At 41.3% G+C, this 139,385-nt stretch overlaps 2 protein-coding genes across 9 annotated transcripts; one reads left to right on the forward strand and one right to left on the reverse strand.

Moving 5' to 3' along the window:
* Positions 1 to 1,148: 1,148 nt before the first annotated feature.
* Positions 1,149 to 87,649, reverse strand: sbf1 (SET binding factor 1). Of its 8 annotated transcripts, none has more exons than XM_033614744.2 (43): positions 87,418 to 87,649; positions 58,379 to 58,464; positions 55,719 to 55,856; positions 54,411 to 54,533; positions 54,043 to 54,153; positions 52,039 to 52,116; positions 46,804 to 46,833; positions 43,591 to 43,696; positions 43,095 to 43,227; positions 42,826 to 42,934; positions 40,493 to 40,606; positions 29,503 to 29,580; positions 29,060 to 29,173; positions 28,283 to 28,411; positions 28,052 to 28,150; positions 27,499 to 27,706; positions 27,053 to 27,165; positions 26,671 to 26,820; positions 26,405 to 26,473; positions 25,395 to 25,556; positions 24,919 to 25,184; positions 23,724 to 23,896; positions 23,541 to 23,614; positions 20,330 to 20,522; positions 20,084 to 20,211; positions 19,820 to 19,995; positions 17,660 to 17,796; positions 17,194 to 17,401; positions 16,892 to 17,088; positions 16,330 to 16,467; positions 16,152 to 16,247; positions 15,808 to 15,882; positions 15,120 to 15,292; positions 14,513 to 14,689; positions 14,284 to 14,385; positions 14,014 to 14,199; positions 12,399 to 12,525; positions 12,134 to 12,264; positions 11,548 to 11,892; positions 7,621 to 7,826; positions 7,372 to 7,459; positions 7,152 to 7,283; positions 1,149 to 6,057 (listed from the first exon to the last, which is right to left on the reverse strand). In XM_033614744.2, exons 1-43 carry the CDS (start codon positions 87,470 to 87,472, stop codon positions 5,959 to 5,961), a joined length of 5,832 nt encoding a protein of 1,943 aa, XP_033470635.1. In that variant the 5' UTR covers positions 87,473 to 87,649; the 3' UTR covers positions 1,149 to 5,958. The 8 variants fall into 8 exon arrangements, with proteins under 8 accessions (XP_033470635.1, XP_033470632.1, XP_078021119.1 ...); XM_033614741.2 differs by having other exon boundaries at positions 54,411 to 54,539; XM_078164993.1 differs by lacking the exon at positions 52,039 to 52,116 and having other exon boundaries at positions 54,411 to 54,539.
* Positions 87,650 to 104,617: 16,968 nt separating this feature from the next.
* On the forward strand, positions 104,618 to 120,681 carry adm2a (adrenomedullin 2a). The gene is made up of 3 exons (XM_033615168.2): positions 104,618 to 104,716; positions 105,081 to 105,395; positions 116,176 to 120,681. Exons 2-3 carry the CDS (start codon positions 105,298 to 105,300, stop codon positions 116,591 to 116,593), a joined length of 516 nt encoding a protein of 171 aa, XP_033471059.1. The 5' UTR covers positions 104,618 to 104,716; positions 105,081 to 105,297; the 3' UTR covers positions 116,594 to 120,681.
* Positions 120,682 to 139,385: the final 18,704 nt, after the last annotated feature.

The following is a 139,385-nucleotide window of genomic DNA, read 5'->3' on the forward strand; positions in this document are numbered from 1 at the left end:
TGACTCCAAGTAAATGCTAATGTGTAAACAAAAAACTGTTTGCTAACACTTTCATGATAATAGGTGAGCGTTTGCGGCTTCTTCTGGTCAAAAATAAATTACAAAAGAAATGGACACAAATGGCTGAAAGGTAGAATTCAAGTAACCTAAAAAGTTACTCTAACAATGCTAAGCTGTAACGTGGAGTATACTCAGTGTAAGTTATGCTATGGTCCTTACACCAGCTGATCGGAGCTACAAGCTGCTGAACTAGGTGTGAGAATTCAACCCAGACACAAATGGTATGTTAAACTAGAATTACAGCCTCGTGGTTGCATGCCTCTGCAAACCAGTCAGGTTGCACTTACAGTTAACATCCATGTCCGTCCAGACTCATGTAGCCATGACGTTTCAAATGTAAATGTTGCTGCAACGAAGCTACACATTCTAAAACCCAACAGCACAGATCTATACAGTCAGTGCAGTTTAAACAGTGTCACCATTTCATTGATGTAAACTCTTCTGTTCCTGAGTTATCATGTTGAATAATGTCCAGAAAGATATTTTTGCAGAATATTATGATGTCACGGTGAAGCTGACCTTTGACCTTTTGGATATAAAAATGACTTAATTTTATCCTATTAGATATTTGTGTAAAATTTTGTCATGATTAGCGGATGAATTCTTGAGTTATGGACAAAAAAACACCAAATTGTAATCAGTTAACTGTTGAGTCTAAGCGGATGTTTGTGCCCAATTTGAAGATATTCACTCAAGGTGTTCTTGAGATAGCACATTCATGAGAAAGGGAGGGATGAGATCACAGTGACCTTTGACCACCAAATTCTCATCAGTTCACTGTTGAGTCTAAGTGGATGTTTGTGCCCAATTTGAAGAAATTCCCTCAAGGTGTTCTTGTAGCACATTCACGAGAATGAGGTCACAATGACCTTGATCTTTGACCTGTAACCACTAAAATCTAGTCAATTCATCCTTGAGTCCAATCAGATGTTTTTGCCAAATTTAAAGAACCTCTCTCAAGGCCTTCTTGAGATATTGCGTTCACAAGAATGGGACAGACAGACAACTCATAAACATATTAAAAATGTTGTGTGGTGTTACTCGTGTTGAAACCTGCTGTAATTAGTCAACAAACACAAACACAGATAAACATTTAAACCCACAGTTTTTATTTGGATTCTAAAAACTATATTGACATGATTGACAACATAACCCGGCTCAGAAAGTCATTTCTAATAAAAAAAAAAGAAGAAAAATAAATAAAAAAGGATTATGTCATGTTGCTGTGGTTAATGTAGCTGTTGTAGAGATGAGTAAACTCGAGTGAAAAGATGAGCTGAGTCGAAACTGGATGCAGACTGCAGTCAAAACACAAGGTCACACTGAGCCTCCCCACAGGCACAGGGTTCTGGCTGCTGCTGTCACTTTGGTCCATCTGTTCCTCAGGGGAAGATTATTTTAAGATGCACAAGGTCACCTAAAACTTAACTATGTATGATGATGATGTTGGCTGTGTACTTTAGTTTTCTCAGTCACCAGACCTCCAGCAAACTGTGAATGGATGCTGAAGTGTCTAAAAAGCAACACAGCAGTGATTCAGTCTGTCTGCCTGGTGGTATGACGACAGTTAAAACACCACCGGATACTGAAGCTCTGGACCTTGTTGCTAACATTAGCATCATGCTTATCAATACAGTGGATCAGGCAGCTATTGTAAGGCAATCACAACAGAGTAATAACTACACAACACATTTAGTGACAAGATGGCAGTCACAACAAACCAATGATAGTTATAGTCGACTGCAACTTTAACACCATGCTGAGACTTTCTTTGCTGACCTGTTGCTGATTGATTAGAATTCTTTAAAGGAGCACTGTGCGACATTCAGAGCATATCTTTACACTGTAGGTAAAAAAAAATGCGACTGGCTGCCTAAAAATCCCTGTTGCTATGCCAAACTAGTCTTGCATAGACAGACCTGTCTCCACACTTCATGTTAGTGCTGTGCATCAAACAACTTATGAAATAGCAACATACACACGTCTTTTAAGGTTTTATGTGGTGTTTTCTTTTGCAGGGATTTAGCCGCCTCTCCATCAAAAAAGTTTTCTCCCAACACTATTATGCAAAGGCGCTGTCGCTGCATCTTGGGCTTAGTCCCGCCCAAGATGATTGTGATTGGTTTAAAGAAATAAAAACAACCCAGAGCATTTTTTCCCCTCAGTTTGGGATCATGATGGGTTCAGCCAGACTTTCTCCAGCGCTCCACTGCATGTGTTAAGTCTAGCTACGTGAGACTGATCTATGAGTCTGAGCCAGGATTGTCTGCACACAGCTCTCATCATGCAGGGTGATGAGCCAGCAGCCTGCAGCTAACGGTGCTAACAGCATGAACAGTGCTACTAACGGTAACAGTGCTGACAGAGCTAACAGCGTTGATCTAGGTGGGAAACTGGAGGGTGTGCGCTATGCTTTCGCAATGACGCCATCATTATCAGCAGTAGCCGCCTGTAACTGCCCATTTGAGCACAGTGCAGCAACGGTGATTAGCTAGCCAGTGGGATACACACGTGCTGATTACAAAACTCCTACACGGAGCAGGACTTCATTCTCTTCTCAAGATGCCATTACTTCACTATGTCTTTACATAGGACATGGTTGTTTGCTGATATATTAATGCTCTGAATGTCGCATACACAACCTTTAACTCACCTTCAAGCAAAAATCCCCCCACAATTTGAGCGCGTTCCATCTTCTCAAATGCAAACTTGGTTACTGGTTGATTGAAACTTTCAACCAGAGGACATTGAAACCTAATGTTTGTGAACACACCACGTTCCCTAAACTAGTGTGTTTGGCATCTTTAGTAAATAATTTTATATGAACATGCCAATATTGTTCAGTTGATTCTGGGATTCTGTGGACTGATAAACGGCACATTTAGGCAGCCTGACTTGTTATAATGCCGCATCTCGTCACCGACTATTTAATGGGCACAAAATGAGTCCATTAAGCTGGCAGCAGAACCCAGCACCAGGGGAACTTCATGTGTCTGACTTTTATTGTGACTGTAAGCTACATCCAGAACATCCCATCACTGTGGCTGAGCAACACAGTCAAATCCAACCAGCCTTTAAAAAAAAACAGCCCAGAGGCTTCCACTAACACACCATTTCCACTCTTGCATTAGTGGTTGGTACTGCGTAAGGACAACCGTGTATACAAAAGAGAAAAAAAAAAGACATTGAGGGTTTACTTGTACATTTTTTAAAAAAAAAAAGCATTAGTCACATTAATACAGAAAATAAACAAATGGCACATTGAATTCCTAATTTTAAAAATAAAGTGGTGCTTGAGGAACTTTCTTACTGAGGAGACAAGTTAAATAAATTACTACCATAAACGTTACATACAAATCTGAGTAGTATATACAAAGGAGTTATTAGACACAAAAAAAAATCTACAATTTCAAATTTTAAGTTCAACAAAGACAGCAGTAGAACCGTATTTTACAGAGCAGGGTTTGTGTTAACGTGTGGGTCAGAGTGGTTGGTGTGTGTTTGGAGGACAGAGAGGTGGGGGGCGGGAGTCTGACAAAACACTGACATTTAAAAAAAAAAAAAAAAAGTGACTTGATGTTTGAAACCTTCCAGCTAAACATACTGTTTCTCTAGCACTCTACAGATGTAGACTCGTCTATGTACAAGCTTCAGCACTGAAGGTAACGGTGGTGTCCACACAGCTGGACTGGTGATGCATCTGAAACAGGAACAGTGAGTCTCAGCAGCCGAGTACACGTGAATGTGATGGAACCAGCTCTCACACCTTTGGGTGACTTTCCATGTCCCAGCATCCTTAGGAAAATTCCACTACTTTTTAACCTCAGGCTTATATTATAATTGTGGCCATTGTGACTGAGTCATAAATTTGCACTCACCACATCAGTTTTTAAAACATGTCAGAAACAGTAAAAACAAAAATTCAATGAAAATTTTGTTATTTTGAAATGTTAAAAAAAACCCTGAAAGATAGATTCCTTTATGGGTTGAGGAATTTCTCCTACATATTTAGTTAAATTAAACATTTAAAAATACATCGTATGCACTTAAAATGCATTATCGCAAAGCTGAAAACGTGTTTTTCTTAGCTCATGCATGAGCTAAATATCTAATGATTTATTTATCACGCTAAGCGGTGTGAGCCTCCTGACGTTTTCCTAATGAACTTGACTTTTACGTAAATAATTTCACACATTTAAGAGCCCAGGCAGAAGTTAACACAGAACACAGCCCCCTGGATTAGCAGTTTGGACATTTTCGTAGCATTTATTTACCTCGGTTTGTAGCAGAATCTTGCTATATGTGAAATAATAAGCAATAAATATTTGTTGATGAATAGGTAGTATGCTAGGTGGCTGACCATACAGCTAGTTGGGTAAGCCAGCAGGGTGTCCTTGCTATAAAATTAGCATGCAGTTAAGCACAGTAGCTAATCTAGGGGGCTAATAATTGTGTTCACTTTCAGTGGGAGTTGCAGAAAAGCGTTTGAAATTATTTCTGTATTCAAATTGATGTGGAAAGCTTTTGGTGGCTGACATTGCTTGGCCCAATATATTGTGGAGTCAGAAAATGCAAATTTAGCACATCCCATAATGGACACAATCATGAGAATAAGAAAGTTGAAATATACCAGAATTTTCCTTTCACAAACATCCAGTTTCTGACACTTGGAGCACTGTGGCGAGTCAGTGTCTTCCTCTAAAAACCATAATCTCTCTGAAGCATCCCATAATATCACTCTGTTCATTAGTAACCCTCCTTTTAACCTCCTACCTTCCAGATCTCCTTCTATAGACTGTTTTTTTTGTTGTTTTTAAGATAATCACTACAAAATAAGTCCCTCCTTTTTCCTTCAGCATCCCTTAAAAATCTGAATGTTAATAGTGGTTGTACTGATTAAAAACACACAGGTGAAGAGCAGAGTTTAGCTTAGTGAGGGAAGTTTTGTCTACTTTGTAAACACTCTCAGTGAAAGTTCACCGACACACTCAATACCTGACAGACTCCGACCTCTGACTGGCTCTCCTGGTTTGTTTGATCTCTGCGACTGATTAATGGCTTTCACAGTATATCGTCATCACCATCGCCTGCTGAGGACAGCTGATGAGCATTGATCTCTTTCTGGTACAGATTTGAGATTTTGGAAAAGAAAAAAAAAGGAAAAGGAAATCCTTCATGAACCGTTGAGCTGCAGCGTCACACTCCTCTCAAACTTCTTGTAAATATACTGTGAATGGGCTACATCAGGCAGTGAGAGGCAAAGAGAGCAGAGACCTTTGAGGACTGGAATAAAGAGTGTTTGCTGTCAGCATGTGTTCCTCAGGGTTGTTTTGGTCCGTCAACCCACCGGTCGATCTTTTAGATCCTTTTTTGTAGCAGTCTAACGGGTCCTGTACGTGGCTGGGCCGCTGGGCAACTGCAGCTCCTCCGTCATTCCTCCCCAGAGTGTCTTAAAGGGCAAGCAGGGTTAGTAGGAGGGAGAGCGGGGTTGTGGTTTTACAGGTGGAGGGTCTGGAAAAATCTTCATGCTGGTCCAAGCTGCAGGACGCCTCACAGAAATGCAACGACGTGCTTTAATATGCATTGTTTTTGTGCATACAGACATCCAGCGCACATAGTGGTCAGACTGTCGGGGAGGTGAGAGGCTGCAGGTGAGACGCAGCGAGTGGTTCTTCAGGGACATTTTTTTTTTTTCTTTTTCTGACTTTTATAACAAAAACACTGAAACATTGTGACGCGAGGTTATTAGTTCAACACTAGCGAACAGAACAGAGCTTAAGTGGTGAAAGGCCCCTTCCCCTCCCTGTTTCCGCTGGGATTGGCCGGCAGAGATGTCCGTCAGGTGCACTGCTCATTCGTTCCTGCTTGCATTGCTCCTTTAAGAGTCCTGCCTTCTCTCTAGGCGTCTGACAGGCAGCTCTGAACACTGTCCATCCACAGCTGTGCATTGTGGCTGTCCTGGGCACAGAAGTTATACACTCGTTTGGTCGTCTTGAGCTGAAAGACGACAAGAAAGAAATTATCCTTCTGCACACATACACACATTGGTCACACAAACATGCTAACACAAATATGGTTGACCAAAGATGATCAAATTAAATGTGAAGCAAATTATTCAACCTGTATTTGAGCACTGCATCTGTCCTTTTAACATCTGTCTCTGTACGTTCCTCAATTTGTGGCACCACGAGCACATGGTTTATGTCTTTATTATCTCCGCCAGGTGTATGCCTGGATGTTGTGTGTATGTATGTGAATGTGTATCTGTCTGTCTGCAGCTAATTTCGCAAATTACTGGACCAACCAATCATCTAATATTTTGGGTGCACACATATGACTGTGTGCTCAAGGACCTCTTGTGGTTGCAGTGATTCACAGTTGTTGAGTGCTGGCTGCTATATACCGTCACATCTGCTAAATCCTCACCTCTCTAAACCAGCCAGTAGTCAGTAGCCACAAGTTTTCTGGAAATTGATTCTCCCATCAACACCAAGCCTTACCATCTGTTCCGGGTCACATTTTGGCCGACACTGTGGCTCAAAAACTCAACAGAAAAGTTTGGTCTCATTTTGAACCAAAGCATCCGGTATGTTATGATCCACTAAACTTAGGCACGCTAAGAGATGTTAAAAAATAATTTTTTGTTATCCCCATCTTGACTGTAAGGAAGCCGAGAGTGACAGTTCCACCTGGTGCAGCTACACCACCACACAGCTGCCATGGCTGCAACCTGGTTTTGTTCCGTCCACTGCATGGTGTCATACCCAACACTATATTGCCTGCCAGATTTAATAGACTTTCACATTTTGTTGGTTTGGTCATTTTTCCTTGATATTTGTGCTTCTGTCCTAAGTAGGTAGGCAGGCTATTGTATCAACTTCGGTACAATGCGTCTGATGAATACTGACACTGATAAATAATTTAAAGGGACTAAAACTAACTGCTAAATGTACCACAATCATTTAGGTTGAAGTTAAGTTAAATAACGTGAAGTTTTTCCACTCCTCCCATTCTGCCTCCATGATGTGAATGCAGCAGCAGACCCCACCTCTGACAGAGACTTAAACAAGGTAAGGCGGAGGTGAACTTACATCAAAGAAGGCTTTCTCCTCTATGTTTTTCGGTGCTCCCATAGCAGGCGTTCCTGGAATAACGGACTCCACATCGGCCAGCTCGATCACTCCTTTACACTCCTTGTCCTGCCGGCTCTCGTAGTATCGCAGCTGAGGACAGGTACGCATTGTCAGAGACAGACGACATTATAAAATCCAAAATAGCTTAAAGTTCAGTTATTGCTCCTCTCTGTCTTACCTGATGTTTGGTCTTGTCAAGCACAAACCACCGTGGTTTCCATGGTTTCAACAGCGCCCCTTTCTTAAACAGGATGCCTTCAAAACTCCTGATGGGAGAAGATTGAAACACAAATGAAGACATAACATGGTCTATGGTCCTACTCTTCATAGAGCAGCAGAGCAGGGAGCAGCACTTGAGCAGCATGGGTTACAAACATGACACATCGTCACACAGACCAGCTCTCCTCTCAGCGTGTTGGGTACAGACCTGTTCTCGCTCTCTGTGCTCTGGAACTGGCTGTAGAGTGTGCTGGTGCTCTGCCGACCAGCAACGGGCGTGGAGGTGGCGCTGGCCTCACAGTCCAGAGCCAGGTTGATGGAAGATCCTACGCCGCTCTCCTGCAGGTAGACGCCCTGAGAGCGCCGCTGGTGGCTCAGGTTGGACGACATCAGCAAGGAGCTGGAGAACGATGGCTGCGGAGGGTGGAGACACACAGAAGGCTCAGTGAGAAGTTGAGTTAATCGAACTGTGGGAATGTTTTCAAAAACACAGGTGATGGTCTACTCCACAAGCATATCAAGGTCTAAATGTGACGCAATACTCATCTCAAGCAAGTTTCTTTGAGTTGTTTACATACCATACTGAAAACAAAACAACAGCTTGCTGGGAAGTAAGAAGTAGAAATCTAAAACCTTCAGTGTGCTTTAAAAAACAATTCATGGTGCTGAAAATGTGCTTGATTTGCATCTAAAACATGCAAACACCAAAGTCTGAGCCTTAAAGTTCTTCACTGCATTCTGTTTTTTCACCACACGATGTCAGTGAAAACATTTCCCAACACCTGTCTTCAGCTTTACTTACGATTAAAACAGCCTGTCAGCTGTTCACAGTCAAGTGTCAGGTAAATTAGTGTTTGTTTCATGGTGAAAGACGCACAGCTGATTACAGTTAACAGGTAGATCACACACCTCTTGATCAATGTAAACATTTAAAACCGTTTGCTGACCTCACTAAAGGAGTCACTCTATCAGAGACCTAATTATGTTAACATCCGCTGTTTGATACTTTTCAAAAGTCACCTCATTCCAGACATTTCATATCTAAATAGATAATCTGAGGAAGGCTTGGAATAAAAACGCAGTGGTTTAGACTTCAGAGGGTACATGAAAGGAAAGTCAGTCTCGTCTTACAGATTAATAAATAAAGCCCAGCATAGGTGATGTAATTTAATTAATGTGCTATTTTGGTCTGGCTGGGTGTGGACATGCTGTTTTGTAGGATTCATAAAATCATCATATGTCGAAGTAGTTAAGTAACAGTCTGAGACTAATACAGCACAAACACAGGCTGGGCAATGAGGGATGCAATGATGGTAAATGGACTGCACTTGCATCACGCTTTTCTAGGCTTCTGACCACTCCAAGCACTTTTACACAACATGTCACATTCACCTATTCACACATTGGTGGGTGAGGCTACCATACAAGGTGCCACCTGCTACTCAGTCAATGGACATCACACATCAATGGATGTGAGCAATTGAGAGCAATTTGGGGTTCAGTATCTTGGAAGTTCATATACACACACACACACACACACACACACACTATATACAAATATATAATACTTTCACATGCAGGCTGGAGGAGTCGGGGATCGAACCACCAACCTTCTGAATGGGGGACAGCCCGCTCTACCTCTGAGCCACAACTGCACCCAAAAGCAGGCACAAAGAGTGATCTCACTCACTATAATGAGTGTCCATAGATACTATATGACTCCACACACACTGTATAAGAAGGGTTTGACCCAGTAGAGTAAGTGTAGGAAGGAGATGGGCACAGTTTTACATACTTGATGAGTGGCTCGGGTAAAAGCTTTGAGAATCCCCACAACTGTCTCTGTCGCTTCCAGTCGTTACCAAAGCAGAATTTAGGCTGACATTAGCAGGATTTGTTAAAGCAGCTAGACTTATTTTTACTGACAATCAGAGTAAATGATCCCAGGAAGATTCAACCAGGTCTGGATTTATTTCCTGTTACATGTGAACAGTGTAGCTCCTTGAATGAAGAAGGCTGGTGTGCAGCAACAGATGTGAAGGGGATCCCCTGTCCCTTCCAATGGACATAACTTTTCTAGGATGTTTACATCTATGATGAGTGTCACCTGATTCCACCCACATGTACAGGCTTATCTGATTGGATGTCTATAAACCAATCACAGTATTCCACATCATCTAAATTGGACTGCAGTAGAGCCGCACCCACTTTTTTTAAAGAAAGCATGGTTGACCAAGAAGCATGGAGGAAGCATGAGGCACATTTCAGTTTATTATTTATATTATTAAAAGTGCAGAGTTTGTGTTTCAACTGTTTTTGAAGTGAACAGGAGATGGTAAATTACTTATACATGTCAAAAAATCGTTAAAGATTTGTGGCTTTCATTCAGGATATTTTCAAAAATATCCATACTACACGGGAACAAACAGTGGGTCTAAGCGTCACTGCAAAATGAATCAGGGAAGATACAGTTTAAATCAGTTTATAAAACATCCTATTGATTACGTCCACAGAATATTCATCTCAGGAGGTTTTCAACACACTTCTCTGGAAGAAGTTAAGGATAATTTGACTTGTGATGATGAATACAATGCAAAATACTGTGTATATTAGAGATGTACTGATACCACTTTTTCCTTTCCGATACCGATTCCAATCCCTGAACCTTAGGTATCTGCTGATACCGAGGACCGATCCGATACCAGCACATAAAATACAAAGGGATGGGATATGAATTGTTGCATGTTGCAACTCCTAAAACTCCATGTAAAATATTAAGAAATAAATACATAATAGTAGAATGAATGCCATAAAACTTTGTTTTATTATTATTATCCAGTGTTGACACAGATCAAGACACAGGTTAAAGTGCAGCCACACAATTTGGTAAAAAAGACATTTTAAAGGCTACAGTAAAATGCTTTTTAAATTCTGCTCCGTTTCCGTTTTGTTTGCCTGTAGTGTATGCGTAATGACGTGAGGCATTACGTGATGTTGGATTAGTCATAGGCTGTACTCGCCGATACCCGATACCGCATTTTAGGCAGTATCGGAGGCATTTCCGATACTGGTATCGGTCTTGGTACAACTCTAGTGTATATGCCATGTGTTTTAAAGCCACACTTTATTCATTGATATGAGTTAACTATTAATGAAAAAATGAATAACTCTTTTGTTGAAGAATGGTCTCTTAAGCCCTTAAGATTCTTCATCTGTTAGAATCGACCCAAAAAAAATTTAACACAACTAAGTATCCAAGTCTTCTTTTTTTTTTTGCTAATGATTTACAAGTGCAATGAGAGTATAAATGAACCATGACAATATTTTTTGTGTTTGTAACATAATTGGGTTCTGAATGACTTTTTAAGACATTTCCAAGATCATTTTTAGATCAGATTAGATTAGATAGATTATCATTTTTGGACAGATCATCTTTTTTTATTCAAGCATTTAAGTAGTATGTAGTACTGTGCACAGGTTACGCACATGGTTATTAAAGTTAGGTTAATCTACATTTTGCCTACAGGTAAGTGCAAGTGTAAAGTAAAAAGACAGGGTAAGGTCTAGTGGTAGATTTAAATATTTAGAACATCGAAAATGTGAACTTTCACTCAGGAGAACTTGACTCATTTTAACAAAAAGAAATTAGAAGATAATTGAATGGCAATTAAGAGCTTGTCTAATATTTATAAAACTGCAGGTCCTGCAAAACACCCTGTTAATAGGAAACTTACATAAGAAAAAAGTAGTTAAGAGTCATGCTGCAGGGTGAAATAGATATATTTTTAATTGACAGTAACTTTAAGAACACTGTGAATACTGAAACGCCCAAGAAACATTCAGCATGTTTTATATTTTACACTGACCACTGCCCAAAGCCCCAGGTTAAGGTATTAGTCGTCATCTAATCTGTGAAACAGTGTTTCCACAGACTGAGAATAATTTGTGCTGGTTAAAGCTCAGAAATCCAAGGCTTCAGCACTGTCTGCAACACAGAGCTGCATTCACAAGCTTATCTTCTGAAAACACATGAACACAACACTTCAGCAGAATGTTATCTGAACTTCTGGTCAGGTCACTACAAAAACACAAAGAGATGTTTTAGGTTAGGAAAAAATGAATCCACTGATCTCACCTTGCTCTCCAGTTTGGCCTCCGTTCTCTGTGTGGTCTTGATTTTATCCCACGTGTCCTTCCACTTCTCCGACGTCTGTCCGAGCTCTGCCTCCAGGCTCTGCAGGTCCTGTAGCAGCTTGGTGATGGCGTCGGGCACCACCTTGCTCAGGCTGTCGTAGCACGGCCACACGATGCGTCGCTGTGATTTAGGGCCGCTGCTGTCTGGTTTCTCTGGCGTCTCCTCTGCCACGCGCTCCTGCCGGCCCCTCAGCTCCCAGTCGTACGAGGGCCCCTCTGACAGAGTCTCCTCCATGTAGAAGTCCCACACCTTCAGGTTGGAGTTGAAGGTGTACGGCCGCAGCACCTGGAACACACCACATCATCTAATGAGGCTCCTGTGTTCCAGTGCTTCTATGATCAGTTCTCTAATATTTAGGAGTGACATTTGTCTGCTTCAACAACTGTAGCTGGTGACTCACTGTGAGGCCTTATCTCATCTCTAAAGCTACAGGGCTGGTAAATGTGTTTTTACATGTGACAGGAAATAAATGTCCAAAGAAAAACACATCTCATCAGCACGTGGGGTGTGAGTGCAGTGGTCTCACCTCGTCGTCTTCAGGAGAGAACATGTAATTGTAGAAGATGGGTGTTTTCTTGTTGAGTCTGTCGATGTAGTCCCACACAGACTTAGACACCTGAGGACTTCTCCTCTCTCCTTTCTCCTCATACAGCACTCCTACACACATACACAGAGCTCATCAGGAACAGACACACTGTATCCATGACACTGACTGTGTTTGTTAAGATGGAGCACTGTTACTGTTACTCAAAATATACTACAGAATTTCAGACACTCAGAAATGTTCTCACCCAGCTCGATGCGTTCATAGTCAGAGTCGAGCAGGAAGGTGCGGAAGCGGTTGGACACGTAGTGGTAGGCCAAAAACTTCAGGTAGTACTGACTGAACTCAAACTCCATGGGGAACTGGAGGTGGATCTGAAGGTAGAAGCACAGAGACAGGTCAGGGTTACTGTTTAAAGGGGCAGATGTGGTCCAGACAGGGCTGGACAATTTTGTTTTCAGTTATGATTTTAGCTTCCAACAATTATGAAAACAACTTAATCGAAATAAAACAATTGTTGTGTTGCATTCTGTTTCACAATAAGCTCTCATTTTGTCTTATAAATCCAGCACGGCCCTTTCCTTTGCAGCCTTACGCTCAGTGTTACCATCTTGAGACTTGCAGCCTGTTTAGCGCTCATTATATTACGGGCCGGAGCTGTTAGCTTGGCTGCTAACATTTCTTTGGAATGTGTCGATTTGTGGAACGAGACAAAAACAGACTGGAAGGTGACTCTTCCTCACCACAGCATTTAGGAAGCCTCACACTGCAGGTTAAGACCACACTCACATATACTGTTAGAGAATAAAGTCAAAGTGGTCAAAAACCTAACTTTATGAGCAGGTACAAGCATAAAATGACTCTTTGGCAAATGGCTGTGAACGCACTGTTGTGTGATGAGATGGCAAGTAGCAGCCGGCATGACAGTTATGGCCAAAGATCCACATACAGTTCAATTATATTTAAAGTTCAAGACAGTTCACAGTTATAAAGACAAGTTTTTTTTCAACTTAAATAAATGCATGATATTAGCAAAGCCAATGAGTGTTAAATAACTGTGATCTCAATATCGACCAAAATAATCATGATTATGATTTTTGCCATACCTGAGCAGCCTTAATGCTTTGCACTACAAAGGGTGTCTGCATACACTGATGTGTTCACACAGACAATCTTGCAGTCACACTCAATACATACTGGCCACTGGTACAAATGGCAACTTAACGTTACCGTTTGCTTTTCACATATTGTCCCCCTTCACACAGCACAAAGGCTGAACGGGGAGCGGAAACAATTACAACACGCTCATCTGATGTGTTGGACAGCAGAATATACAGGAGCGTCACAGACAGAGGGGTCAGAACTCAGGGGCCACTGACACTAAATCAAACCACACTTCCTGCATGTGATAAGAGGGCCGAGCCCACATCACTGATCAGCAAAACAGGAAATAGAGTCAGACGTACAGGTAAACACACACAGAGCATTAAACATATATAGTAAGAGGAAGGAGGGCTGCTGACCTTCACTTAACACATACACTGCTTCCAGTCTCAGCTGTTACAGTCTGATGCTGTCCTTATATTCTATAGTGTTTACTGTGCACGCACGGTACTACATACTACTTAAATGCTTGAATAAAAAAAGCACTCTAATTAAATAAAACTACTGGTATTATTAACCTGATTCTGATCTTTATTTGCCCTTAGATGTTTAAAAACAAATCTTTTGCATTGCAGCACTAAAGACCCTGTCCCTCTGCTTACCTTTGACCTTCCTTTTAGGATATCGCACATTAAAACATCAGGATCTCTGTTGGCTTTCTGCAGGCTGAAAGCTCACATGCAGTGATGCAGACCCACCTGGTGTACGCAGTCGAGGAATTGCAGGAAGACGGGGGTGAAGCCGCTGCTCTGGCTTCCCAGCGTCTGCGCTCCACGGTGGCTGAACCTGTGTCCGAACGACAGCCACTCCTTCTCCACCAGCAGCCGGAAGCCGTCGAAGGTTCGGTAGTACGGATCAGACAGCAGCTGCACCAGGGACACCACCTGCACACACAGCACGTCACACTAAGCCTCGCTCAGAGGACAGTCTTCAGGGACAAAGTTAAAGCTGCTGGGTGTCAGTCAAACCTGCGTGGTGACGTCCCAGCCGTCCTCCAGGCTGACCATGACCGATGAGCCTGTATCCAGAAGCTCCACCACTAACACAGACACCTGCAGCACCCTGTGGAGCTGGACATACACAGGCACACACGCAGGGTCAGTAAAGGTCACACAACGAGCAGTAAATGTACTGTCATGCATGCACACACACACACACACACACACACACAAATACACACACATACACAGCACTTACCAGAGACATCCACTCAGAGTCCTCAAGGCAGCGCAGGAAACTCATGTTGGGGTCAGAGGGTGGGGAGCTCGGCACGCAGGCCTTCATCAGCTTCTTGAAGCTATTCTTCACCTGTCGCACGTCACACACCTCAATGGGAACCACCTCCCACTGCTGGAACGAGTCCTGCTTCCCTCCCTGAACACAGCAACACCCTCCCAGTTAATACTGTTAACTGCCAACCACTAGCCTGTCATGATAACTACTTTTGTTGGAGGATATATTGTCACTTTGAGACCATTTTATGCCACTGATAAAATGACGATAAAACAGCAAAATAACACAAGTACAACCTAAGAGCAATAAATGTTTAATTCTTAATAATATTCAGACATTAGCACAACACAACTGTAAATACAACGTGCAATATCAAGGTCAGCAAACAACAGAGATCATGTTCATATATTGTGTGATAAGTCAAACCACAACTGCGCCATTTCAAAGCGCATTCATACAATTCCCTCTATTTTTTCTTCTGTTTTTCCCCTTCTTGTCTAACCTTTTTTATCTATCCCTTAATCACAGTAAACACTCTAAACACCACAGTAATTAGTGTGTCAGCAGTTACCTTGAGCTGGGCCTTGTCTCCAATGATATAGAGGTAGGCCTTCTGCTGGCGGAGAAACAGTGCCTCGCTCGGCCCTCCGTTGGGCTGTGGAGACTCTTTCCCTGCCAGTCGCGTCCCCACGTCTGGGTTGTAGGCACTTAGACGCCCGCTGCCTCGGATACTGCCCCATTTACCTGTGACAAACACACACACGCATACGAAAGTAGAGTCTTCAAAGGAATCCTGAAAACAGAACCATCAAACTTCATTTGGAAGTCCTTCCCATGTGAAAGCCATTAAAGGATCAATCCGGTTTATTACGAGCCAAGTTGTAATAACTTGAAATGATCCTTAAAACGTCCACAGCTACTAACAGCCATGCTGGTAGACAAGGCAGAAATGTCTGAAACTACCCAGCCCAGTTGGTTACATCTAGCTCAGTGACAGCTACATTATGATAACACAGAGTCACCTCTGATTGCTGCTGACATTCAACAGAGACAAGAATCAAACAGGAGACGACAAACAAGACGTCAGACGGCAGAGCTGCAGCAGCAGCATGCACTCACTGCAGCAACAACAACAGAACATTAGTCCGCAGACACAGCACACTATCAGGAACCACGGCAAACACAGTGACGCTACTGTTAAAGAGATCTGATTGGTTAGACAGGAGCAGAGGGAGTGGAGGGGGCGTGGCCTACTGTACCTCTAGGAGGGTTCCTGGCCTTGCCAGACACTTTGGGCTGAGAGAGGGAGATGACTTTCGCCCTTTGACCCAGAGCTGAGGTCAAACGACAGAGATGGCCAGTTAACAACGCCACACAATGGAGGATGGTTCACTCACACACACACACACTCACACACACATACACTCACACAAGGGATTCATTCACTTGTTCATCATCCTCCTGGTCAAGTCCCAGTTTCAGTAACACAATTAAGATTTGAAACACAATTCACACATTTTGTTTTGAAACCAGGACTGCAACACTCACTACAGCTAACAGAGGAACTACAGGAGCAATGTGGGGACACATAAAAATGTCTCACCTCCTCTGCTGAAGGTCCCAGGTACATCCTCCTTGGTGCCCATCACTTGCTTCATCAGAGCGCCGATCTTGGGCTGCCTCAGCTTGTCTGAGGAGTCTGTGGACAGAAGGAACCATCAGCTGTGTGAGCCCACAGTGCCAGTGATCATTAACATGTCAGTGTGTGGAAGTCCATCTACCAGAGGTGCTCATGTGTGTGGAGGTGAAGCCACTGAGTGTGTTCCTGCCGCTGTTCTCGCTGTATGAAGGCATGGAGCTGATGATGGCCTGCAGGTATTTCTCCTGCTCCAGACTCGTGGAGTCTGCCTGGGAGGGCACTGCACAGAGAGGACAACACATGAACAAACTTTTCTATTTCAGGGAACTTATATGTGTTGTTATGGGTGCATATTAACTATGAGCTGCATAACATCATTGTTTATCTTTTTTTTTTGACGAGGGCATGACAAGCAATGCATCTTTCTCTAAAACTTTTGCAGCTATTCCACGTCACCAGGGGCAGACTAACACCTTGAAATCATGACCTCTGACCCCTATACTCCTTACTACAGGTCAACATTTCACTGGAAGAGAACTGAGTCTCGAGTCTACGCAGTTAACATTTGAGGACTGGGGAGGATATGTGTGAACAGACACATAAAGCAAAACATTCCCAAATATTAACTAGCAATTTTCACTTGTAATATGAAGGTTCAGCGTTACATAAATTATCAACAAAGATGCCTCAAACAGATTTTGTACCTGAAGCAGGGGCATTGGGGGACTTGAAGAAGCCCACCACCCCCTTCGCATGGAGGCCTGCAGATCGCAGCAGGACGGCCTTGGTTCGAGAATTCCTCCAGCAAACCACAGGGAAGCGATTCTGCCGGTAGCAGCGACAGATTCTTGAGATAGTCGAGTCTGGGATGCTCTGAGGCACAATCAGCAGGCCGGGGTAGCTGTGACACACACACACATACACATACATACACCCATCAAGCACCGAAGAGATGCTGTCTATATATGACTCCAGCCTCACACCCCTCATCAATTTGCATTCTCACCTCCTGCAGACAGTGTACATGCGGTTGACGGTTGAAATCCTGAAAGGCTCGTTCTTAGAACGCGTTAGGCTGTTACTGAGCGTGCCCAGACCCAGACGCTGGTAGTCACGGCAACAGGCACGCTCCACAACGTTGCTCATGGTCTGTCTGTCAGATGAGCGGATGGTGGAGGAGAGGGTGAGGGAACTCTGGTCTACCTCCTCTGAAACTGTGGAGGCAAACAGGACAACTTAGTGCACAGTCACCATTTACAAAACAGGGAGTTTCATGTCACCATCTAATGTGGCTGTGGTTTAGTGTAATGACGTAATGAAAACACTTAAAGTTGAAATTAAAGAGGCACCTGAATGCCTCTCCTATGAGTGTGATGATGTCACCCACTTCTGGTATTAACATTTGTTAAACAACATAACACACAATAAGAAGAATCTGAGAAGGCGTGAAGAGTGCATAAAACATTGATTACCTGAGATTTCATCCTCATCGAGCTCTGACTGGAAGCTGCTCCTGTTCTCCCAGGTGGGGGGAGAATATTTCTTCCTGGTCACATACTGCCGGCCGATGGTCCTTTTGGCACTCTTCACCAGGTTTTTGGAAAGTGTCCTGAGGGAGAGAGACAGAAAAGTTGATTATTTTCAAAACACATAACTGCTCTGATTCAACACTATATCCCATTCAAAGTTACTCGGCCTCCACTTCCTGTTGGATCTTATTTAGATTTGAAGCAGTGTCCAGTGTCCAGCTGACAATGAGCTGATTGGACTCCATGTATAATCGGCAGCCATGAATTCACTGGTGTGTTGCTGGTTTAGCATGCCACATGGCCGCAGTCTGAATAAATATGTCTGAATGGGGGTTTCTGAGCACACAACAGTGCAGAGATGGAAACAACAGAGCCAATGAAACAGCTGACACATTTTCCACTGATGAATTATTCAAAAGGCTTCTCTCATACTCCTTTCATTCTCCAGAAAACAAAGTGTGTGTGTGTGTGTGTGTGTGTGTGTGTGTGGTCAGGAGGTTGGGAGGATACGGACAAGAAACTAAAAGGCATGAAATAAAAAAATGAAGTTCCATGTTGTTGTTACTCTGAGAGCTCGCACCAGCTCTCCTGCAGCAGTTTAAGCACAGTGGGACACTGGAAGATGATACTGAGAAGTATCATGTGAATGATACAGAGCCAAAGCTCAGAGGGCAATGTGACAAGATGCAGCCAGTAAGAACCCTCCTTTCTGTAAACACATTGTTTGGGTTCATTCAGCCAAATCACAGGGGAACCAGGTTTGGTTTTCAAACTGACATGTACTTAAGTGACCTCAGTTTTCTGCAGGTTTGCAGTAACATCAGCTAAGAATAGTGTTGCAGACAGACTTTGTTTGTACTCCTTTTTGGAATATATTTTCTCTCTAAATATTTCAGTCTCAATCTTATGTACTTAAATGAGGCTTGAACCTCTACTCCAGTTGTGGTTAGCAATGCTATGCAGTCCACAGTCAGCAGTCAGACTAAATTGCACATTAATGTGATCTGCCAGCAAGGTGTCAGCTGTTATCTCTCCACAGTTGTACTCCTTTACACAACTGAGTAAAAACATGGTTATGTTTCAGCAGCGGCTTAGCATGTAATAAGCCTTTAACCTGCTGGTATATGTTTTCTGTCTCTGCTTAACCAGCTACAACACACACTGAGCTACCAATCACAAGGCTACCCTCAATACACCAGTAATACTATATGCCATACTGATTTATGACATATTGCACTTTATTTTCCCAATTAATGGCACTGCAAGTTCACTTGAAAGAAAACTGAGCCTCACATTTCAACATGTTTCGATCAAATCTGGTACCATCACAGTTATACTTGATGTAAACTAGGCCTGCAGTGAACAATTATTTTCATTATCAATTAATCTGCCCATTTTTTTTCCACAATTAATTGATTGATCATCTAGTCTATACAATGTCAAAAATGTGAAAAAAGCTGATCACAATTTCCTAGAGCCCAAAGTATGTCTTCAAATTGTTGTTTTTTTTTGTTTTTGTTTTTTTTTTGGTCCAACCAACAGTCCAAAACCTGAAGACTCTTCATTTACCATCATAAATGACAAAGAAGCAGTAAATTCTCACATTTATAAAGATGGAACCAGAAAACAATCAACATTTTTACATGAAAAAATGACTGAAACAATAAATTGATTATCAAAATCTTTCTACCAACTAAAAAATGAATCGGCTAATCTTTGAAGCTCTACCAAGCTTTACCATCTTGATTACACAACACACTGTACCAGCTTATGACCTTTGGCCTACTGAAATATGGGGTTTACATTCTTGAGCTCGAGATGTAAACGAATAGAATACATATCTGGGGCAGCTGTAAATTCAGCTGATGTTACAGAAGTGAAGCATCATCTGTGTCACCTGGTGAGTTACTGTACTGTAATGGATGTTCTGAGTGATTTAATGACTTAATGACCTGTCAGTTTCTTGACAGACACAGTGCCTGTGTTGCTGATTGATGGTACCTTAAGGCAAAACTAGCAGTTTTCTTAATTCTTTAGTTTCTGTTGCATAAAAATATCTTGTGCTCTGGCAAATTAATTTGTTCTCCATAGATGGTTCCTTACTTTAGCGACTGGTTCTTATCCTTGGTCTTGTGCTCCACCACCATCTTCCCGCACTGACCCACAGTGAAGGCGAAGGTGCCCTGGACGTGCTGAGGATAGCGCAGCTTGTGCATGTGCTTCCTGAAAACCTCGGCCAGGTCTGATGCCACCTCCTCGTCGAACGCAATTTTCATCAGCTACACACAGACAGAGTCAGTGAAATTAGACAACAGCAAACAAAGAAAAGAATAAGAGGAACTGACTGAACTAAGAATGTCAGAGTACCTGGAAGGTGCAGGACCGTAGCTGTAGCCCCTCCTGGACAAACTGGTCCATGGGTAAAGTGACTGAGATCCTCTTCTCCTTTGTAAGAGAGGCGATGGGGAATGAACGAGTCACCACCTGCTCACCCACTGCAGGAGGAGGACACACAGACAAAGAGCAGGGTTTAGAGAACCCACAGACCCGACCCAAACTTGTCAATGAAACAGAGAGAAGCTTTTAAAGTTGTGTGTGTGTTTCCTCTCTCACCCAGCGGGTCAGTGGGCGTGCCCTTGAAGATGAGCCGGTAGGTGGTGAGGAAGATGGCACCCTCAGCAGGGAGCAGAGGCGGACCTCCCATTAGCCCCGTGGCCTCCTCGCGGCCATCAGGGATCAGGTGGACCCGCATGCCGTCCATCACCAGCTCCTCACCAGCCAACAGCGTTGGTCTCAGCAGCTTGGGCTGCACACAGACACAGACAGAGGAGGAAGACTGTAGTGAAATTTAAATATTCTTAAAGATTCTTTATTTAAGTTATTTCCATACTCAGTCTGATGTCCAGGACTATTCAGCCGTGAATGCAAAATAGTAACAAAATAATTTCTGTGAAGCTGCCATAGAATTCATCACAAATCAGTGACTTAAAAATCATATAACCTGCCTGATGACATAGACATTTAGGCACAACAGGATAATAAGGCTGCACTTTCTAGACTAAAACAATGCTGACAGACATAGCTCATTAACATTATTTATTTATAAAATGGCAACATGCTGCACTAATTAAATGTAGCACCCGAAACTGTAATCCTCAATAAAGCATGAGCAATTGTGCAGCTCTACAGTATACGCTGTATATTTCATGACCAAACAACCACTCCACTCATCCAAATCTCATGCGTTCACAACCATGCTGAGGTTACTGGCTGGATGACCTGCACTGTTTGGGAAGTTTAGAAAAGAAAAAAAAAAACAGCAGAGGCTGATGTTGAAATGACTGGATTATTGTTGCGTAGCACACACAATGTGATCTGGATTGGTGGGATCTTGGCAGGGATGATGTTACAAACCATAAAAGATAAATACACGGACAGAAATAATATTCGGTTTGGTGTGTTTATGCGATGGGATGCTCATTTCATATTTCTTTAAAAAAAAAAAAAAAAAAAGAGGGCTGTCGTGTATCAACAGTCTGTTAGGATCCAGAGCTTGATTACAGGACTCTCAGTTTTAGACTAAGAGGCCTCTGTGGGTTGCTGAGCTTTTCTGAATATCAGCAGCATGAAATATGAAGTTGGCTTTGTCCTCTGGCCCCTTACATCACTTCCTGTCATCCAGAGAGGCCCAGAGAGCTTCCTAAGGAACTCCACCTCTGACAGGAAATGAATTTCAACTAACTGGTAACTTGCTTCCTAATCTGTTACACAACACCTAATGCCGCACATGCCTGCACTCCAACTGCAGCCACAGTTCCCTCTGTAAGTATTGAAAGGCTGACTTTTGTATTTTTCAACCTGGACCCCGTTTTCCCATGTTGTTGTGTTCTAATGGGAACAACATTTCAGTACTGTTCCAGTACTGAGTGAGGCTTGTGCAGCCAACGGCGGCAAAACAGGCTGCGATGTTAACAGTAATAGGCAATTATGCACCATCAATTTACGTCCATTTAAAGTGCTTGTGATACTGATAAGCTCAGATTTTTATTTTAAGTGTCTGACAAAATTATGAAAAGGACCCTTCAGGGTATACCTTTATGTTAAAGATCTTTTTTGTTTAACCTGAAACAGCCTTAAAAGCGACATTGCCAAACCCCTCAGACTCCATTTAAATAAACATCATCATAAAACACTCTAATTCAAAGTTGACAGAAACAAAAATAAAACTCACAAAAACAGTCTTGGTTTGTCTTTACGCTGTTCCAACAATCACCACCTCTGGTTTGGTTGAAATAAACCTTTAATTCACCCAGTTAGATGTGAAAATATGCTGGCTCTATAGTGTTTATTAAATGGAGTGTGGCGGCATTGCTGAGAGCAATTTCTGGACATGGATGCTTCACACACATCTTCAACCCAGCAGCACAGAATATCTAAACAATCAGCACAGTTTCAAGATGAACACACTGTCGCCGATTCAGTATCTGTCCAAATGTCTCCCCTTCTGTTCCTGAGATATGATACTGAGTAATGGCCAGAAAAGTGTTTTTGCAGAACATTATGATGTCACAGTGATGCTGACCTTTGACCTTTTAAATATAAAATGTGTTCATTGTTTTATCCTACTAGTCATTTGTGTCGAATTTTGTCATAATTGGCATATTAATTCTGATCAGTTCATTGCTGAGTCCAAGCAGACGTTTGTGCCAAATTTGAAAAAAATCCCAAACAGTGAATGAGACAGACGTCACAGAGACCTTGACCTTTTACCACCACAATCTAATCGGTTCATTCTTGAGTCCAAGTAGATGTTTGTGCCAAATCTGAAAAAATTCCCTCAAGGCGTTTTTGAGATATTGTGTTTACAAGAATGGGAAAGACCGGCATCCCAAAAACATATTGCCTCCAACCACAGCTATTGCTGGAATGGAGGCATAACAAAAAGATCTTACTCTTTAACATGAACGTCTACATTTGTAAGAATTCTTTCCATGCACTGTCCGACACTTCTAATAACAATGTGAGCCTGTCAGTGACAAAAACAAGCACTTTTAGTGGATGGAAACTGACAGTGCACAAATGTTCCAAGTGATAATATTGCAGCCTGTTTCCTGACTGTTGGCTGCAGCGCTCCTGCTCAATACTGCACCAATTTTACAAACTGTTGTTCCTATTAGTCACATAGATGCAAAAACATGGGAAAATAAGATAATACCAAAGTAACTGCTGAGACTTAAATGGCTGTAAATTGCACACAAATGTTTTGTGGTTTTTGCTCAGCCCACAATCTCATATCAACTAGCTGAACTGATCCTGCCTGCTCAGGACATGAACTTACACGCTACAACATAAAGTGCTGACAGGACATGGTGAGAGCAGAGGCAAGGAGATGATGGGAGAGAAGTCTGCTCACATGGAAAGACATTAGCGGGGCACTGAGCAGCTACATGTTCCGCTCACAAGTTTTTAGTGAAATGACAAAACATGACACGTCAAGCTCAGCGTAGCCACCGTCCCTCTCCAAGACACTGCACCCTTCAGACTGAAGGCACTCAGCTCTGCAGGGGCCTTGTGGAGCTGCAGCAGCAAGACTGAGCTCCACTGAGCCTCAGAGACCAAACGGCACAACAAGGGAGAGCAACCACCCAGCATGCACTGCTCTGGCGTGCTGTCAGTCACACAGTTCTGTCTCTGGCAGACAGGCGTACCTGCTGTGACACTGTGAGCCTGAGCTGTAGGGATTGGTGGAGAGGGGAGTGGGCGGGGCTGGCTGGGGTTCTGCATGGCCTTTGTCCAGTGGAACGTAAAAATAGGAATTGGTTACCTTTTGGATGGGAGGCAGTCTCTTACTCTCCCTGTGGACTGCATCTAACGTCTCGATGTGCATCTGAACAATATCTGCAAAGAAACGGACAGAGGGATTAAGATGGAGGACAGCAGGTGACAGATGTTGCCATGTTTGGTGTGATGCTATCTATAAGTGTGGCTTGTCTTGGTGCCTCCATACCTGGTATCATGGTATGGAGAGCCTTCAGGTGCTCGTTGGTCACGCCGCTCTCATTGCACACTTTGTCTACGAAGCGATTAATGAAGCGCACCACTGAGTTAGCCACGTCGGAGCTCTCAGCGTCTTCGAAGCCACTCTCTGTGTCGTAGCTCTCCGCCATGCTGCCTGCAATACTACAAAACAAAGAAAGCTGCTTTCAACATTTATGTTCTTAAATTCTAAACCAGCTTTAGGAAGGCACTACAGTAGAAAACAAAGCAGTATCTGAGCTTAGCATCCTTGTTGAGGAAGTGTAAATGTTTGATTACATTTTGTAATGAACCATCACACACTGCAGTCACCCTTTACAAATGTAGGTGAAGTAGATTTTTAACTCGAGAACAACTTCTCCTGATGAGCTGAATGAATTGCCATAGTTGTAATGTTTGATCTAAATGACACACATGTGGGCTACATGCATATGTCTACGTGTGTGTTGTGCACAGTATAAATACACGCCACTCCAATCACATTATCAGTATCGAATGAAGTGCCCCAAAGGAATTTGTATCACTTCAAGGCTACTGGTATATGCAGCCCTGGTGATGCAAGTGTACATTGACTGGTCAAACACAGCCAGTGCAGCACCAAGCAACTGCCATTTTTAAACCTTTTAAACCCAAATTTTAAACCTGTAAGCTGTGTAAACAACAGACAACACAAACAACAGCTTTTAACAAAAAATGTAAGAAAACACAGCAAATGGACCGACAATGAAGTCCGGGATTTACTGAGCATATGTGTGAAGGTTTAAAGACAGACACAAGTTTGCCTTGTCAAAGCAAAAGTGGCGGTGGTTTACACCAACCCCCGGCCAGCTAACAATACTGATACTGATACAGATCTTGAGATTTTAAAATAAAGGGATGAAGAGGTTTTGAACTAAAACTCAGTAAAAGTGCCAGTTTTGTCTGATATAAACCTTAACAGTGAGACAAAGATCATTGCCTTGAAATCAGTTCGATTCACTTTTATGTAATTTTGCAAACGTGCTATATTGTGACACTCTTTATTCATAATGTTATAGTGACACTAACTATATTTCCTGGGCGTTGTGAGAAGGTGAGCAGCCTTGACTTGTCTTTTCCAGGGTGAACTAAATATTTTTTAATCCTGATCCCTTCAAGTCCCTGTAAAAGCTAACAACTGTCCATACCTGTTTGTGACGTAGCTGTTGCTGACGCTCTCCACATCTCCGAGACCGGAGCTCCTCAGCAGCCGGTTCTTGCTGGTGTCCAGTGGCAGCAGCAGGTAGCTCATCCTGTTGGCGTAGTGGATGGCCTGGCTGAACACCGTGCTCTCCTCCTTCTGCACGCGCTCCGTCTGCATTTCCTTGCTGAGTGTCGGCCACAGCCGGCTTTGCTCTGACGCCAGCTCCAGGGCGCTGATTTCCCTCCCACTGCCCGACCCGTCCTGCTGCTCCTGAGAGCAAACCAAAGGAGGTTTGTTAGTGATTAATCATCTCAAGACAGAAATGACACTCAGCTCAGCAGGTTGGCAGACTGAGTCATCAATCTACAAGCTGTGGTGGCAGATTTCTTCCAAAAAAATCACCAAAAAACTTTAAACAATGTGCAAGACTATCATTCATCTTTGTTCACTCTGGTACCATACTGTAAAGTAAGTGCTCACAGAGTTGTTTTGCTGCTCTACATCGTCTGTCTCCAGGTAAAGGGCTCTGATGTGGTTCTGTACGTCGCTGTAGAACATGGCTTCCCAGAACTGCATGGTGGTCCACACCATGTGCTCCTGTACGCAGCTGTAGGCAAACTGAGTGATGCCTGCGCCCATTTTCTGTCAGACAAACACATGAAGAGACTTTTATGAGGGAAGCAAGCCGCTTAAAACATCTGGACATGGAACTGGAGTATGCATGTTCAGACAAAGACATTCCCATCAACCTCAAAACAGTTCTGACCTTAAAGTCGCCTCACTCAGTCGATTAAATGATCATGTCCGCCCCCCTTAGTTACTGTTGCTAGGTCGGACCCGCTCGACAAAAAGAGACATGGTGACACTGGGTAGTGCAATGTTTATTAGATACTCTCTGGAAGTCAGGCAGTATAGCTTCAGATGGAAGGATTTGTTCACAATGTTAACTTTTATGAACAAAGGGGATCAAGGCTAGCGACGTTAGCCTGGATCTTTTCTTGCTAACAATAATTCATGTCATCTTAAAAATATGTCAGCAACCAACCTATCCGTCCTTTATTAAATCTCTTTAACGTTAGCACAGAAATAAGGAGGAAGCAAACCTGGCTTAGCTGGTGATCTGACATTAGGCTGTATGGCTAAATGTTAGCTAACTGGTTAGCTATTGTTTTGCTAACATTAGGCAACTTAAGATGTGATTACAAGACTGATAGTCCCCCAGCAACTATTAACTATCTTCAAAATGTGGTTTTCTTTTCAGCATTTTTAATTAGCACATAGTATATTGAGGTATAACAGAAAAGGGGAAATCTGACTGAGGTTCTGCCCCTTTTTGCTCTGTGAGCAAAAAGGGGCGGGACTTAGGGAGGGCTACTTGTAAAACCATGAGGGAACACTGGGTTTTAAGTGACTTAACATATTCTTAGCTGTAGATAAGGCTGAATTTGGGCCATGTGTATTGACTCTGGTGACACTGGGTATGAACTTACTCTGCAGAAGGCTGTGACAAGTGGAAGGAGGGCAGCTGCAATACCGTGTTCATCTATATGTGAGCAGTCCTAAACAGAAACAGAGGACCAATGAATGATGAGACAACTTGCAATCCGTAAAACACAACTGCATTCAAAATATATCCTCTGAGACTATGTATTGGACTATTCATTGTATCAGCTTTAGTTTAGTAGTTAACATCTAATTAGTAGTGTCTTCTGCTAAATTATTGATTCTAGTGATATTTTTGTATCTTTAGGCTCACTTGTAAGGTGCAGTTCATCATTCGGACAATGTAGTCAAACTGCTGGTCATCCAGTACAGCTCGATTCTGTAGAACATGTTGATTGAGCTCCTGGGTCAAACAAACCCGGGCGGCCCGACCCTTCAATGCTCGCAGTACAGCTGGCATTAACTGGACAGAGACGATAAAAACAACAGCAGAATCACACAAATGGTCACTTCACAAAAATCAAACAACCAATAGCACAAAATATTGGACATGTTTGAAATAAGATCTTGAGAAGCAAAAATAAACCCAAGGATGTTTTGTTTCTGATGCGGGTATGCAGTGTTTTGTGACAGAAACTGTAGGAAACTCTCCTCAAATGTTCAGTCAGTCTGGTCATGGAATACGTCACTCTCACCTTCTTGGCCTCCAGCATCTTGTTCTCAAAGATGTACGTGATGCAGTTCCTGACCACCTCCAGCCTGCGTGCGCTGTTGGCCATCACGTGGCCATTCCTGTCCACGACATCTCCTGTGGAGACATGGGAGAAATGATCAGACGCTCATTCATCACTGTGGCACAGAACTCAACCCCATTAAACACACACTGTGAGACAGACTGTCACAGTGAACCGTGCTGTGAGACAGACTGTCGCAGTGAAAAGTTCACACAGGAAGTTTGAGGTGGAAGTGGAGATGTTGAACTTGGTGTTACACTTTTACATATGCAGCTATCAAGCCCAACACCCGCCGCCTCACAACAAACCTTCGTCAAGTGTCACCACCTCTGTCTAACCAGGTGAGTGTCTTCTAATTTCAAACTATCCAGACATTACACATAAACACAGCCCCCTGCCCTGCTCACCCAGTGGGGGCCCAGATGGCACCATGCCCTTGAGCTCCGCCTTGACCACAGGAGGTGCAGTCTTGAGCTTGGCGGCAGCATGGTCGATGAAGAGCTGCACCGCTACCTCGTCCAACGAAGGGAACGGCGTCTGATTCTGTGCGGTGTTCTGGCTGTTTTCTGACGGTCGCTGGACTTTGTGCATCGCCACAGCGGGGTAAGGATTCTCCTAAAGGGAGGGGAAGACAGCAAGAATAAAGAAGGGACAAAGAGGAAAACTGGTGAGGTACGGATAACAAAGAAGTGACTGAACATAAACAGAGTTATAGTAGAAAGGACATGTTTCATACTATTAGATGTAAGAGACAGGGAGAGAAAGAAAATGGAAAGAAAAGTTAAGAATATACTGAGCCAAAAAAGTGATGGAAGCGTCTCACAAGAGTAAACAAGTAAGAGAGAAAAAGACAGCAGGACTAACAAGAAACCAGCAGAATGATGAATAAGTAACAAGCATTTCTCAAGAAACGCCTGTTACTTACCCATCATTTGTTCTTAATTTCATGAGAGAACATACATTTTTGAAAAGCTGCTCAGCCAGTTCCTTCACGTGGTTCATGACTTTGTGCGGACAGGTCTCCTCTTGTCGGATGCGCTCCACCTGATTGGCTACCAGCTGAGGAAACAGGGCAAGGATGTAAACTTACTCAAAGCTCCAACATCAGCAGCTGTCTTTCATATCTGAGCCATGTATGTTTAATTACCCCTCAGTCGAACAGTGACAGACACAATGTACAGACAGACTTACATCATCAAACAGATCAGTGGCTCTGTAAGGAGGCCCTCTCTCTGACACGAAGCCTGCAAATGCCATGCCATCCAAGACCTTCATGAGGAAGTCGTCCTCTGTCAGCGACCTCTGGCCCAGGAAGGCAGCCTGTGGAAACATGTTACAATAATCTGATGCTGTTCCATAGATTCTATAAAGAAGCGGACGTAGCAACAATGACATCAACCACTGAATTGTTGACTACTGCTTTTAAACCTCAAGTCTGGCACTTAAGCCATCGCCATCTTGGTTTTTTGGAGCCAAAGGTGAGTCTATTTAGACGGAGAGATAGTGTTGTGGAGAAGCAAGGGGTAAGCTAACGCTAGCACTAGCTCGATTAGCGAGGTGCATCCGAGATTGACATTAACTGTGACATTGATTTGGTTGTTGAAGTTGGCTAGTGAGAAATGGGCTATAACAAAATGTGCTTAAAAAAAAATAGAGCAGCCGACTCTTTAGAGGGTCTTTTCGAGCAACTGTACGCTGAACAAGACGTTTTCATGCGACCAAAATGTTACGATTAACTTTGATGAACTAAAACACTGTGAAAGGACAACATCCAAAAAAAGTTCACGGCTATTTAAATGTACACCCTGCTGGCCACTAGAAAGAATGCAGGTTTAAGGCACATCAGACCTGCTTCACTCTTCTGACCTAGAGGTTACGTCCACTTCTCTTTGAACACTCTTACAGTCACTTATTTTCTTACAAACACACAGATGATTGGTCTGAGTTATTATAATATTATTAACAGACCTTATGGAAGCGAATCACTGGTTCGGGATGAATGCGGATGATGTGTAAACACCAGCGATAGCCCTGAAAGAGCCGAGCAAACAGCCACAGGAAGACTCCCCGGATCTCCTTATCCTGAAATAAACACAACAGTCAAGTTAAAGCCAACACACACACCAACTGAAGGAATAATGGAGTAATTCATTATGCTGTCAATTGAAAAGTGTTGCCTCTTGAAGTTAATGCTGTGCCCAGAATGCATCATTGTACTGACTTTACAGGTTACAATTACAGGAGAAGTGCTGTACAATCAGGACCAGAGCTAAAAAAATCTTTTTCATTTTGTTTATTTCTCACAAGTCATGTAGTAAAAAGACTTAATGATAAAAACCTCAATATTAATATGAGTCTTCCTGCTTTTTTGAGAACAAAGCTGCAGGTTAATAGCAGAGTGTTTTTCTTACCTGGATCTTGAGTGCAGAGGGTTGTGTGGAGAGTGGGGGAAAGGCATGATCAGCCACTTCTAGCTCTGGATCCAAAACCTACAACAACAAACATGAAGCCACCATCAATCACCGTTTAGCTCCCTCTCACAGCCGTTCTACTGCAGCTTGTTCCTGCTGCATCAGAGTCAAACCCTGAGAGAAATCTGGTGATTTCTATTGACAGCAGAGATCAAATCACAATGTGATGAACTGCATAATTAGTAAAGTGGCAATCCATGACTTTTGTTTTCTTGAAACCATACAGTCATGTTTGTTTTGATTGCCACATTTTTTAGCAAACTTGACACTGCTGTATTGTTTATGCACTGCACTAATTGGAAACCACCTGTCAATTAAACACTACCTATAACTATACTTTAGGAAAATGTTGCAACAATTAATTAATTGATAAATATGAATGATGAATGTCCTAATTTCTTTAAGCATAAAAACCCAAACATTTGCTGGTTCCAACTTCTCAGATGTGATAATTTGATGCTTTTGTTTGTCATACATGGCAGTAAACTGAATATCTTTGGGTTTAAACTATTTGTTGGATCAAGAAAATCTAAAGGAAAGTGTAACATGCATTTGTAATAATTTTCTAACAATGACTATTCAAGAAAACAACTGGCAAACTGAGCTATCACATTTACAATATTAGCTTTAGCCCCTATTTTAGGCCATAGTGGCTATAGCAGTGAAGAACTACTCCCCTCCAGTATGACTGTTGGCCTATATATATATTTTTTTTTAATATACAAACATATATATACTTAAAGAGAAAAATTATGTCAAAGATTACATAATGTAATCATTATGTCATTATGACCAAATAAGAGAATCATAAAAACACTTATCTGTGATTCACTACAGTTATTATTCTTGGCTTTGGAGGCCTTCAAGTGGAGGCATTTTCTTTAAAAAGACCGTAACTGATATGTGCCTTTTTAAAAAATACTTTTTGATCAAAAGCTTGTAGTAAAGTGGAAACAATAAAAAAAATTCTCATTGAAAGATTAGAGCTTTTTATGTCTAACTTTAGAAAAGCAAAATAATTTAACTCCACCTTTCATTAAATGGCGTTAGACACAGTAGCAGCAGTCACATATCCAGAGCCCAATCTACAGACACTGTTAACACATAATACTTTGGGGAGACAGCCTTTGGTCTCAGGCTGTTTTATGAACATTCATTCAATGTAAGGAGAGCACAGCAGCTAAGCCCTGATTTAGGGTTGCTGCTCAACAATCTACAGCATCATCGTTCCCGCAGCCTTCACCCCAGCCAGCTTCTACCTTTCCCCAGGGAATATTTTAGAACAATTTAACAAACTAAAGACCTGCTACACAACCCCCGATCAGTTTTCCAGCTTTGCAGTTATCTCTCTTTTGTCTCGTTTCAATAAAGGAGGTCAGTCCCACCTATGCGAGCTGACTGGATGGGATGATACTTGGAGTTTGTTTGGGCCATTAGTCCTCCACCCAGGTGGAAACCTGCAAAATCCTCCAGTTTATAAATCTGTGCTGGTGTCCGCACACACAACCCTGCTGGCTAAGGACACAGACCCATAACCCAGTGAACTTCTCTTTGACTTGTTTTATCTCTTATTCCATTAATGCAGAGCAAGGACCACAACACACAAGAGTCTCCAAGTTATAAGCCATAAAGCACAGAGACACAACAACATGTGGGGTGTTTCACAACAATAAAATCACTTTATAATTAGATCAATTCGTCTTGGGTCTTGTCATCTTAGGCATTTAGCAGATGCCCCAGTCAGTGGGTTAAGGTTCAGTGTCTTGCTTGAGGACACTGTGACACAAAGCTGATGAAAGGAACAAAATTACCGCCTCACAGCTGTATGCCTCCACAAACCAGTCAAGTTGCATCACTAGTTCCCATCCTGTCATTTTATACTTGAGTACAAGTTGATGTTTGTGCCAAATTTTAAGAAATTCCCTCAAGGCACCCTTGAGCTATCACATTTACAAGAATGAGATGGATGCAAAGTTACACTGACTTTGCCCTTTGACCACCAAAATCCAATCAGTTCATTGTTTTGTTCAAGTAAACGTTTGTGCCAAATTTGAAAAGAATTCCCTCAATGTGTTCTTGAGCCATCATGTTCACAAGAATGAGACAGATAAAGTCACAGTGACCTTGACCTTTGACCACCAAAATCTACTCAGTCGCTGTCAATGTGGATGTTTGTGCCAAATTTGAAGAGATTCTCTTTAAGTGTTCTTGAGATATCACGTTGAAAAGTGGATGGACAGATGACCCGAAAACATAATGCCTCCATCTACGGTTATCAGCAGCGCAGAGGCATAAAAAGCTGCTGTTGGAACTTTTAATGGGATGGTAATTGAATTAATATCAGATAATCATATTGATTTACTCAGTCTCACTGAAACCTGGCTGTGTCAAGATGAATATGTTAGTCTAAATGAGTCCACTCCTCCCAGTCATAATAATACCCACATTCCTCGAGGCAGCGGCCGAGGAGGGGGAGTTGCAGCCATTTTTAACTCTAGTCTGTTAATCAGCCCTAAACCTAAACTAGATTATAATTCATTTGAAAGCCTCGTTCTTAGTGTTTTACATCCGACCTGGAAAACCTCGCAGCCACTTTTATTTGTTATAGTGTACCGTGCTCCTGGCCCGTATTCTGAATTTGTATCTGAATTCTCAGAGTTTTTATCCAGTTTAGTTCTTAAATCAGATAAAGTTATTATTGTAGGCGATTTTAACATTCATGTCGACGTTGATAATGACTCCCTGGCTACCGCGTTTATCTCATTAATAGACTCCATTGGCTTCAGTCAGGGTGTACATGAACCCACTCACTGTTTTAACCATACCCTCGATCTAGTTCTGACGTATGGAATTGAAATTGATAACCTAAAAGTCTTTCCACAGAATCCCTTGCTATCAGATCATTATCTGATTACTTTTGATTTCTTTTTACTCGATTACACGCCACTCAGCAACAGTTACTATACTAGATGTTTATCAGATAGTGCTGTCACAAAATTTAAGGAAAAGATTACTTCGTCGTTAAATTCAATACCAATACCTTCAGTAACAGAGGTTTCCCGTGCCGACTTTAACCTCTCCCAAATTGATCATTTTGTTGATAGCGCCGTAGGCTCGCTGCGAACAACGCTCGACTCTGTAGCTCCTCTTAAAAAGAAGTTAACAAAGCAAAGAAAGTTTGCTCCTTGGTATAACTCTCAAACCCGTAGGTTAAAACAAATATCGCGAAAATTTGAAAGGAATTGGCGATTAACCAAACTGGAAGAATCTCGTTTAATCTGGACAGACAGTCTCAAAACTTATAAGAGGGGCCTCCGCAATGCCAGAGCAAACTATTACTCAGCATTAATAGAAGAAAACAAGAACAACCCCAGGTTTCTTTTCAGCACTGTAGCCAGGCTGACTGAGAGTCAAAGCTCTATTGAGCCTTGTATTCCTTTAGCCCTTAGCAGTAATGATTTTATGAGCTTTTTTAATGACAAAATTCTAACTATTAGAGGCAAAATTCATGACCTCCTGCCCTCAGATGGTAGGCCTACCTATCTAACCTCAAACACAGCTGTAGAATCTAATATATATTTAGATTGCTTCTCCCCAATTTCTCTTCAAGAATTGACCGCAGTGATTTCTTCATCTAAATCATCAACGTGTCTCTTAGACCCCATCCCAACTAGGCTACTTAAGGAGGTCTTTCCTTTAGTTAACACTCATATATTAGATATGATCAATATATCCCTATTAACAGGCTATGTACCACAGTCTTTTAAGGTAGCTGTAATTAAACCTCTCCTAAAAAAGCCCACCCTGGATCCAGAGGTGTTAGCCAACTATAGACCAATATCTAATCTTCCCTTTATGTCAAAGATCCTTGAGAAAGTAGTCGCAGACCAGCTGTGTGATTTTCTCCAGGATAATAATTTATTTGAGGAATTTCAGTCAGGATTTAGAGTGCATCATAGCACTGAGACAGCTCTAGTTAAAATTACAAATGACCTTCTGATTGCTTCAGACAAAGGACTCGTCTCTGTTCTTGTTTTATTAGATCTTAGTGCGGCGTTTGACACAATTGACCATCAAATTCTACTGCAGAGACTGGATCACTTAATTGGCCTAAAAGGTTCAGCACTAAGCTGGTTTAAATCTTATTTATCTGATCGTTTTCAATTTGTTGACGTTCGTAATGAATCATCCTTACGTACCAAAGTTTGTTTTGGAGTTCCGCAAGGTTCTGTGCTCGGACCAATCCTATTTACTCTATATATGCTTCCTTTAGGTAACATCATTAGAAATCACTCTATAAATTTCCATTGTTATGCGGATGATACACAGTTGTATTTATCGATGAAGCCAGAAGAAAGTAATCAATTAACTAAACTCCATAACTGCCTTAAAGACATAAAAAATTGGATGAGCACCAATTTCCTGATGTTAAATTCAGACAAAACTGAAGTTATTGTTCTTGGCCCCAAACAACTCAGAGACTCTTTATCTGATGACATAGTTTCTCCAGATGGCATTGCTCTGGCCTCTAGCACTACCGTAAGAAACCTCGGAGTAATATTTGATCAAGATTTGTCTTTTAATTCTCATTTAAAGCAAACCTCACGGACTGCATTTTTTCATCTGCGTAATATTGCGAAAATTAGGCCTATCCTGACCCGAAAAGATGCAGAAAAATTGGTCCACGCTTTTGTTACCTCAAGGCTGGATTACTGTAACTCTCTATTATCAGGTAGCTCTAGTAAGTCCTTAAAAACTCTCCAGCTAATTCAGAATGCAGCAGCTCGTGTACTAACAGGAACTAAGAAACGAGATCATATTTCTCCTGTTTTAGCTTCTCTGCACTGGCTCCCTGTAAAATCCAGAATTGAATTTAAAATCCTACTGTTAACTTATAAAGCTCTAAATGGTCAAGCTCCGTCATATCTTAGAGAGCTCATAGTGCCATATTATCCCACCAGAACACTGCGCTCTGAGAACGCAGGGTTACTCGTGGTCCCTAAAGTCTCCAAAAGCAGATCAGGAGCCAGAGCCTTCAGCTATCAGGCTCCTCTCCTGTGGAATCATCTTCCTGTTACGGTCTGGGAGGCAGACACCGTCTCCACATTTAAGACTAGACTTAAGACTTTCCTCTTTGATAAAGCTTATAGTTAGGGCTGGCTCAGGCTTGCCCTGTACCAGCCCCTAGTTAGGCTGACTTAGGCCTAGTCTGCCGGAGGACCCCCTATAATACACCGGGCTCCCTCTCTCTCTCTCTCTCTCTCTCTCTCTCACTCTCATCCTATTACTGCATCTTGCTAACTCAGCCATTCTGGATGTCACTAACTCGGCTTCTTCTCCGGAGCCTTTGTGCTCCACTGTCTCTCAGAATAACTCATACCGCAGCGGTGCCTGGACAGCGTGACGTGTGTGGTTGTGCTGCTGCCGTGGTCCTGCCAGATGCCTCCTGCTGCTGCTGACATCATTAGTCATTAGTCATACTTCTACTGTTATTATACACATATGACTATTGTCACACAAGTATGCTGTCTGATATTAATACATACTTTCAACATATTGTACCACAGTAGCCAGAACTATAACTATAATATTATTACTTTCATTAATGTTGTTGTAAGCTACTGTCATTACCTGCATCTCTCTCTCTCTCTCTCTCTCTCTCTCTCTCTCTCTCTGTCTCATTGTGTCATATGGATTACTGTTAATTTATTATGCTGATCTGTTCTGTACGACATCTATTGCACGTCTGTCCGTCCTGGAAGAGGGATCCCTCCTCAGTTGCTCTTCCTGAGGTTTCTACCGTTTTTTTTTCCCCCGTTAAAGGGGTTTTTTTTGGGGAGTTTTTCCTTATCCGCTGTGAGGGTCTTAAGGACAGAGGGATGTCGTATGCTGTAAAGACCTGTGAGGCAAATTGTGATTTGTGATATTGGGCTTTATAAATAAAATAAAATTGAATTGAATTGAATTAAAACTGGGTATACAGATCCTCAAATGAGTAGAACAATGCCCACCATAACCATAGGTTTTACCACTCTAATCTCTCCTTGACATGACACAATAATAAAATAAAATAATAATAAATATAATTCATATAGGATTCATGGGACAAAATCAGGGTTTACTTTCTTGCAGTAAGTCACCTTGTCACACTTTTAATTAGCTTTTTTCTCAAGACACAAAGGACATCAGCATAGATAAAAACTAAAGATAATAAAACCATTAAAAGGATATAATTAAGATAAAAGAAGCACATCACAAGGTTATGCAGTGACGATCTGGCTACATATTATGTCTGTGTGAAGATAAGAGGGCAGAGGGCAGAGTCAGTGTCTGCAGGAAAACACGTAGAGAAAGTATTAATGACTAACACGACTGATGTAGAATGCTGTTGAGGCTGAGTGAAGAACATAAACTATTGATCCAATACAGGAAAAGGTGAGACAGTGGATGCAGTAAGAAGAATTACGCCAAAGACATTGTTTTGGTTTGAGGATCAGAGCCAGACATGGTGTTGGGCATGCCTGAAATCAGTCCATTCTGCTATTTTCGTGCTTTTTGTGTTATTTTCTACAATTTCACCATTCAGATGAAATACAGCTCCAAGAGACAAATGACAGGTTCTCTTTGTTTTGTTTTGTAAGGTCACAGTAAACTTGACCTTTGAACACCGAATTCTAATCAGTTAATTCTTGAGTCCAAGTGGACATTTGTGCCAAATTTGAAGAAATTTCCTCAAGGCCTTCATGACATATGGCATACATGAGAATGAGACTGATGCAAGGTCACAGTGACCCTGACCTTTGACCTATGACCACCAAAATCTAATTAGTTCATTACTGAGTCCAAGTGGACGCCTGTGAAATTCAAAATTCAAAGTCTTTCTTGAGATATCATGTTTACAAGAATGGGACAGACAACCTGAAAACATAATGCCTCCAGCAACGGCTATCCGCACAGACATAAAAAGTCTAAAAATATGCCCTTTAAAAACATAATTCGTAGGGGAAGAGATAGCAGATTCATTTATAGCCTTTCCACAATCATCCATAAGTGGGACTTTAATATCTTTATTTCTAAGTCAAAAAGAGTCAAAATAAGACCTTCCAATTATTCGTCCAGTATTATTTTCCATGTTTTGTATAGCAGTTTGTAAAACCAAGTATTTAACTGCAGGACATGCTGGAAATTTTGAGACAGTTAATTGTGACATAAATTAAGAAGTGCTGTTTATCTATGCAGATCATGCAGCATATCATCATACTGCAACTGTAGAATTTATTGAAGCTTTTTTTACATGACATCTGCAGAGAAGTAGAGACTGTATCTTCAGCCTCTATTTTGTTAAAATAACAAAAACAGGACAATGCATTTCTTCTAGCACAAATATTTCGAGACAAGAGTCCGTGGGAAGAGTGTGTTTGACTCCTCGCAGCATCTAAATACACTCTTGGCATATCTGAGTTGAGACAGAGCAGTGGATACCAGCTCCAGCCAAATAAACACATCCTATCCTCTGCCTCAGTGACATCACATTTCCAAAAACTCCAACCCTGCGCAACCAGCAGAGGGAAAACTACCCTCTGGTCTGAGCCAACCTTTTACCAGAAACTCATCAGTCATTTCATGCTGGGACAAAAATCAAATAAAGTGAATCGTCCTGTATTAAACGTGACTGCAATCACAACAAACCAGATTATCCAGGAACGGATGACTTGGTATCATAACACACGCTACGAGGATTTTCCCACAACTGAATCTGTGCAATTAAGATAACTGGAAGCAATCCATTTCATATAAAGATGGAGGGACAATGTTTGTCCTGAACTGATTTGATCTTATCTCAAGCACTTGGTTTTACCTTTAACGTTTTACTGTTTTACAATAATGAGTTTCTGCAGTCGTACAGCCCAAGCAGACGGGCGGTATCAGGTTTGCACAATGTGGACATTGCAACTTCTCTTCATTGTTCTTGCAAAATTGCACAAAAGTGCCACGAAGTTGCATAGAGACATTAAGTGAGCAACAAATTTCCAATTCACTTCAGTTTAGCTTTGGCTTTATGTTTGTGGCTGCTGTCTTGCTGGAAAACAAATGTTCTCTGTGTTGTAGTTTGTATTCTGTGTATTTTGTATTCATTTGTGGAGATTTATTTTCACCTTGATAGTGAAGAGTTGTTTTTACCATGCTAGCAGCGTGTCTCTAAGGATTGCTATGTCAGTCAGTCAGTCAGTCGACCATTGTGGTCCAGACTGAAATATCTCTATTAAATGTTAGCATGATGATGTGAGATTATAGCTGAAATACAGCCTCACAGAGCCGCCAGCATGGCTGTAGACTCTTAGTCTTTGTAATCTGTGTCATTAAATCCAGATTACAGCCACTGTTATTAATGCAGTAAAAGAATAAAACATATGACAGTTTAAGGGAGTGAATACTTTTTATGAGCGCTGTATAATTCTCTAAACAGTGTCATCACAACTTGTTTGTGCAGCAGACTGTTTACAACTCTGCAGTTGCACGTGAGCTGGCAGATTAGTCTGAGAGGTGAGTGTAGAGCACTTCCAATATTCCTATGTCAAAATTATTTGACAATAAAAACTATCTGAGACATTGAATCAAACAGACAAATTTCAGAACAAGCCTGGAATAATACACTGCATTCACCCATTGTTCCTTATTGAGTTTTGCACATGACTGCAATCTGAGGGGAATTTCCTGCAGCACCTGCATACGTGAGGCAACTAATCCCACTGTTTTACAGTATCATCTCACGTTTGTTATGTAACGTGCACACAGTAAACAGTAGCAACAAAGGGAAGCAGGAAAGAAATTAATACATTCTGCAGATATCAATAAGAGAATAAGGAAGCTGGAAAATCATTTGTTTACACACAGATAAAAAAAAAAACATTTCTCAGAATGGGCTGGCACTAAGATACTGGAAGGGGCTGACACTGCAGGATGCAGTAAAGTGCTTGATATGAGCTGGCATTATTTGAAGTGTTTGATATGAACACAATAGTGCAGGGCAGGAATTGCGCTTGATAGGACGTTCTTTACTCTGTGTGTGTGTGTGTGTGTGTGTGTGTGTGTGTGTGTGTTTGATATGGTTATAACAACAGCTGAGTTGGTTGCATCATCGCTCCAAGCTTCAACTAAAATCAAGCTAAACCACAAAATAACAACACAGAAGATTTGCCTTCAACTAAAATTTTCTATTCCATTCCAACATATGACACATAGAAACAAGAACGATTTTGTAAATGTCATGATTTGAAATTGTATAAAAAAACAACATGGAAATTAATTTAGGAAAGGGCAACATGTCATCCTCAGTGAATGATTTCCGAACACGATGGAGGATGTCACAATACACATGTTGTATGTGACAGATGAATGTAACAGACAGGTGGACAAGGGCTGATCCAAAGTTACTCACACAATTTCATTTTGAGAGACAAAGAATATTTTGGATGGGTTTTTCTTTTAAATAATTTTTTGTATCTCTTAGAAACATCTAAAAATACTGAACTTATTATTTATGTGTTTAACTTATAGCAGCTACAGTGAGTTTTTAACTGTTATAAAACAGTCTCAATTTAATATTGATGCCTGTACATGATCTACATGAGCATAAGACCATCAGCGAGAAGCAAGGGATCACAGGATCCGATTCCCTGCTAAATCAGACAAAATGATTTAAGGCACGCATCGGAAGAGTTTATGTTAACATTTCCCCAGGCAAAGTTTAGCAGTTAGTCGTACGTTAGCCCATTCAAAGGAAGCAGGAGGACATACTTCTTTAGAGAATGTTATTTTTTGATTATGGCTGATATTGGGGCAAGATCAGCAAAGAGAAAAAGAACAAACGCAGAACAAAAAGGAGCTAAAAGGGAAAGTGGGGGCATTGGTGGCTTAGTGGATAGAGCAGGCGCCCCATGTACAAGGCTACTGCCACAGCGGCCCGGGTTCGACTCCAGCCTGTGGCCCTTTGCTGCATGTCTGCATGTCATTCTCTCTCTCTCTCTCTCTCTCTCTCTCTCTCTCTCTCTCTCTCTCTCTCTCTCTCTCTCTCTCTCTCTCTCTCTCTCTCTCTCTCTCTCTCTCTCTCTCTCTCTCTCTCTCTCTCTCTCTCTCTCTCTCTCTCTCTCTCTCTCTCTCTCTCTCTCTCTCTCTCTCTCTCTCTCTCTCTCTCCCCTTCACGCTTAGCTGTCCTATCAATTAAAGGCAAAAATTTCCCCAAAAAATATCTTGGAAAAAAAAAAAAAAAAAAGGAACGTGAGCATGGGCAAACCCATGGAACAACCTTGATCTGTCGCTCAACAGATAGAGAAGTGCAGGATTTAAAATGATTCAAAACTGATCCTGAATTGGCCCTCTTCCACCTAGACAGGTATGTAATATGTTTATTTTATTTTTCATATACATTGCTAGACGTGGTTTTACACCATTGTCATATTACAGTTAATAACATATAGATACATGACCTCAAGAGACTCTGCCCTCTGCCTGGATTTTCTTATTTTCTGTGCTCGGGATGATTATGGGTATGTACCCTCACAGCACTCAGGTGAGGTCAGGGATTTAAGAAAAATGCCAGACTGTAAGCAGGAGGAATCCAAAAGAACCAGCACTGAAAAATGCAAATATGGCTAGACAAAACGCCATAAAGAGCAAATATAGGGTTGACTTTTACTTTCACAGTCAATCACACCAAACCCAAAATTCAACCTGAAAGAAAAAAAAAGAAAATGCCAAGAAAAAGGAGGAAAACAGTGCCTCAAAAGCTTCCTGGCATCTCTACCCATAAAGCACCGCTGGGGAATTTACCGCTTGGTAGAAACCACCCACTGGATGTTAATGAGATTTCCCAGCACTCACTCACAGTGTGTATCGTGGGTGTGTTCAGAGTTTCAGTTTCAGATCTTACCATGGAGAGCACAGTCTGGGTTTGCTGGAGGAGTGGTTCAGGCAGCAGGGAGATGTGGACACACTCGGGGATGGTCACTGTGCCACCGTCCAGGTCAGCGATGATCACATCCAACTGAAAACACACACATACAAACACACTTTTCATCTCTGCCTCAGAGCCTGTTGATAAAAGCACAGCAGCATGATACACAGGCTGATAACAGCAAATGAAAGACAAACGCAGAAACAAAGTCGTCCCTGTCGACAGCTGCTTATTACGGGATCCTAACCATCAAACAAGAAAACACACACAGTCGAGTTTCAGTGCAGACGGTAGGAAAGGCTGACCAAATGATAACCTCTGACCCTTGACCCTGACCACTGCTCCTACACTGATAAAGGGCATATGACTACTGTACAAAACACAGTGTTTCGTTGTGATGTGAGACAATGGCTCCATCAGGGCGGCATGCAGCAGCATACGGTCAGACATCTCTAACAGGAGGGTTCATTACACTCTCATCAGGCTTTAATAAGACAGCAGATCATTTTCTTTGATCGTTAGATCTAGACAGTAATTATTGCCATGTATACTGGTATCAGTTATCTTGGCACAGACTCTTAAGAGTACTGTATGAGAATCTACGAAGAAAGACAGTTTATTAAAAGACAGATGAACCATTGCTGAATGGGTCAGTGAGAGTTTACATTGAACATTTTCTTCATCGTAATCAAAACTCAGGTCCATGTCAGAGAGGCTGAGGGTATATGTAAGTGTATACTGTTACAGGGCTTCTTCATAGTCTGATTTTGAAAGTCATTCTGGTTTATTAAACTATGAAACAATACATTCAACTTTTAACACTAAGATTTCTTCTATCTAATCACATTTCTGGCAGCAGCTGTTCCAGCCACTCTTTCTTCCCCACAATGCCCGCTGGGTTTTTTAATCATTCTGGCTGTTTGTTTATTGTTGACAGGGTGGATTGTGTGTAGTTGGCATTTTGTCCCCCAGCTGGCTGTGTGGTGCCAACATTTTCTGCTGCTTCAGACTGCATCCCTGGTTGTTTTCTGTCGGCTCATATTCTCTTTTTAGAAGGCACCGCCAAGAATCTCCCATAAAACTATTATGATGGAGAATGAGAGACAGCGTAGCCCTTCATCAGGATATTTTTAAGATCTAACATTGCTAGAATTACTGCCTTGCAGTTGTACGCCTCTCCTAACCACTCTAGTTGCAGTTTACATCCATGTCTGTCCAGACATATAGAAATGACAGTTGTCAATGCTTCACATATAAATGTTGCTGCAAAGTAGCTATGACTTCTAATACATGGATGCTTCACACACACACACTGCCCCCCGACAGCACAGAAGATCTATACAATCAGTTTAGTTTCAAGATGAACACCAAAGATTGGTGTCACCCCTTCAGTATTGGATCGAATGTCTCCCCTTCTGTTCCTAAGATATGTCCAGAAAGGTGTTTTTGCAGAACATTATTATGTCACAGTGAAGCTGACTTCTGATCTTTTGGATATAAAATGTCATCACTTCCTCATTTTATCACATTAGACATTTGTGTGAAATATTGTCATAATTGGCATATGAATTCCTATGTCATGGCCAAAAACATTTTTTTTTTTTTTTTGTGAGGTCACAGTGACCTTTGACTACCAAATTCTAATTAGTTCATCCTTGAGTACTCTTTCATTCAAGAGAATAAAACAGATGCAAGATCACATTGATCTTTAACCACCAAAATCTAATCAGTTCATTGTTGACTTGAAGCTGACGTTTGTGCATAATAAGGAAATCTCTTCAAGGCATTTTTGAGACATCATGTTCATGAGAATGAGATGGACGCTAGGTCACAGTGACCTTGACCTTTCACCACAAAAAGTTTACCAGTTTATTGTTGTGTCTAAGTGGATATTTGTGCCAAGTTTGAGAAAATTCCCTCAACGTGTTCTTGAGATTCTGTGTTCACAAGAACAAATAAATAGACAGGCGGATGAACAACATCTTTTTTAGATGACAGGTTGTCTGCAGATGGTGTTCTCGGGCTCTCAGTCAGGTGCCTCGATCCATTATTTTTTATAGTCTATGGTAAAAATGCGTCCTAATTCCCTAAAATGTGACTTTAATTGGCACCGAGACTTGAAGAGGAAAAACAACGCCAACAAGCTTCAGGCTCAGGTGTCTATTAATCTCTGTGTGAACACGTGATTGTCTCTGTGTGATGCTTTTTAAACTCAGAAATAATAGAACTGTCTTTGTATTTTCCAAATATACACATCATGTCATGTCATTGTCACACTGGTGTGTTGTATTGTAGTGAAGAGAACCCACCAGTTCTTGTGTCTCCGAGCGAAAGAATGAATTGACACCGATGATGAAGGGGGTTGGGGTGCTCAGGACCTCTAGTAGCTTCCCAGGCAAGATGGGAACATAGGTGAAGCTTAAAGGGACACAAACAGAAAGAGATTTAGCACTATACCCATCTCGCTTTAATCTGCTCCACCCATTAGATATTTAATCAGATGTGTCCTGAAATTAAAATATAACCCGGAGAAAGATCTACAGATCCCACGTGGAGAGACTGAGGAGTGGGATCACACCTGTATTTAAGGGGGAACATGATGGCCAGCAATCCCCGGCAGGCGTCTGTTAGTCTCTGGTAGCTGCTGGACAGGAACAGGATCTTATGTTCCGTCAGGGCAGCACAGAACAGATACAACACGTTGACTATACCTGAGGGAGAAGAGAGCAGAGACAAGCCATCACAAGGAGTCCAGGACACAAAACAAAGTCATAATCATAGGGTCTACCAATAATAATGGAGTAAGTTATCCAGTTAAAATAAAAAAAAATAAAAATAATAATAATCATAATAATAATAATAATAATAATAATAATAATAATAAATACTGTGATTAAACACGGACACAACATTTTGGGTTTTGCTAGCGGTCATATGATATTTGTTTGAGAAGAAATCTCCATCTATAAAATGAGTTTAGCAAAAAAGTTAGATTCACTTAGTTTCAATCTGTAAAAACCCACATTTCAAATTGGGCAGGTGTAGAGAATAACCCATATTATAATCAACCATACCAAGCTGCCTGAAGAGCTGGGCCACGCTGCTGCCACTGACAGGAAGAGAGTCATCGATGGGGGTCTGGATAACTTGCCGGTCGCCAGCACCTAACGTTATAGTCCTCTACAGATTGACAAGGACGGGGGAGAGAAAAGAGGGATTGAACAGGGAAGTGGGAAAACCATAGAAGAATGGTGTTTCCGAGAAAATCAGGGGTTTGACAGCGTGGTTAAATCACAGTTGTACGTGTCCAGTGAGCAGCGTGAGTCAGCAGCAGAGAGACAGAGAACCCCAGAAGCTTAGCAGGTACATCACAAATAAAACACAAGCCATTCCAGCTGATCGGGACATGAATGGAGCTGAGCAGGACTCCATGCCAACAACCTTACTGTAAAACAACACCAGCACCACTGCGTCAATGAGCCTTTATGGGAGAGAGAAATCCCAGCGACATGGCGGTGTCATGCGCAGGCGATTTTTCCACTGCGGTTGAATGTGAGCAAAGGAGATTGATCAGGGCGAATCTGTATGGATGATTCATTTGGGGCCATGAAGCATGTCCTGCAAAAACATTAACCTTTAAAACTGTAGAATCTGATCTGATCTGCAGTCTGTTAAAAGGCTTAAACAAAGTGTCTTTCTTAAAAATGTTAAACAACAGAGATGCTGCTTATAACAGGGAGGAAATTTAAGATCTCTGATATGCACTACACTTTGTCTAATGACTATGTCCTTCGTTACAGATAGTGCTGACTTTGAAAACTGAACATCTACTGAGCTCCAGACAGAAGATACAGCCAATAAAAATCGACTTGCATGTAGTTTGAATAACGAGCATATAGCGGGAATGGGGGTGATATAGAGTGAAAAAATACAAATCAATACACAGCACAATAATACAGCATAACTAAGTATTGAAGCACAACATGAGGAAGTTTGAGGCAAGATCACACGACTACTGGATTTTTGATTTACATGACACATTCTCCTTACTTGTAATAACACCTGGCCAGTTTTGAGCAACAGCAGACATCCAAGGTGTATTTTAATCTTGCCAGAGGGCTTTCAGGGTTCACAAACCAGTTTGATTCGAAATTTGTTTCTGAAAGAAAGCTTCACCTTAAGTGGCTCAAATGTACCCAGTCAGTATGGATGTGTGCAGCTGGGAGGGCAAAGTGCAGCATTATTTCATGCTCTCTGCAGCTGCAGCAGAAATAGCATCAGCAACCACAGGCGAGCTGTTAGCGATGCAATACTGTGATCCAACAACTGATCATCAGACGTGTTCAATTTATCATTTGGCTTTTGAGGTTTGATAATAAGGGGCAGATATGCGAATGTTAATTTGCTACATACATGCACTGAGGGAATACTTAATTCTGACAGGCTGGAGGTGTGCATAATTTTTTCTAATATCTGCATGGCTATGGTGTATCATCTTCATCACTGTTATAAATGACTTCTCATAACTGGACGGCAACAGGCTTTGTTACTAACTTCTGATGCTCACTGGAGTAGGAAACTAACTGAGGGTGTGAAACTATTCACTAGGCAACACCTTTTTTAAAGTCCCCATTTACAAGCAGTGTATAAACATGTAAAAAAAATAGTTTATAGCACAAAAAAATCTAGTCGTAAGCCAATAAAACTTTATTTATTTTTTATTAAAGGTATACTCTGCAGGATTTTCTTAAAAAACATTGTATGGTCTCATACAAAAGGACTCCCTCACAATCACTTATGACCCCCTAGAAGTGTGTAGCAATATATTCATCTGCAGATACTCTGTCTTCTGCATCTATTGTTTTATTTTGCTGTGGTCAGGAAGTTCATGTTTGTGTGTTTCCATGAGCCGATAACAGGGCTCAGATGAGGTCGCAACTTTATAGAAAGGTAGTGACCAGGTAGCAGCAACATGTATCCAAGAGGAAGCTACGAGAATTGCAGACACAGTGCCGAAAAGGCGTGAACAGAGCGTGGCAAAACGCCAAGCGGACAAAGTAAATCTGGAGCTGACTTTTAATTTAACCTCACTGGTGAGCACTGAAGGAGAGGATGGGGATGAAGAGCGACGTAGAGTTGGCCATAGGTAATGGCGATCAACTTAGAAAGCTTGCTAAAGTATCAGCTTTTCCATTACAACAAATTCTGGCCATATGTGGCTGTTGCAGAATATTATTGCCACAATATCACAGAAGCTTGTGTGAAATGGACTGGATCGGTATATTTCTGAAGTCAGTAACTGCCGATTGCCACTGACAGAGTAAAAACCTCTGGCAAATCAACTCCAACTGGCCAAAGAGTCTGGGCTTTTCAAAGGTGCGTTCACAAGTTGTTTTATTCATTGTAGACATTTACAACAATTCCCAGAAAGAACAAAGCAGGTATGTCTCATTGCACGATCCTAATTTCCATCAAAACTTGCCATTTTCAGTGGTAGGTTGTTAGCTTAGAGGTTGCTTTTGTTTTTCCTGTAGTAAAGGGGATTTTGAAAACCCAAACACACAGATAGTGCAAGAAAGGGAGAATGCCGACCTAAATAGCCGGCCAATGGCATCTGGTGAGTCAGACTACTACAATGAGCAGCTTGCAGTGTGTGTGTGTGTGTGTGTGTGTGTGTGCAAGCAGTGAAGGGAGGAGGGGCCAGGTTTAAATTTTATATTAACAAACAGTGACAGACACTTCCTGCACAGTATACCTTTAACGCATTTGTCAATAACTGTAACTCCTCCTGTGGGCACCAGAAGTGGAGCCTGCTGTATAAGCAGATAGTGAATGCCTACGAATTTAATTACAATTGTATGTCTTCACAGGAGAACTTGTAAGTACTGACAAACATTGTACATTAATATACAGTTAAATGCCTTTATAGCTGAATACAACTGCATTATTGTGTGCTATAAACCATTTATTAAATATTTATCTACTGCTTAAAAAAATATGATCTCCAGGTTGAAGGGACAACCCTGACTTATACATTTATTTAAAACTATCTAATCTTTATATTGACTCTATGGTAAAATTTTGAGAGGCTTATATTAGATGTGTACTTAATTTGAAATGATCAGTTGTTGGTCACATATTGAGTCTGGATAAAAGCATTTTGATTTGTTCTTCTGCCACAGGAGGCGTGCATGGATTGGCTGAGGGGAATGGGTGGAGAAAAAGGAAGCGAGAGAAAGCTTGGAGCTGATTGGTGACGAGGGGAGAATAAAGTCAGGCCGGCGTACCAAACTCTCCTCTCTCTCCTCCTGGCCCGGCTACACGAGCACACAGCAGGATAAGACACAGGTTAGAAACAACAGGAGTGAGGGCACAGAGTGCCCAAACTTAACAACAATATGACAGTAATGTATCAGCATGGCAAAACAAGTAAGCGGCACAAACAATAACATCGTAAACATGAACTGCAAGATGGCGGTGTGTAAAAATATAGGATGAGTGCAACATTAGACATGAGAGACAAAACAAAACGTGCAAAACAAAACAGAGCCATCATTTAGCATCCGGCAGCGCAATAACAGCAACAGATGATTCATTATGTCGTTCTTCTCCTAACTCAAAATAAACTCACAGAGAGCAACAACAGTACAAATACTGATAAATGAATGTCATATATATATACAGCAATAAGGGCTGGGTAATACAGTGAGATTCTATGATATTAAGAAATGTCTGCTTTTGTCTTGTGAGAGACTAGAATCTATCAGATGCTATTAAATGGGAAGTACAAACTTCTCCATCCTTCCATGATATTGAATTACACTGTAACAGTAACACTGGTGTGAGCTGAGATACTCTTATTTGAAAACTGGGAACATCAGACCACAGTTTGGCTTTTCCATCACCTTATGACTGTTTTAAGCCACAACAGGTACACAAAGTGATACTGGAAACAGCGGACTTCCTCCACTGAAATCACCTTCTAACCTCAAACTCACTGTCATACCTCAGTGATCAGAGGTAAAGGGAAAAACTGAAGGTCACCAGCTACGTGAGAACCATCAAGTGTCTCGTCATGTGATCGACTTACAGAAAGTGGCATTGACCTCAAGCAGAACAACTTGTGCAACTTTCAGTTTGAAGTGGGTTTTCTCTCAGTTATGCCTTAAAGCTCTAATGTGTTCCTCGTAAATCATATTCAGTCAGTCAGAGCATTTGGCAGTGTGACAGAAATAGGGATTGGAATTCCCTCTGTCACATGAGTTCGTGTTAGACACAGATTTACACATTTTCCTGTAACAGCTCAATCACTGATGGATAAGCACTTGACTCTTTGCCATTGTAAATAGAAGTCATCCCACACCATGGGGAAATCTGACACTACCACACACACACAGACACACACACAGGGCAGACACACACACACAGGTCATGGTCATGTACTGTACAGATTGTGGGGATCCTTTATTTTGGTCAAGGGGGCTTAACCACAGGAGACAGGATGAGTATGAACTCAGTGGTTTGTCACTTCTGTGTTAAGGGTGGTTTTACAAGCCACAAGGCCACCCTGCTGCTCCACCTCTGTAATTCATCGTGTCTCACATCAGGCCAACAGCCTGAAGTTCACTTCATATTAGGGTTGTGTAAACTACTCAGATAAATGACTGGAGTGTTGTAACATCCTGCTGGTCAACCTGTTAGCAATTCACTTGTAAAAAAAAAAAGAACCTAATCTTTAGTTTATCACAAACTGCAGAGCAGTGCTGCAACTGGAAGTGTTTTTTAGATAAATGTGGACTCCATATGAGAAAAGCAGCCCAGGGTTATATGATAGAAGGAACTAAGACCCTCTTTAGTCACTCAACAGACGTCGATAAGACAGCTTGCTCTATTACTGTTTTTAAAAAGTTCAGGCCTCTGCAGTTATCCAATGTTTTGCCAAAGTGACTACTCACTAAATCTGTTCCCTCTTTCTATTCATAAACAGCAAATATGCAGTTTACAATGCTAACTTTTAATATTACAACTTTCAGGATGAGGACTAACCAATGTGTGGTGGTCAATGTAACACCGTGACGACAAGATAATGTACAATAAAAAGTTACTTGGCATTGAAAGTAATACTGCGTTAGTACTGTTGGTGGTAATCTACATAGCTGGACATGCTAACATCTGCATCTTACAAACTCATGATTTAATTCATTTCATACACTTTTTGGTATGGAAAGGGTAAAAAAGAAATAATCATTCAAACCTGTTATATCAGGAAAATCACTCTTACTAAAGCCTTGTGTTCACAGCTTGACAGACCTGCTATCCCAACTTACAGCTGCCAAACTACAGTTGGACATTTGCTGTTTGGAGGGAGGGTGTTAGCGAACATTTAGCTGAGATTAAAACAAGCCCTCAAGAACAGTGCCAGAATTTGACATAGTGGCCAAACCATGGGATAACAACTTCCAGGTCTGTCATGTCATGCCACTGGGCTCAAAAAAACTTCTCCCAATAGACTTATATTGGGAAGGAGATGTCTCTAAATCAGTGGATACATGTTTTTGAGTATCACTATCCCCGCAAAATGACATGTTTCACTACTGGGTTTTAATCTCTTATGTCTGATAACATTTGGAACGTCTACAAGAGCCGCACAATTCAATAATTCAAGTAAGCAGAGGGCTACACTGGAAGGTAGCTGTTCAGCCGGTGAAGTCTCCTGTGTGCTTTCTCTATGGGCTCAATGAGACAGAAGATCGGGTAGTTTTATACCTGGGTTAGTCTCGCCACCAGACAATCAGAGATCTCCGCCTTCTGATAGTCTGGTGACACTCCTTTCTAAAGTGTGTTTAACACACCGGAGAGAACAGCCAGCAACAAAGCAACGCCTCTTGCATTTCTGAAAAGGACACACCCTCCCGGAAATGTGTGCTCCCCTTTTCTCGTCTGCAAGGAAACAAACACACAGAGCTTGAAAATGGATGTCAAGAGATTTAACTCCGTTTTATCAAACGTGTGCTCAGTCCACAAGATTGTGGAAATGAAGGACTTACAGCGACTTTGTTTAAAACTTTTAACGCAGCTGGACTATGTTTACGAGCACAAGAGTTCAGCGAGCCACCAAAGGACCACCCTGCGGATTTACGATTGGTTCTGCAACGTAGGGAGTTTTTTTAAACTCTGAAATTGTATCCGCCCATCTAAACACAATATCAGGGAGAAAGTCATCAGTCTTTCGTTAAGCAAAGCGTCTAAACACTGACTTGTGAGTCTATACCTGGGTAGTCAAACTGTTTTTGGCAACATTTGCCAATGGGACATTTTTATAGGAATACTGCATCAAGATTTCTTTATAGATGAATTAAAATGTCTTCTAACATAAACTTAAAACTATTTCCAAGTCTGTCTAAGTATAGATTTTTTTACTGTCATGCTACATCTTGTAAGATGTTGACGTTACTGGATTCACGCTGAGCTTCTTTTACTTAGCCCAGGGCTCTATCATGTAAAAATGTTTTTAATAATGCAACTTAAAAAACACATTTAGACAAGAAAATTGACCATACAGTGCTTGCATACACAGACTCAAATACTAAAGGTACTTTAAGGGCCCTAACACACCAAGCCGACAGACAGCCGTTGGTTGATGTCGGGCTGTTGGTAAGCATCTGTCACACTTGTTTTAGCAGTGTGTCCCGCCCCATTGGCCCTCAATGGGGCGGCAGTAGCTCAGTCCATAGGGACTTGGATTGGGAACCAGAGGGTCGCCTGTTCGAGTCCCTGCCGGACCAAAATATGGAGCGTGGACTGGTGGCTGAGGGGCTGGTTCACCTCCTGGGCACTGCCGAGGTGCCCTTGAGCAAGGCACTGTACCCCCCAGCCGCTCGGGGCGCCTCACCAAGGGCAGCCCCCTCACTCTGACATCTCTCCACTTTGTGCATGTATAGGTCCTGTTTGTGCATGTGTGTGTCTTTCGGACCTGTGTGTAATTGACAAGCAAGAGTGAAAACACTGCATTTCTCCTCAGGGGGATTAATAAAGTAAATAAACTTAAACTTAAACTCATTGCCCCATGATGTCTTTTTTTTCAGCAGGCAGTATGCTGAATTGGCGTCAGATACAACAGAGCCCATCGGAGGAAAGTAAACAAGCAGTAAACAAGCAGCTAAAGTCAAGAGGGCGTGAAGGCATAACAAACTTGTTATATTAGTTAAGGGGTTTCTTTAGCAACTGAGCTCTGTTTGTATTTTTGTTTGCTGGTGCACAGTAAATATCATTAGTTCTTTCAACATATGGTTGTGTTGTTAATGCACTAACTGGCTAACTTGCGTCTTTTATCCATCCTGACGGTTTTCTTTTTTAAATGACACATGATAACAGACTATCACCGCCTGCTGGTATGCAGTTATTTCCCCTCATGCGGCTGCAGCATTTGTGCTGTGTTCATGTGCAACTTTGTTGCCAAAAATATGCAACATTAGGTATCCCAACAGTTGGACTTCATCGCCATTAGTTCTTTGATGTCGGTTGTAGTTGTTTTTTTTTTTTTTTTTACCAAAACATGTTCACTTATACATCAAATACAAATCCCATGTTGGCTCTGCAGAAGGTCTGTGACAAAAGCTGTTCGGTGTGTGACAGTGTTTCCAAGACAACATGACTAATGGCAGAGATGAGTTCAGTGTCACGTTGCTGGAGCTATTCAGTTGTGTGTGTCTGGGAGAGGCTGACGTGAACAGACAGACTCTGTGGTAATGACATACATTTAGTGAGGCTGATAGAAGCGTCCTGTGTAATTAAACAGTTATAGGAATGTGTGTAAGTGTGTGTCTGTGTTACTCTTTTCCAAGTGGCCTGTCGCTGTCTTGAGTTAGAGGAACAGAACTGTTTGTGCTTGAATAGGTGGAAGCAGTACATACATAGATGTCTGTTTGAAGGAGGTAAGCTAGGAGAGTGTGTGTGCACCGATGAGTGATTGTGTTTTCAGATGTGTGTTAGTGTGTGAGGCGAGCCGCGCATTAGCCTCTGCTGTTTGGGTCTGTATGTGTGTTAATACTGATTAGATCTGATTCTCTCATTCAGACGCTGTGCTGCCCGGTAGGAAGCCATCTGCTGTCCCATATGGTCACCCAGCAACTGAACTACGACCTGCACGGCAACCAGTTTGAATGTGTGTGTGTTTGTGTGTGTGTGTGTGTGTGTGTGTGTGTGTGTGGGGAAGACAACTTGAAAATAATCAGTGTTTTGAAATGCGTAATAGCTGCAACAAATCAAGTTTATAACAAATATGTGAGATGGAAAAAAAGAAATGAATATTTGAAATGATTAACATGATCCTGTAAAAACTGTATGATCACAAAACACACAAAAAAGCAGGTCAAGCGCCATCAATCACGCATGATTTGAAATGACTGCAAGAAAGAACATTCCTTAAAGAAAAGAAAACAAAGTCGGGTCTGTTTGATGAACAGAATCAATAACATTGAGCCGGTTGTTGATTGGTGAAGCTTGTAGGACGGGAAAGTTACCTGGAGACAGGCCAGCAGCCAGTCACAGGCCAGGGCCTGAGGAACCTTGTCTAAACTACAAACTGGGGACTCATCTATCTGTAACACAGAGGAACCAGTGTACAGTAGGGTGCACACAAATGACACACATGGGTTACAACATCTGGAAACCACAGTGGGAGGGTTCAACCGATGTGTATTTAGAGAAAATAGACACTTCCTACTGTATGTGCACCATGGGCATGAAGTGAGGTAGGAATGGTTAGTTTACTTGCACAAAAACTGATTAAAAATACAGAAAGAAGTCACTATTTTCTGAAAGTGAGATTAAAAAAACATGATTCTTACAAAATATCAAAATATATTTTAAAAATGAGAAAAGAATGGTAAAAAGAAAAGAGACAAACAAAACAATGTTGTTAAAAAAAAGTAGCCCAAACATGCTCTCAAATAACACACAATGCTGCTGGTGCATGTTCATGTTATTCATGTTTCCTGTCCTAAAACTGAAGCATAAAAGAAAAATACTGTTGCTCATTGGCCGAATTATTTCATATATCCTGCAAGTATACAAAGGTATCAAAAAAAAAAAAAAAAAGTTTCATTGCAAGTACTGAGTTGGTATCTTTTGTTTGTTTTGTTTATCGGGTTATGAATGGAAATATTGTGGTCTGCTAACACTGCTTGCAAAATGTGATGATCATTCACAAAGGAGGCTAAAATAAATGTCTCCCAGTAAACCCATGAGTAGGCCTGTCACGATAACTACTTTTGTTGGACAGTATATTGTCCCCAAAATAATTGCAAACAATATTACTGTCATTTTGAGACCATTTTATGCAACTGGAACAATGATAATCTAACAACATAATAATGCAAGTGCATCCTTTCAAAGAGCAATGACTTTTAATTCTTAAGGATATTCAGACTGGAATTTAAAAAAAGTTGGGTTTTTTTTTGTTTGTTTTTTTAAAGTAATTAGCCCAAAATTTCTCAATTTGAGACTTAATACAAAATTTAGACTAATAGACAATCCTAGCGAAGATCTGGTAACATCGCAGTTTCCTCCATAATGTAGAAAAACTACAAACAACAGAGTTTTTGGCTCAATGCCCAGAGTTGACATGCTTACAACTAATAGGACTGTGCCAACTCCACTCCAGAGTGCAGCTACAGGCTACCATAAGCTACGCTGTGTCATCACTGAAGTGTTGTTTTATTTTTCTTCAGACTCTCTGGTATCATATTCGTGACATTGTTATGTAAACGAATATGTATGTAAACAAACGGGCAATATCGAGGTCAACAAAACTATTTAAGTCATGTACATGTATCGTATAAGCTGATAACGTAATTATCGTGACAGGTCTACCCATAACAATGAAAATAACGCTGAAACATCTAAACTAAAGTGTGTTTACAGGACAGCTGACTGAACTGTATATACACCAGCCCTCAGGGACAGAGATCTGCCGTAAAACCAGCTCTACGAAGAACATTAGTGTCTTTTTACGACACATGACTCTTTGTAGATAGCAATCCATAGATTATTTCATTAAGCATGCACAAAGAAATGTGCTTGAACATTACAAGAACTTCTGCATGTGCACATCATAGTCTCTTTAAACACATACACATACACATGATGAAATACAGGATCCAGACCGCTCCATCCACAGCTAATACTTGTACCAAGCTGACACGGGTGCATAACGATGCCAGCTGTTCATGCTGAACACGGCACTATACTAGCAGGTTACACCAAGCTCTACTTCTCTACGTTGCTTACTGCCTGAAAAAGCTGCACTGCTGAGCAAGGCATGGGGTAACATAAGGAGTGTGTACCACCCAGAAAAGCCAAAGAGTTGAAACAGCATAAGAAATGAAGCTGAAGAGTGGTGTTGTCTTCGTCCTCGGTCAGCTGTTTTATATGACATCAAATCACAACTCTGCCTTTTGCCTTTGTAGTGCCCTGTAGTTTGTACAGCTGTCTGTGTAAGAAGGAGATGAACAGTGAGCAGTTACCTGGGAGCCTCCAGCAATGGGGATGACACAAGTGAGAAGATTTCCAATCACCGTTTCCAAGGGGACAGACAGGCCATCTACATGGACGGTGTAGATCAGACCTAGACAGTTCTGTTCAATCAAGGGGGGGGGGGGGGGGGGGGGGACACACAGAGGTCAAGGGTCAACAAAATCATCTCCCACGGTCAGACAGCCCATCTACTGTGATAACACAATACATACTCGTGATGGAAAATAAAGTTTATGCGATGTGATAACACTACATGTTGGTCAATGCACATAAACTCAAAGAAAGGCTGGTCACATTCTCTACAAAACATGCACAAATGCTACAGTACTACAGAGTAGGGCTGTTATGTGTGTCGTACCCTAAACACTTCGGTATAGTCCAGTCGGGACACCAGCACCAGGCTCTTGGGGGCAAAGACCTGAGCTGGTTGGACAACGGTGAGCTCCTCATCCACCTCATCCGCCTCACTGGCCTCAGTCTTCTGCAGCTGAACAGAGGAAAAAATGTAACTGCAGTCACATCAGGCTGAGATTGAGGCTCAATCCCAACACACCCCTTGCCCCTACCACTTAGCCCTTCCCCCTCAGCTATGTGCATTCACATCTAGGGGTAGGGTGACCAATCCTTGTTGAGGTAGAGGAGTAGGGTGTAGTGTTAGGGCTACATGGCCTTCCAAACCAAAGTTTTTCAGAGACACACTCCAAACCGAATGTTAAGAAAAATCATAAGCAAGACGGCTGCACAAACAAAAGAAACCCACCAATGTATTTTCTTCATTAATTATTCCTCTTAAGAGCAAAAATAACACAAATAAAATAGCTTGTAGTATGCTGATGTCTCAGTGGCTAACAAGCTCGCTACAGTACATTGTTATTACTGATTTGTGCATGGCAGCCCTTCAACTGGACATATTTCCATGTTGCATTCCCACTTTTGATGGCATATAATGCCAGAAATTTAACTGAAGTCCAACAATAAAGTTGCTGCACTTGTTACCACACCTAAATTCAGTGCAGACTGGCATGGTAGGAGCACGGGTTGCTAACATTAGCCTACAGAGGACCGCTAGTGGCCTGGTAATGAAACACTGTGCTTTTTTTATTTGATAACTTGTTGGATCGATTGACAGCATGAAACCTATGTTGTGAATGAATTGCAAGCATTTCTATCTTCAGCAGATAAATGAGATGCCATTGTAATTATATCATTACTGTCATAGTTGTCTCTATTTACATTAATGCCATCAATGATGATACTAACAACATGTTAGGGTCTTGAAGGGCTGCCCCATTTCATAAGGGAAAATTCCAGCCACTGCTCCAACCTGGTTTACAAACAGGATTTACAATTGGCACAATGTAGGTATGCGTGAATGGAGCAGCAGTAAAGACACTCAACCACAGTGGAGACCCAGCTTCAGTCCCTAGTGGGTGCCTACTGGATATGAGTTGCAACAAAGCCAACAGACAGTGTTCATAGGTGGAAAACATCAAAAAATGTATAAATGGAGGTAGTAAATGCTGAGTTTCATTTATTCCAATAAGAGGTGCTCACCTACCTAAGTCCGATCGACTAACCCCCCCCCCCCCCCCCCCCCCCCCACACACACACACACACACACACACGAGTCGTACAGATTGTACTAATTCAACTCGGCCTGTCTCACCTGTGGGTTGTCCAGGCCCTCCCAGAAAGTGAAGCAGGCACAGTAGTGACGCTCCGAGTTGATGTCAGTCAAAACAGCTACAAAGAAGGACGCAGGTTGCCGCTCGGGAACCAGCTGCCAACCGCTAGGCTGACAGAACTGGCGAACAAGAGGAGGTCACAGGGGTCAGAGGGGAATCAGATGGGGATTGGCAGAAAGAAAGGGCAAAAAAAGAGAGAAAGATTAGTGTGCATACCAACCTGGGTGACATATCTGACAGCATCAAGACACGTCCTAACTACACCTAAGGATGATTCACCCAGGGCTAGGCCATCATTAACACAACAAAACAGGTTCTCAAATTTTTTTTATCTACTAAAATAATATGATGATATCACCAAAGCTCTGACTGAACAATCTGAATAGACATTAAACTATATCCTGCTCTCATTTCTAATCACAGTGTTGTGGGTTCAAAGAAGTTATGGTATGTCTTTTTTAAATATTTACTTGTACAATAAGAATAAATAAATGAAGCAATAAATACTGTCCCTGTTGACTGAGGTGAGCAAACAATACAAAGTCAACATTAGCAGTTTTCTTTGTTAAGATATGGCATTCTTCATGTTACGCTCATTATTCATTAAGTTACCTCACCGACTTGAGGTAAAGTTGGCTTGCCCCTGGTATGTGTAAACATGTCATACATGCTTTAATCTTAAGTCAATCCACACCAAAACCATTTATGAAGCAATTTTTAGTTGCTTGTTTCACGTTTGATTTCCGGAGCAGATATGCTTTTAACCAGCCGGCTTTTTTAATGTGTGACACCATGCACATTCAACACGTCTGACTGATCTGCATTAGTATTAGGAATGCAGCAATCTCACTTTTTCTCCCTGCATACAGATTCAGAAATACTTTCTTATCGTGCCATCAGGACTAAATTGGTCCATGATGGTTCTCGAGTTCAAATGTTTTCTCACTTGTTGGTGTGCAAATGTGTTTTCTTGTATCTATAAATAACACTGGGCCTGGTGGGGATTTACCTGAGACAAACCACAAGAGGTAGTTTCATTAAAGACATAAAAAGACTTAAGGACTGCTGAGTCTTAGTCTGCCAAAAACCTTCTAACAGACTTACTTATTTATAACTGCTAACACAGAGGTGTCGAACTTATGGCCCAGAGGCCATTAGCAGCCTGCATAAGGGCCCAATCTGGCCCACTGGATGAATTTGCACACCTAATATTGCTGCATTTGTGAAGGCTAGAGGTGCGAGGTTTCAGGTGCAAGTTAACCAGTTGCTGCTTTCACATTGCCCTTTTAAGGTGGGAATTTCAAGCCGTTATGCCATCTCGCCGTTGTGTATGCAAGGTACAATCTCGGAATGGGGGGACAGAGTTGTCTCGCCTTTAAGCCGGTATCAGAGGTAGAGCCTAAATGATGTCTGTCAAAACAGGACAGCTGGCAGGACAGAATCATGGGCAGCAGTTGTGACATTTTGACGACATGTTATGCATGCAAGTAGCTGATATCAGTTAGCAGCTAACTCAAAAAAGAAGAACAGACAAAAATTTCTGCAAATTGGGAAAACAATGAGGTCCAGGAGCTCCTTACCTTTGACCAGAGGACAAGATCAACCGCTATATAACAGGGCGGTGAATGATTGTTATTGCCATGTTAATGCCATTGTTATTGTTTATAAAGCACTGCCGACATGTATATGTCACAGTAGAGGCCGACGCTGTTGTGTTACACGTTACACCCATCACACCTCTTTTGCTTCCACAATGCTGGTTTGCTGTCTGAAAATACACAGTGGAGCAGCATGATGCCACCATTCTTTGTTTCTGTGTAAAAATGCAAAGGTGGAATTAAGAAGGGTCTTGATAGCGGCTCTATAGAGTGATCTCTGTGTAGAAACGGCTAGTGCGTGGCCTTCTTCACGTAAATTACTTTCTATCCTGAGCAGAATACAGTTCTCTGAAAAAACAATGAGTACTTATTGTGGTCATAAGATACTGAAAAATGGGAAAAATATTGGTGGAACCCTATTGCTACTACCAACACTTTAGACTTGTAAATGGTTTGTAGGGCAGCAGATAACTTAATCCGCTTCACCAACAGCTTCCACTTTAGTTTGGTGTGGTGAATGCAGCATTACCACACAGCAGTGGAAATGTACGTAGAAATGCTCATGTAATGACAATGAGAAGTGACTGACTGAATGTGGAACAACTAAGACTTGTTCCTGAAATTGCTCTAATTTTTCTTAAGACATCTCAGGCTGGTCATCATCTGTTTGTAAAGAGATGACCGTTTTCAAAATGTACAACATTACAGTAAAATGTGGGGGTGTTGTTATTTATAGGCTATTATGCAATGGTTGTACTGGTCCGGCCCATTTAAGGTCAAATCGGGGTTAATGTGGCCCATGAACTAAAATGAGTTTGACCTCCCTGTTCTTACACTTAACAACACAAAAATTCATCTAACCCAGTTCAGAGTAATAAATGTATGTATCCCTGCTATACAATCAGGCCTGTAATAGTGGAATTTAGTGTTTTGCTTTACAAATTGCACTGTCCAGGGAAGTGAACCCCTTCACCCTGACAAGGATAAGTGCCTTGCTTTACTCACTGAGCTACACTGGAGCATGTCTACAAGTGTTGACTTACCAGCTCTATGCCTTGTGGGAACGGGCTGTCCTCCCAGTCTTTCTCAGGAAATCGCTGGAGAATGCGACCTTGACCTTCACCCTCCACTGCAGAGTAACACAGACAGAGACAGATACAGAGGTCAGACCATGTTATTTGCATTGTTTGCTATCTTTTTGTTTCCTAAATAAGCTCCTTTGTGGTGTAGTTTTTTTTTAAAGCCAAAACAACATGCTGATTTGTTTTCTTATTTTTGTGCTTCATCATTTGTATGTTGGCATGTAAATTATCAATTTGTGCTAAAGAGGCTCTATGCCAAAATCTGGGCATACGAGTTCTCTGGACACAGTTATCAGGTGGGTGAGCCAGCAGCTAGTGGCTAAAGATACTAACTCCATAAACAGTGCTAAAAAATGGCAACAGTGATGACAGAGCTAATGGTGTTAACCGGGGAGGAGCCAGAGGGAGGGTGCTATGCTTCTGCGATGCCGCTGCCCACATATTGTGGTAACCGCCGTATGAGTGCAGTGCAAAGTGGCTGCGATGAGTTAGCCAGTGGGATACATGCATGCATTACGCACAGCCAGACTAGCTTTCCACAACAAACCACAGAGAAGTTAAGATTAAAACACAGAAAGAGAGAGTGGGACTTCATTCTCTGCGCAGGACACCATGACTCCACTATATCTTCACATAACAAATAGTGGGGTGCTGCTGAATTAATGCTCTGAATGTTGCACACAAAACCGTAAAAAGGACGCAGCCTGCCAAAGAGATTGGTCAAAGACTGACTGCAGGGGGAAAACAACCAGCCTTCATCAAAAAGAGGAAGAATACACCTCTGACAGGTGTGTGCAGTGAAGGCAGGACTTCAGATTAGCTGCATGCAGTCACTGGACCAAGCTGTTGTTTGTCAGTAAAAAGCTTAAGTGCTTATTCTATTGCTATACATTAACTACATATTATTCAAAGAACTATGCCAGCTTTGAATCTGAATGGACCTTTTGACAAAGATAGGATTGCTGTTCTCTCTTGCTTCCTTTCTTCATGCTACACTACAGTAGGCCACTTATTTTGAGCACCAGCTACAACTATGAAAATGACTAACTTGGTGCCTCACTTCATTGTAGTATGGTGTTTGTAGTGCTGGTGTGCACTATGTTGGAGGCAACAAATAAATTAAGATTATATTCTATGACAGCTGTTTTCATTTATGTATATTGTCAGGCTGCTCTTTTAAATGAGTCCATATCAGCCTGTTTAACAGCAGCGTGATGTGTTAAAATGCTTATTTACTGCTGGTTAATGAGGCCATTTCCACTGTTGGCCAGGGCCTGGCTCATCACAGTGGCACAATGACATGACAAAGGCCAACTTATGTAACCACCACAGGCCGGTCTTTCAGCTTGGCTCCATCTGAAGCCCTGCAAGCTGCTTAATAGCAGCATTCATCCGCATGGAGAATACACTTAGCTGCCCAATACAAAGGATGTAAATCTATCAGAAAATGGCACAAAACAAAATATTATACCATGCTAAATAAAGGAGAGGTTTTCACCAGCATTTAGGGCAAACCTGGACAGTTTGAGAAAACAACAGAGGTTGTCACCCTTTACCAAGGGAACTTAAACAGAAGCATGGACACAGAGACAATACACAAACAGAAAGTAGGCCAGCTCCCAAAACACACACGGAAATGCTCAAGCCATCTCCTCTCCCTTGCGAATTAGGGTTATGTGTGGACGCTTGTGGGATTGGTGCTCTGGAATCAAATCATCAAAGACATAAGGGTTTGTTTCATTTTTGTTTTGAGATGACTGGCCCTGATCTCTGAGCCGCAACCTGCTCTTAAGTGCTTTGGCATCGACAAAAAGCACTGAACCAGGAGAGGGAATGCCATGAAAAGCACAGTCAGGTCTGTAGCTTCTTTGTTATTTTCCTGAAGTAAACACTAGTGGTCAAAATTTATTACAGATAAGAAGGTGTCTATTAATTGGACATCTCATGAACTCATGAACTCAGAGACAAACAACATCCTTGTTTGGATTCAAGATGGACCTTCAGCCTCACATCATAAAGACTGTGGCAGCGTCCAAAATTCCATACCAACATGCTATTTAGTACGCTACAACAGTATGCCAGATTTTTTAAATGTATGTCCAAAAGCTTAGTATGAAACCAATAGTGTGTGAATTGCATCCCACATGATATGGGGTAGAGGACAATGTTCTTAACTGACCAACAGCGACTAACAGCTCTGTAACATCAATAACGCTAAGTAAGTGTAAGATTTCACTTTGATAGACTAATGACATAGGTGCAGATTTTTCCAGTCACCTCTCTGTCAGCTTCGTTAAACTTGTGCTAAATTTATGCTCTTATGTCTATTTTGCAAGTGGTGCTTTTTGTGGTTGGCTTTGGACGGTGGTGGTGTGTGGCTGCGAGTCACTCATCAGGAAGAGGAAATCAACTTAACAGTCTGTAAACTCTCCTGCTGACTTCTGCTAGTTAGCCTGTTTGAGGTTTTTTAATTGTAAAATTCAGTTAACATTGAGAAAAAATGAAGAATGTGGGCACCAGCTGAACTAGCATCCCGCTAGTCATTGTACAGGCATTGGAAAATAAACCGGTTGACCTCTTTGCCACATCAGTTTCCAACGGAATATCAGTAACTGTAATATCCTTTAATTCACCTAAACTTGGCTAAATCCTGGATGGCACCATTAGACCAGTCTTTTTCTACATGCCGATCTGACAGCAGAGGAAATCGCTAAATTGTTCCACGACCAGAGACCATGGATTACCAGAACCACTAGGAAGCATGGACAAATATAAAGCAGCAGCTAACAATGGAAGGACACGAAAAAGGACTAAATCTCAGTGCACAAGTTAAAGGAGCCAATGGGATCACATTTCACCTGAGTTGTACCTTGTACAATTCCATGTGACAAATAAATGATTGATTGATTCAATATATTTTAAAATTATTTTTAGAGCTGAGGTTGGCATGGGTTACCATGGTTACACATCTCAAACAAGGAGGCTCTGAGGAAGTGATGTGGTTATTAGAGCCCAGTGTGTCCGGAGAGATACATACTACTGTTTATTTGCACAAAATTATGTTGAACAATAGTACACATATGGGGTATGTAGTGCATAGTATGTGACTTCGGATGCAGTGTGTGAAACTACACACATCACTACAACTGAGTGTGTTTTTGGTTGCACAGTGTATATTCTCAAAGATTTTCATTCATCCTTGGTGCCACATGCACTGCAAGAGCATGTTTAATTTTACTCAAAGTCGACATAAAAAAAATAAATACATTTAGACCACTTCAAACAACAGAGCTGCAACAATGCGTTTCATAGACTGCTACATAATAAGAAATGAAAGCAAATCACAGTCTGCTTGTAAAAAGGGAGTGGTGGACTTTGTTATAACACTTAAGAACATGTGACTTAGCAAACCCTCAACTACCTCCTAAGAAAATAAAAAAGCAGTGTATGTGTTGCCTGGTACGGCCTTATGTTATGTTCTGTAATCATATGTTGACCATGGATGACAAGCTGTAGGTGTGTCGGGAACACACACTATGAGTGTGACAGTGCAGAGCGAGGTTGGTGCAGATACACTATCAGCCAATAGTCAGGCAGGGTGGGGATTATTCAGCCAGTTAAAGCAGGACATCCTGCAGCTGAGGGAGGAGTGTATGAATGAGCCAGAAAATGAGTCTGCTGGGAGTGACACGCAGGCCTTACGACCACAGACACACACACACACACACACACACACACACACACACACACACACACAGTCACTCACTCTTTCATGGTTTGTTTCTTGCTCTACTGCTTCCTCCCTAAAACCCTCAACAATAACTCAATCCAGTTCCCTCGTTGCACTGCGCTGGTTTATGGAGAGGTATGACGGACACAAAAAGTGTCTCCTCATCACAAGAGGCTAATTTTCATTCTAATCCAGTGATGTCAAGAATCTGTGTATGTATACAAAAAGAATCTATGGAATGTAAACAAGACTTAAAGGCTTTCAATTGACTACAAAAACTAGCAATTACTCAGAGAATGAGAAGCTACAGAGTGAAACAGTGACTGTGCCACACTGAAAACTAATTTTAACCATTACACATTTCAATTACTGCATAACTTTCAAACTGTTTTGGTTACACAAAAGAAAATTACAGAAAAAGACAAAGCTGTTTTCATTTCTACTTTATGTCGTTCAAATCCCAACCTATCCTTTTATGACGATGCAAAGCTGCTGTTTTAGTGAATGTTAAAAGATTCACTTCAGCTGGAGTCCGAGTCTGTTTTATTCTGACCTGCCGAAGAGTGGCTCCTTTCTGCTGTGTTCTTTGTGCTACCTAAGGTCCTCTGAGTAAGTCACAGAGTTATGAGCAGCGGTTGTAGTCAGGGATAGTCCTATCAGCAAAACAAGCTTTTTTCTTTGGGCTGGAAATTATCAATACAATGACAAATAGCACTACTTGTGCAATTAATGCTTACCAACAATGGTTGCTGCTGGTTCCTCTTTAAAAGCACTGATAGTATTCAAAATACTGACTCAATACCACAATGGGTTTGCTCGCCAATTACCAGGTACCATTAATGAACTGATAACTAACTTAAATGGAGAAAGTCACCAAAGTTGTGATTTTACAGGCTAGCTTTGGCTGGACCACAGAGGTGAGCCTCTAAACACGAAAGTCAGTAAGTCACTCAGCCTGTCAGTGAGTGAGTGAGTGAGTGGGTGAGTGAGTGGGCGAGCGATGAAGTTACACCACTGATCAGAGTGAGTGATAAGCTGAGTGTTGGAGTTTCCCCATCGGCCATTGCTCTTTCAAAATAAAAAGGCGCTGACAGAGTTGCATCGTCAGAATGGGTCCCATCACTGTTATGAGGAGAAAGTGGAAATAAGACACTGCTTGAAATTACATTACATGTTACAATGAAGAGAACAGGTGCTGCCACAATAACAAAATTCTCCTCTTGGTGATCTGCACTATTAGGATGTTTCCCAAACTATTGTTATTGGTGAAACTTGGCACCGATAGTGGCCAATGGCTGTACAACCTCCACCTGTCATGCGGGGACATACACCATGGACCAGAGCTGAAGAGGGGAGGGTTGTGTTAAATGATCAGTGGTTACAGCTCCACAGAAAGCAGGTCCCTTCTGCTGTGTGACCATCTAAGGGAGCTGTTCTGTATTTTTGCATTTATTTACATGAATTTCTGAGCTTGACAACAACAACAAGGCCAGCTCTGTACTGAGGGTCATGGCTAAAGTCCCTGACTGAATATATGTCAGACCTTCCTGTTTCAAATTAAAGGTCCTCATTTCAAATTAAAAGCCATCTGACTTTTCATAAATAGTCCAGCCACATTCTAGGTTTTGACCTTGTCTTGTTCTTACTTTTTACACAATATTGCAGATTATATATGACTCTCTGTCAGGACTCTTTTTTCTTTACAATTAGCACAACAGATTCATATAGCTGATAAAAAAATTAAAAATTGTCAAATTTGGTGGCCAATGAAAGCTCAGTATCAGACAAAGTTTACAAGCAAAATCCATCAAAGTGCATTGTGTTGTTGGCTAGCAAAGGCTTTATGCTTACATTTGTAGTATCTCTGACCAAACTATATCAGATTTGTCATGTACATTCAGGCAAAGAGGCAAGTTTGCAACCAAAAGAGTTATTTCATTTGGCATAAATCTGCTCTTTGGGCAATCTGGTCAACCACACTTGATATTTCAACATTTCCCCAGCCTTGTTCACCACCACATCAATACAACTTCACCTGCAACTGCTCAATTATACGTAAAGTAGCGCTATATAACTAATTTCTTGTTTTGAGGATCTTGAGCCATGTCTGTATCTACAAGCCTCACACAGTCAGTGACCCAACATGGGTCACTATTAGCAGTGCACACTGGAAGTAGCAGTGTTTGTCTACAGTGCAGACAGCAGTCAGAGAATACTCCTAAAAGCAATTTCAAAACACACTGCCTGCCCTGAACTGGCTCATAAAACTGAAATAAATTTACAAGCCTGTAACCTCTTGGCCTTTCTGGGCTAATCAATCAGGCAACAAAAAGCAAAAGGAACCTCTACAGTTGTAACACTGCAGCATGTAGATAGAAAGGATAGACCGATACATCGGCCGGCCGATATATCGGGCCGATATTTGAGTTTTTTTACTTGTATCAGCATCGGCCAATACGCGCGTGGGTTCGCGGATTTATTTTTCCCTGGCATGATTTACAGACAGGCATCCAAGGGCAGCTCTGTGTTGCCGGAAGACCCTGCAGCGCACATGCAGTGAATCCTACTGTGTACAGTAGTTGTTGTTTTATTTATGCTTCAGCTTAAATATTTGTTTATTTTATAAAGACATTACTGGAAGATTTAAGAGCACTTAACTCTTTTTTTTATTTGAATGTATAATAATAATAATAATAATATTCTACCTGTTCTACCTCAACTTTCCATCTTGTTTTAGTATTTTTTACTGTTCAATAAATGTTTCTTATTTTAAACTTGAGACCTGTAATATTTGTTATCATTGTGTCATTTTTTTGACGTAAATTGAGGGAGCAAAAGCAGTATCGGCCCCAAATATCGGCTCAAGAAAATCGGCAGTCCATAATCGGTCATCGGCTAAGGGTGATGGAAAAAAATCGGTATCGGCATCGGCCCTAAAAAATCCATATCGGTCTATCCCTAGTAGATAGTGTAAGACCAAGAGTGTAAGGCCAAGAACAAACAGCAAGCTATGAGCCTGTCAGCCCTGGCAACAGGGAGCTGCAGTAATGCCTCCATATCACCTTCTTGCACCAGGACTGAACAACTTCACTACTGCCAGTGTGATGCAAACTTTAACGATGGACACCCAATGGAAAAAGACTATTAAACCATGATGCAAATATTTGCATTAAACAGTAACCCTTTGAAGAGGTGAGTGTTTGTACAGATCTAACAAAAGCTCAAACTGATACAACTGATTTCAATGAAGCACTAGCTTGCATAATCTCTCATATCTAAAAGTTGGCTAAAAGTTTAGATAATTGGGTTTTGTGATAGATTTGTGCAGCAGGAGATACAAATCTAATTGAATATTTAAAAACAACTACGCTATCTTAAGAACAAGCTGTACAGATATCTTATTATGAAACTCCATTACTTGTGACAAAAGCTCCAAGTTCACAGCAGTTTTGAATAGAGCAAAGAAAGGGTCACCTAATTAGTTTGTTTGAGGTATAGCCATGTCTGCATGATACAAGCTTTTAATCTATTTGAACGTTATTGGCTATTAACGTTACGTGTTGCAATGTCAGAATGGGTGCCAACACCGTTATGAGGTGAAAGTGAAAATGTATTTAAGTATTTAAAAATAAAGACGCTATCTTAAGAACAAGCTGTACCGATATCTTATTATTAAACGCTATTACTTCTGACAAAAGCTCCAAGTTCACAGCACCAATCCAGCACACTGTCATGTCAAACTAAGTAGGTTACTGCGAGCAAAGAGGTCATCTCACAGCTTAACAGCTGCTCACTTAAAATTAGTGTAAGTTATGTGTGTGGTTTTATTTCTTCATCTCTTACAGAAACAAAATGAGGTTTAACATAAAGTCTCCTATTATCTTCTCAAAATGCAAAAGCTGCATTTACACTATCACCAAGCACAAACATTTTACATCTGACTTGGAGCATTTTCAAGGAAATGTTTGGACTTGGTCATTTGTCATAAATCACTTCCACTAAGAACCAGGGCTGGATTTATGTTTATTCAGTTTTCTATTATTATCTTATTTAAGAGGGAACAATGCACATTAACTAGGGTGAGCACTTGAGTCTATTATGTCAATGTGCCAGAAGATTTAACCTTACAATATAATTTTCATCTACAATCCCTGGCAGGTTGATAGCATTTAGAAAACATTAAAAGCAAACAGAAAAAAGCAACTGTCTTCTATCCATATACAAGGCAGGTTTATACACATATGCATGTGTCTGGGGTTGCAAAGGTATGAGATTTACTGCGATAACCATTTCAGAAAATATCACTGTTGCATATATGGAATTACAAAATTATCATTATTATTGTTATTATTATTATCAGTAAAAATTACCCTTATTTATTGTTGTTGTTGTTATTGTTGAACAAACACTGTATTAAAATTGAAACTGGAAACCATTTTTTTTAAATGGAAATATGTATAAAAAGTTTGACAGGTAGTCAAGAAGGAAAGGAGAGGCCCATATGCACATGGATAGATTACTGTATGGGTCTACCTGACACAGGCACAGGGGCCCAAAGTTTTAGGGGGCCCCCTGCCCTTCACTTATAAAATGTCAAATGCTAAATTAACATGTACCAACCAAAATAGGACTCAAAATGACCACAGAGTGACACAAAATTTCCTCAAAGAGACATAAAAACCACAAAAAGATGCATAAAGACTACAGAGACGCAAAAACACCATTAAGTCTGTGTGTCTTGCTCCTATGTAGGAGAGGTAGTGGGGGCTTTTGCATATTTGTGTCCAGGGGCCCGCTATCTTATAATCCACACATGCATATGTGAGATTCTGTTTGGTTGTATTTCTTTTTTTTCCAGTACTATGGATAACCAAATGTACATGGTATAACCATCAATATTTAGACTAAAGTATACCTTGAAACTGGTATACTGCTGCAACCCTACACGTGTCCATTGGCTAGAGGCGCAAATACAAAGTGAATAAAAATCAAGATCTACCACAAGAGTTCAACCATTCAGGACTGTCACGCTCTATGGGATTCATTACTGTGGCTGGCATGTGTCTTTGGCCGTTCAGATTGCTTGGATCAAACTACCCCTTATTAAATCTAATTTTTTCCAGCTCCTGCAGAAATACTTTTGCGTTTCACTGGATTGATCCGCAGTTTGTTGGCAGAGCAGTGTGCTACCAAACACAGCGCGATCTACTGACAACTGACAACACTTTGCTGCAAGAGCTAAGTTTTGTCTTATGTTTTAGAAGGGAAAAGTGCTTAAGTATTGTACAAGCAATGACGTATTACTGTGGTAAGTATCTGTGACAACACAGAAGATTGGTGCCTGTATGATAGCCTGCAGGGGTTTGGAGCCCAGAGCAATGACCAAGGCCTCCCAGCTGATGACAGAAACTTTCATATGTAACCTTTACTTTGACAGTCTCTCTGCTTAATTTATGCAAAGTAAAAGCTCAAGTTGACTAACAAAGGTAAGTCAGTTCTTTCTTTCTGTTCAAATGCAGTGCAAAAAAGGCAGGATTCTGATGTTCTATAAAATCTAATTATTCATAAAAATAGGCTGCAGGCTTCCTAGATTATGACCTTAAATTAGAATGTTGTAAATAAAGTGACAGTTCTGTACCTGGTATAGAGTGTGAACATAAGAAGCACACCCATGTCAATACAAGATGGGCGGATAAAGGTGGCACTGAGTGAAACTACAACTAATGAATGACTAATGATGAAATGGGAAAAAAAGCTGTGATGAAAATGTTTGCTTTAAACAAATAGTACTTGTTTGTAGACAATTCTGCAACACCATATGAAAGGACAAGCTGCATTCCACTGAGGTACTGTGCAATATGTCCACCTGCACCTTCAGATTTGCATAATTTGTCAACACAATGCTTAGATATCAAGGTCACAGGGCAGCCATTCAAAGTGGAGGATGATGGGAAATCACTCAGATATCTGTTATCAGAAAATGATACTGTATCATGTAATGATAATGTGATAACACAAAATGTTACATTGGTAATTGATTTTGTTTTGTAACAAGTCGGTTATTATTGTACCTCTCACGACACTCTGATAGGTCTAACTTAACTGTTCCTGAAATGCCAGCCAACAAGTTGTAAACTCAGTTCAAGTTAGTTGTATGGAGATTTAAAAAAATGTAATCGTGCTACTCTTCTAGATGTTCAAATTGGTATTGGACCAATATCAAATCCCGATAGTTACATGAGTCCTTTTGCAGGGGTTGTGACGTCTCTTTCCCAATCTAGGGGGAAACTTTGTGGTTCTTTGTGGGCCCAATGGCATCACATGATGGACCCAGAAGATGTAGTTATACATAGAGCTGTTCTGATACTGGGACCAGTATTAGAAATGCATCCGATAGAGCCAAAAATGCTGGATCGGGTATCGGCGAGTATGCTAGTCAAAGCACTGATCCAGTGATAATTCATTAATAGACTTAAAAGAGGTTTCACACCTGGATAAAAAGGCGGTTTTCCGGAAATCAATTCTTTTTTGCCAATTTAAAAAACCTGCCCAGATAGAAAGTTGCTCTGTGCAGTCACTGCCAGCTACTGTTTTAGAGCGGCAAAAAGGAACTGAATTCTGGTAAACAGTTTGACATTAGGTGTTAGCAAAATTTCAGCAATACTGGCAGTATTTTAAACTGTAATTTCCACTGGAGAAAGGCAATATGTACAGTATGCAAGTTTCAGGGTAAGCAGTACATATCCATTTTCATCTATTTATCTGAGGCTGGGTCCCGGGGACAGCAAGCCAAGCAAAGCACCCCAGATATACCTCTCCCCAGCAACGCTTTCCAGCTCCTCCTGGGGGACCCCAAGGTGTTCTCCAGGCCAGGTGAGATATGTAATCCCTCCAGCATGTCCTGGGTCTGCCCCAGGGCCTCCTACTAGTGGGACATGCTCGAAACACCTTTGGCAGGAGGCTCCCAGGAGGCATCCTAATCAGATGCCCGAAACATGGCGACAGGTTTGGAGGTGATGACTCTCATCCAAACCTCTTAACACTCGGCAGCAAACTGCCCCAGTCCATGCTGGAGGTCATGGTGTGATGAAGTCAACAGAACCACATCATCTGCGAAAAACAGAGATGCAATTCTGAGGTCCCCAAACCGGACCCCTTCCTCCTCCCAGCTGTGCCACGAAATCCTGTCCATGAATATCACAAACAGGATCGGTGACAAGGGACAACCCTGGTGGAGGCCAACACCCACCGAGAACATGTTTGACTTTACGCCAAGTATGCAGACACAGCTCTTACTTTGGTCATACAAGGACCGGATGGCTCGTAGCAGTGAGCCCGGTACCCCGGGCCTCATGAAACCTCATGAAAAATTGCAATGCATGTTTTTATTTTTCTGCCATTTTATTCACCATCTTAATCACTCCAAAGAGGTCAGGTGTTTCAAAGCAAGGGACATTCAATTTGACAGTGAGTCAGGCCTGAAAGTAACCACACCTGAACCACAATGACAGCAGCAGAATCAGTCTAAGATCTCTCTTGATATGGGTCCTCTCCATGTCACACCCACTGTTTTCCGGTAAGATCCAGCTGAATGGCTCCAGACTTGGCAAAGCTCCAGCAGGCAGTGTACAAAGGAGTCGCCACATACAGCAGAGATGCACAGATGTATCATACTAAATGATTGTGCTTTTAGTTCCAACTAGCTGTGTGACTTTTTGACTCATGTTTTATTCAGCAAACCGAGTACCTCATATCTAATTAAGCACTTGTAGTACAAGCTAAAGAGGTCACATAAAAATCATCTTCAAACACTTCATTTCACTTAGACCTCCCTTTTCGGTAGAACATAATTATGATGTTGATATTCAAAGCCAGAACTGCAGAAATTAAATCACAATTAAAGTAATTTCCCTTTAACCACAATCACACAGCCCAGGTTGAAGGCACACACAGAACTGGCAAACGTCCATTCTGGGCGTGTTCAAGCAGCAGGTGAAAAAAGTTAGAGCTCAGCAAAGAGTGCTGCAGTTTAGGCAGTAGTGGGCAGTCTGCAGACATAACTGTGCTGCTGATGTAAGACAAAGGTTCACTATCAGTCCACAGTGTGAGAGGAATGTTAACCAGTGGAGTGGCCTTGCAGGTATGTGACATTGGACCAGCAGCTGGACCTGTTTTCTAAACAGCAACAGATAACTGACTGAAGGGCTATCAGTTTCATTTTGAAGCATGATCATTATCTCTTGAACTATGCTGTTGTATCTTATACACCACAGTCCTAGTTTTTGGACAGTATCATTGTGGCACCAGATGGTTTTTGCCTCCTCTCTTTCGGATTTAGGTAATTTCCTCCTTCAGCATATCCTCGAATCTCAGACAAAGAATATGACCATGGACTCTACATAGAGGTTTCCATCAGTCCATCACCTGTGTTTATTCTTCCTGGACAGCCTATCTATCCATGTCTTGCTGCAACCACAAAAATTAAGTCCTACTGACTGTCCTTTCTGACAGAACTGCGTAGATTGACATGCCTGTCTGTTTCCTTCTTATAAAAGCTTATACAAACACAATAGACACCACACACATAATAACATCTCATTTCCGACAAGGATAAAAGCATAACAAATATCTAAAAACAGCATTAACAAAGAACAGTGACCACAAGTCACGCTGCCTGACAGAACTACAAACTAAACAAACTACAGCCTAAAAAAGTCACCCCTGCTGTAAGGCTTCTGCACTGTACTGTTCTGTGGAAGGAGTGTGACAGCAGCTGTGTGTTCACAGCGTGAGCAACACAATCAGCAAGTCACAATCAGAGCATTCAGTTCTTACAGTGCTGAGCAACCAAAGGGACCCAATCAATGTGCGGACTGTGAACAGGCTTTTGGGCCACCACTGAACTCTCTCTAAGCAGCCAGTAACAGCCAAATCAGGCCTCCGTGCTTCCTGCTTTGCCAACCATAGTCATTTTGTTTCATACACAATAGTTCAGCCTGGCTATTTTAAAATGGTCTAGAAGTTGATTGTGGGCATTCAAAGTGGTTTGAATCTGGAAAGTCCATTTGTTAGGTCAGTGAAAAGGGATCTTTTCACTTTTTAATTTATGCTAAATACAGTACATAGAGCCTGATGTCAGTCTTTCAACAATGAGGCTGCGTTTGATAGCATACAGTTAGCCTAGGTTTAGCAACTTTACAGAGAGAAGCAGTTGATACTACTAAAACTTACTGTTTATGCAAAGACAACATGTTTGTAAAAGAAGCATTAAATAAACAATATACACAATAGTTCTCCTGATACAGGAATATAAGTGAAATGCGGAGAATATTTTTGACCAGTTACATGAGACAGTGTATAAGTAAATTTTGCAACTTTTCTGTTTGGTGCACTGCACACCAACTGGGTATGGTGGAAGCTAACTAGCAATGCCACTCATTCAACGATTACCACTAGTAACACCGTCTCGACCCAACAGTGTTGCTGTGAAAACATCATGCCCATCCTCTGGTTTCACCTCATGTTGCCCCCGTTTAACATTGCTAACTGTTAGCTTTGTTAGCACCATTAGCAGTGTCAACATGGCTAGTGGTGCTAGCACAGTCAATAAGGGCGCTCACTCACCTAGGCTACCTGGAAGGAGACCAGAGGGTGGCCAACACCTTTCTGCAGCCGTTAGCAGCAGTAATCACTACTGAGTAATGTTGCTAGCCGTCTTCCACCCCAACCAGATGGTGTAGTGCGCAGAGCGGCCAAAGGCTAACATTAGCTAACCAGTGGAGACCAGAGGGTGGGCAGTGGGTACTACTATTCTGCATGTTTATGCGGCTAGCCAGCTCTCTGTCAGTAAAGCCAGCAAAAATAAAATAAAAGGCAAGATATTACATCACAAAACCTAAAACTTTCATCACCTCTCCATGGACAGAGCTTTGAAATGTCATTTTGCACTTTTTTTCCTTTAAAAATTCACCAGTTAGTTATCGCCTAATGAGTGTCTGGCTGTCAAAAGCAAAATTAACATCTCTTGCAGTTACCAGAGAAAAAAGTGGAGTCTGTGATTAATTAGCTTTGAAAAAGGATTTTGCAAGCTAGTAAAATGGCTCTAACTGCTGACGCATCAATTTAGCAAAACAAGAAACAATATGTTAAAAGCAAAAAAGCTTCATATTCAGATGTTGGGCTGCTGTAAACTGTAATAATTATTAAAGATGAGCAAAAAAATGTGATGTTTTATTTAAATCTATCTATCTGCAGAACAATACCAGATACTATCAGAGCCTCATGCCAGCCATTATCAACCCAAACAGAGCTACAGATCAACCAGGTGGTTCAAAGTCTGAACCTGAAGCAGTCTGCTTTTTAGACATAATACACATGCTAAGATAACCTGTACAAGATAATGGTTACCAAAAAAAAAAAAAAAAAAACACTTCGAGAGAGAGATAGAGGCAGGCCTGAGGATGAAAGGAGAGAACAGGGAAGAAAATGTGGGTCACACATAGTGGTTGCGTGTCTGCGTGTGTCTGTGTGTGCATGTGTGTCAGAGCTGGCGATGACTCCTTACACAGATGACTACAAGCAGTGATACTCTGTGACACAGGATGGAAAGCGACCGCCTGGATCATGTGATCACTGAATGATGGCAGTCAGAGTTGAAATGACTGTGTAGATCAGTGTGTGTGTGTGTGTGTGTGTGTGTGTGTGTGTGTGTGTGTCATGCTCTTGATGCTGAACCAGACCACAGCTTCTCGTTTGCAGGCTTCCAAACCACAGTGACACGACATCAGGCGGTTTCCACGGCGACTGCAGCCGTCGGGACAAAAGAGCTCTGAGCCTTGTGTCTTTTAATGTGTCTGTGTGTGCAGATTTGCAACAAAGTACAAAACGAGGAAATTTGGTCTAAAGCAAGCTCCCTCCTGCACACGGTTTTGAGAGAGGAAGCTGACTTATTACTAATGACACAATGTTTTATTGATGCGCTGTGTTGTTGGCATTACACGCTTCCTACTTCAGTTTATTCAAAAGCTCTGTGACCCATTTTATTGTGAATACTTTTGTAAGTAATACTGCAACAACAATGTGCTTCATAATACTGCCATTAATATGCTAACATGAAATATAACTTAATTACCATGTATCATTGTTCAATCTCATGCACAGTTTGCTGCAACATAAATACCGTACATTGCGAGTTACGTGGTACCAGAGTGTACATGTGGTGAGCTGCCATCATTGCAATACTTTTTAGAAGAACACTATCTGCACTGTGTTAAGATAACATCTCCACATTCAGAGATGAAGTCTTGGGGTGAAAACATAAAAAACTATGACATCAGTATATCCACTCTGCATACCGCACCCTCTGACATAGCTAGTGTCCACCCAGTGTGCTATTACACACACATCGTTTACACATAAATACACAGGCACTCATTTATGCACTTTCTGATACACACAAATGCAGGACAGTCTTGTTGAGTAATATGAAGAAGTGTGAGTCACTCTCTGATTAAAAGCAGCACTACACCTCCAGAATGAGGCCCCTTATGGGGTCGGAGGCAACATGCGGATCAGCACATTAATAAGTAAGACTTGACATTTAGAGCTGTCTAAATTTGGTGTCAGATGACGGCGAAGATGATAATCCTGCATAAATAAATGAGCCAGTCCATGTTGAAAACCAACTGAGTAAAGCTGCCATTTAGGAACCAAATAGAGGGTGAAAAAAAAAACTCTGCTCTATCTGGCAAGTGCCGTCGCCCTGGAGACAATGTGGGACGTTTTCTTTGTGCAAAAGCTCTTCAGCAAACTCACATCCTTGCTGCAAATCTAATGCTCTCCACCGCCCGAACCCCCAAAACAAAAACGCAGGCTTTCCAGGAGGGGAAAAGGCCTCAGAGAGGGACACAGCAGCTAGAGTGACTACACTTCTTTCAGCTTTAGGTGGAAGGCTGCTTCAGATGGTTGTCACAGTCTGATGATTAATAACATAAGTTTTATTTCTCTCACTTCTCATTTCGCTTCAGCAGCCACAGGTGGCTGTCTGCATGTGTGCTCTGCTTCAGTTTGAGCCACCAAACTGACTCAGTAGAGTAGGGAAATCTGCCAATGCTCACAAAACACTGGCCATCTACTTTCCAGTCACTCTGGGCAGTGTTTTAGACCAAAGTGCATCCAGGATAAAACTTCAGCCATTCACATTCTGCTCCTAAAAGACAGATCAGCACACCAGTTGAAAATGTTTTTAAATTGCAGGCACAACGCACATTTCAATATTTGATTTCACTCGCCAAGTCAGATGAAGTGAGATGAAAGATGGAATAATTCTGACAAGATTGTGGCAATATAATAATAATAATAATGATGATGTGAATTTAACTACAATGCCTAAGCCAGTGTCTGCAGCAACTGTTGCTAACACAGAACTTTAAGACTCTCCCACAGTTTAAGACTTTTCAAAACAGATGTTGAAAATTCAAGAGACCCCACACATAACAACATGTAATGATAAACAGTTCTGTTCCTATAGTGTGTGAAGAGAAAAGATTTGGCCAAAACAGCACACCACACAGTAATAGATTCCATTCACTAACAAGTCCCGACTCTCAAAACTGGAAATCTCACAAATCTCTTGCAATCAAATGTGACTTTAGAGTTAACAAATGAGCAGGAAGAACTTGTTGTTTTTGTACCACTTTTTACAGAAAATTCACTAAGAAAAATATTTTAATATATAGTTGAAGTCATGGAAGCAGCATGAACATGGGCTATACATGTTACAGCACAAGCTGGAGGTGAGTAACTTCTAAGCTGAATCCCATTTGACACTGCATTAAAACTCTCAGACACCTGCAGGACTGCCCCCCCCCCCCCCCCCCCCCACAACATCCTGAATATTGAACGTGTTTAACATCTGGGTTTGAAATCGACGCAGCCAGGATGGACTGAGCAAAGCAGAGGATGTAAAAACGTACCTAATACCAAAGGAAAATTTGGCGAGATGATCTTAAGAACCATCAACAAACAAAAAATCGGGGCTCTGCTGACCTTTGTCAGCTGGGGGGAATCAGACCCAAAACTGGCTTGATTCTCATGTAGTGTGTTCCTGACATTAGACAATATTTTTAGTTCAAATATGTCATAGGACAAAGTTAAGTCGTGGTGCTAATTGATAGCAACCTGTAAGCCGGGAAGCGTTTTCACCTCTCAAGTAACATTTGACTGTATAAAATGATGTAAAACCCTGTGAAAAATATGTCAGGTGGAGGCAGACTGAACAGTAAAGAGAAAATAAAAAGAATCTCAGGGAACTACTGTGGCTGACTAGCACTAGCATGTTCCCATTTCCATAGCGTGTTAGCAGTAAGCTCTGCATACCAACTAGCCCTGTGAGTAGTCCCCATGCCAACAAGCCCCTAGCACAGCCTGTTTTGTGCAGATTAATTTTGCTGTTCCACTTGCTAGTGTGAACAGTGATTGGGCTTTGACACTATGGTTTTGTGTATAGCAGTGTGGCCACTTGTGACACTGAGAGCCACTGATGTGCATTGATTTGATCAGCAATCACCTACTGCAAAATATTCAAATGTTATCATCTCGTAAAGTTAACAACAACAACTTAGTGTGAGGGGGAATCCTAGCAGCTCACTGCTCCACTGCATTATGAGCCTCAACATTCTGAGCAGAATGGATTTAACAGTGAGATAAGGTCATCTCTTTATATTTACATACAGGCTGCATAAACTACATTTTAGAATACAGCAGTAAGATATTTTATGAATCACTGGGGTCAACTAGTGCAATGATTATATGTGTAATTTGCCAAGACGTAACAACTTCTGCCAGGCTTTGTCATATTTTGGTGGACAGCAATGAAGGTGTCACATCTCTTAGTTATTAAAATCAGTGTTGCTCAGAGAAAAATCTAAGAAGTCATGAAAAAGGTCAAGAAGAGGTCAGGGAAATGTTGCAGGTCATCTTATATAAGGCAGGCATGTCTGCCAGTACGCAAAGAGTGTCCTGTGGTCAAAAAATAACACTGAGGCTGGTGTGACAAGACAAGAGTGACATAAATCAGGGACAGAATTTAGGACTCATCAGTGGATGACAGTCACATGATAAGGAAGGCACATGGCCTGCATGCTGACATGATGCTGTCACAGATGAAGTTCAGTCTTGTGGCTCTAAGGGAGCTTAAAGTGGACAGGGGGATAAGGAGGCTGCCAGCGTGGTGAGGGACTCGAGAAAAATGTGTTTGTTAAATGGTAAATTTGGTAAACAAGATAATTAACTGTGGACAAACAGCTTCAAGATGTTGAGAAGACATTATTCAATCATGCTCTGTAATTATAACATACAGCCCGCATTTGTAAACGTTTGTAAAGGCAAGAGCAGGGGAGGATTCAGAGGAGGACAGTAACAGTTTGCGGGAGGATATCAGTTGTCTTCATAAACCCGGGAATTCACCACAGAAACAATGACATACAGGAAATATGGTCTTAATGCAAGCAGCTCCTCAAGAACAAGATGCAAACAAGACTTCCGTGAGCTACCCCAGAATACTGCAACAGGAAACACGATAGCTGTGGGCTAATGCACTCAATCACAACTTATCTTCAGCCTTTGTCTTTACTCAGCAGCCATACATTATATCCCTCTATAATCATTCCAACCAAACAATCTTCTTTCCTCCCTTATCACTTCTACTATTTTAGTGCCAGATTGTATTCAGTTGCAAATTAACCCCAAAACTCTTTCTCCTACCACAGCACCCACACACATGGCCCGGAAATTACATCTGGTTACTTGGGCAACCAATAGCCAAAAAACAGGCGGTGCATGATGTCTCATAACCAAACAGGAACCAGACCAAGAGACTATAAAACAACAGGGGCAGACAGCTAGGTTCTGTAGCTGACTGTCTTTACCTTACTTATTTGAATCCCAAAAATGAATGCTTAAATATTTCTCCTAATTTCTCCTCAACACTAAAGCAAAATGCGAAACACATAATTAACCCCTAAAAGCACAATGTGTGTGCTATCTGTGGTTGCTGAAATTATTGGCAACACTGGCTTCCTTCACTTATACCGTCCAAACAATGGGTCTGCACAATGTCTTACACAGCACCGTTAAAGGGGTTTTTGGGGGGAGTTTCCTATCTGCTGTGAGGGTCCAAGGACAGAGGGATGTGTGATATTGGGCTTTATAAATAAAGATTTTCAAGAGACAACACTTGAGTCTTATGTTCCCTTTGAGACAACACCAATGGTGCACTGCAGTTTTGTAGACATGACACTCATGCCCTTTTCAGACATGGCTTCATCTATTAATTGTCATGTTTTTGTAATTCAGACCTACAGTAGGTGTCCTATACATAAATGATTGTTAAGAGTTTTAGGCCACATCCACACAATTACATTTTCTTCTAAAAACATGAAACTATTGCTACATTTATGTCTAGCATCTACACAACTCTGGTGTTTTGGAACCCCTAAAACGGTGACCTTTGAAAATGCTGCTGAGCTTGTTTTAGTTTGAAAACTCGCGGGTTGCGTTTTAGTCTGGACGGGCAAAAAGAGCAACTTGTGAAAACAATGATGCAGACGCCAAAGTTTGCTTCCCAATTGGGTCTTATCAGTCACCACGTATCAAGCTAAGACATTACAGCTAGGTCTACATACATTTTGTGATATTAGCATTTTTGCGTGAGCACTACTTCCCCATGCTTTGTAACAACTCCCGATCTGTGATCCGCAATGTTGACCACCTTATACTCATTTGTTCCACCTCTTTATCGACTCAAGCAAAGAAATCTCCAGTCTTAATTTCCGCACTATTTTCTTTAACTAAGCAACCAACTACAGAGTAGACAACCTGCCTACTGTTTACACCAGCAGGAGCATGCCCAGAGTACTTGAATTGTCAGGTGATATGCCTTTTCAGGCCTGTTAGTAAGTAGTATTTCTGAAACTGTGCTGTTACGCGCTTGTGTACAGAGATTGTTTTTGTTCTAAAATGTTTTACTTTATTTTTTTTAAAAGGTATTTGTGTTAGTCTTAACTAATGATCATTATGTGCACTATAGATGCTTGCACCACTTTTCACACTGAATGTCCTGATACAATTTCTTATCAGTTTCATCATTTCTTATACCAGTTTTCCACAGGCCCAAAATAGCCTTCTCGCTACCCTTCATTCACTCACTAGACAGTCAGCCCATACAAAAATCCAGACTCTCAGGTAATTCCTCATTGCTCACATGCTGTATGAGATGTGTTTTGCTAGATGTACATTTATTATACTATATCTATATTGTTATATCTATTAAAACAATGCTGGTTGATAAACATTGTGATTTTACAATGTTATTTCTTTTTTACCCCATTTGCCCTGCACAGCCATGGGAATGAAATCATTTTTAAAAACAGATGTGACTGATGACAGTGGCTCATTTAGCCTCATTCAGTGTTTGGTGGTTTCATTAAACTCATCAAATCTTCTTTTCTTTATGCACATGAGACGATGATTGAGAGATAAAATGTCCTGTTCTCTTAATAAGGCAGAACAAGATGTACATTTTATCTCTCTCCCTGCGTATTTAATCTTGTGCTGCAACAGCCTTTATGTTAATAATGGCAGCATGTTCAGACATGTGTAGTGTTGAAGGATTTACAGAGATCTTACTCGTTCTGAACTAGTAAGACTGAATTTGTGACATTTACATACTGTTAAACAGAATCTGGTGCTTTTTCAGACATGAGACCAACATGTAAAAGGGCCATTAAATTTACATATACACACAGGTCTGAAGGGGCTTTAGTGTTGCATGTAGAGCTGCATTTGGCTGTTGAGATGATAAAAAATATACTGTATGTACAACAAAGTCTGCAATTTTAAGCACTTTTTATTATTTTTCAGAAAAGCTGAATATGTTTGTTAAAAAAGAAAAGCTTAATGTACAGGTTTAAAGCTGCACAGTCATGCAGAGACCTACTAACAGCGTGATGTAATAATTTGGTCATATCTCTCAGTTTAAGCAAAACTCTGAGTTTACGACAAATCTAAAGGCCTGGGCTTCAACTATAATCTGAGTAACCTTTAAACAGCACAGACCTCTTTGAGGGGGGAGGGGAGAGCAGCAAAGACGTGCCATAAATACAGTACAGTGACATAGACATCAAACCCACTCTGGAACCATAACAGTCCTTTAATCTGTATATTTAATCTAATCACAGGCAAGATTACAGCAAGCACAGTGGTTGTCTGGAAGGCAGATTTCCTTTTTTTTTTTCCCTGAAGAACAGATTTGATTTGGAGGCCGTCCTCATAAAGATAAGGCTTAATCTTCCACCACCAGTCACTCACTTGGTGTTACTGGTGCATTTATTTAGTCACTGCGGAGATAGTTACTGAAAAATGAGGGATTTGCAACTACGCCAATATGTAAAAATCCAGCTTTGGATATTTTTAGATGAGGTCAGTATTTTCTTTTGAAAAACTATCTTGTATTGTTGTAAATTCAACATTTATGTTAACCATATGCTATAGAAATGCAGTGTTTCCCCAACCATTATATTAGGGGCACAAAATGTTTGATTTGTTCACCTGGGTGTTGTATTTCCATCACTGCCAATCAAAGCTGATCAGAGCTAGAGTCGATATATACCTGTGACGACAGGAGAGTTGCTGTTCCGGGAGTGAATGCCCACTGTAACCTTCCCTGGCATTAAATACAAAAGCCAGATGTTAGTGAGTTTTTTTGTACATTGGGATAGGGGTTAACGACTGTGTATCTGTCAGTAGCTACTTTTACACTGGCTGTTCAAGGTGGGAATTGAGCACCGTTACTCCTTCTCGCCATTCTTCATAAAAGGTGCAATCACAGAGTCGGAGGACAGAGTTGTCGTGCCTTTAAGCCAGCAGCTGAGGTACTAACAGCACTGAATCAATGTCTTGTGTGAAAGGGACAGCCAGCAGGACGGGGCCATGTACACGGTGGGTGTGACATGCTGACCACGTGTTATTAGTGCAACCCACCACCGGAAGATTTAAAAAGCCACTGATAGCAGTTAGCCGCTAACTCAAAGAAGAACAGCAGCCAAAAATGTCTGCAAAATGGGAAAACAATGAGGCCCGGGAATTCCTTAGCCTCTGAGCAGGTTGACATAAGCCAGCATATAACAGAGACTGTAAACGATTGTTACTGACATGGTATGCCATTGTTATTGTTTCTAAAGTGCTGCCAACACATATGTTATATGTCACAGTAGAGGCCAACGCTGTTGTTATACATGTGACGCCCATCACGCCTCTTTTGCTTCCACAATGCCAGCATGCTGTCTAAAATCACACACAGAAGCAGTATGATACCACTGTTGTTTGGCTGTAAAAATGCAAAGGTGGCATAAAGAAGGGACTTTGTAGCAGAAGTATAGCGTGATCTCTGTGTAAAAAGGACTTGTGTTTCCCAGTGCCGATATGATGGAGGTAAAAAATTTGCCTCTAAGATTTTGAGTCACTTTGCACTTTAAAAAAAAAAAAAAAAGCACAATCACATAATTTATGAAACAAATACTTAAAATGTTTGTTGATTGATTTTATACTGTATTGACCACACATCTAACAACATTATCTCTAATTAGTAAGAGAAAAGGGTAATTACGTTACATGTGCAAGTGTTTTTCAAATGCCTATTCACAGCCTGCCGCATGACACAAACAAGGTGTTGCAGTGATGTGGTTACAACACCAACCGACCAGCCTTACACAACCGACTCTTCTAATCCTAACAACCCCCTATCTTCAAATCGAAACTGCTCCGGACAGGCTGGAATCACCCCTCGGGGATTTGAACGATTGCTCCCTCGAGCACCAACAGGCTGACTGTGAGCAGCACTGACTCAGCCTTTGCCCTGAGAGGGGACAGAGAAATTCTCTGAATTCCTGGGAAACCATCAAAGCACCAAGGAGCAGGGCATCCCTGATGCCCCCCCTACACACATACAAAACAACTATCACCACCATGTTTAGATCATATTTTTTGGTGTCTTTTCCTTATCTAATTTCAACATAAAAAGTGTTAACAGTCCTATATCAAATATGTTGAAAATGTATCTCTGCATAAAAGTGGATCTGTGTGGCTGTGGATATTAATAGGCACCTTTGTTGAGGACCTTAAGAACAGGAAATATGATTCTAATTGCAATGAATCCTAAATGCGCATACAACCTACTTAAACCATGTATCTCTTTATCTAAAGCTAGGGTAAAAGACCAAGACCTCTTTTGCCCCACAGGCGGCAGATCGCATTTACTTAGCAACAGACACTCACACTCACATGCACGCACACACACACATACACAAAAAACGCCTTGGATTACAATTTGAGTATAAAGGGTATGACAGAAGAACACGCGTCTGCCGACAGAAGTGGTCTAAAGGCCGTGTGTGAGAAAAGTAAAGTGTGTGTGTGTGTGTGTGTGTGCATCCCTACCCCCAGCCAGCCACACACACACACACACACACACACACACACACACACACACACACACACACACACTCTCTCGTCTGTATCTGTGTAGTAGGAATGAGGGAATGAGGGCAGCGTTGGGGCCCTGGGGCCACCGTCTTCTTCATGAATAACAAGCATTCAGCACAGCAGACAGACTGCTGTAATACAGGAACATACACATACACACACACACACACACACACACACACACACACACACACAAGGACGAGGGCAACATCACAACGGTGATATGTTGGAGGCTCCCCCTGACCACAGCATTATGACAGTTGTCTATAAAGGCTGCAAACATGATTCCTGTTCATTTAATTGAGTAATTATGATTTATAAAAATCATTTTAGCTTTACTGCCATAATAAAGCTGATGTGTACCTGCCTTTATGAGCTGCTAACACCAAAATTACTTCCTGAATTTGGTGTAGAGTTTTGGTGCCCCTGTGGTGGTCTAAATGCTGGCTTAAAAAACTGAAATAAACAATAAACTTTGTTTTGGTAGAGAACTGCTCAAGATTAAAGCATATCAGCACAAAAATGCCACTGCTACCTTCATACCAAAAATATTAGCATTCATGATTTGTCACAAACTGGTCAATATCCCACAGCCCACAGGGGGGTAAACATTGCCGTGGCAACGCAGCAAACACACAGACAGCCACAAACATTCAGGCAGCCATCTGAACGACAAACGGGAGAGAAGCCCGCGCCAACACACACACACACAAGCGTCAGTGCACCGCAGCCGCGACCCAGCGTCACTCTGTCCCCCTATGAAAGGCAGATTGTGAGGGCTATTTCTGGAGGGCCTGAAAGGCTGCGGCCCTGCTCTGGAGCACTGGAGGAAGTGGCTGCCCGCAGGCAGGCTCTGCTGGCAGCATCATACACTCTCCTCTCTCCTCCACACACTCCATCTTGCCTTCAATCTAAGAGGCTTCTATTTCCCCTCTGAGCTTTGTGCAGCCTCATGCAGACCACACTTGCATTTACACTCTACTGAGTGCACCTGTGAGCACAGCATGAATTAGTCACAGCTTTGACACGATAACGGAAATCTGTACTTCAGTACTACAGTGTCTGAATTAAATATTTTATGAATGTTCAATAGTTTTGCCAGATTTATCCTGACTCAGGGTTTAAAGCAACACCTAGGGCTGGGTATTGGTACTCAATACCTTTAAGGCAGGGGTGTCAAACTTATTTTGGTTCATGGGCCACATACAGCCCAATTTGATCTAAGATGGGCCGGACCAATAAAACCATCGCACAGCCTGAGATGTCTCAAGACGAATAAGTGCAATTTCAACAGTTATGTCTCAGTTTTTCTACATTCAGTCACTGACCTTACATGTGCATTTATCCACACATTTCTTGATACAGATTCTTTTGAAGTGAAGCTGCTGATATAAAATATTTTGCACAATGTTCAATATCTTTAAACATGGTCACAACAAGTATTTATTGTTATATCACAGAATTGTATCCTGGTCAGGGTGGAAAAGCCTCTGAAGCAGAATGTTACATGAAGTAGGCAACGTATTGTTTATCTTGCTCCTGAAACCTGGCACCTCTTTATCTAGTCATCTAGTGGGCCAGATTGGACCCTTTGGTGGGCCAGTTCTGGCCCACAGGCTGTATGTTTGCCAGCTCTGCTTTAAGGTATTGACCAAAATAACCCTGTACCAAGTATCAAAACTGCTCCAGTAAAACAACTCCTTCATTCAATCATTTTTGTACCTGGATTCATTACATGTCACACCCGTCAAACTCGCACATCTTTTGCTACTGCAATGCCAGCACACAATCTAAAGTCACACACAGGAGTGGCACGATGCCACCGTTGTGTAGTTCTGTGTAAAAATGAAAAAAGGGGCATACAGAAGGGACTTTACAGCAGCCCTATAGTGCTATCTGTGTGTTAAAAAGAACTTCTGTCATCTCTCTATTGTTGACAAATGAGATCAAGTATCCTTGTAAAAAGAAAAAAAATCTCCCCTAATTGCCAAGGTGAGTGTATGTATTAGAAGAGGGTGTTTCTGGTTAGGGTTCAGGTTATACATATGATGTGATGTGGGCTACTTTTTCTGGAAAAATAATTTGAAATGTTTTAATACTAGAGCCAATATAAAACCTGAGTTGCAGTACAGACACAGAGCAGACAGAGCAGCAGAACATCAGGTGCAGTAAAAGCGAATTTTAACCGTTCATTGCACTGGGTCTAAAAGTTTGCCTCTGCAGCAGCTGCTCTTCTCATCCTTTGTTCTGAACTAATCAGCTTTGATCGGAACCACTTGATCAACTATCCCCCCAGCGACTCAAAACTCCACGAACTGCTGCTGAGAAAAAACAGAATTCACAAAGAGTTCAGCCTAAGCTGCGTTCAGGGACCAGCAAAAACACTTATGTACAATAAGAACGAATGTGAATATAATATAAAAGCTAGTTTTCAGTACTTTACAGTACTGAGGTTAGATATCCAGCTCTTAAGATGAAACATCACTGTCAGTCAGTCTGGCCTCTGGCGTCACTTCATTAACTTAAATCTTAGTATCGTAGTAATCTGAACAAATCTGGTGATAAAACTGGTGCCAGAAGTAAAATATGAAACCGTTGTGCTTAAAGAGCTGACAACCAACTGACACCAATCGCTGTTACAAATCTGTCCCGGTCAGCAATAACAGCACACTGTTTGATGGCTTTTGTTTGGTATCACCCTTAAAGCGTACACATTGTTAGCAATGTGTAACAATGCTCCAATCATGACAGCACTGTTTGGCAGCAACAGAGACAACCTGAGATTTGTAAACAAACACAACAGTCCGCATGCATGCTCGGTCCGCCCTGGGTGCTCCTCTTTGTGTCCTCGCCGGCCTCTGATGTTGTGAATGGTGCTAGCTTGACTGCAAGCTGTAGGGGTGTGTGAATGTGTGTGTAGAAGAGGCAGGGCCTCAGTGGAGGATCTGTGTGCCAGGGCTGTCACTCCAGCCTGAAAACAACCATTCTGCATTCTGTTTAGAGCCACCGCTGCAATGACCAACACTCTCAAACTGCACCGCCGGAGGCACACAGATGGAGCTACAATAGAGCCTGTATGTTAGCGTCTGTGTGTGTGTTTGTGTGAATGCAAGTGAGTGTGTCTCTTCACTGTCTTGAATGAGACCGCCTCACACAGTCGCACACACAAACACAACGCCCCTTTCCTGGTTTTCAGACACACAGAGGGAGACAATCTGGATTCTCGCTCTAAACACAAGTCTCCCTCAGGTCCTCTTGCCAGTTTCCTGTTTGGGCCTCGGACTGCATATCCATTTAGTTGCTGGGGACTCTGCGCAGTGGAGGAACCGCTGTCAAAACACAGTGACATGCTGTGGAGTTTCTCAAGAGACCCTTGCTAAAGGGACCACACCCCGGCAACTATGGACTCTTCCCGACCAAAGAGCAGCCATCTTGGCTCTAAGACAGCTCCACTGATAGTATAACTTAGCATCTAGGTTGAGCACAATGTGAGCAACCTGACACTGTGGAGACAAATGTAGAGGGTGAATGGAAGATTCAAGGCTCTGCCTCCAGGTTACCCTCCTTTAGCCAAGCAAAACTTTCACTCAGTCCTTAACAAGGAACAAGAGCTTGTCTAAAAATCACAGAGAAGGAGGCAAGAAACAGTCCTGCCTGCAGCATGTTCTGTTTGTAAACACCCACAGGGTTTCTGCTGGTGACGGCGCTCTGAGAGGCAGATGAGCAGTGATGATGTCAGCCCTGAAAACCTGTCAGTGCCCACGCTTGCGAAACATTCCACTGACTGAGTGACAACCAGCAACCACTCACACACACACACGTAGACAGGATGTATGAAATATTTAAACACAAGAGGAAACTCCACCGTGCTTCAGAATTCCTGGTATTCTTATGATCGAGGACCGTTCATTCTCGAGTAATAGCCAAATGTTTTTACTGCAAGCAGCACCACAGCTGGGAAAAATTTAAATACAAGCAAGAACTATCAAACACATGCACAAAAATGGGGAAATCTGGGGCATCAGGCTCTAAAGTCAACCCCACCCCCTGACATCTACAATTGATGCTGTAGCAGACACAGATAATTGATTGGTGAACGTGCTTTCAAGGGGAACATACCCACTTATACAATATCAAAATCGCTCTCCATCTTATTTTGGAGAGTTGCAATGACATGTGATGAGCCAGACCAAACAGCCATAGCATAACACAGCATTGTAAGTAAAGACTGTGCAGATACATATTGATCTAACTGCAAAGGATGTACTTAGGAAGTTAATGATGGCTACCAGCGCATCCAATGATGATAATGATGGGAAAGCTCTCAGTAAAGCTATCAGAGATGTTTAACACAATGCCTCCACCTAGAAACTTATTGTAAACATTGAAGCTGCAGTAGTGGGGCAATGCCAACAATCATCATCACTCTTAAGTGTTTGGTTTTACAAGGCATGGGAGCTTTGATCCATTAAAGTCACTGTGGCTTTAATGTCTGGTTCCCAGATGCTTTTTACAGGCTTGTTCTGCTCTGCATCGCATCCAGGCAGGGTAGAACAGGAAGGAGAGTTTCTGCAGCGTTTGCAGTGTCCACGTTATAACATCCTGTATTCACCCCCCACCACTGAAAAAACTACAAGATGCAGTAAGTGCGTTCATGCAATCAGAACGTGATGTAGGTTGCTCCAACATCATTAAGATAAAAGCCAGTTCTCTGCCTGCTTTTAGCCGCAGAGGGCTTGTCATGTTACAATTTGCCTCTTCTGAATAAGTCATAGGCAAAAATCCACTCTATATAAAAGACTCTACCACGTTACAAGCTGCATGCTTCCATTGGATAGGCGGGTTGAATATTTCATGATTAAACGGGCCATTATACTGCGGAGATCTAGGCCAAGGCTCCGGCTGAAGGGAGGGGGGCTCAGATAACGGTCCAAACCCCGTCCCAACAACACAAGGGAACACAGCTCCGGTCTGAGGGGGCTCAGGGAGGGGCAAAGCCATCTGGGTTAATCCACACAAAACACAGACAAAGCAAACAATCTGCAACTCCGCCGAGGAGAAGCATCGATTTCCACTTTTAAAATCACGCATAAAATAAAGTCCAAGCGGAAATAAGCTGTGCTTTCGTGGTCTGGCTGTCCTAAGTAACTACTCAGGACCCTGCAGCCACAACACTGACAACTCGCTACCCGGCAGATTCTGTGTGAAGCCTTGAAATGCCACTTTTAAATGACAACGGTTGCACTGGTACAATTTGTAAATGAGACAACTGGGGAGGATGCAGCTGAAACTGTGAAACGGGTGAATAAATCCGTCTTAGGTCACAGCCGACCAAGCGGCTAGCCAGCCCCCCCCCCTCACAGCTAGCCCGGTTAGCTTTTAGCAAATAAAGTTAGCCTAAGTTTGCTGTCAACAGAGTGGTGCCATTTGTTTTGCTTAAGTTAAAACACGCCTTGAAGTTAAGCACTGCAATGGAGTCGTGCATTCAATGTGTTCCCCTGTCAGAAATGCGGGACAGCAGCTGACAGGCTAGCATTTAAGTACACTAATCCCGTGAGGCCTGCGCGTCCTCGGCCCACAGTTGAAGGCTAACTGCCAGCTGACAGCACTTAGCGTCGGCCAGTTGTGAGTGGCGGCCCGGCCCGTCCCCGCCTCCCTCCCCGCCTCCTGTTTACCGACAGCTAATAATACGCCGTTAAAGCTAGCAGGACAGGCTAACTCCAGTACCCACCTCGCTTGTCGAGGTCGTAGCCGACCACTACGTAGTAGTCGGCGAGCCTGGCCATCTTTGGAGCTCACGGCGACAAGCCTTTCTCGCTAAATCCTCTTCTCTTTTTGCCGTCAACTGTCCATTTACGTCCTACCGGCGATAGACACATCACGGGCAACAGTAGCATCCTTCCAGCTGTACCCCGCCGCCATACTGTCAAGTCTGCCTTGCCCTGACAGCGGAGAGCCGCGAGTCTGCGCACTGAGGAACTTCCAGGGAGGGGCTGCTCGGCAGGAATGTCCCATGTGAGGAGCCAAACCAGCTCAGGGGCCAAAAGTCTGACCAAAACCTATAATAAACCCAACAGAACCGTGACCGTCGCTACAGGGGTGAGAGGTGGTGGCGATTTTAGTGGCCCTAACCCAGGCATAATCGACTTGCTTTTCCCCAGGAGGCACTTTTGCAGAATGACAGCAGGCTGGGGGCTTGTTCATTAAAACATTAATAATAGGCTATTTATTAGATAAAAGTAATAAATGAGGCAAATCCAGCCGCAGCAGCCCTCTATTTTTTAGTGTTTTGTGCATTATTTTACCTTATTTACATCCAAAGTAAAAAAAAATCCCAGTTTGAATCAATTTATTTTCATTGTGAATTAGAAAATGGTCAATGAGCCACCCTGCAACCTGTTGCGGATCAGATTTGGCCCACAGAGGTTAAGTGCTCTAAACTGAAGAGGACCCACAGTAAATGATGTGGCCAGTTATCCCATAGAGATATTGCTTGTCAGAAGTCAAATATTTGGTAGTCTGCCAAGTTAAATCTGGTGCCTTTTAAATCTATTTTTACTTCTTATCCTCTACGTAAAGATGCATAACTAATGTCAGAATTCTGTTGACCCAAAAGGGCTGTCTGACCTACAACAAACTGGATGGGATGAATAATATGTTTGCCAATTGTGCTTTAGAAAGGCGACTCCCAGTCCCACAGTTTGTACTGGTTGCTTAGTGGGTAGGTGTTTGGCTGAGAGTCCTGATTTTGTCGGGGGGTGGTATGTTTGTATGAATGAATGTATGATCTTATCATCATTATATTTAGGTGCGATTAAATTTGGCAAGGCTTCTCTCAAATAAAAAAGATAAAATAAAATCAGTGATAGCAGCATAAAAGACTTCTGCATGTTTCAGAAAACAGACTTTATCTATCTCTCCTTCACTGGGTGTAAGTCTTTAAAGTTTAACTGTAATATATTCCGTTTGTGTTGCAGCCAGACCTTTGATGAAAGATCCAGCTCTAATGTGGATCATGTAGCTCAGCTTAAGTTTTGCTTGGGAATTAGAAGACTGCGTTGGAAACATGTCGTCATTTAAAGGCATAGTTCAGTCCAAAATTGAAATTCAGCCATTAATTGAGTACTCAGTCTTAAGTTTTATAGATGTCCAAACACATGGCCATGGTACCAAACCAATTTAGTTAATGGAACATCCTTTTACAGCCTTGGGAAACATAAAATGTCAATAAGATAGATTTCACAAAACTGTTTGTGCAGCATTAATGCATGTCTCTGTTGCCAAACAATTTCCCAAACTCCAATATTCATCTTTTTTATGTCACATATTTTCCCACTGACAGTCCTCATTCTGGTTGAAACCTTTAATAGCAGGCAGGATGGCATAGTGGATGACCAGAAAAATGTTGAACTTGAAACACTTGAGTTATGCTAAGTAAGGCTGAAGAAAACCTTGGCATGATGCTGTAGTGTCACTTTGAATAAACAGATAACATGTCAGTGGGATGTGAGGAAGGCCTGACGGCCCACATCCGTGTGTCCTGTCCTTGGCTGTCAGCGCTGTAACAGCCTCGAGAGGATTCCAACACTTCCTGCGCTCTGACCTTTGACCTAAAGCGCTTATCACTCTTTGGTTGAAAACAATCCTGAGCATGAGATGTCACATTTTTCTTTAAGAGCCTTGTTTTCCCAACACTCAGTAACAACTTGTCTCCCTTTTTTTTCCCACACAGTTATCTGAGACTCAGGTCTGAGTGAGCAGAGGACAACACTGCTCTGTGATAAACATGGCCTCTGACAACCAAAGTAATGTTAGCAGGAGATAGAGTTCAACTCAAGACGGTTTGTGGGTACTATTTTCAGGGAGTCACACTGAGGTCACTGCTTTGGTTTTGATTCTTACAGTTAATACTGACTGTATCTAAACCTTGAACCGCACTTAACAGGTTGCCAGAGAGACACACAGCAGGTGAAACAGATGAAGATGAAAGCAGACACTCTGCTCAGAACAAGGTCTCTAAGTGGTGAAGTTGTCTTTGCTAGACCAACTTGAACTCTGCAAACGTCCATGTCTTGAGTTACCACTATTGTTGCTTTTGAGTTAACCAGATATGTTGTGTATTCTGGTGGAAATATGTGTTCCTTTTTTATCAGCAGAAGTGATGCACAGAGATACTTTGCATCTCTGCAGCAAGTTATATTTAGTCAAATATACTGGAGGAATGAATGACTTTTACCTGTATTGAGCATTTTTGTGTTGCAGTATTGCAACTTTCACTTAGATAAAGAATTCTAACAACAGAAAAACATGTTTAAAGTAATGGATAGAAATGTTGCTTATTTACTTTCTTGCTGAGAGTTAGATAAGGAGATAGAGGTACCAGCCTGCAGCTGGTTAGCTTAGCCTAGCATAAAGACTGGAAACAGGAGGAGATGGCTAGCTTGGCTCTGACAGAAGTCAACACAGTCTGCCTATCAGCACAGCTAAAGGTGTGGATACAGTCCAAAAATTAACTTGCACAATGTTTTGTGTGTTCCACAGTGGGTGTCTGCAAACACTAACATTTTCATCTGCACTGTCATATTCTTTGGCCTATGCTCAAACAGTCTGTGCAGACATGTTGAAATGATGAAATTAATGTGCGAGCCCTTGCAGATGTGAGGATGCAGAAAGTATAGGTTACATTAAACATAAAGCTTAGCCTACCTATCTGCACAGTACTGCGTCAGCACTACATCCAGTGAGTCAGACTAAAAGCTCACTAATATCATCTATATTTCTACTGGTTGCCTTGCAACCGCACTGTGACAGGAAGACTCCTGGTAGTTAATGTGCCAGGCTAAGAAATGATCCAGCAGATCCCCTTTAAGTTTTATTTTGCACAGATTAAACAAATGATATAAAAGGCACAAAAAGATAATGTCTTTCCTTGTTTTCAGTTTTTATATTTCGCTAACGCTAAGCTAAGCATCTACATATCTAACAGACAAACATTAGAGTGGTATCAATCTTCTCATCTCACTCTCAGAAAGAAAGCAAACAGCGTTGAACTATTCCACTTGCCTCTGATAGACCAGAAAAACTATACAAAAAGCTATACAAAAGTGTCAAACCATACAAAATACGCAATTTAGAAACTTTGAGCTCACTGTGATCTGGACTCACCTCACACAGTTATGATTTTAATGGATCATTTATGTTCACGCATGTTATATTGGCCATTTTTCAACATGTGCTGAGAGCAGCACGGGTAGGAAGGAGTGTAAGATAACCTTGCAAGTACAGAGCTACACTATCTACACTGTAGACTTTAATCAGTGAATGTATGTAAGAGCTTTGCTATTTTAGTATTCTGTCATCATCTCACATTTTTTCTTTTTTGTCACCTTTTATTTCTAGGAATAAAGAAGAAGACAGCAGACGAGGTACCCGTCCCATCACTGATTCTGTGTTATTCAGACAAGCAGCCCAATCAGAGCGCAGAGTCACTCTCTGCAGGATGCAACAAACATGTGACTTCCTGCAGACTAACCAACACACAGGAAGTGGTTTGAAGGCCTCTTGCACATCACTGCTCTTCACGGGGCTATTCCAGCAGTCGAAAATGAAAAAAGCCTATGAAAAAACGCTTCATTAAGCAGGCCTTGCACCCATTAATTCCCCAGAGGTGAGACAAGCAGATGCTTACAGTCACAGAAATGTTCTAATTTTATACTGCCACTGTAAGTTACACTCATGCAGGTAATATTTTAAATGATAAACCACAAACACTCACTTCCCCTTGTCATGTGTCTCACTGCTGTAATTGGAGCTCCTCTCTTTATTATACTGTGTGTACAGTAAACTGCTGTCAATCCTGATTTGTAACTCATGTGTTTTACCCATAACAACCAAGGAAGATGGTCACAGATAGGAAAATATGACAGTGTAATTAATGTGCTATGTCTCCTGTGCAATTCAATAACGGGTATTGTACGCATTGCGAGTTTAATTGAAAGAGCATTTCATATAACCGATCTAGGTGAACATCATTTACAGGGGTACCCCAGGAATTTAGTATTTCACTTTCATATAAGTTGTGGGACTTGTGATAGACCAATTTAAAAAGAATGCTCAAAGCAGCACGGGCTGAGATATGCTCCTTCATGGTTGTTTTGATGAAACTTTGGATCCTACACATCCCATAATGCAACCTACAAAGTAAATGCCCTCGTCTTGAAAGCACCAAACCACCAGTCTGTAGCACAGGCTTCTGTTATACAGTTTGTAATCTCCAAGCCAAGATAGCCAGTAGCACCCCCAGAATTTTTTTATAGGAGTGGCCAAATGGGAGGAAGAGGAAGAGGTAAGGAATCGCTTACTGATACACTTTGGTTTCATATTTTACAAATTACCTGATGTGCATAGACTAATACAGTGCAATTATACAGTACTTGTCACAGTTTTGCATCCCTGGTCACCTGGGGTCTCATTTATAAAGCAATGCATAGGATCCATACTAAAAATGTACGTACAAACAAAAGCCAAAAATGGTGTGCGCCAAAAAATATTTGACAGTATCTACAATCAGGATTCCACCTCACCATCTCCATTGCCAATTTCCCATCTCCAAGGTAAGTTTCTCCCACTACGTCTGTTTTTATACATTACAACTTTTTGTGGGAAGTTATGTCCGCCTCGTTCAGGCTTCGTATTGTGCTTACGCAATGTCTATAAATGAGACCCCTGCTCTTTTTTGAATGAACAGTCACTCAGCCCTCAGTCAGTAATTTTCCTCTCATCCCTCCACCACTCTGACCTGCCAAGCAATCACCTGCTATTCTTTTCCTGCTCCTGCCTGTCCACCACGCCCACCTCAGATTGCCAGATTGTTCTTCACCACTCATGGAAGACTCACCAGTGCTTAATTCTGGTCTGATTTCCTGTTCCGACCCTGCCTGCTTCTGACCTGCTTATTTTGTCCGACTCACAGTAAACACCTCAGCCTTCTGTCCCTGACCACAAGACCTGCCTCTTGGTTCCTGTTTGTCTGTGGCTGCTTAGCGTTTTTATCTGACAACACCGACGCCACAGTGTGAGTGTTTCAGTCAGCTTACCTCTGGTTTCCTGTGGTCCAGAGATGTTAATGTCACCACACTCACCATTGTGTGTGCATCCTGTGAGCACTCACCTGTTAGCCTCTCAACCCTCTGCCTGGCCTTGACCTGCCATCTGCCTGCTCCCTGCTGGTTCGTCTATTTCAACTGTGGATTTTGACTGCTTCCTCGACTACATCCCCTGCCTGCTTCCCTACGGTACCACTGCCAGCTGTTTAACTGAACTGTGGTTGTTGTTGGGCTAGTGCCCCTGCTCCCTTGCCTGCCCCTCGGCCCGGTTCGGCCTGCTAAACCAGCCGGGCTGCCAAAGACTTTGTGGAGAGACTTTGCTGGAGTGTTAAACTGTTTTATGTGCTGTTAACGCGCCCTGCTCTGTACCTGCTGAGCTGTCTCAGAAAACACCTTTACAAGCTGTTCCTTGTTATCTATGTGCTAGTCTCTATATACAGACTCTACATTCAGTGAATATAGAGTCTGTAGGCAAACCCCGGAGATCTTGCCTCCGGAAGTGGAGCGGAAGAGCCCTGGTTTCTGGTTGTAGGCTGTTTGTAGTCCGCGTGATATTGATCAATCACATTTGAGCCGGCTGCAGTTGTTGCAAGGTTAAACGGTCCGTGCGGTGAACTAACGAGGTGGAACATGATTGGCATCACTGCAAACTCTGAATCCACCGCAATGGTTCAGCATATTTACTTATATATAAACAGAAGTCAGAAACGGAAATTCGCCTCCTCCGCTCATGAAAATAAAGAAAACGCATTGAATGAGAAGGTGTGTCCAAACTTTTGGCCTGTACTGTATATATTTTTTTAAAGATTTTTTTTTGGGCATTTTTGCCTTTAATGGACAGGACAGGTAAGCGTGAAGGGGGGAGAGAGAGATGGGGGATGACATGCAGCAAAGGGCCACTGGCTGGATTCAAACCCAGGCCGTTTTATAGTATAATATCAATACTTGTGGACAGGCATCCACCCTGCCAAAGTTCTTCAGCAATGCACTAAATCCCACTACATTGCCAAAAGTATGTGGACACCTGAAAACTACACTCATGTGTGATTGTGGAATATTTTATCAACTACGGGCATTTATGTGCTGCTATAACACCAGGTTTTCGAACCTAGCTGCCGGGATTTGCTCTCATTCAACCACAGGAGCATTAGTAATGTGCTGGATGGGGCTGCCATCAGGGCTCTGTGCAGGTCACTCAAGTTCTTCACCACCAAACTGGGAAACTCTTTCCTTTACTGAGCTAGCTTTGTGCACACAAGCATTGTCATGTTGTAAAGGAAAGGGTCCCCCACCCCCAAACTACTGCCACGAATGTGGAAGCTCAGTTTTTTTCACAAGGCACTGTGATTTCTGGGAGCTCAGCTGTTATCAGCCACTTCTGTCCTTGGCCATCATCTTTCCCACACTGAAATCCAATCTTTCATTTGTCCACAAAACTGGCAGAACACTGTCCTGTTAGCTCCCTCCTCCCAGGTCCACCCTCCTCTCACACACCACTGCACTGGTGAGCAGCCATGCCAAACAAACTTGACTGAGAGGGCTTGGACAGAGGCAACAAACTCGCTTGTACACCATCTCAAACAAGAAATGTAAATAAAGATTACTGTGGCAGCCAAGAGGATGCTAATAGCACGACAGTGGGAAAATGCCTCCAAATTGATTCTTCATAGGAACTTAAGGGTGACTTGCACAACAATTACTTCAAAATCCAAGGAGACGCCTTGATAAGTTTGTTTTTGTTGTCCAAATATACTGATGAATAATATTGGTTTTGTATTTTGGAAGTTAACTCAGTCTGGTCCTCATGGGAAGCATCTTAACAGAGTCACTCTAAGCTGGAGCTGCTTTTCAGTGTATTCTGTTGATGTGACATGAGGTTCACTAGGGGGCAGCAATCATTAGACTACCATCCTCCTGTTGGAATAAACCGAACCCAGTGAGTTCTCAGCTCAGTCCAAAATACCCATAACTGCAAGCACATCACAGATATTAACACAGACATTACAGTCACTTTAGAAAAGCTGCAATTTATGTCCACTTTGTCTGACTTTATCCTTTATTTATGTAAGGAGGGAGAAAGAAGTGCAGGCTTTGCTTCTGAGGGTTGGTTTATTTTGCTTGAATCACCACTAAATAAACCAATAATAATCAGGAAATCTTGCTGAGACTAAGAATTATTGTTGTAAAATGTGGTTTTCAATAATCGGCAGAGAGTAAGAAACAGTACAGGACAGACAGATCTGTTATGATGCAGGGGATATAACACCAGTGTCACTGCCCACGTGCTGCTAAAGTGGAGACCTGAGAAAACAGTCGGTTTTCAGCCAGATCAGATGCTGCGGGGAGGAAATACACACATTTTGGATAAAGTGTTTTTTAGATTCATGAGCTGGTAGTTTCCTCAAAAACAGGAGAAACCAGACGTTTTCTCAAAGCAGCCACGAGTCCTCCTCAAACCTGCAGGTGTTTTGTGTTTGTATATGGTGTCCTTCAGCTCAGCCACTTCAGGTCACATTTCCTCTGCTCAGATGATTGATTTGTTTTGTGTCTTAAACCAACTTAACTCAGGGTCAACACACTTTAGCATCAAGCTGCTGCTTATGTGCCTTTTTGACGTCAGCCTTTCCAAAACACATCACAGCACAACTTTCCACACATGCTGATGCTATTTACCATACAAATTAAAGGGTTGGTTCATTCAAATTATAAAAGTTGTGGTATCTCGTTTTGACATCAAATACTGACACTTTGTAAAGCCCCTCGGCATCTCATAGCAACGCGAAGGGCACCCTTAAGTGTATCTATATGACACACAGCTGAAACACATTGTAACATGTGGTAAATGTTGTGAAATGGTTGGCAACAGAACTACTTGGTTAGGTTTAGAAAAAAAAATATTTCAGGTTTAGGTGGGCACTGGTTGAGGCTACCAAGGTGAGACTGGCAGCCACAGTGCAGAAAATTCACACTTTAATCAACACACAAAGACAGTAGTAAGATACAAAAGACGGTGTTTAGCATTTCTTGCAAATTGTTGTGGTCATGATTTGATTTATTGGCTTCATAAATGTTATGTCAGGCGAGAAACTGAGTCAAAGCCAACAGCACATTGTCATAGACTATGTGACGTCAACCCATCGGTTTGTGGATTCCAGTGGACTTCAGCATTGAGGCTATCGTCATCTTGGTTTTTGTTGCCTGAAATGACCATATTTAGATGTACATTTACAGCTTTGGTTAATTGTAATAATGCTAATGCTAATTTTAGCTTGGGAAAAACAGGCTTAAAACCATTAAAACAAAATGTACTAACCAAAAAAACAGAACATCTGTCTCCTTAGAGGATCTTTACAGCCAAATGCTGAACAAGACTCTTTTCAGTGACTATGAACTGAAAAGAACATTGAAATAGCGACAGCTACACTTATGCCTTAATCTGTGAATCTGGGGTTATGCCATAGCTACATTACCTAACCAACGTTGTTACCATGGTAGCTAATTGTAAGAGGACAGCACCCAACTGTTATTCAAAGCGGCACTGCTTTAAATTATGCAAAACTTTAAACCTCTGTAACGCTTTTAACAGGTGAATTACATGAAAATTCACCTCTCTGTGCAGTTGTAATGAAATTAGCTAGAGATCAAATCTGCACTTGTATCAGGCTGTAAGCATGTTTATTTCTGTTGTACAGTTGGTTATTTTAACACATCTATGGGGACTGACTCAATCTTGGAGCCAGCTTCAAGTGGCCTTTAGAGGAACTGCAGTTTTTTGCAATTCAGCATTGGCTTCATTTTTCAGCTGTGGAAGTTGCCGCTTGATAATTGTGCTGGAGAAGAAACTTGACCAATGGCATGAACAGCAGCAACATACTCTCTGCCTTGAAGTGAACTGAATGCATGTGAGTTCACGTCACTGTGGTCAATGTTTGCCTTTATCCCGCCTAATGAGACAACTGCTTATTTGCACGGTTTACGCAACTTTTAAAGCAGGCTATGTCCCCATCTCACCCATTCAAAGATTCACAACAACATAACAAAGACAGAGAACACTGCACAATCAAGCAGAGGTCCTTATACTCTTTGATCAGTAAACTACGTCCCCCAACCTTTATTTTTCAGATGAGATTCAAAGTCACAGATTGAGGCTCTTTGAAAACGGTCCTGTGCCATGTTGGCTGGCTCCACAGAGTGCATGTACATGTTTGCTAATTGCCGCCTAAAACAAAAGTAAAACCAGTCCACGACTGAGCGATCAAACCTGGCGCGAAGCCTGTGTTCAGGGCCCAGTGGGTACTGATTCCCTTGCTGCTGTCACATGGCAGAGAACTCTTACATAAACAGTACAGAATCAGTGAAGAAGTGACCTGGTTCCACAGCCAAGTCTGAGTGATGAATGAGTTACTATCAGCTGGCTGTGTTGGGAAATATATCATGGAGTACTGTGTCAGCACAGCCAAATCAATAGGTGCCACTGTGGTCTGTGGATGAAGGTCAATATGAAGTATTCAATTTGTATACCCTAACCCTAGGAGGAAAGGCAACCGTCTGAACACCACTCACCTGACAACACTGCAGTGAATATCATGATGTTTCAGGTAATGAATTGGAAACATGACCAAATTAGCTTGTGAAAATGGAAACCAAGACCTGGATTAGTGTGTCACAGGCAGGTCATGCTGTGGCACTAACTCTAATGGTATCATAACTACTGAGAAACTACATGAGACGATCAAAGAAAGGCCTGAGCTGCGCTGTGAGGGGTGAGAAGTTGGCAACTATCACTGACGAATCTGTCTGAGCAAATATCACTCATGCAGTTCTTCACGTTACACGCAAGGCAGGGATCACGTAGCACATTAAGGCTAAAGTCCTGGGCTGGCAACGACACAGCATGACACAGAACTGTAAGGACTTCATGACACTTCTAACCTCTTCTCACTGGTATAAATCACGTTTAATGCTTTCAAGGAGTTAAATGATTTTTGGTTTTACCTCCTTAGCTGGAAACTGCGTTTGCATTGATTGATTTCCTCTTATTGAACGTTAGTTTCCAGAATCCTCAAAGACTTTTCTAACCATGGTAATGAAAAAAAATATCCAGGTAGACAAACAAAATATTGACCCATTATTCATTTTTCTTATTATTTTTTGTTTGTTTGTTTTTAAATATTAAATCAAAATATACTGAAAACACAAGAAAACATTTAATGTAGTTCATGTTATACAAATTGACGCCCCAAGATTATTGTATTTTCTAGTCCAAACAAAGATGGCCCCTGGAAATGACATTTGTCTTTGCAGGATTTATGGCTTACAGTGTGAAGCAAAATTAAACATATTATTATCAGATATATTCGTGAATGTTGCTGTCCTATGACATAATTTCATACAAAAGAATGTGTTAAAATTGTAAGGAAGAACAGAGGCGGAGCAGGGGGTGGTTTCGGGGGCTCCAGTCCTGAGTGTTTCTCAAGAGCCTTAAATATTTAGGTTGTTTGAAATAGCCTTAAAATTGTAAGCTAAAAATATATTTCCATGTAATTTATTCTACTATAGCCGGAATCACTGTGACATCACGCTAACAACAAAAACCACTCTCCGGTAGACAACTGGCAGCTGATAACAATTGCGGAGACAGATAAATTTGGGAAACTTGTTGATTTTTGTTGCCATTTTAAACCATTAATGTTCCCTTTAAAGATATATAGTTAAACACTGTGGTTAGACCTATTCAGTGTTGTTGCTTTGCTATCGTTTTTGGTAATTCAAAACTACTGGACACGGATGCTAAACAATGTACTGCTGAGGATGGGGCCACAGCAAAACATATTTTAGCCACCTAAAAAAATCGGTATCATTGTGAGTGTATGTTATATTTGAATATTTGCTCTGCTTTACCTTACACATTAACCGATCAACACCGTAATGGACCAGCAACTCAGTCTCGTGTTAAGTAAAATGAAAAGTAAAGAGTCTGGTGGCTTTGATATAACAGCTTCAATTCCCCATTGTAAAAGCTTGTCTGATGGCAGGGTGACATACATATAGCGTACACTTAAAGTGATTTTTTTTTTCTGGTGGGTCTTTTTTAGGGTGGCCAAAAACTAACTAATTGAGGCAAAGTTTGTTCAGCGCTGTATGATTTTATGTACTGGATGTGGGAGTTTCCTACCCCGAAGTTACTGTAAATTAACATTGTGATTTGGTCTATATTGTTCCCTCGTTTAATATGAATGAATGTTCTTCTTCTTCTGTTGACCTAATATTCCAGTCAGAGTGTTAAGGATCATATTTACTTGGCATTGTGGCAAATTCCTAACCTACCCTACCGTACTTGTGATATGTAACTTAAATATAGCATAATATCATAAAAGTTTTGCCTATTTTTAGGAGTCCGGAGCAGTGTGTAGCACTGAACTCTGGGCCTATGCATAAGCAGTGTCTGTGGAACCCCTGCTTTTCCTCTCTTGATTCAGGTCTCTGTCAAGCGCCTTCTGAATTTTTCTCTTTACAAAGTCTGTTTGCTCTCCTTCCCTTTAGCCTTCTTTCTTTCTTTGCTTTGTTGGAACCCAGATATTCTTTTTTTGGGTTAAAGCATGACCCTGTAGTTGGTGCTCGAGCAGCATAAGCAATCTCTCACTCAGCTCTAGCTGTGTCGAGAGAGGAATCCCAGTGCAGCGGCAGACTAAACCATTTTGCACCTTTAAGGGTAGAGAGGGGTCTCAGAGAGCTTCCACTATTTTGTTTTATAGAAAGTTCAGTATTCCAAACAATTTATTCAGCCAATTTCAGTTTAATTATGGAACTAATTACTTAGAAATAAAAACTGCATACAAAACCAAACTTTTCATCCCATGCTTTTTGATGCCCCCCTCCAATTGACCTGTGGCTAAGCCACGCCCCCCTCCACTCACTCGGACAAAATATCAACATTCAGTGACTGGCGCTATGGCAGGTGTCACAGTACACGACATTTTGCAGGAGGCAATTGATGATTTTTGGAGACATAACAATCAAATTTTGGTGCATCAAAGTGCCACTGAAGTTACGGTTTTTGGCTCAGAATATGAGAAAAGGATAACGGCCTTTTTACCATCTTTTCCAAGAGTGTCTCTCTGTTAGTTTGGCGCTACAGTATTTACATTGAATCATTCAGCATGACATTTGCCAACCTTTGTTATCTCTGCGATTACAGATAAGTTTATGAAGCTAAGATCCATAAGTTAATGTTAGCTTAACTAGAGCATTTTGGACAACAACTAACAATGATGTACAATCACCAAAGTACAAAAACTAGAACAAAATAGGCTAAAGAACTCCAAGCAAATAAGGTGACATGATGAACAACGCAGCTACGAGCTAACAATAGGCTAACTTTAGCTAACGTTAGCTAGAGATGTCAAAGATAACTTTATATTTCTTTCCAGCACAGTGACAATATGTTACCTCAGACACGATGTTGACTTGCCTTAAAACAGATGTAGACATCATTGTTAATCTTATTCACATTGAGTTGATGTTGTGGTCTAATGTTACTGCACAACTTTATCCAACTTACTGTCACACTTCTCTCGGTTGAGATGTGGTTCAGGAAAGGGGAAAAAAACACCCCGTTGCCCAGCCTCTCAGCATACCTTGTGTCGGAGTTGCATGTACCCTATGCACACCGTTTGACCATTTTTAAACAAATCTCAAAAAAAGCTCATAAAACCGAATGAAACTGACTTTCTGTACTGCCTTTCAATGGACGTCCAGGCAGAGAATGTCCGAGTGTATGGGAATGGCTATACGCACTGTGATTGGCTCATCGTGTTTGAGGGCGGGGCTTAGCCATAGGTCAACTGGGTAATAAGATACTTTTCCTCTCTCCATGACGGCCCTGTTCAGAAGTGAAAACTTTATTGTGTTATGCTTTCAAAATGATGAAAACAGTTGAGGAACAATTAGAATAGGAGACTCTGCAGGATATTTTTTTGGCGCCTTGGCACCTATCATGTTTTCCAAAATGATGTACAGGTTTTTAGGCATTCTATTATCTCATATAGGTTGAAAAAAGGTGCATATAGCTGCTATAAATGGGGAAAATCTCCTCAGGGAAGCATGCCTGCGAACCCCACTAGGTTTGGGCTGAACCTCCAGTGTTTACAGGTTATGCCCCTGAGCAAGAACTTATGGTATGTAATTTCACATAAACTTGACATTGCTTAAAAAAATCTTTTTTTTATGATGTAACAGACGGGATATAATTTCATCCCAGTGGTCATGGCTATATCGATCTATTCTAAATTGAAAAACATGCCTTTACGTCCAATATGTGTGTAGTTTTCTGTGGTAGGCATGCTGATGTTTATTTACATGAGCCTGAGCTGTTTTTTCAACAGCAAGAAGACAAATAACAAACATGGCATCCTTACATTCCTCATGGAGTCTCTGGCTCTGTTTTTGTTTTTCTTTCACTTGGATGCGCAGCTTCTTTGCAGTACTATTAAAGGCATCCACTCAACTGTTGACAACCTGCTCGATACGCTCTCTGGGAAATGAATGTTGCGTAACTGCATTTGAGGCAGATCAGGTGTATGTATGTACTAGTGTGTCGCTACATCAGTCAGTCGAGTTAGAAAGAAAGGAGGGAGCTTGGATGCAGTACAAAAATCCTCACTAATGAGATGAAATAAGCTGCATAGGAATCATCTGAGTCATTAAACTGAATTGTGAGGTGCATGTTCAGACCTGTGACATATATCTGCCTCCCATCTGTCATAACACACTTCAAAACACAACTGCAAGTGATAGAGTCATGGTTTGGTAAGAAAGCATGCAGGCTTCTTCAAGGGAAATTTCTGCTTGATTTACAGTTGGCTGATGAATCATATACAGTAGTGTGTTTCCTACCAGGAACTACTGAGGCAGTTCTGAGAACAGCAGCAATAAACTGTATGAAGGAACTGTTCAGCTCAGAAAATGTATCAATGATGCTTCATGATGGGACAGTGACTTGACGAAAGGTTCTGGGGATTCTGCGAGGATTAAGTCTTTCTATCTATCTCACACACTTGGCTGAGAGCAGTGATAAGAGATAGGAGGAGGGTTTGGTCAGTGAGACAAACTGCTCAAGAAATTCATGCAAATTGAGGCTATTTTCCTGAGAATGTACATGGGCGATTATGATAGCATAAAGTATTTTGTGCTGAACGGCACGTATATGCAGTATTAGCTATCAGCCATATTCCTGTAGACTTACTATCATGTTTCTGTGGTACTGCAACCTCACAGCAACCTTTTACATATTTGAGGGCATTTTAGAATACTGTGTCATTACAATATATTATAATATTCCTAATTGGACCCATTGTGTTGTGTTACTCAGTGATCTATTGCACCTAATATTTATCTACAACTTTTCTGTAATATTGTCTTTACAGTGAGTTTATGCTGCTCAGTACTAATTTTATGGTAAACTTGACATACATTATGGCAGTAATACTCAACTTTTAGACTGTGGGCCAAATTGGGCCTGTGACAGTGTGCCATGGGGCCCACTAACCATATTCTAATTCACAATGAAAACATATTTTTTTTGGTACTTTAGGGCCTGTGTCCACATAGCATTTTTTCTCAACGCCAGCTTATTTTTGTCAATTATTCCCAATGAAGATAGAGTGTATGCAGCCGCATGTGGCTGCCCAGAGATATCCCTACCACTTCTTAAGCTAGGCTGCTGTCACAACATAGAAGATGTCTGTGCAAGCAGATCAGCTAGCAAACACTAGATGTTGCTCGGAAGTTTTGTACTTTCATCACCGTACTGTTTGTTGTTAACTGTGTAGTAAACCCTCTCTTAACATAGCATTGCATTAGCAACCTAGCTAACATTAATGTCAAACATTGTCGTCATGGGGCGTTGGTAGCGTAGTGGATAGTGCCGGCGCCTGAAGTACAGAGGCATTGCCTCACTGCAGCTGTCGCGGGTTTGAGTCCGGCCTGTGACCCCTTGCTGCATGTCAGTCCACGCTCTCTCTCTCTCTCTGTCTCCCCATTTCACACACTGTCCTATCCATTAAAGGCAAAAGCCCACAAAAAATAACCCTTAAAAAAAAAGAAGACATGGTTGTCATAGAAACAGAAACCACATGCAGCGTGTCATGAAAAAAAAAAGTGCTAGGAGTACTTTTTCATGAAGCCCAGGGATGAAGTGCCACTGCCACTGCTTTTCTACTGAAGAAAAATGCTCTGTAGACACAGGTTCTTTTATGTTAAAAAAAAAAAAAAAAAAAAAGTGCCACAGTGCATACAAAACATAAAAATTGAGTTTGTTTGTTAAAAAAAAAAGTTGCCAGGAATGATCCCCTGGACCCTGTCAGAGGTCCAGGCTAAGCCCCGAATGTCCTCATAACCTAAACGCCCCTGTGTACATCTGATCGATGCAGGGCTGCTGTGACTAGATCTGATAACGATGAGTGTGGACAGCAAATGTCTAAAGGTTAAAAACGGGCCATTCATTTATTGTGTATACTGATAAATATTAATAATGTTTGTTTATTAAGTGGCCCCTGATCTCCTGTCCCTTTGCAAAAGTGGCCCCCAGACAAAGCAAGTTTAGTAACCTGTCTTTTTGGTCCACAAGGTGAAGTCAGGTAAGTGTGACAAAAATGTTTTACATCTTAGGCTCTTTACATATTACCAACCTATCACCAAACATGTTACTGCATTGTTACTACAAATGTGTACAAATGTGCTTGATTGGTCTGAGATAATTAGGATGGGCAGAGCAAAGAGTCAAAAAATTACTGGTGCCAGAACTTTTAAGAAAGCCATGTGGCATGTTGATTTTCTCTTTTTGGCAGTTAGAGTGCTCTAGCTAACACAATGAGGTTATACCAACAAAAATGGTTGCATGGTGTTGCATTTATCAAATGTTTGACTTTTAATACACTTTAGTTTTTATGGGAAAAGGTTTTGAGTGAGTTCTTTATGCATTCAGGTAAAATGGGACATTTTAGTCTGACGTGAAACCAGTATGTTGTTAGGCTACCAGGTGCCATAAACCATGACTTATGCTATTGTCTCCCATATTGTTATATTACAGACATTTTTAGTATTTCAAAAAATATTAAAGACAATGCAGTGAGTCCACGTGAGCCACAACAGTCAAGAATTAGTCATCACTGTTAAGACCCAAGTCCATTTTAAACAGTATGGCAGTAAGGAAACAGCAGACGACAAGGGAAAGCATTTTTAATGAGTAGTTAGGTTACATTAATGATTTAATGAATTAATGACTGCATTGATAAAGGGATATAACCATTTAATAAACAAACATGATGGTCTCCTTTTGTCCTATCTGTCCCATTTCACTTGAACATATCAGAGTGAGGCAGGGGTTCTTGATGTGTTTAAAGGTCTAAAGTTTCTGAAATATTTTACTTAGTAACATATTTTCACTGTAGAAATATAGCAGAGATACATAGGTAAAGGGAAAACTTCAGGTATTATTCAGAATTTTAGGTGGTTTTCATAAGGGGTGTCACATTCTGTAACTTCACCTTATAGGCAGTTTTACAATGTCATTTTTCTGTGATATAGTTTATTAACAAAATGAATCTCTCCAAAATATATCAGAGGAATACCTCAGACCTTACCCAAGGGTATGTAGAGCCCTAATTGTCATACAGTGCTTTTAATGGTTTATCTCTGCCGACCACATCAATGCAGGATATTCCTAGCAGGGCAGATAATGACAGCACCTTTGCCTCTGAAATTGCCCACCGGCATTTGAAGCACCGCCCACTCGGTATTTAAACCCACAATGTCACTTCACTTCAGCTTCACACTGGAGAACTTGATCTTGACCAACACGTTTGGATTCATAGGGGAAAAAAGCCTACAATTAAACCTATATACTGAGTTATAACTACCAAGAAGGTAAGACTTCTCTTTACTTATGATGTGAGTAGGTTTATTCAAAACCTGTAACAGTTTAAGGTATTTGCATAATGCAGGGAGGCTGCATTTATGGGCATTTTCAGAAGAATGTAAAATCTTCATCTGGTGCAAAAGTTAAATGGCTGTTATGGAAAAAGAGGTTATGAAGCAGAAGCTGTGATTAAGAATCTATTGTGGGTATTTCAGTGCAGATAATGTGTTTTAAAGTTTTTCATTTAGATTCTAAATGAATGCAATGAGGGTAAATTCATGAGGCGCATTTTCACCGGCTCTATTTTTTTGTTGCTGTAGTCTAATGAGCAGCAGGTTCACTGACCACTTATTTCTCCTGCTTTCTCCAAAGGTTTCATCCACTGCCAAACTTGGATATCTGGACCCCACATCAATCTTCTGGGAACTTTATTTATTTATTTATTTTTTTGTTTCCTCATTTTCAAAACATTTTTTTTCTCTTTATTTTTTTTCAATCCCACTCTTGGGATTAAACCCTCGCCCAGTCCGTGTGGTCGCCCCCCTCCTTCCCGCCTCAGAGAGGGTGTAAAGTTAAAGTTGGCCCGGAGATGCAGTCCCTTCTCCCGCTTGCTGTGTATTGCATCAGCCTGGTTTCCCTCCAGCAGCTGCTGGCTCTGCCGGCGGAGGAGCGTCCCGACAGGAACAGGTAGGACACCCGGTTTATTGAGTTACTACTTTATATGTATAAAGACCCGCTCCGCGCTTCTGATTGGCTCAATGCTCTTTAACATACGTGACAAACGCGCGTGGAGCCGCAGTACAGTTAATTTAAATATTCTTGCGCCAACTGTTATTAATAGCCACTTACTGTCCACTTTGAACTGCGTGGTTAGAGGTTAAAGCGGAGAACTATAGGCTATCCATTAGGCTATTTAATGTTAATTAGCTATAGCCGCGGTATTAGGTATTAAATTATGTATTGAACATGCCTTTTAAAAATGAAAGTAATGTGTAAAAAGTTACACAAGTTAGCTTCAAAGCTGATGCTAATTTAAGCTAACATCCATTTATATCAAGCAAGTTTTCAGTGGACCTTTGTTAAAATACAAGGGCTTAGGTTTAGTTTCAATGTAGGGGGGCACTTGGGGTCCTCTGGTGAATTTTTATGCACCAGTTTTTGGTGGAGATGTCTTCATTTTTGACAAAAGCAAGTCCTCTTCTGCTTAAATGTTTTTATAGGGGGGAACAAATGCACAAATATTGTGTGTCCCTCCGCCCCTCTCGAAATGTGCACCTATGTAGGCTATGTGGACATTAGGGTTAATCACAAACATTAGCATTCCTAAAACTCTCACTCTTCTCTAACTTATTGTTTAAGGTTCATTTTTGTTCACTTTATTCAGTACGCCAGCCACTAAAAGGTGGAATTTAGCCTGTAGCCTGTGTAATAAATCACATCAGGGTTACTGTGTGTAAAAGTGAAACTGTTGTGTCGGGCAGATAATGTAGACTACAAGGTCAGAAGCTTTGCCATGATACAATAAAACACTTTTTCTCTCCTTGAGATAAGCCCTGCTGGAGAGCACATCAGCTGTGGAATAAGTGATAGTGTCGGGCGTTGCCATTTTATATTCAAATAAACTATTGTAACTATCTAAACATTTATAAAGACCAAATCAAATAAAATCCATGTTATTTCTGTAATATTTTTTTAAATTCTGTAGTCTAACAGTGTAACAGTTCAAAGTTCACAGTGACCTTATTGTGTATATAGTCTTGTTTCTATTAGTGAACCACAAAGTAGGCGAAAGTTTAAACTAACTGATCATGAGGGCATTATCATGAGCTTGTTGGCATCATTGTAATCTGCATTCATTTTCCAAACTTTATATGATTATTCTCTTTTCATCCTCTTCCGCCTCTCGATCCCATCAGCTGTCACATGAGTAACTGTTTATACAGGTTTTGTTTGGTTTAATCTCTCTGTGATTGTCAATGGAAAACTGTTATTTCCGAGGTGGGAAAACCGGTTTGTCCCAAAGCCCAGCCAGAAATACCAGCATGGACTTTTGTAAAGGATCTCGTTAGGCAATGAGTGGCACCTGTACTTTTCCACCCCTTAAGTGGCAGTCCAACACTCATTCAGTACAGTCTACCTGTTTTAATATGTGAGGGAGGCCTGCCAGCGATGCAATATGCTGGTGGAGTTGCACTGTGGAGGAGCAGACAGGAATGTGGAGGATGAGTTGGTGTGTGAACGCCCCCTTCTGGTATATTTTGGAACCACAGCTGATGGCCCAGCAGGAGGGAGAGAAAGTTAGTGGTGTGATGTGTTGTGGGGGGCCCTGGATAAAGGCAAGCATGGGGCCCCTAAAGGCCTAAACTGACCTTTTTGTTGGCCCACAAAGACACTGATCAACATTTTGCTTTTATTCAACAGTGTGTAGAGAAAGACACAAGAAACAAGGGGAGAGAAAAGGCTATGACATGCAACAAGGGTCCCCTTGGTTGTTGTTAGGTGGTATGCACTGGGGCGTTCCCTTGTAGGTGCTTTTAATGGAAAAAAATGAAATAATATCAGTTAAAGAAATGAATATGATTTAAAGTGATGTGGCTGGAGGAAAGGTTTCTCAAAAAGACGGTATATTAAAAACTGATTGTTATACATAAAAATGATCCACATTCAAAGAGTCAGATCCTACAGGGCAGGAGCGATGAAAGAAAGCTCTTAACATCTAATAGTGATAATGTCAAAGTGTAAGAAGATCTGCGAGTGGAATTTTCCTCCAGGTGGCCATCTCTTGTGTGTGTGTGTGTGTATGTGTGTGTGTGTGTGTGTGTGTGTGTGTTCAAACACCTGCTGCTGAAACCTAACCGAAGTAAATGGAAGCGATGCTCATGTTTGTGTTGCCTGGCCTCCTTCACTGCACCTGCCCTGCGCTGTAATCCCCCATCATTCCCATCTTTGTCTAAAAGTGTCATTACCAGCGTGGGTCATCACTGCTGTTTGATATCGCTCACTCTGAGAGAAATTGATGCAGCAGCTGAGTGGGATTTTTGAGTAAAAAACGTGTTAGTCGTGTAATTAGACTGCCCCATATCTTACCAGAACATTCAGTAATGTCCCATAAAATTCTATCTGTGTCACTGCGTTTTTAATTTGTCTTTCATTGGTCATTTATATTTAATCTTTGTTTTACAATTTTGGGCAGTTGCTTTGTGCACACCTAACAGCCTTTTTCATTAGTTGTGTTTTTTGGGGGATTTTTTCTTATTTTCACATTATAAACACACTAAAAATGTGATTTAAACCAAAGTAAGGTGATGCTCAAATGGCTGAAATTGCAACACCTTTTCCTGCCCATCTTTATCAGAGGAGGCTAATTTGATCCTTTAAGTATTTTACCCACTTTGAATGGTATATCCCTGCTCACTGCTATTCTTGTCACTGTTGACTCTGGGGAGGTTGTTGATATGTCTCCCTTACACGTGCACATGTCGCAGCCTCACCAGGAGGGTATAACCTTAACTAAAACCTGAACAGCCAGCAGGAGTCTGTTTATACCTGCTATTAACAAGTGCCTTGTTAGTGTCAATGACCGCCAAGACGTGTTGTGACCTGATCACTTAAACCACTTGCCAAGGTGGTCTGGGATGCATTTGACCTTGCATGTTTTTTTCCGTAACTGCTAATGCATCCTAATGCATCTCTGGTGATTTTTTTGGTGACAGCATGCTAACGTTCTGTAACTTGACTGTTTTACGACAAGTTTGATGCAGTCTTGTGTGTCCAGCCACCAATTTGCTTTATGGAAGGAGACTTGTTTAATTCTGCTGACACCGATATCTCCAGCTGTACTGACACAACCGCTAACATGAGCAGCAAGCATGCTAGTATGCAGCTAGCTAGAGCGTGGATGTAATAACTGTGTGCAAGCCCGTCTGACCCTCTGGCGCAAGTGACGTAGGCAGTATCTTTTTTTTTTTTTAAAGATATTTTTTACCTTTAATTGACAGGACAGAAGAGCATGAAGGGGGAAAGAGAGAGAGGGAGTGACATGCAGCAAAGGGCCACAGGCTGGACTCGAGCCTGGGCTGCTGCGGCAACAGCCTTGTACAAGGGGGGCCTGCTCTACCACTAAGCCACCGACGCCCCGATGTAGGCAGTATCTGAACACAAGTGGTCAGCTGGAGACGCATGATAGACACAAGTGTAAATGGTGATGTGTGTTGGGTGTCCGGTTTGTGTTTGGATCACTGAAATGCACATTAATACTAGATGTAAGCAGGCTCCAGAAATCACTAATATAGTGACAAGATCACAATCACTCACTGGCTTCCCACCATGAACACCAAATTCCATTGAACTCTGATATTTGTGGTCATGGGTAAATACTTCTTTCACCTTCTTCAAGGCATGTGTCCACATAGCATTTTTGTTTGGCAAAAAAGCAGTGGCAGGGTGCCAGGGAGCGCCTTATCCCAACACTTTATAAAAAGCGCTCCCAGAGCTATTTTTAATAATGCGTTGCATGTCATGTATCCTGACATTAATGTAATGCTATGTTAATAGAAGGTTGACTTCACAGTTGACAACAAGCTTACAACACGTATGGCGATGAAAACACAACACTCATCAGTAACATTCAGTGTCTGGCCAATCTGCCTCCACAGATTGGTTTATCTGTCTTTGTTCTGATAGTTCCTGACTGACATGTCATGCAGCTCGGGACAGATAGTAGCTAAAGGAGCGACAGTGAAGACTTCTGAAAAGTTCAAAGATTTTAAATTAGAAGTGTTCAGCAGCTGTGCTCTGAAAAAAGATGTCTGCAGCGCCCTTTCTCTTGGCAGCCGCATACCTCATAACGAGCAGTTGAAAAAAGATGCTGCTGGTCAGAAAAAAAAATCTGGGTGGACACAGGCCCTTAGATCGGACTTCTTATAGGCTAATAAATCAAATATCCCATTAGGGAATCTCATTACTTCAAATTATGTGCCTGAAGTTGATTCAGTGTTGTTGAACATGTACATTAAACGAGGGCCTGTGGTTGGGTAGTGTCAGGTTTATAGACCTTCAGCAATGTAACTGATCACAGTCTATACAAATATATTTCACTCCAACAACACCCCCCTTCACATTTCCTGCTTCACAAGCCTCCACATTTCTCACTTTGCACATCTCTCATAAATGTCCAGTCTGCTTTTTATTAGGACAGTAAATTCTTGACTCCATAGAGCACATCCTGTCCTGTTACCATCACATGCTGACAGTATTATTATAACAGACATAACTACTCTACATTTTTCTCTGCCGTTGGACACCGACACTGTGTCTGAGCTCACATGTCTGTCATTCCTTCCCTGTTCTGCGTTTGTGTCCATGTTGTCCCTGTGTGTCCTGATAAGGACACGGCAAAATCCACTAGGACGCTGTAACAATGCCTGACGGGCGCTTCCCAAACAAGGAGAAATTGCATGTTCCTGTGATTGCATGCAGCGCATACCCTTCATTGTAGTTTTACATAATGTCTCGAGGTTTTCTTTGTAAGGGAAAATAGCCGGGATCCGCAGCCAAACAAGTTAAATATGGCTTTAGCAGCGAAGCAGCTTTGCAATACAGATTCCAGAAGTGGGAAGCAGCTCATTGCTTAAAGGCGAAGGACATGGAAAGCTGATTTGTGGTCAAGCTTTTGCTTTGTAGACCTACTCTGTTCCATTTGGACCAGGGTACGATGACATGACAAATCAGTCTGTGTATATGTGTTGTGGCCATGAGTTTGTTCAAAGTTTGTAAAGGCCAAATAAAGTCATGTAAAGTCCACAAACCATTTGCTAAATCATTAACTCATCCTTATAGCGTGGAAGTGAACAGCGTGGGCTCCAATGTAGATACTCTTAACATAATATTTACCTGAGAAACAGATTGAATTCATCTCACGCAGGGTCACTTCCTGCCTTGTTGATGTTTGTTGAGACACTCTGCACACATCTATATTCTGACATGTTTACACCTTATCAAGGAACAACAAGAACATTACTCTTTCTTTATTGTGTATACATTCTCAGAAAACCACTTTTATGTTTGCAGAATGAGTGAAACCAGAATTGCCTCTGCTGTAAATCATCTCAAGAAAGGCCTCTTCTTGTGTGTCTTGTAAACGTGAATTTTGGCTTGGACTGCTGAGATATATGTACGTTATAAACAGTTGGCTCCGCAGGGGTCAATCTCACCAAACCCAAGCTAAGTTGAGGAGGGTGAAAGCTGTAACCAAGCAGGCAGAGAATTCCAGTGTGGATTAATGGCTAAGACCTAAATTCCACCCTCCACATCCTTAAAGAGCAGGTTTCCGCTCCACACAGAGAGTCACACCGTTGTGGAGGCATGAATGCGCATGTTATGGTATATAGGTATATAATAAGAGTAGCTTATAGTGAAAGAGTGGATCAAAAGGCTTAAGAAACAAAGGAATGGAGAGGAAACCTGCTGTTGCCTGATGTTGGGATTGTGAGTGTTTTGTCTACTCGCATGTCTATGATGTTGTTTCAGAGCTGACGTATAGTTTTTAACTTGGCGTCCTTTCCATGTAATTTACTGGCTGTACTAAGTACACTCAGTGTCCAGTTTTGCTTGCAGACAGTAAATCACATCCCACTTAGGAGGTTATGAAAGCAGACCTGCTCCCGAACAAACAGGACCAGTGGAAGCCTGTGAAATAAATCACCTTACATTTATTTTTGTCCTGCTCTTTGCTAACAACAATCTCCTTACTGTTACCTATTGGAAGATTACAAATGAATGTGCCATATTTACTGCTGAATAAGGCTGCCATTGGTAAGCTTTCGCGCCTCACCGGCATGGCACTGGGGTTAGGGTGAGGGAGGGCATTCCCTCTGCAGGGTTAGGGTTAGGTTTTGGTTTGGAGACATGGTTAAAGTGCCAGTGGTCACATGTTTTTGGAAACCCTCCACAACTCTTTGACAACAATTCGACATTCATTTCACGCAGTGGTTGGCCAACTATTTTTTGTCACTGAAATTATGTAGACATTACCCGAAGAAGTTGTGTGTGAGAACGCAAATGTCCGAATCAGTCAGATTTGACATTAAACAGATCCTTCAAACTCCCTGGTGAAAAGTCTGTGTAATGTCTGATTGAGCCCATGTGTGAGTAGTGCAGGTAATTGCCTGGAGAATTCACGGCGAGTGTGTGGGCGTGTTGGTGACATTTCTATCACAAGGCTTGCCCGAAACTGGAGGAAAACAAACATCCAAGGATGAAGAGGAAGGGTCATTTACACGAAGATGTCAAACGAAAATGTCTACCCGGATAGATGACCAGATTTAGCCACGCCTGTTGTTAAACGCCGAAGCTGTAATCGTCAGACAAATTCAAGTATCAGCAAAAGACTCCGTCTTTTAATGCCCAAATTAGGAACTGGCTATGGGACCTCGATGTAATCTGTGTTATGCCCTTTGTCCTGCACGCTCTGCCCAGGCACCACCCCTTGCCTAAATGAAATAGAGTAATTCCAGTTGGTCAGAACCCCCCTGACAGAGACAGTCTCCTGTTGTGTTCTTCATGTGTGGATGAGAATCTTTGGAAAATGTCTGGATCTGATTCTCCAGACATTGTCCGGAGTTCATATGAGAAAACGGCTTGTGAAAGGCTTCCAGGAGAGACTGTTTTTACCTTGCCTTCAACTGTGGATGTTTGAAACACTAGCGACGTAGTCAGACAACACCAGGATTTGGGGTCAGGGGTAGGGAGGGTTTGGTAGCTGAAGGCAGCAATGCTGGGAGGTTAATACAGAAGAAAAACCAAACAAGGTAGCACAAAGGGATCAGCGTAGCCTTTTTATCAAACTTCAAAATCCTGAGAAATCATCCTCAGTCAAAAGGAATTTAAGTTTAAAGCCCTTCAAAGAAGACCGTGCAAGGTGTCGTGATCCACAGAGGAGTGAACAATTAAAGGCAAAGTAGCTCAGATATCTTTGATCGTCTGCCAATCACAGAGACCTCCATAACTGTGGAAGCGTGGGATTAGGCTCCTAATAACCAAATTAGCCTGTCTCGTGAAATCAGATGTGACATAGTGAAAGAGTTCTCTACTGGAAGATTCTTTTAACTTATGGAAGAAAAAGCACAGGAGTCTAAAGTCTCCTTGAAAGGAGCTTGGCTATGGCTTTGCCCTCCATTAGCCATTAATATAAAAATATTATATTTAAATTTGCCTGTACACTATTTGTGAACTACTTTAAAAGTACTTATGTAATAGACCAAAAGATATCAGGCTTCAAGTGACATAAGCAAGAAAATTGCTGCATTGGAAATCTTGAAAACCAAACAAAACCTCTGAGGAATAAACACTTAAGAAACACAAACACATTTAAGCTCATATAAAGAGCAAAACTGATCTGCTTTCTTAAAGCCTTAAGCTCCCAGAAAGTATTCTCCTTTGTAATAGTTGTTGTAGCACAGTCATGGGGTCCTGGTGGCCATCTGCCAGCTACTTGAGGTGCTCTAACTGGCCAGCTGGTTTCTAGTGAATTGGAGTTGGTTAAGTTGCAGACCTGCAAAGTCCAATCCTGTGTGAGCGTTAAAGGATTTGTGTTAGACTGTTGAAGTTCGTAGGGCAACTAAGCATCACCTTAAGCCGTGAGTGATGGCCAGCTGGACAAGAACAAAACTCTGTTCTCTTTAAGGAGACACCTGCATTGTTACCTATTGGGGGACAGCTCAACGGGGGCCCACAGGTAACTTTAAACATTGGGGCCCCCTGGTGGGTTAATCCGGCCCTGGGTTAAAAGTGTTTCTACTTATGATGAGTTTCTTTTCTTTTAATTTAACTTTTGACTTCCAGGATCCAAAATACATAAAAGAAGATTACAGTTCTGTTTTGTACAGAAGAATAAAGTCAGAATAAGAATTTGGTGCAGAGCCACCACTGCTGCCTTGTAAATAGCTTCCCTGTGCAGTCAAATGCGACTTTCACTGTGCACACCAGGTGGGTGTAACTTGGTGATGTGGCACCATGGCACACCAAGCCTGTCCTGGAAATAGTGCTTGCCTCTGTCTGTGGCCTGGTGTTATGCAACTATTTATTCAGCCACTGTTGTACAGCAGGTCACCTCCAGGGTACTAAACCTGCCAGCAGTGTGCCAGCAGCTAAACCGGCTGAATAAACCAGAAGATTCACATTTCACAGAGGAATCCCAAACCCACCACAGCACTGACTGTAAGAGGAGCCATCGACTGTCATGTCTCACATCTAAACCTCTCACTATGAGTAAAGACTGAGCGTCCATGGTAAAATAACAGGAGTCAGCATTTCACATGTGGAACACACTTTTTATAATTAGATCAGCCGTGGCTTCTGGCTCTCCGAACATGGGAATCCAGTGCCAAACCTGACGCAGTGGAAGATTTTATCCTTTGACTCAGAAAAGCAAACGGCAGACATATTTACCCTGATGCTGTTTTTAAACCTCTTTATAAAAGAAGAATCTACTGCTAACTTTTAACAGTTTCAGCCTATTCCTCCATTGGCTGCCAGGTTCAAAAGCTCTTTTCTATTTACTTCTTGCTGACCTTTAGCAGTGGTGATGGGTTAACACTCAGACAGAGGAGTCACACTGAGCTGTACAAACACAGCAGGGACAGTTCAGTGAGGAGCTGAAGGGTCAAGTTACAAGAAGTGAGTGTCTTTGTCAAACAATGAACAGATGGTTGTGCTGTTTGTTGAATGGCCTGTACCCGCCGTTTTTTGTAAAGGGTCTCACTACATGTACAAAAAACATGTCGTTCCATTTAACTCTAGTTAAGTGATGGTTACTTGGCACGACAACACCATAACCCCTGGTATTGTTTTCACATTGTGAGTCTAGGTCAAAGGCTGAAAAATGAAGCCAACGCGGTAGTGCTAAAAACTGCAGTTTCTCAAATGGCCACTTGAGGCTGGCTCTAAAAGATCTGCCTAACTGTTGACACCTTTTGACACTGCAATAGCATCACAATCATGCAAGATACAGTCACGAAACTTTACAGGTGTGTAGCTGAGATGAAGATGAAGGCCGAATTGAAAGATGGGCTTGGTCCAAGCAAGGGGCCTGAAAGTAGGGGGGTAGAAGGTAGGGAAGGGGCCATTGCTTCCCCAGTTTGTTTTAAATCACGGATCGCTGTATTGCAGCTTGAGTGACCCATTGCAGGATAGTCTCTAGCTTTGGTTTCATTTTGCCTGGTTTTTAGATTCTTTGAGAAGCCTTTGAGATTTAAATGGAATTTCCTGCTAGAGCACTAAAAAGTGACATTTGCACAATTGATAAGCCACTTATCTTTCAGAAAACAACGTCCTAGTTGCTCTGGACAGTCCACCTTACTCTAAGCTGTTTTAGTGGAACTACTTTCTACTGTTTTTGTGAAAGACACATTGCTGATGACTTTTACCAACGTAACTTTTCTGTATTTTGCGCAACACAATTCAAATTCTATTCAGCTCTTTTGTATTAGAATAGTGATCGAAGTTTCAAAACTTGGGCGCATAAAACCAAAACTACTTCTACCACTGCTGGGAAATTAGAGAGAAAATATGTCATTTTGTAATTTGATTGAACTGACCTTCAAAAAAGTAAAAATCTGTGTCTATTGGGCAAGACATGCCTACAGTTTAACTTATGTATTGGAACAAGGCAGAGCAAGGTTCATGAAATACTAAGACAAACTGACATTAGATATGAAATAATCTAACTAATCTAACTGCACCAGTTTGTTTTATTACTGAGATTTGAATGTTCTCCTCTCGAGCCCCTCAGCACAGCTGAGACGTGGCCGGCTAAGTTTCCCATAGTTACCATTTGCTGCATTAAAATGCAGTGTGGCGCAGGCTTTGATTGTATAATGTAAGACGTGAGGCAGACTCAGGCACCTGCTGTTTTAGGCCACATGTGAAAAGCCATTAACTTCTATGTTGTACATTAAGAGATGAGCATGGTGTCCACATGGATGGGTGACTGTGCAGAGAGCCATGCTGTGTTCACACAGCAGGCAAAAATGATTTGTTTATCAAAGCTGCTTTGTATGGCTAATCGGATTTCTGCAGAATTACCTGTGCCCTTACAACATTAGTTGCTATAGTAACAATACTGGCAGGTGCATGCAAGACTAAAGGGCTTTTCTATTTAGAAACCTTCTGCACTCTCATTCTATCCTGTTCTATCCATAGCTGCAGCAAAGATTTAGACATAGAGTTTCTATTGTATTTTTATAAACCACGCTAGCTGGGAATGGTAATGTTGGTCAGGCGACATTTTAGCTCACTGCTGTGCCTAAATACACAGCTGTTGGTGTGGTTGTAAACATTAGGAATTGGGTCTCTTCATTTTTCCAGGAACTACCATTCTTCTCCATATTGCAACATATTGTGATACTGTATGAATGACAGTCACACACCTCCAGGACAAGTTTTCACCTGATTTCTGTTTTCTCCTCAGGTCGGACCTCCTCAACAAACTCATCGACCAAACGGAGGATAAAGCCTCGGCATCAGAAAGCCAGACTTACATTGACGTCCCGTCTTCAGCCCTCAGGCGATTCCCAAATTGGCTGCCTGGTTTCCTCAGGCACCGTCCAGCTTCAGGAGCGAGAACAGCCTCACCAAACCTGGCATGGGCACGTCCCACTAAGGCGCAGCAGATTGAGCGGAGGCCCCTGAGAGCTCGTCGCCATGCCCACTCAGGATTGCGGGGTGGTCACCACTACCCCCACCATGCCCAGCTGATGAGAGTGGGCTGCGTCTTGGGAACCTGCCAAGTGCAGAACCTCAGCCACCGGCTCTATCAGCTCATCGGTCAGAGTGGCAGAGAAGACTCATCCCCCATAAACCCCAGGAGCCCCCATAGTTATGGATGAGTTAGCTGATACCCCCAAACACCCACAGCAAGTCTATCTATATTTCCAGTTATTTATCTCTTAATGTATTACTGGTAGTCTTTGCATTAGAGTTTGATGTAGTCCATAACTTTTGTTTTTCTATCTCAAATAGACAATTATACTCCCCATAAAGGACTGTTGTGCCTCAGAATTTGAAGATTCAAATTCAAGATTGTGACTGAATCATTCTGCCACCCACCAGTTCTCCCACCATCCAGAGAACATTTGCTTTTTGAAGAACGTTCTTGTCTTGTCAAAGTCTTTTTGGTACTCCCCCTGAATGCTCACATAAAGCCATGAGGCCTCAGTTTGACGTCTTAATCCTGTTAATATAAGAATGAAGGCTTGTCCTCAACACCATCCAGTGGCCCGGTACTGTCTGCCAACTGAACTCCCCAGCGGTGCTTATACCACAACTCATTGATCAAACACCTAAGCCCCTAATGTGGATTTCAACCTGCACATAAAGCTGGAGCCCTGTCAAAACCAATGAATTCCCAAAGACCTCGTAAATGACCCAGTGAACCCTTTTACCTCTTTTTTGTGCCCCCTTTTGCCAATTTTGAAAACTCCCAGACTATTTCACAACTGCATGTGAACACTAACATCCGTGGAATATTCCACAAGCTCTCAGCTGGGAATTCTTCACTCAGCAGGACTTTGTGTTTCAGAACCACAATTTAGATTTGAAACCAGCCACAGCACTTAGGTTACACCCGAGTTTAAGAGCATTCTGACTCAGAACTCAACCGCATAAAGTCCATGCTGAAATGAAAAAGAATAGGGTCATCATCCAGTGCCTTGGGAAGACTCTATATAGAAACTCACTCCCCAAAGGATCCATTTCAGTGTTGCATATAGTAGCCTGTTGGACTAACACAGGAGGTGGCAAAGTAACCTTGGAGCCATGGATCAGGGCTCTGTCGCACCACTGCTGGCACTTTCCCCACCAGAGGCCAAGTCTGAAATATTAGCCTTTTCACGTGATTCATAAGTTCCCCTTGCAAGTCAGGACTTTGGGTTGACAGCAGTTTATTAAACCTGACCTAATCACTTCAGGCATATGTGCCGCCACAGCAGGACAGGGGGCTCAGCCTCCTATGGTCTGCACACTTAATGCCAATACATAAATATAAAGAACAAAGCATGTGGCTCCCACACATATGTACACGTGCAGCCTTGAAGTTTGCAGATATTAGGGTAGGCTCGCCAAGAATACATTTAAAAAAATCCCCTCACTTTGCAGCATATTTGGGGGATTTTCCAGAGTAACATGGATTCTTATTCTGGAGAGAAATGCTGCTGTTAAATGTTTTAATGCCATTTTCTTGTGCTGTTAGAAGCATAGACACAATTTCATTTATCCCTATTGTATTGAGGTTAGGGTTAGGGTTGGGGTTAGCGGTTAGGGGGTTCCACTTGTGGAGGTAGAAATCTCTAAAAGTTGGCAAATACACCAATAGTAATTCAAACAGTAATGTTGCAAATGAATGGAGAGATAAAGGACAAAAGTTCCTTACATTTCCAACAGGCAGTGCTTGGCAACTTTGAAGTATAGACTTTAGGCTTGGGCAATATCTATTTTTTTTTATATATGATATATATCATATATACGATATATGATAGCATTTGTGTGTATGGTGCTCCCCCTCGTCTGTCTGGTGAGTTGGCTATGTTCCGCAAGCTCTCTTAGCTTTTTCAGGCTAATAAATGAACATTTTAACCTCACAAATTGCCAAGAAAGGTAATATTCTTACTGTGCAAATTCTGAATTCAACTTTGTCTGTCACCAAACGAAGACTAACGTTAGCTTAATAGTCTTGCTAACTCATCATAAAACACCCTATTTTCAAACTCAATGAAACAAAATAAAACTCATGAAAATCATATTAGTCTTGTTAGTCATTAAGTTAGTTTGTCCACTGTTCCAAAAATCACCAACTTTGCTTGGTTTGGTTGAAAAAAAACCCTGATTTACCGAGTTAGATGTGAAAATATGTTGTTTTTCCTCACTGTCTTTCACTGCTGTTGCTAGCTAAGTTGTTGTTTACAGTCCTGTAACAACCTCACCACTCGCAGTCGCCATGTTTCGTAGCTTCCACCAGTAAAGACTGACCTCTGGTGGCGCGGGATGTGCACTACATACACCACATCCTCAATACAGCACCTCCATATGAGTTTAATAGGAAGATGAGTGTCTGTATTTTAGACGCTATTGAAATTAATACTGTCCAGACTTCTCAATACCCTGGCATACACTAACACGGTAATATCGCCCAAGCCTAGTGGTATACAATATAAACAGTCCTATTGGCAGTAATAGGCACCCTGGTTGTTAACGTGTAGTATGTAAAATGGGTTTAGGCTCGTCCTGAGGCGGCGGCTAGAAGCTCTACTGCTACATTATGGGTTTCTCATGAAATACCACAGTGACCAAAATGTTAGGTGTGCCCGATTTCAAATATGTACAAAAAATAGCAAAGCACCATCAAAAATACATGCCCTGACATTTCCTCTCTATGTTTGTCCATCTCTGAAATGGTGGGCGGGCGACAGACTTGGAATAACTTAGGTCACGCTCTACTCATCAAGCAAGCTAAAATTTGGCCTGAGACTTTCCAAAAAATGCAACCTTGTATATAAAACCCACATTTTTGCTGAGAAACATAATTTTATTACATATTATTGACATACTTCTAAACTTCTATTCTAGGACTTTACTATCTGGCAGCCTGATCTTAACCTGCAGGGAGTGGTTGAATGTTTCAAAGCGGGAATAGAAGCTGAACTGTTGGCCCTCTTTCTGATTTATGTACACAGTTATTTAGATGATCTTATCTAGTATTTTAGCCTTATTATTTTATTCTTTTTATTTTGCATATAATTTCACAAACATGAACATTTGGTATTCCTGAGAGCATTAGTTTAAACTCACCAAATACCTGACAATACTTGACAAATCGAATGACTTTACGTGTGATCTGCATCATATAATAATGTATTCTTTTTTTATCTTAATCTGTGTCTTCTGATTTTACTATATGTCTTTACTCTTTTTTTTACATTCAGTGTCTCAGCCCCATCTTGGCTCTCTTTTTTCTTCTGTCTGTAATCATGGAGGTCACAGGGTAATAATCAGTGGTGTCTTAGTCTTAAATCTAATCTGTTCAAAGGCTTGCTGAGGTGAAATATGCCATTCTCTCTGCTGTAATGGAGCTAATCAATGTCTCGTGACAGATCATTAAAAGGCTTTTCAAATGCTGAAAAATCCTGGTGGATCTCTCTGCTTTTTAAAATGTACTACTTCAGACACACGTGATGTGTGTGTGGGTATGTGTTGAGCTGCTGTATGTAGCCTATCAGGACTCTTATCTCCTGTGTTTGATCTGTGCTCTGGACCATTGTGCTCCCAGTCTTTTTTTTTTTTTTGCGCAGTATGTTTTTGTGACGTCAGGAGTTGCGTCATGTCAAGTTGTGTTAGCAAACTGTGCGCGACCGTCAATACCTCCCCACAGAAACACCTTTCATGGCTCTTTGTTGCAAAGAGGAATGAGTGCAGAGTGTAAATGTTACTTTTGTAAGACAGTGTAGATCCAGGTCGTTGTTAGTAGGTTTCTTTTTGCTGATTTTCCATTTGAAAGTCACATGATGTCCTTTAGGGTCACAGGAAAGCACTTTAACGCAAACACGTGTGAATCTAACTCATTGTAATGAACTCGTGAAAGTTGGACAAGGTTCCTCCTGTAAATGTTGCATTTGGGATTATCTGCGAATGTGTTTGAAGATGTCAGTGTACTCCATGTGGCGTTGGGATGACTGTGAACGTCGTGTGCACCTGTGAATATATCTATAGAGATATATATTTAGTCAAACTATTTAAAGAAAGTTATGTATTTAAGTTATCTTTGTATGTTAATATCTGTATGTCACCAAAGACTATTTATCTCACCTTTTCCACTGCTCCTTAAATATGACCTTTTGGTAGGAAACAAAGTCTTAACTGTAGTTAAAATGTTACTGTTTGACAATGTCTCTGTAAAATAAAGAATTATACTGTAATAAGATGAGTACGACTAAAGAGTGTGTGTATTTGTGTGTATTCCTATGAGACATAAAATCATGCAATAAAAAAGGCTGGGCTACACCATTAAGAATGAATTTAACCTAAGATTAGTTTTAATCAGAGCTTAACAAAACTAGGGTTAAAAAAAGCAGAACTCTGTTTCACAATTAAAAGTTAATCTCTGTTTAGTAATTCCTATTGACGTAAAACAAAATTAAATGGAGTTTAATCAATATGGAGATGCTTGCTTACCCAAATTTAAATAAGTAAGTAAATAAATGTGTGTGTTGTAGGGAGCTAGTAGGCCCAAGTAGGCTATAAAAGAAGGGATTCTCTTGTCAAAAAGCCAATGGCATTTTTATTGGAGTTTGAATTATTGCAGAAAATAAGCTCTGTGGCAAACAAAATTTTATGATACTTGATGATTCAGCAAGATAATCTTCACAAATTAACACCACTTTTATGATTTCTGCAACATAAATAGAATTGCCATAAGCAAAAAAGCTAGCTTTAGACTATAAAGAAACTACACTATAGTAACGTGACTTAACCTCACCCCAACAACTAGGCTCTAAAGCTGTGTTTGGCATGATGGTGCTATGTAGTCATGCAGCCACTTGTTAGCCTTGTCTTTAAAGACACCTAAAAGCTTCCAATTTCTTGAGTGGGGTATTTAGCAATGTATTTTATGTCATAAAACAACCCAGCCATTGGGGGGGGGGGGGGGGGGGGGGGGCACTTTCTGGATACTCCTGATGCCGGTCCCAAGGCCAGATAAATGACGAGGGTTGCATCAGGAACAACAATCACCTCCGGTGCTGTTGACCAGTGGGGTGGCGGTGGAAATTGGACGACTGTTGGTCGAAGACCATCAAGTGAGGCAGATGGTCCGCTGTGGCGACCCCTGAGGGGAGCAGCCGAAAGACAGGAACATTTTATGTCACTGACTTTATTTAAGGCATCTAACGAAAACCAGTAACTTCGACTTGAGGGAACTGGCAGTGCTAAAATGCTAATTCATTTCAAGGTTTTAATTTGCTAGCTAGCTTAAAAGTTAGTTAGCTGGAAGTTACTCATGAAGGCTTGGCAGAGAAACTCTAATATCTCCTCGTCCCTTGACAAAAAATTGACCAAACAATGAGGTATATAGCCAAATAATAGATAACAATAGAAACACAGTAAGGACAAAGGGGACTTCCTGTCAGAAACTGGCTGTCAAATTTAATGGAAAATGAGGGAGCATTCTATTTTTCTGAGTTTGTCCTTTAATGTTCTTCATGGATCTTGATGATTTTGAGCTAAACCTCCTCAAGTGTAAGTTTAAAGTTAAAACTGGACCAGATTTTAAATTGAAGTTTAAAGCCGAAAATTATAAAATTATAGCCGTAATTATGATTTAATCACATTTAAAAATTAATCCTGGTTGGTGCAACCCAGCCTTAATGCACCAAAAGGTTCTCAATATTCACATAAAAAAATCCAAAATCTGTGATCCAGGGAATTTTTATTTTCAAAGACTCTTTCTAATCATTTCCACCCTCCTCCGTGTTACTGTGTCCTTGGCCAAACTGTTTTGACCCAGTAATCCCCAGAGAAGTCAATCATTACAAGTCACTCCACGAGAAAACTAACAAATCTAGTGGGGGACGATGTGAATGGGAAACATATGATCATAGCGTCACCAGCCACGTTAGCAGTGAAGGTCGTATGACTGGACAGAGTTAATGAATGACAGAAGGTCTGGTCAACAGCAGATGAGCCATTGGTTCATTCCAAATGGAGAGGAAAGAGAGGACAGGAGGATTTAAAAATTCCTGTATTTCCACTTGCTCAGTTTGACAACTTGAATAAATAGCAAATTGAATTTTGATCACATTTTTAAAAAAATCACAAATCAGTTACTTAATTAAATATTTATTCAGGTGCTAACAGTGTGAACAGTGCTAACAATGCAGGCTGTTCTCATGCAGTAGTTTGTACATGTAACCTACCTATGAATTGTATTGCACCACAATTTCCATACAACCCACATAATCATGAGCCAGCAATTTGCACATAACCCACGTAACCTGGAAGGCTGCATTCACGTGGCCAATGCGCTGACAGGAGTAAATAAGTAAGTAGTATAAAGACTGAAAGTATGCAGAAAGAGGCAGATTTGGGTGGTGGATGGGTGAAGAAGATAGGGTTTAACAGTCATCCTATGTGTTGGAAGTGCTAGATCATTGACTTCGATCCTCACAAATCTTCTCTTACTCTGAAATAAACCAGGGGTCAATGGAGGTTTACTGGAGGTGAGTGTTGGCAAACCATCTTAGAACACACACCATGTTAATAAGAGAACTTTTGAGTTGTATTTCTTCTCTTTGACACTGCCTCCACCCATCTCCATCCCCCTGCATAGACACAGAGACACTATACTGATGTCAATCCTTCATCATGGGCTTTTTCATTGGCACTTTTGGCTATGCCAAGTCAAAACACGGCACGTTAATTTGCGTTTAATGCATTGTTGAGTTGTGGCAAGCTGTGCCTGAGATGCTTAGCCAGCTACTTTGGATTTAGTGCTCCGCTAACTTGAATTGGGATAAAATGATTTAATTGTGTTGCTCTTCTAGACATTCCAAATGTTATCAGACCTAATGGATCGAATCCCGATAGTAAAACTAGTCATTTAGTGGGGGGTTTTGATGCTCAAAGTATGTGTCCGCTGATTTACAGACATCTCTTCCGCCGTAAGTCAATGGGAAAAAATTTTTGGGGGGCCACCGGGCATCACGTGATGGATGTAATCACACAGTTTGACCACTACAAAAATTGGCTTCAAAGCCTGGCACACTTCTCAAGAGCCTGTAGATGTCAAGTAAGAATCAGAACAATAACATGAAACTCCATGATGATAAGCATCTGGCTACAAAAACCCAGTGCATAGTACAATAGGAATCAGGGCTAAAGATGGCATTGCTTCTCAATGTCACTAGCTCAAGAAAGACAGTTAAAGACATGCCTTCAAGTGGGTAGACCTCTTGTATGAAGATGCAAATACCTGTCAAACCAAGCCAGCCCCTGTGCATGGAAAAGGGCTACAGGTATGAGACAGCAAACAAACTGAACCCTAATATACTGTATTCTAAGTAACTTTAATGCACTGAATTTCAAATTCAAGCCCTTACAGTACTCATTACTTAAAACAGTTGCTTTTAGTTAGCTTACAAAACACACCAGAAATTTATGCTGAGGCACATATACATTTTTAGTGTAAAAATTCCCTCTCTCCACACTAAACACAAGACAGACACAGAGACTAGCTGCAGCATCTAGCAGCTAAAGACTCAGATATCTCCCTCAGGAGATGGTAGGGACCAAAAATTCTTTTGAGTCTTGTGAGTCCGCCAACTTTAATGAAGTGCAATTCTAAATCACTAGAGGGGACAGGGGACTTTTATCTAAAGGGCAACCTCATAATGTTTTTATATGGCTCTTCTCTGCTTTTTAAAACTAGAAATACACATTCCTGAAAATTTGGTCCTCGTGCCTTTCCTTTATCACTTTGCTCTTACGTTTTATCACTATGTAAATAACAAATAACAAAAAGTCCAGCAGCAGGAATTATGTCATATCGTCCTGTCTGCAGCTGATGGATGTCAGCCAACAGAAACTGTGTCACATACCAGTGAACAATCTCCCCTTGCATCTACAGTTTAGGCTTTTAGTTTGAGCTCATAGTCCTGGAGTCACATGTAATGAGAGTATTCATGTCAGCAAAATAACTAACATCCTCCAAGTGGTGATTAAAAAAAAAGATAAATCATCTTGACTATTAAAAGCACATTGTGTCTCCACTAACCACTAACTGAAGCGTTGATCAGGCCAAGTGACTGGAGATAGGTGACTTATTGCAGTGATTACTAACTCTGTGGAAACTCACAGATCTGGTTCATGTTGCCTGACAGAAAAAAGAGAAGTACTCCTCAACATTTTACATGTGACAGATCCGCACAAACTTGAGAGAAGCAAAACGTTCCACAGCATTCAGTGGAATGCAATCCTGCAGACTCTCAGTGTAAATCAGAGGCGTGACATTAACAGGAGAGAGGGAGAAGAGGGAAAAGAGATTTACAGAGAGGGATAAGTCTAAGCTCTGTGGCCTCTTCTTCAGAGACACCTCAGCAATGCAAGCTGGGAGGTCTTTATCTCTCTGAAAAGAGATTTTCCTGTAGATGGATAAGACAGAGGAAATCCATCTAGGTCATTGTGTGCCCCTTTCAAAATGGCAGGTTGTGTGCTGTCCTAGTTTGAACTACATGTTGTACACAAAGAATACTGTATTTTATATTGTAAATTTTTAGCCAGTATAGAAGAAGTGAATGTACTGTGCCATTTTGAATTAACAGAAAAAGTTACAATAGATGTAGGTCTGCAACTAATGATCATTTCCATTGCTGATTAATCTGCTGAGTTTTGTCTTTTGGTCAATAAAACATCAGCAAACAGTGAAAACATGCTTACCAACATCCAAGAGCACAAAGTGATGCCACCAGATGACTTATTTTGTGTGATCAACAGTCCAAAGCCTCAGAATTTTTAATTTCCTGTTAAATAAGACCAAGAAGAGAAGTGAATTTTCAGACGTGAGAACCTGGAACAATGAGATGTTTGGCGTTTTTTGCTCAAAAGAATTATTTAAACAGCTGATGTTTTCAGTCATTACTGTTTTGGCTTTACTGGCCAAAACTTTAGAGTTTGGTTCACTCACCACTCTTATCAGTGTGTTGTTTCCAGCTGCAACAGGCAGCTGTTTTCAGAGAAAAAGCTCTGATTAACCCACTGCACACTACCTGCCCAGCAGTGTAACAGCAAACAGATACAGTTCACGACTAGCTAGTGAACGTAGTGAATAATTAGCAGCTAAAGAGACAGATATTTTTTCTCAGAAGTTGGGGTGGAGACCAAAAACAGAGCTGAAAGGAGAGAGACTTTTTGACTTTTACCATGGACAATAACTTGAAAAACACTGACTACTGGCATTACATGATAAAGTTTTTATAGCAAATACATTAGCAAGCAATTGTTTACTTTTATACATTCAGCATTGTTTAATGAAATTCTTCCATTTGGTCACGGCTGACCTAGTTATCCCCTCCTTTCTAAAAAGGCTAATCAGCCATGAATAGCTGTTTTTTATTAATGGAAAAGACAACCATGTGCATTCATGTGAGTTTGGTAAACAGAAGGCAGACAGTGTCCTAACCTCAGGCACCTGTCCCCAGAGGCCTCTGGATCCACACTGAACCCCTTTCACTGTCATAACATTTACATTCCAACACACGACACGACTCAGGGCCAACCTTTATGTAACTGACGCTGATATACTGTATCTCCCACATACACCCAGGCACATAGTTTGGACAGAAACACCTGTTAAGGTCAGATGCTCATGTATGTACATTTGACATTGTAGGAATGCAGCTGATTCATATTGAGAGTGACTCGCAAGTGAAAAAGCTGAATGCTTTGCCAGCTACACCAAGCATGCACCACGCGGCCAATGTACAGAAGCCAAGAATGGCTGTAGTAACTATGTGGAAAATGACAACTGAGGAAGAGGAGGAAGTGTTTTTGGACAAAGCTAAGCTAGTAGCTTTCTCCTGCTTCAAATCTTTGTACTAAGCTTGGCTAAAAGCATATTCAATCAACAGAGCTGGGGGACTCCAGTCACATGACTGGACTCGAGTCAGACTCAAGTTGTGAAGAGGAGGACTTGAGACTTACTCTAATAACACTGATAAAAGACTTGGACTTGGAATTCATGACTTGAGACTTGACTTGAGACTTGAGACAGATGACTTGAAAGGACTTGACTTTTATCTTATTAAATATTAGCATTTTCTAGATATTGAGAAATTACCCTTTGCTTACGAAACATGATTGGGGTTATTGTAGGACATTGTGTGCAAACCTCGCACAAGGCAGCTACCATAGAGAAGGCTAGTCCAAAAAAAAAATGGATTCAAGGATTATGTTAGCCTATGGTAGTAGTAAGAAGAGAACAATGGTACGCAAGGTCTGCAGCTCAAAAATTAGTGACGTGACCACCACAATATCCAACTTCATTCGTCACTCTTTTTAGCTAACTTAATAGCTCATGTGCTGGTCAAACATTAGCTAGCTTACAAAAGCAGGCTGCAACAGTTTTTGTTCATTTTAAAAACAAAACTCAACTTTTCATGACTGCTGTCTGTTTAACTGATTTAAATGTGGACACTAAGGTAGATCAGAATTTAATATGACCTGACTTGTGAGTTGCTCGACCTGAGCTATGACTTGACTTGTATTCTTTGAATTAGCCTATAGCAGGGACTCTGCTTGATTTGCTTGATTCTCACCACCATAACGTGGGACTTGTTTAAGACTCAAAGATTAAAACTTACTTGTGACTTGCATGTGTATGACTTACTCCCACCGCTACCAATCAATCTCTGTGCTAAAGACGAAATTGATCTTTTCACGTGGCTTTCACAAATGTCACAGATATATTTATCTTCTTTTGAAATCAAAGGAATACTTACCGCAAATTATCATTCATCCAGTGGTGATCAATACATCATGTTTTCAAACTAATATTTTCAACATAACAGAAGATAAATACATCAGTTCCAGGTTGAACTATCACCTCGCCACAGCTAAAAACTGCTTAATCATTTATTAGCAAGCAACAGCTTGTTTGGAACATGCTGCACATAGAGATCAACAGACACATTTCTATGCACACTGCAGTGTTTCAAATTAATTAACGAAACTATGGTGGCCCGCCATAGTTTAATTTGACCCGCCATAGTTTCTAAATAAAAGATTTAGGCTGCCTAAGTATTGACTTCTCATGATATAAATAATATCTCGAACGCCATAGCGTTCTGTGCCGATGTGCTCAGGCTGTCAGATCCAGCGCTCGACAGTGCGAGCATTTCACTCGACTAAAAATATGTGTGTGCGAACTGTAAAAAATATTTAGGGGCACATGTGCACATAAAAAAAAATCAGCCGAAGTAGCCTATATTTTTGTCAATAAAAAAATATGATAATCTAACCGCAAATGTTGGAGGAACTCAAGCCGCCTTCCCTCTTCTCTCTTCCCCGTGTGCGCTAAAAGCTCGCCATCTGAAACCAGGTCTACTGTCAGCGCAGGGGGAGCGCAGCCGGTGTAAGCCGAAGTTTGGCTGACCGGCGGACAGTGCGCACACGTCACCAAAACCTCACGGGCAGGTTTCCAGAATATCAGGCACATTAACGATGCAATAAATAGCCACAAAACCACTATTCAATGCAACTATCTGCAATCAGCATATAAATGTATCTCTGTATTGACTGTCCCGTCACATCTGATGTCAGATCAAAGGGGATTGGCACCGTTTGGCACGTTTGGCACGCGTAATGGAAACCCAACCTGATTTGATTAAACGGCTGCAAACTAGTGAGTTCACATCCCTCTCAGCCAACCACACGCCTTCTCTCCTCCCTCTTTCCGACTTGCGCAGGTAGGAGGGACGGAGGTGGGACAGACGAGTAGCTGCGCCAGCGCACATGGTGTGCCAAACTTGCAAAATCCGCCTGGCCACACCCAGTTGGCGAAGCGCAGGTGCGCCCCCGCCTCGCCCGGTCTGCGAAACTAGAGCCCAAAGTGTGGAGAAGAGGGACTGGGAAAAGCGGCGGACCTCCGGGGAAGCCTGCTCCGTTCTCTCCGCAGTTAGGGACCGTTCACCACGGTACTGCTGCTGGGCAGGGTGGAAATAAGTCCTGCAGAGTTACAGAGGACCTGGAGAATGTTTTAGGATAATAATAACATTATAAAAGATAATCATATTACAAAGATAATATAAGATAATAACATTAAAGACAAAATTAAAGTGCAAATTGGATGATGCCCCCCCCCCAGTATAATTGCCACAAATGTTTGCTAACCAAAAGCTACAAACTTTTTAGAGACACCTTTCTAAACTAAAGAAAGTGAGAATTTGATTGTCAAGCGATAAATTATGGGTAGAGAACTCCTTTACAGTTTTAATGTTTTAATGTGTGTTAATGTGTGTTAATGACAACGGAGCGAAAAATTGAATTTCCCCTCAAGGGGATTAATAAAGTATATAAAAATTTTTAAAAAATTAAATAAAAAATTAATATTGACAAATCCCAAAAATGTAGGATCTGTCCATGTTGGCTTTGTTCATACAGTAGCTTATGTAATATGATCACACCAGATTAGCGACTAACTTCAAGACCTATTACAATTAGATGCTCAAAAGACATTTTATGTCAATTTTTCTAATATATATTGCCTAAATAATTTGTGCAGTATCCTTTGTGACAGATTCCAATTGGTTTGTCAAGTTTACATTTTAAAAAGACTAAAACCAGCATTGTTGAAAATTGATTTGGACGTCATGGTGGTACAGTGGTTAGCATTCAGGTTCAGAGCTTGAACTCACCAGTTGGCTGGGGCCCTTCAGTATGGAGTTTTCTCCCCATGTCAGTGTGGGCTTTCTGCGGGTTCTCTGGCTTCCTCCCACAGTCCAAAGACATGCAAGGTAGGTTAACTGGTGACTCTAAGTTGGCCGTAGGTGTGAATGTGAGCATGAATGGTCGTCTGTCTCTACGTGTCAGCCCTGTGAAAGTCTGGTGACCACTCCGGGGTGTATCCTGCCTCTCGCCCAATGTCAGCTGGGATAGGCTCCAGCTCCTGTCCAGGATATGTGGTTACAGATAATGAATAAATAAATGAATAAAACCAACATTGTTGAAAATGTAGCTTCTTTCTAACTTTACACTGATTATTGTACCTACAGCCAGACTAGCACATTTTGGAATTGTTAGCAATATACAAAATTGATTTATTGTGATTTCAAAAAACTGAAAAGAGAACAGAATTTATTGAGTATGGCGAATTCAGCAGTGCATATAGTACAGTGCAGGACTTCTACAATATCTATATCAGCGGGCCAACTTGGATAGGTGGTTGAATAAACAGCTAACAGCGGGATGTTTTGACTATGGTTGAATGATCACAACGTACAAGACTGTAGCTTGTATGGTTTGATACTTTGTACAAAATATCTGTAACTTGCCCAGTGTAGATATCCAGAACAGTGTGCAGAGGGGCTTATCTGTAAACTGACAACAGTTTGGGCTGTAACACTGAGATATCAAAGAACTAGATAATGAAGAACTAGAGACTGGTTTCAAGGCTTCTGGGTTGCTCTGCTCCTTCTCATTTTCCAGTTTATATTTCATTGGATCCAAACCAACAGTGACTGGGCAGTTTGGGTTCTTGCTCACAGCTGTTCCCATGATTCATATACTGTGGTTATAAAGCAATCTTTTTAGCTTCTATGTGTATACTACATCTAATTTAACAATCAATCAATGTTTCATGGAAAATGCTATCATCATGTATTTTTACAATGTCTTCATGATGAGCATCCAACCCAGGATCTACTTTCTCTCCTACTTTCTCTCAACCTTCCTTATGTACTTCCACTCCATTTGGTTTCCTACATTCTCCAGAATGCATTGTGACAAGCCCAATGTTGAATTCAAAAGCTAGTAGGTGAATAGAGCAATAAAAATGAGTGTGACTGCATTGCATTCTGGTCTATTTCCTGCTACATTGGGGGTATCTACCATTTCTGCAGTGGATCAGAGATTCACAGCTGAGTCAAACCAAAATTTTGGCTGTCTGACCCCTAAGGGCTGACAGTGTTTACACGAACAACTTTGGATAGCTAAAAATGTCTGCTATCTGACTCCATTGCAGTGGTGTGGAAAATGTTTAAGTGTGACGTAACTTTGTCTACACTTCCCCATTTATCGACGTCACTTGTCTACACTATACCATTTCTCTGCTGAGATACAGAAAGGTCCACAAAACGAGTCAAGAAACCCAAACATTACATTGCCAATAGATGTTTTTCCCTCACCATGGGACTCAGTCAGTAGCAAGAATATATTTTCAGGGCTTCACTTTAATTACAAATACATATTTTCATATTATGAAAAGTAGCAAGTTGCACAGACTGGAGATCTTGATCTATTAGATATTTGTCTCCATGCTTACATTTTTGCTCCTGTGTTTATTAAATTAAAGGGATACATTGTGTAAATTGATGGTCTGCTTATCTATAATCTCAGGGCAGAGCCAGGTGAGCTGTTACCCTTGGCTCTCAGTCATAATGCTAAGCTAATTGCCTTCAAGGTCCGGTGTGTAGCATTTAGGGGCATCTATTAGCAGAAATGGTATATAATATTCATACCTTCGTTTTCATTAGTGTATAATCACCTGAAAACAAGAATTGTTGTTTTCATTACCTTAGAATGAGTTATTACCAGTATATCTACATATAGAGCGGGTCCAGTTCCACAGAATCCACCATGTTGTTCTACAGTAGCCCAGAATGGACAAATAAAACACTGGCTTTAGATAAGGCCATTTGTGTTTTCGTGTGTTCATGTCAGCCACTATAGTTTTCCTAAACACCTGGCACACGGGAGAAGTTTCAGTTCTGCAATCTCACCACTGGATGTCACTACATTCTACACACTGGACCTTTAAGCAGTAGTCAGTTGAATTTACATGAGCTTGCTCCGGATAAATACGCTAACATGTGTAGAAGGACTACTTCTTTAATTGTAGGTAGGAAATATGTTTTCTTGTAATGAAGGAGAAGCAAACCTTTAAGCAGTTTCAGAAGTTAAGGTTATTTTGTTAAATGGAACTGATGATAACAAATGGCTAGAAGTTTCTTAGTTTATATCACTTGAAGAAGCTGACATTTTGAGAAATATGCTAATTCATACCAATTTAATGAACTAGACAAGCATTTAGAGGTGCTAGTAGGTGGATCTTTTTTAACTTTGGGGTAAGCCGGGCTACATACTTTCACCAGCTTCCATTCTGTACACTAAACACAGGCAAGTTAAGCTAATCACCAGTTGCTAACCAGCAATTAGCCTAGCTGCTACTTAGCGTACAGAAATAAAAATGGTATTAATCTTCTCATCTCTTGCTAAGACAGAAAAAAGTGCAATTCTCCAAAATGTTGGTAAGCTACAGGACATAGAATAGTAGGGAAGAGTGGGGTCAGTTGTGCACTTTTGCATCAACATGAAATAACCTTCTATTACTCACAGACTGCTTCAACAGTAATAAAAACAATTTGATCGCTGAGCAATTACAGGTGTCTGCTAATCTAAAAAGTTTTTTTTAGAGCCCAACCCAAATATGAAAGGTACTTTCAGTTGAGACATTTAGATCTGGCCAAAAACATAATTTAAATTGAAATATGTTAATCTGAAAGCAGGCCCACTTTTGACTTTTGATTGTTGCTATCTACCAACAATAATTTAGACAGCTAGCACTAGCATCTGCTGATAGGCCAGAAAATAAGCTTTCCAATAGTGTGTTTTTGTATGTGACATAACTAAAAGAGCTTGGTTTGAAGGAAAATATCAAAAGAGACAAATATTTACTTACATGCTGTAAATTTCAAAACTGTGAATAAAACTTGATGAATAGTAGAAGGTCTTGACAGTGAGGGAGGCTATGTGGCTAAGTATGAGCATGGCGAATGGCATAGGCACTGTCCCAGTCCCACTGTCCAGTACTATTTTTTTTATATGTCCCTAACAAGTCCATTGTTCCACTTTTTTTATCATTTGTTGAATTCATTTTGCTAGAGTGGTTCATGTGGAACACTACATTGTGATGAAAATATTTTCTGCTGTATCAGTTTGCATACTAAATAATAACAGTGTGAAAAGAGGTAGCCAAACGGGCATGCCTGAATGTAATTCTATTTAATCAACTATCAGGAAAATTTTTGCCCTTTGGCCCAGTTAAATTCTGACTCTGCTTTCAGGAATCGCGGTCTGTAGTTACCTTGTGTGAGGTGGTTTTTGCTGAGACAAGAATATGGCAGTGAGTCACTGGCTTGAGAACGTGTTACTGTACACTGGCAGGGGAGCGAGGGCAGGGATTTGAAAAGAGGTTTGTGTCCTTGAGAAACCACAGTGCAATCATTCTGATCCATGCAAAGCCTCACACACCTACAGGGAACGTTAACTTGAATGCTGAAGAAAATAAAAGCAGAAGTACACACAGACAGAAACACACTAGGATTCCTGCTGTCATTTTACATTTACTTTGAATGTATACAGAGAACAGGCTGTTTGCACCATAGTACACCACCACAGGAGGCAGATGAGTTTGGTTGTATCAGTTTCACTCAAACATCATTTACCTGCAGTGATTACTGTTTTTACTTGGATGTGTGGGTGGAAACAAACAGGGGATACAAGCCCCACACTCCCACTGTGAGAACATTTGAGACAGCTCATGTTGGGGAAAACTAGACATGACACTGTAATCGCATGTTCTGTCAAACATAGTCTGCATGTTTTGAGAGGCTGGGGCAGGTAACCATTTGCCCCACATCTCTACAGCTGTACAGTGATTGACTGTAATAGTCCGGTGTAAATTTAAACCTTCTGTAGGTTCACAGGTTTTCAGGGTCAGAGGGTTCACAGCATTCTAAGGTCGTATATTTTAGGCTGCCAAAGTAGCTTTATTGCATGAAGTAATAATACATATATTACATAACACATAATAGTGAAGCCATGAGAGGATGTATACTGTGGGGGAAAGACAAGGGAATATATGAAATAAAATAGAATTTTGGTATGCAGTTATGTGATGGCAGTCCCCTAACCGCTGTATGTATAGGTGTATTGTCAGAAAACTCAATGAAAAGACCAAAACCAGCAACGTGTTAGTTCATCTATCAATACTTTCTGACTTTCTACACTACTTGTAGCACCCGGTGGTTCACATGGAAGACATATGACTTTAACATTGGTCACAAATCTATAGTTTCCCGTTTATACGATGATAGGCGAAACAAACTCAGTAATGTATAAGCAATTAACTAGCTTAGCATTTCAGTGTTTTGTGGCTTAGCAAAGTGAGGATTATAACTTCCACACAGTTCCAGGTGCACCCTGGGAGTTGTGTACTAGTATTCCATTAATACCATGGCCACTAGCCAGTCACTGTAGTCATCATTAATGTGCACTTAATTGTATAAAGGAAGTGCACGTAGCCACTGTGATGTCACCCATTGGTTTGTAGACTACTGTTTTGAAGCCTGAGTTTAGCATTTTGGTCATCGCTATCTTGGATTTTTGAAGCCAGAAATAACCATATTTGGACATGAGGGTGGAGGTGTGGAGGAGAGAGGAGTGGATCTGCCCGAAAACCTGAGGACATCAAAACAATCAAACACTCAAGACCATCTTGTAAGCCTTGGGATGGGATGGGATGGGATCACTAGTGAAAGTTCAGTCAGGTAGACAATACTTTCCATGCTCAGGCTGTAAGTTTTCTTTCATCAGCTGTTTTTCAGCTTCACAATCAACCAATAGCATAGTGAGACAGCTTCTCAGTCAGCCTATCTGGTCCTTACTGGACCAATTTACACATAGGCTGGTCCTCATTTTAAATATGGTTCTTTCTCTGCCATAGTTCTTTCTTGCTGCAGTCGCGCACATCTTCCACCTCCCCATTACCACCTAGTCTTTATGGATTCATCAGCCACTTCTGCCTCAGCAGCCTCAGAGTCAGCAGCCACAGCCACCACCAGTGCCTGGACTCCATGGGGGGATTTATCTTGCTGCCAGATGTCCCTCGATCACAAAATATCTCCCTCTAGTGTCCAAGCGCCAAAGACCTCTATTAAATCTTAATCAGCCCAAATCATCTGTTAATCTGTACACTCATATTCTGTATGAACGCACTCTGAATTTGCACGATGGCTACTGTGTGCATTTGTAAATGATGTGCAACATGTTCAATAAAAAATGTTCAATTAAAAAAAAAAAAAAATCTGTATGAATTTAATCTTCACTTCATTCTTCTGTCTCTCCTGATGGAAAAAAACACCTGGCAAAATACACAAAAGGGCCTCTGTGGTAGTTCCTGCTACAATTAGTGTCACCATGACCACAATTTGTCATGATGACACACACACACAGACTCATGATGTGAAAACAATACCAGCTGTCACATTGTTGGCATGGCTCTTAACAAAACAGACATGATTGGTGATGGTTAAATTTACCTTTTAATCATGCTTTGACTTATTAGCTACCATTATATCAATGCGTGGGTGAACACCCTTACAGTCTATGGTAACACAGGTTACCAGACTGACGGGGCCATATACCATTAGCATAGCAAATGCTAAAATTATCTGCTTACACCAGCACTAGCTAGCTAGCTTGGTTAGCAGGGTGCATCTGTAGTTTATGTTAAATGCGACGTTAATCAGGATGCTAAATTTGGATAGCAAAAAACCAGGCTTAAAGGGACAGCTCACCCAAAATAAAAAATACATATTTTCCTCTTATCTGTAGTGTACTGTTTATTACTGTAGATTGTTTTGGTGTGGGTTGCCAAGTGTTGGAGATATCGGCCGTAGAGATGTCTGTCTTCTTCCCAATATAATGGAACTAGATGGCACGCAGCTTGTGGTGCATCACCCAAATTTAGTTACACTTTCAAGTTGAAAGTAAGAGTTGTCACAAGAGAGTCACAAATATATAGTTTTATTTTTAAAAAAGGCTCAGACATGTTTTAAAACAGCTGCACACTGTAGTTTTTATCAAACATGACTCAAACAGGAGGCAACAGTGTATTTGGTGGGGACTTTTTCAGCTGCGGATTAAAATATATTTGGTGTTTTAGTGAGTATTTGGGGCCACAGGATGGCGTATGTGGGATTGAGTAAAAATAAGCTACAGTGTGTGTGTTCATGGTAATGAAGGGACATGTCACCCAGGGCAACAGTGTGTCTCACTGATGTGTTTTTAATAGTTTTTGTCAAAACATTGGAGCTCTATGGCACAGAGGAAGAAGATATATCAGGCTCTATGTACACACACAATACTAGGTAGATATATTCATTGTTGGTTATGGACTATTTATGTGACTTGTGCTCTATGAAAAATGTTCACAAAAGTATCCTCAGCCTGATGCTGTAAAATATGTTTCTGTGTGTGTGAGGGGATGTCTATAAACTTCAGAGGAGACATTTTGGCTGAGCAAAGGAAACAAATTTGTGGTAAACCCCTCAAGCAGGCAGTGACATCACCTAACCTGCAGTCTCCATGACGTAATGATAAACGTGACTCCACTCCATGCTTCACACACACACACACACACACACACACAAAGAGCCTCTGCTCCTCACGTCCCTGTCTGCCAGCTGTGAGGTGCATACGTGCAGTCTCACACATAGTCACTTAACCAGCCACGGCCTTTTTCTCACAGAGATTATTACTGTAACACAACTTTGCCTGGATAACTGGATTATTTGCAATGTCTCTGACGTGTAAAATGAAAAAACAAATAAAAATAAACTACAGTTTTATTTATTGATTAATTAATTGATAAATTTGTTTTTTTTTTTTACACTTGCTAAAAAGTGACAGAATTGTAGCAGTTTAGACTTTATCAGACAAAAAAATCCAACACACATGGCCTTTGGATCCAAATACAGTAAAAAAAAAAAGACACAAAAGTAAAAAACACAACAATGCACAGTTTTGGATAGTTTACTTTCGGACTTTACTCATACACGATATCACCTGAAAGCTCCTTTCTGCCATTAATGCTGACCACTTCAAGATACAACCACCACAGAAGGCTCAATGCTGCTTACACCCTGCTTACACAGCTATCAGTTCATCCATGTCAGCTCATGTCACACACTGCCAGTAGTCCAGATGATCTAAATCCAACCAGATATTTTGTCCAAACACATAACATCCAGAGATATCCATAAACTGCTGTTGGATTGTTTCAAATGTTCATATTATCATTAATTTCTAAACCTAATTCTTTTCCTAAACCTAATCTATGAACATTTGCTTTCCTAAACCTAGTTTCCATAACTTTACATTTGTCTATGTTAGGGTACATAATGACACCCAACTTTCCTAAACTTAACCTACTTAACTTCCATTTTCCCTGAACTTAATCTTTGTAACTTTACTTTCCAAACTAACCCAAGACTGACCTTTCCTAAACTTAGCTGATGTAACTTTATGTTAGGTATGTAACATGATGATGTCTAACCATGATTCTTCTCCTAAACCAAACCTAATTGATAAGGGCACTAATTCTTTAGATATCATACAAACTGTTGTATGAAGATATGTCAGGTTTCTCCTGTTTTACTCTCTTTCTTCTTCATTTTCTGTCTCTTTTTTAGCTGCTAACCTGCAGCTCTCATGGCAAAAAAAAAGCAGTGGTTGCCACCACACTCTACTTAGGGTGTATTCAATACGTGATATTACTGTTAGGTGTGGATTAAGGTGCAGCAGATCACGCTTCTGACCACACCCATTAGTTATACCTGGTGTGGTGGCTCATATAGCAAGCTCACCCAAGCACAAGGAGAGAGCGCTTTGTTAATCCCAAAGGGGAATTGCAATGTTACCATGTCACACAAAACAATCCCAAAACAAACAACAGACGCTCAAAGAGATAAGTAAGACATAAAATGACAAAACCATAAATAGCTGATCTTAACCAGACACTGATGAACAACTACAAACTAGGTTTGTACTCTGGTTCTAAATATATTCAGTGATCTCAATCTCACTGAGATGATTCAATAACTTTCTGTTTGAGTCACAATATGAGAAGAATAGACTGGTTAAAGCAACACTATAGCATGATTTTCACTTTCAGCTGCTCCCATATAAAGATGCACTGCTGGAACATTTTCATAGGCTTTTATATAAACAGCATAATTCATGGATCCATCATTTCTGTATTACAGGCTAATGGTGGTATGGGAAATACTTTCTTGGCACACATTAGGACCTTTAAGACCAACTGTACCTCATCTGATTGCTTCGGTGTACTAACATTTGCCTTGACCAGAGCACAGGTGGAAAGGTTTTTGCCTGGTAGATTGAAATGCCAGGAGCTGATCAAAGTAAACATGGATCCAGTGTTATATAGTGCAGTCCTTTTGTGCTGTGAGACATGAAAAAAAATCACTAAATGCCTTTTTAATTTATAATCTTCTGACAGTCCCAGTGCAGATGTTTAGCTCAGTGGCCCATCACTTTACTTTGGGATGCTACATAGCTTTCATAGCTTTCAGACTCTGGCATTCTGCCAAAGACCTGTGCAAGCACCCGACAACTCCACAACAACCTGACCTTGAACTTTGACGTCATGATGACGGCAAACAGCACGTCATCACCTGTGGTGCATTCAGTGTCAGCTGCCATTAGAAAAATACCTGAAGATTTTAAAAGCATGAAGGGGAATGATAGTTTACTCCCTTTCTCTTTCACTGCACACACACGCACACACACACACACACACACACACACACACACACACACACAGAGGTAAGTAGCCGTGACCTTAAACCTAGATTGCTACAATAGATGGATGTTCAAACCAGTTTGACTATGACACAGCACTTCAATTGCATCATTGCTGAAACAGTAATCATAATAACATAGAGTACATCCACTCCCACAACTAATAAACAATAATACCTCTGACTAAGAGTACTACAGTGTTTCACTCTCAAAATGTACATTGTTTTTTTTTTTGATTTTTTTTTTGCTCCATGCACATCACAGTCCTAACACTGCATACAGAGAATTTTGCATCTTTGATAAAGAATTTAATCTAGGTTAATGAATAGTTGTCTTCTCAGGCAAGAAAGCAAAACACTAAAAGAAATCCCAGACTGATTCCAGACCATAATCTGTGACGTCAGACAGAAGGAATTTCTTAGACTAACAGAAAGTAGGAGGCTGACTGTACAGACTCCCACAGTGTTTGCTTGAGTTACAAAGGCATTTCTTCTTAATTAAAATTCAAACTCACTGTACTCAACTACAAAATATCTCTATACACTAGCAATAATTGTTCTGTCACACAGCAAAGAACAAGAGAATATTCCTCAAATATCTCCACTGATGTTGCATGGGACCAGTGATGGACAGTAACTAAGAACATGTACCTAAGTACTGTACTTAAGTACAGTGGGTTGTTGTGGAGTCATTAGGTTCAGTAAATGAATTATGACAAATATGGCAATTATGACAATATACAACAATGCTTTGAGACATTTTTAAGTACTTTGAATACTAAAATATTTTTGAAAGCAAATACTCCAGTTCTTTAACTCAAGCATGGATTTGACTCTTGTCTTCCACTTGTATCAGAGTAATGTTGGACCAGCAGTATCTATACTTTGACTCAACTAATGATGTTGTGCACTTTGTCCACCATTGAATGGGACACAGACTTTATACACTTACAGTGTGTTGACACTTTACAGCAATACAAGTATTGCTAGCTAAGTAGCTGACTGAAAATGTTATAGGCTATCATCAAAACAGGCTCAAAAAAAGTCTTTGTGTTTTTATTTATATAGCAGTTCAAGACAAGTTTTCTCTTATAGCACACAAAATTAAAACATAACACTGAATCTGAGCCATAACAAATTTGATGACGTGACATCATTCATCATTCAATGACATGAAAAGTACATAAAACATTTCACATTAGAATTAAATGCTCATTACTACCAAATGAATAATCAATAAAATATAAAAATCAACCAG

Source organism: Epinephelus lanceolatus, chromosome 23 (assembly GCF_041903045.1).
Source record: "Epinephelus lanceolatus isolate andai-2023 chromosome 23, ASM4190304v1, whole genome shotgun sequence".
NCBI classification, from domain to species: Eukaryota; Metazoa; Chordata; class Actinopteri; order Perciformes; family Serranidae; genus Epinephelus; species Epinephelus lanceolatus.

Bases quoted from the DNA above. Each gene is read 5' to 3' on its own strand.
- adm2a (XM_033615168.2), top strand. From the start codon at position 105,298: ATGCAGTCCCTTCTCCCGCTTGCTGTGTATTGCATCAGCCTGGTTTCC. The intron at 105,396-116,175 runs GTAGGACACCCG...TTTTCTCCTCAG, and splicing joins GAGCGTCCCGACAGGAACAG to GTCGGACCTCCTCAACAAAC.
- sbf1 (XM_033614741.2), bottom strand. From the start codon at position 87,472: ATGGCCAGGCTCGCCGACTACTACGTAGTGGTCGGCTACGACCTCGAC. The intron at 27,166-27,498 runs GTGAGCAGGGCA...ATGTCTCCACAG, and splicing joins GCCATCTGGGCCCCCACTGG to GAGATGTCGTGGACAGGAAT. The intron at 6,058-7,151 runs GTAAGTTCACCT...GTCGTCTTTCAG, and splicing joins AGGAGAAAGCCTTCTTTGAT to CTCAAGACGACCAAACGAGT.